This window comes from Phoca vitulina, unplaced genomic scaffold (assembly GCF_004348235.1).
Source record: "Phoca vitulina isolate PV1807 unplaced genomic scaffold, GSC_HSeal_1.0 scaffold3, whole genome shotgun sequence".
NCBI lineage: Eukaryota > Metazoa > Chordata > Mammalia > Carnivora > Phocidae > Phoca > Phoca vitulina.
Genome location: NW_022589706.1, coordinates 84,664,500 through 84,808,678, shown reverse-complemented (window position 1 = coordinate 84,808,678; position 144,179 = coordinate 84,664,500). Strand labels below are relative to the sequence as shown.

General features: G+C 38.3%; 5 protein-coding genes and 1 long non-coding RNA gene across 9 annotated transcripts; 3 read left to right on the top strand and 3 right to left on the bottom strand.

Moving 5' to 3' along the window:
• Positions 1-1,902: 1,902 nt before the first annotated feature.
• LRIT3 (leucine rich repeat, Ig-like and transmembrane domains 3) lies at positions 1,903-17,802 on the bottom strand. The gene is made up of 4 exons (XM_032401004.1): positions 17,439-17,802; positions 14,018-14,490; positions 4,745-5,050; positions 1,903-3,233 (listed from the first exon to the last, which is right to left on the bottom strand). The coding sequence occupies exons 1-4, from the start codon at positions 17,555-17,557 to the stop codon at positions 2,086-2,088; spliced, it is 2,046 nt and encodes a 681-aa protein (XP_032256895.1). The 5' UTR covers positions 17,558-17,802; the 3' UTR covers positions 1,903-2,085.
• On the top strand, positions 14,364-26,382 carry LOC116630228. The gene is made up of 3 exons (XR_004298896.1): positions 14,364-14,440; positions 19,632-19,699; positions 26,106-26,382. It is a non-coding gene; the product is annotated as an uncharacterized LOC116630228 (long non-coding RNA).
• Positions 18,995-35,870, bottom strand: RRH (retinal pigment epithelium-derived rhodopsin homolog). Its single transcript, XM_032401005.1, has 7 exons — positions 34,742-35,870; positions 29,284-29,474; positions 27,290-27,389; positions 26,361-26,514; positions 25,303-25,471; positions 20,978-21,156; positions 18,995-19,742 (listed from the first exon to the last, which is right to left on the bottom strand). The coding sequence occupies exons 1-7, from the start codon at positions 34,845-34,847 to the stop codon at positions 19,628-19,630; spliced, it is 1,014 nt and encodes a 337-aa protein (XP_032256896.1). The 5' UTR covers positions 34,848-35,870; the 3' UTR covers positions 18,995-19,627.
• A 913-nt stretch (positions 35,871-36,783) lies between these two features.
• GAR1 (GAR1 ribonucleoprotein) lies at positions 36,784-46,475 on the bottom strand. 4 transcript variants are annotated; one of them, XM_032401002.1, is made up of 7 exons: positions 46,404-46,475; positions 45,843-46,050; positions 44,257-44,411; positions 43,761-43,820; positions 39,711-39,849; positions 38,555-38,566; positions 36,784-38,128 (listed from the first exon to the last, which is right to left on the bottom strand). In XM_032401002.1, the coding sequence occupies exons 2-7, from the start codon at positions 46,036-46,038 to the stop codon at positions 38,115-38,117; spliced, it is 576 nt and encodes a 191-aa protein (XP_032256893.1). In that variant the 5' UTR covers positions 46,039-46,050; positions 46,404-46,475; the 3' UTR covers positions 36,784-38,114. The 4 variants fall into 4 exon arrangements, with proteins under 4 accessions (XP_032256893.1, XP_032256890.1, XP_032256891.1 ...); XM_032400999.1 differs by having other exon boundaries at positions 37,823-38,128; positions 38,495-38,566; XM_032401000.1 differs by lacking the exon at positions 46,404-46,475 and adding an exon at positions 46,259-46,397 and having other exon boundaries at positions 37,823-38,128; positions 38,495-38,566.
• Positions 46,476-61,006: 14,531 nt separating this feature from the next.
• Positions 61,007-117,307, top strand: CFI (complement factor I). The gene is made up of 14 exons (XM_032400998.1): positions 61,007-61,219; positions 74,971-75,012; positions 82,957-83,236; positions 84,845-84,998; positions 88,643-88,824; positions 89,678-89,791; positions 89,893-90,003; positions 97,929-97,970; positions 99,175-99,210; positions 101,069-101,172; positions 101,338-101,441; positions 110,534-110,811; positions 114,806-114,910; positions 116,974-117,307. Exons 1-14 carry the CDS (start codon positions 61,082-61,084, stop codon positions 117,189-117,191), a joined length of 1,908 nt encoding a protein of 635 aa, XP_032256889.1. The 5' UTR covers positions 61,007-61,081; the 3' UTR covers positions 117,192-117,307.
• An 8,140-nt stretch (positions 117,308-125,447) lies between these two features.
• PLA2G12A (phospholipase A2 group XIIA) lies at positions 125,448-140,507 on the top strand. The gene is made up of 4 exons (XM_032400997.1): positions 125,448-125,827; positions 135,854-135,930; positions 137,121-137,286; positions 139,486-140,507. Exons 1-4 carry the CDS (start codon positions 125,617-125,619, stop codon positions 139,602-139,604), a joined length of 573 nt encoding a protein of 190 aa, XP_032256888.1. The 5' UTR covers positions 125,448-125,616; the 3' UTR covers positions 139,605-140,507.
• The last annotated feature ends 3,672 nt before the right edge of the window (positions 140,508-144,179 follow it).

The following is a 144,179-nucleotide window of genomic DNA, read 5'->3' as shown; positions in this document are numbered from 1 at the left end:
TGGGCCAAGACCATGAAGCTGAAGATGACAGAGATGATTTCTCCCCTCCACACCAGCAGCTAGCTTTTCCTCATTGGTCAAAATTAAATGCAGGCCTCACTTGATTTTGGTTATGAAGGCAGTCAGTAATTTACCTGATCAGGGTGGGCCAAGTCTCCTTTCTTAACAGATAACCCTCCTTTGTACAATCTGGGTGCCACTTGCCTCAGTAGTCCGTAACATTCTCCAGTAGTCATTATTTCTAACCTGGTAGTACTTTGGCAGTCTGTATGAACATTTTAAATATGGCAGTGAATTCCATCATGTCTTTAGAGTAAAAAAATGCAAGTTTTTGCAATCTTTTAATTTAAAATAAGTTGATCCCGACAGAATTTGAAGCTAGACACAAAATTGTCTGTAAAAGGTATTTTTCTAACAAATCTTAACAATGCATACTGAATTTAAAACTGTTAGATGATGAGACAATGCACTCAGTGATGAAAGCACCAAGGACAAACAGGCTGGAAAGGAAAGAGAAGGAAAGGAGAGGAAATTATACATTTGGGCATTTTGGACAGGCCTTCCATCCATGCTGGTCTCCTCCTAATATATAGAGTATGTCTAAACTGGAATTCTTTTTCCTTTTTAATTAAGAGCCATTTGGAATGAACAATTTTTCATTGTCCAGCTCCTTGTATTATAATATCCACAGTATGTTACATTAAAGCCAATCTATTGCTTATGCAAAATATAGGATTTTCTTAGAACTTGCTTCTCAGAGTATTTCAAGACTCCTGACACACCTTAATAAATACGTTCTGTACTCCAATGTCTCCAGTGTAAAGAGAATATAATCTTTAGTAAAGGTGGTGATAAACTTTTTTTTAAAAAAAAACCTAAATTTTATGTACGAAGCCCCTTTCCTATCTGTGTGCCCAACTCCAGTTCAATTTCCCTGATGTTTTTTACCTAGAAAATTTGACCAAGTTAATCGATTGAAACTGCTCTTCAAAATCCTAAAACATCCTTTTCAGATCTAAAAAAGACTTTCAAAGTTCTTCCCTGTAGCCAGGAAATCAAAATATAACATGGCAGAAGACAAACAGCTTAGATGTGGTCCTTTGGCTACCTGAATATCTTCTGACAAAGCAGAAGGGAAAAAAAGAAATGAAGGAAGGAAGGGGGAGGGAGAGAAGGAGAAAAGGAGAGGAAGAGAAGAGTAAATATCACAATATTAGATTGTTTCAAAATGAGCACTTATTTTTTTTTAAAGATCCATACAGTCTATTAGCAAATGTATTAGGATGCAGTGGTTAATATTTTTAGAATTGGCCTTACTATTTTCATGATCCTCTTTTTAAACTTCTTTTTGCTAATACCTATATTTCTAAGGATAAAGGAAAATTTTTTCTTACAATATTAATACAACTCTACAGTCTTGTAATGCATAATGGTACCAAGAGTTGGAGCCCTCCCTCTCCATTGGGTTGGACTTAACCTTAGTGAATGCAAAATTCTGTACTTTCTCACTTTCGCCCACTAGGCAACGGCAATAAATACCCACAGCAAATACCATAAAGCACTTCAAACATGGTGAACATCAAGGCTTAGCTGGTTATACTAATCTTTCTTCACTTCCCAGAAAAACTATCTTTTTAAAATTCAGACTTCACTTTTTTACAACAATTCTCACATCAATTTATTTTTAAGAACTAAAACATTACCCTAAAACATACTATTAACTTATTAAGCACTACCCCAAAAATTATTTCTATGGACATCTTCCACACAACAAAAATCAAGACTATTTGTTTTTTCGGTTCAGAAGTCGCATGGTAGCTTTTAAGTAATCTCTCCACCCAACGTGGGGCTCGAACTTACAACTCCGAGGTCAAGAGTTGCGGGCTCTACTGACTGAGCCAACCAGGTGCCCCTCACTAGGTAATTTTTTTTTAAGCACAGTTAAAAGCACTCCATTTGTGATTTTCATAGAGGATGTGAAAGTCTGAACAAAAGTCATCCAATCAGAGGGTCATCTACATCCTCAGATCCTTAATTGCGTGGAAGAAATTTTGTGGAGTTCACATGTACCTAAGCTGTAAAACCTTAGCAGTAATACTCTGGCCTCGAACCTTCACTTTTAAAAGTCACCTGAGATTCCACACTTGACCTAGAACAAAGCAGCAGTTTTTCTGAATCATCTCTATGCCTTCGCGTCCAAAGTTCCCCTACACTTTGAGACCTGGGGGACAGGGTCTCAAATTGGATATAAGTTTCTTTTGCCAGATCATCTTCCCAGAAGGATTCTGACCTACATTGCAGTTTACAAACTTTGTACAACAGGAAAAAAATCAATGGCAAGACAACAACACAGGCAGTACCGCTCACCACGACAAGAAAAGACACTCGAGAATCACCTTCTTCTTTAACTCTGTCAGTAGAAAAGGTAATACATTGGTCTTTCTGGGGAGGCACTCCTTTCGGACAGACACATGCTATGTATTGCCTACCAGGCTCCAAGCCATCTATGGTTACTTGGCTCTTGCTGGAGTCTGAATTCAGCAGCAGCAGGTCCTTCTCACCATACTTGGAGTACCATACTGTCATCTCAGACTTATGTGTGGTGTTGATGGTGTTCCACATCAAAGTCACACTCTCTTCAGTCTCACCGACTACCCTGAGATTTTCTATCGTGGCATTCTTTTCCATTGGCGTCGCTTGATCCACCGATGCCAACTCTTCTTTTTTACTTGCACTGGCTGAGGGAAGCTTACTTCCACCCATCTCCACCTTTAAATTTCTTTTCCCATCTGGGTGGAGCTGGAGTGACTGCTGGCTGGCCATGGTGGGGCTTGTTGAAATTCTAGTGCTTAGAGTTGTGGCTGAAGAAACGATGGAGGAGAGGAAAGGAGATGAGGAGAAGAAAGCAGTGGAGGGAGGAAATGAAGTAGAAGTAGAAAGAAAAATGGAAGAAGCAGGGGAGGAAGAAGGCCAGGGAGATGACAATGAACCAGGTACGGATGTAGCTCTAGCTCCTGGCTGGACTTCTTCCTCAGGGTGATCTCCAGTTCTTTCAGAGGTATCTGATGATATGGTGGTCGTGACAACACCAACCACTGTCACAGTAACCACAGCTTCTGACATTCCAGCCAAATTTTTGGCCTTACATTTGTAATCCCCAGCATCCTTGTAAGAAATGCCTGTCAAGCTTATTATGGACCATCTGACTCCTTCCCCTGGAGATTCCTGAATTACTGTAAGAAAAAATATATATATACTCTGTGAGGGGAAAAAAAGGAGAAACTCAAGCAACATGCTAACCGATCTGGTTCTACCTGCATCCCTTTCATATAAACCAAGAGGGAAATGGCACACTATCACCAGTCTCTGATAGAAGGTGGTAGTTCTGTATATTGTCTACATGAAGGTCTAGGACATGTCAAGTACCATGAGGTCTGTATGGAGAATGGTATTTTAAAAAGACACAAGGGTATGAATTGGGAGACTTGGTTTTAGTAAACGTTTGTTCACAGGTTAGTATGTAATTTCAGACAAGTCAGTTAGCATCTTTAGGCCTCTGTTTCTGTACTTTTAAAATAAGGGGATAAGACAAAGTGATCTCAAGGATGCCCTCCAGTTTTAACTCACTGTGGTCCCATAAAATGGTTTTTACAAGATCTTAAATATTTCCCCAAATATTTTTTCATTGTAATAAAATGCTATCTATCTACACAGCCAGATGGCATAGCAGATCATTTTCTGGCATAGAGAAGTCATAATTAGTATTCTCAGTCTTTCATTTTATATTTAATCTAGATAAATTAGTAAAACATGGATTCTTTTATTTGTAGAATAATATATAGTTTTTGCAAAATTGGAATTTTACTTTCCTAAACACTAAAACCTAACATATTACCATTCTGTCTTGATTTCTGAAGCTTTCTGTAGAATAATAATGTACTAAGCGGTATCTTAGTATCCCAAAATTTAACTTAATACCATAAGCTGTGGGCCATTTACTATCTACTTATAAGAATATTAGGGCTTAACTATTTCTTATTCCATCAGGTTTCATTATTTTTACTTTGATTTACATTTAATTTTAAGGAGTTTTTAAAATATGTATCACTTTAATTCATCAGAATATCACTATTGAAACTAAGGCCAAAACATTGAGTTGGTCATAGTAGGATCTAAAAAGTCTATGTAACCAATATTTCTAAAAATTATACTTTTTGCTTCATGATAAGGTTTGCATGTAATTTATTATTTAAATGATCATTCAAAAATGAGAAACCTGTATGAAAATCTTTTCTAAGAAAACTGTAATAGTTACACATTTTAAAGTGAGCCATATCCAAGATGATGCAGCAAGACAAAGGGCCTTACTTGCAATCATCCAGCCACTGGATCATGTTGTTTTCTATCTAAAAAAAAATCAGATTGTCTAATTTCATCTATGTAGTTAGATATACTGAGGAAAATATTAACCAATAAAACGAACCTTTCAAATTCCTTTCATCCAACAATCTTGGCATATTTTATTAGAATTAACTAGCCAATTTTGGGGGCGCCTGGGTGGCTCAGTCGGTTAAGCGTCTGCCTTCAGCTCACACCATGATCTCAGGGTCCTGGGATCTAGCCTGCATCGGGCTCCCTGCTCTGCGGGGAGTCTGCCTCTCCCTCTGCCCCTCCCCGTGCCTGTGCTCTGCCTGTCTCTCAGATAAATAAATAAAATCTTTAAAGACAGGAAAAAAGAAAATACCTGTATAATTAACTGGCGAGCTGTCGGATCTGGTCCAGGTGAGCTGTGGGGTAGGGTAGCCAGAAGTGTCACACCGCAGCAGAACATTACTGCCCAGAGCAGACGTGATCTGGGTGGCCGAGGTCATAACAGACGGCTTCACACACTGCTCCAGCTCAGCCCGCTGAAACAAAATCCCTGTCAGGCGCTCAGGCTCACTACAGATCATCAGTGGATCGAGAAGCACTACAGCAGGGTCTGCAACTTTTGACAGCTCGATCATTTTGGAAATGTGACAGTCACAGAACCAAGGGTTGTCCTGCAGACCTAAACCAGAAGGGAGGAAAAGATTGATAAAGGTTATTCTGTTGACTTCTGCTTACATCACAGCCTCTTGGGCAAGCAGGGGTCTGCACTGTCTCCCTAAAAAGCAGAAGTGCTTTGAGAGATGAAATGGAATCACCTCCCTGTCAGTTTTGCCCTGCAGTTTGGCTACCTGAATGAACAGAGCCTGTCAGGTCAGGTCATTAGTGATCATAGCTAACATTTACTGAGCATTTACTCTGGACAAGGCTCTGTTCTAAGCACTTATCTGTATTGTTTCATTTAATCCCAAAAGATGAGGAAGAGGATTACTACTCCCATTTTAAAAATGAAGAAGCTGAGGTACAGAGAAATCAAATGATTTGAGCAGGGCCATATAGCTTAATCAGCATCCAAGCCAAGGTTTTAATCCAAGTACCACCGAACACTAGAAATACAGGGCTAGAGATAGTTCTAGGGTGCTAGGAAAGTACTAATATTATTGTAGATATTGGAGGGTGTAGAGAGGCACCTAATTCAGCCCACACTATGTCATGGTTTTGTGTGATTTGAAGACCTGTGAAGGTAGTACAAGTTCTGTGTAGCAGAAGTATAGAGTGAGAAGCACGCAATGTCGGGAGATAAGACTGGAAACGGGCAGAGGCTGGAACAGAGCTTGGCATGAATGTCATGCGTGGTGGCCAAGAAGGTGCACTGCTCAAATCCCCTTCACGAGAGAATCAGCAGCAAGGAATACAGTTAGCTGACAGCCTCCAATTGGAGGACTGCCTCCCTCAGCTTTCGAACTGTTAGCAGAAGTGCGTTGGCCTTCAAGGGGACCGTCAGTGAGAGCTTTCAAGGAAAGTGAGGAAAATGTAACTATTGGAAACTAGAGGAAAGGAGACCTTTGATGGAGTAGCAGAAAGTTGAGAAACACTGTCACCTGTGGTTAACATGGAAAGTATAAAGTGCACTCAATGAAACGAATGTTCTCGCTAAGGATATTTCCACACCAAGTGCTGAGAGTGCTACCTGGCGTCTTCTTGCTGCTCACGGTAAAATGGGAAAGGACAGACAGCAGGTAAGGAAGAACCGTTAAAGAGAAAGGAGCTGAAACTTGCTGGGTTCAATAATAAAACTGAACATAGTAAAGTAAAAAAAAAAAAAAAAACAGCCTCCTTCTTACTCCTGGCCTCTCCAAAGTTCTCAAACTAAGAAAGGCCTTCTGAGCAAAAATCAGATCCAGGGAGGGTGAAACTATAAAATTATTTGCTAAGACCCCAGAAAGATCTAAGACGGTGCTTCAGAGCCCTTGGCAGACAAAAGTCTCTAAGGATGTTAAGTGTGATGATGTCCCACAGCAGCCTCACATAAAGCCCAAGGCTGCAGGGGCTTTATCTCAAAAAGGTTTGTGGTTGTGGCTTTTTACCAGTAGAGTAGATTATACATTGATTAATAAGGAGAAAAGACAGAACTGCCATTTTTAAAAATGCTGACCATGTTGGAAGATTTAAACGTTCATTCGTAAGTTCTTTTTACATCTATTTTTGTTTATATTTATGTCTATTTTTATCATAATAGCACTTCATGATTGGTTCATATTTTTCTTCCAGTATTGGTAAAAACTCAGTGTTTTTTTTTTATCTTCTATCTTAGAAATTTCATTTATGGGTGAATTACCTTGAACTTCTTCCTCTTACATTTAGTCCTGTGAATCTATGACCAGTCTCTAATATCCAACTTGCCAGCAAACATCAAATTCATTCTGTCATGTAATAATTACTATGTGAGTAAATGTTATGCTCTCAAAACACTTGTTATGCTAGATTTTTTCTTTATAAAATAATAACAAAACAAGTTGACAGTTATTGATTGCTTCCTATGTGGCAAATATTGTACCCTGTCAGGAATTGTAAAGGGTCTGAGTTTTATCCTACTTTAGATGGCCAACACCTCCCAGTTGGCAGAAGACGCAAGTTTTATCCTACTTTAGATGGCCAACACCTCTCAGTTGGTCAGAGACGGAGGATAGTTTACAGCTCTGGAGGAAGACATTATCTTCATTATACTGGGCAGTAAACATGCCTACCCTTTCTCTGGAGGGAGACATACCTTTACCTTCCAAAGCAGTTCTGTACACAAACATCCTTAAAAAGATAGTTGAGGACAAAAGACAGTCAGTGACAGCATCTGGCTCAGAAGACTTGCAGAAATGTGAGAGGCCTTGGAAAATTATCTTCCAACAGTGCTAAGCATGCTAAAGGATTTGTCTACCTCAATCCTGACAATAGCTGAGGTAGATAACATTAGTACCATCCTCATTTTAAAGAGGAGAAAGCCAACACTCAGAGAGGTTAAGGGATCTGCCTGTGGTCATACAACTGGATATAGTCAGGATTTGAACCTTGGTATCCTGATTTTAAAGCTTTCATTCTCAAACTCTATCTGTCTTACCTGACCTCAGGAAGTTAGTATGATTCTTTTGAGTTTCACATCAGAGAGGACACTAAAGCACAAAGAGATTATTGCCTTGATTCTGTAAGTAGCTTAGAATCCTAAGTCCCAGATGTTTCAGCCTCCTAATCTAATATTCCTTCCACCATAACTCATTTCGTCACCTCAAAACATCTAGAGCCATGGGTGGCAGCTGTAAGTGCTATTATCTATAAACACATGTCAAAGCAGTGATGTCTGGAGCACAAATGTCTACATAGGGAAAGATCCAAGAACTGTAACATTAACAGTTTTATTCATGCTTTGAAACTATCATAAACATGTGTTAATGGTGAAATAAAATTTTTTTTAAAGATTTATTTACTTATTTGAGAGAGAAAGAAAGAGAGCACGCGTGCACACGTGAGCAGGGAAAGGGGCCAAGGGAGAGGGAGAGAGAGAATCTCAAGCAGACTCTCTGCGAGCATGGAGCCCAATGCAGGGGCTCCATCTTACAACCCTGATATCATGACCTGAGCTGAAATCAAGAGTCGGACACTTAACTGACTGAGCCACCCAGGCGCCCCTGAAACAAAATTCTTTTAAAAATTAATCCAGGGCACCTGGGTGGCTCAGTTGTTAAGTGTCTGCCTTCGGCTCAGGTCATGATCCCAGGGTCCTGGGATCGAGCCCCACCTCGGGCTCCCTGCTCCCTGGGAAGCCTGCTTCTCCCTCTCCCACTCCCCCTGCTTGTGTTCCCTCTCTCACTATGTCTCTCTCTGTCAAATAAAATAAAATAAAAAAGTCAAATAAAATAAAATCTTTGGGAAAAAAATATATAAAATAATAAATAAAATAAATAATAAAAATAAAAATCCAACTGGCTCTGTCTTAAAGTTACATAAAACAGGAAAATATTTTTAATTTAATTTAATTTATTCTAGCTTTGAAATATCAAGGTCAAAGGCACAACTTTTAAAACCCGAATAATAATAGTGACCTGAGTGTTGAACCCATTCATCAAGTGTTTTGTTTTGTTTTGTTTTCCTTTTGGGGACAGAGGTACAAAAACTCCCTGAAGTTAAACTGTTATTTGTACTGCATTCCTTCAAGGCAACATACCAACCACAATCACAGTAATTTGCACTAAAATTTAGGTCATCTAACTATTCTTGGATAGGGGCAAATCAACTTTGCCTTATTCCTTTTCTAAAAGGATAATGTTTTCCATGCATCACAGTAGTTGAATTAAATGTGCTATTTTTTGGTGAAAAGTCAGCAATAAATTTCTGTTCAAAAGTAATTCTGCAGACTATAAGCTCTTGAAAGCAAAAACCATGCCTTAGTCAGTTTTGTGGTGGCAGTGGCATTTAACAAATCGGGGGAAAGTAAGGTCTTTTCGACAAATGGTGGGGGAACAACTGGACATCTGCATGGAAAAAACCTCAACCCCTACCTCACACTATACTCAAAAACTGTTTTGAGATGGACCACAGTCATAAGCATAAAAGCTAAGAATATTAAAGCCAGAAATTGAATATAAAAGTTAAAACTATAAGGAAAATAGAATCTCTGTGACTTGTAGGCAGGCAAATATTTCTTAGATGAGACACACAAAGCACTAACTATAAAAGAAAAAAACTGATAAATCAGATGTCATTAAAATTTAAAACTTTTGGGGCGCCTGGGTGGCTCAGTCGTTAAGCGTCTGCCTTCAGCTCAGGTCATGATCCCAGGGTCCTGATATCGAGTCCCGCATCGGGCTCCCTGTTCAGCGGGGGGCCTGCTTCTCCCTCTCCCACTCCCCTGCTTGTGTTCCCTCTCTCACTGTGTCTCTCTGTCAAATTAAAAAAGAAAAAAAGATTAAAAATAAAATAAAATAAAATTTAAAACTTTCTTACCAAAGACACCATGAAGAAAATGAATAAATCACAGATTTGGAGAAAATATCAATAACACATGTAACTAACAAAAGGCTTGTATTTAATAATTAAAAAAAATTTTTTTTAGTTATATATTGGCATAAAGGAATATAGCAATGACCAATAAGCCAATGAAAGCATGGTCAACACCATTAGTCTTCAGGGAAATGCAAATTAAAATCACGATGTCAAATCACTCCCTGACCCATCACCCCCAGGAAAGGCTGAAGTGAGAAAAATCTGACAACATCAAGTGTTGGTAAGGATATGGAGCAAGTAGACTGTTGTACAGTACTAGTGGGAGTGTACAATGGTACAACATCTTTGGAAAATTGGCAGTTTCTTAAAAAGATATATAGCCATCCTGTGACCTAGCAATTTGAAGACTAGGAATTTATCCAAGAGAAATGAAAATATGTGCTACAAAAAGCTTTGCACAAGAATGTTAATAGCAGCTTAATTCATAATAGCTAAAGACTGGTAACAGCCCATGTGTCCAAAAACAGGAGAAAGGATGAACAATTCATATATTCATAAAACTGAAAATGATTCAGCAGAAGGAACTACCCATACAGGCAGTGACGTGGATGAATCTCAAAAACAATAATGCTAAATGAAAGAAGCCAGGCACAAGGGCCATCTTACATGATTCCATTTACATAAAATTCTAGGGCAGACAAAATTAACCTATTGCAATGAAATAAAAACAGTGGTTGCTTGAAATGGAGGACATTGATTGAGAAGAGGAGCAGGGGAACTTCCCAGTGTGATGAAATTATTCCATATCTTAATGAGGGTGTGGGTTTCGTGGGGGTATTTCATTTATCATCATTTACTAAGCTGTACACTTAAGATCCACGTGTGCAAATTATACCTCAACTCCTCAATTTAGAAAAGGCTTTAAAAACAAAAGAATGATATCTCTGGAGATGGACTGAACTTGAAGCTTGACTCTGCGTCTTCACCAGCTGTACAAAGCAGGTAATAATCACAGACCCAATTTACGGCATTGTCCTGAAGGCTGAGATACTGCCAGGGAGTCCCCAAAAGAGCACCTGGCAAGGAGTTAACTATGTGGATTTATCTCCTCTGTGCCTCGAAAAGAACAGGCATATCAACAGGGATTGAGGAGTGTTTTTGAATTAAATGAATGCCATTTTAGAAAAATTTTGTGGGAATACTCGTGTGGCTACTGCCCTTCAGGTAAACTTTATTCTGAACAGGAAAAGAACTCATGTTTGCAATTGAGCAAATTCGAGTACCAGTAAAAAGCCCCCCAAAAAGCATTTTATGTCCTCTCCTCCTGCATGCTTTTTCCAAGACAAAGAGTATTGGGCCTTACAGAGTCTGCCTGTGTAAATATTTGTGTATCCCTGAGGAAGAGGCCATGGAAATTTACCTGTATTGCAAATAAAAAATCCAGTCTAGTTTCACAGTTCATTTAAATGTTTACTTGCAGGACACTAGTTTATGTTTGTATAATACATTAGAGGACAATTTTATTAAGTTGATATTTTTACTCATGTAGAAAAGAGGAGTAATGGAAAAGCCTCTTCCTAATTGTTTTTTTTAAAATAAAGACATGACTTAAAGAGATCAGTAATGCATATATGAAGAAGAGAACTCTGGTATTATTACATACAATACCTTGCATGACAAAGGAATGGGGAACAGCAAGAGCTGTGGAGCCAAACCACCTGTATTCATACCCCAGCTCCATCACTGTGTGATGGGTACATTTGGACACGTGGCTTAACGTGTATCTCAATTCTTCTTTTATAAAATGGGGATGAAATGGTACTTACCACAGGGTTAACATGAGACCGGAAAAAGTTATATCTATAAAGTATAAGAACTGGGTTTGGCCCTGAGCTCCATTAATATTAGCTATTACTATTGTTACAAACAGAACTTCCATCTGCTAACAGTAATAAACACAAGACACTAACAAATAAAACAGACTATATTCCACTATAATAATAGAAAAGTAAATTCTCCAGGGCACCTGGAAAGATATAATTGCTACAGCTAAACACTGAATTCTAGAAAAGCTAGAACTGGTTTTCATCACCATATTTTAATGATGAAATTGGAAGACTCAGATATAGGTAAAATAACAGAAAAAGCTAAAATAGAGGAGTCTTTCTTTATAAGACACTCCCATCTCAATCTCAGCTGCTATAGATTATTGTCGATCTAAAATCATAACCTTAGAGGCTGTTTACCTCATATTCTAAAGAACTGTCACATAAACTATCTCATAATATTCTCATTACAATCCTATGAGCAAGAGAGAGTGAGTCCTCCTACCTCCATTTTCCAGATGCGAAAACTGAGTTTTCTGTGTGTGATTCACACACATGAGCTAGTCTTTTATTTTTTTTATTTATTTATTTTTTTTTTTTTAAAGATTTTATTTATTTATTTGAGAGAGAGAATGAGAGACAGAGAGCACGAGAGGGAAGAGGGTCAGAGGGAGAAGCAGACCCCCTGCTGAGCAGGGAGCCCGATGCGGGACTCGATCCTGGGACTCCAGGATCACGACCTGAGCCGAAGGCAGTCGCTTAACCAACTGAGCCACCCAGGCGCCCATGAGCTAGTCTTTTAGAGGAGAGCACGTCTTTTCCCTTTCATTACATAGCAGGCAGGCCTTGCTAAGACCGGCTGCCACATATGACTGGTCATGTTTCAAAATGTCTTTTGTTATTTATTATCATGATTATCATCATTATTATAAAAGCAATGCATGATCAATGCAGAACATTTTGAAAATACAGAATACTGAAAAGATGTCCCATCACCCAAAGAGGACAGTCAACCAGCTAGTGTATTTTTCAGTCTTTTTCTTTGCACATTTTAAAATAGTATGATCGTGTACAATTACACACCCTGCTTTTTAAATTTAATGTTATACCAAAAGCATTTTCATGTTACCCCTTTAAAGAATGGTTTTGAAGCAGAATCTGAACCCTATAACATAGATAAAGCTGTTTATCTCCATTGACAGTGAAATTCATAACCCTTTTCATTTCATCCCTAATTTTTCATCCAGATTTAACTCATTAAAAATGAGTTAATTAATGTCCTCTAAATCAATTCTTTATAGTGATACTAGCAATATTAGCAACTAATCATTACAGAGCTATTAATAGCAATTCGGTAATTTGATTTTATTTTCTACTATATATCTCCTCTTGGTAAATCTAAAGAAACTTAGAAAAATGTGTAGAGAAACAGAATCTCAATATTTAAATTAAGACAGTTTCCAGCTATTAGTCCTAAGGACTAAATTAGTGGCTAAAATGGAGTAAATAAATACTATCGTATAGGTTTACATGGTGCCTATTATGGTATACATAATAAGAAGGACTCCACAACTATCGTTAAATTAATGTTTTTTCCACTCACCCTACAATACTTCTTTTATTCTCTAATAAAAATGTTTGAAGCACTAGATAAGCAGTAGGCAAACATAAAATAGGTATAGAATAAATACATGGTTTTTCCTCTTTCTATTTGGTTCTAATCACTCATACTTTTAGTCTCATAAGCACCAAAATGCATTTACATTTCAACCAAAGCAATGCTAAAATCATTTAAGTGCTGCCACAGCATTTTCCTTTTTATCAAAAAAAAAAAATTCAAGTTATCTTTATTTATTTGTACTTCGCTTCAGCAAATATTTGAGCATGTGATATTGGTCAGTAGGGATTCCTGGCACAAATTTAGCATCGAGTTGCTTCTCACACCAAAAGGCTTAAAAGTCATTTCACTGGCCAAACACTCAGTTCTTTTCATCCTGTGAAATACAACCTCTTCCGTGGCCCTGATGGACATCACGAGTGAACTGACAACACAGCCTTACTGGGTGAACAAGAATTTAGTAGGAGATCGAATTGATTGATGAGAGCCTTAGGCTTATGTCTCACACAAAAGTATGAGAGGCCTCACTGCCCACAGGTACCCCTGAGAAGGGTCTCAGCTCATTGATTTCAATCTGCAACCATATTTACTGGGCATTCGCCATGTGCAGAGCGCCATGCAAAGCACTGTGGGAAGATACAAAAAAAGGAAGAGAGACTTAGTGGAAGGAGTTTATACTTTAAGAACCAAAGACAAATACCCACAGAACCTAAACAAAGTCAAGATCAAAGTCTACAAAACAAATCACAGCTACACTAATCCATTAGAAGATTGTCTTCATCATTTCTTTTTAGATTAAGAAAATCTGGAAGCTATTCTCCCTAACTAATAAATCCGCTGCCACCTCATAAAGATGCCAGTGCCCCTCTTCCACTCCTGAAGAGCCTGCTGAAGGGCTGAACAGAGAACAGAGCAGGTTGACTGTGGCAGAGCGTGGAGCACTGATGTGCTCTCAGAATCAGGGCAGGTTGGTAGATCTTATCACTCAGCCCCAGGCTCGCTAACAGCAGCATTAGTCTCTCAGTTTATGAGGCGCTCTCCTCTCCCTCCTGCAGCACACACACACAGCCATTACACCTTACACAGGGTAAACAGGTCAGCTGACCTAGGTCAAGCAAAGAAAGTGCCGTCCCAACAAAAGTGCAAGTAGAGAGCAAGGAGCCAAATTCAATACATATGAAAAGACTGGACAACTGAAGGCTTCTGAACTTACCAAGAATAATTCTTCGTGGTGTAAGGTCCAGGCTTCGTGATGATGTTGTAAGTAAGTGGGACCAGCTCTCCAGGAAATCTGGTGGTAGTGTGGTTAGCCTGTTGCTTGATAAGTCCAAGTAGGCAAGGTTCTTCAGGTACCTGACCACCTCGTTTGGCACACTGGTTATTCTGTTGTTGTGCAAATCCAGGGTCCTCAGATGGGGCATGTCCAGCAGAGATGCCCAAGGGAAAGCAGCCAGAGAATTTCCATCCAAGCGCAACTCACGCAGCTGCTTTAGGTTGTAAAAGCTGCTGACATCAAGACTGGCCACGGAATTGTAAGTCACCCAGAGGTACTGGAGCTCCACCAGGTAGTAGAAGGCCTGTGCGGGGATCCTGCGGATGACAGTCTTCTCTAGACGTAGCTTCACAGTGTCCACAGGTAAGTTCGTAGGGACCTCGTTCATATCCAGGTCATTGCATAGCACCGACCTAGTGTCACAAGACCAACGGAAGGAAACTTGCTTTCCAAGACCCATGTGAAAAAATAATACCTGAAACATGCATCACTTTTTCATTTCCTACTGGTTTCACAAAATATTCGTTCAGCCTGACTGACCTATTCATAATTCATCATCATCTTCTTCTAGATTGAACCATATGAAATGGTCATTTTTGTAGGTTAAAAATGATCAAATATAAGCAATTTCAGGTGGTTCAACCTAATACAGATGGAGCTCTTTATGTGTCAGGCCTGTGCAGCATACCACATCTGCCTTATCTGATCATCAACAGCCCTATAAGGTAGATACTGGGTAATAGGTAAAGGCACGGACTCTGGAGTCAGGCTGATCTTGGTTCAGATCTAAGCTCTGCCACTTCCTCTGTGGCCATGAAAAGCCACTTCACCAGTCCCTCAACTTCAGTTTCCCATATAGCACTGTTAGGATGATTAATTGAAATGGATATAAAGTTTTATACCTTCCTGGCACATAATAGGCACTTAATGGCTATTTGCTATTTTTATCATCAATCTCATTTTTACAGAGAAAATAATTGAGGCCCACCAACACGAGGTACCTGCCCAAGGTCACATAGCTAATGGGTTACACAGCTGCCTTTCAAACCCACATCTGTCCAACTCCAAAATACACACTCCTAACCTCTTTAGGAAATGGCCTATTTTTTTTAAAAATCCCCTGTTGAAGTTATAAATTGATCCTTTTTAAGAAGGTAATTTAATTTGAAAAAGGAAGGGAGGGAGGGAGGAAGGAGAAAGAAAAAGGAAGTGTTCACACTAGATGCTTAAAGTTGAACTCTATTTTAATAATGTGACTGGCGCATTGCTCTCAGCCTAAGGAATAAACCAGAAACTGCGAGTTTATTCCTTTTACCACTCACTAACTCAAGTGACCTTGAATAAGTCACATTGTGATCTTGTTTAGTAGCACGTGTAAAACAGGCATAGAAAAACAAGCCTGTCCCATGTGTGGGTGTGAAGGATGAAGAATCAGAGAATTTAGATTCATTTTAGCCTGAAAAAAGACCTATTTATCATTATATACTCACCCCCACTGGATTGCTGAAAACAGACAATAAAAATTTTGCCAAGCATAGCCTAAATTGTATAATGTATAAATACATTAGATGCACAAATACATTATACTTGTACATAGTAACAATGAAACAGCCGTTCGGTAAAAACACATGACATTAGATCAGTGAATTTCAAAAGCGTATAATGTGAAGAGAGGTAGATAGCATAAAGCTGGGGTGTACTGACGACAGGGTCATCTCCTTTCTGTAACTTTAGGAGATGGCTCTATGGAATCATTGAAATTCTCTGGGAACACCTCTTATTCTTCATCTCTATTCTGTATTACAAATTCCATTGCTACTTTATACAGGAATGATCTGGTTTCTACTCATTAGGTCAGCATTCCAGTGTGATGGAAGAAAGCCTACATAGGAAGCTGAAAGGTCTTATCAACTAGTCCCTGCATCAGTTCAGTGCTGTGACCTTGGACAAGTCATTTAATGTCTGTATGGTTGTGTTTCTTTGTCTATAAAATGACAGCAGTCGAACTAGATTATTTCTAGAGTCCTTGCTAGTCCTAATACACTACAGTTTTTATAAAATCCATCAATAATGGGGCCACCACCAAGAAACATTTCTGTGACTTTTCTCAAAAGTACCCTGCCCTGAGTCATTAACTGCTTCATATCTTTTGCCAAGTAGGTCTTTAATTTGTTACATTGTTCTCTTTGTCTTAAACCACCTAGTGAATATCTCAAAAAGATACCATGAGTTGGTTAAGTAAAGTTCATACAATAACAAGACAAATTACTCAAAAACATGTTTTAATTGTTATTTACTCGTTTAAAGTTGTAAGACATAAATTGGGCGATTCTTTCAACAAATTATTTTCTGTAAGAGTCTCACTGTTCACTTCAGCCAAGTCACAAAATAATCTTACTTTGTTATTAAATACACTCTTCCAGGGGCACCTGGGTGGCTCAGTCCTTAAGCATCTGCCTTGGGCTTCGGTCATGATCTCAGGGTCCTGGGATTGAGTCCCGCATTGGGCTCCCTGCTCAGCGGGGAGCCTGCTTCTCCCTCTCCCCACCCGGCCCTCCCCCCCACCCACCCCATGCTCTCTCTCTCGCTCTCTCTCCTCTCAAATAAATATCCTCTCCAAAAAAAAAAAAAAAAATCAAGTTCTACCATGTTTAGCTAACAAAAGTCCTGTTTTGCATTTAACTTCTATCTCAAAGGACTTACATATATATAAGTATGTAATTATTCTCAATTCACAGGTAGATGTTAAAGCAACCCAGAGGTTGACTAACTTCTCTGAGGCCCCCCAGTATCTGCGACAGAATTGATCCGCATCTTTCAAACTTCTTTTCTTTGTAAACTCCAAAATTTTAAAATGAAAAATCTTAATTATGAACCTCTCTAATTTCACCCTTGTGATCTTCCTTCCTGCTTTTTAAAATCTATCTAGTTGGCATGAATAACCCTCAAAATGAAGTGGAAAATCAGGGAAGCAAATCATCTGGGCACGTCAAGTACCTCCTGACCTGCCTTCCCTCCTGGGCTTTCTTTCTATAAACAAGCTAAGCTGGCCACACTCATTTCAGTGGTTTTGACCTCCTGAAAGGGACATGTTGTGAATATGAGTGCAATGGATATTTTTGCAATACAGAATGTGTTTGGGAATCTCAAATAATTTGAGGGGCTTTTAAAAGCTAAGCTGCTCAAAATGAAAACAATGGAGTGGGCAACCGGTATTAAAACAATGGAGTTAAAGCTATGTAAATTAAACCTTCTCTCCTCCGATATCTGGCCAACAATTTGCTTTCAAAATAAGGCTGTCTAGGTGGAGTTCTTTTCCTTAGAATCATTAGAACACTTAGTAGCAAGGAGAGGAGCATACCTTGATCCCGTGCCGTCGTTTCTGCCATGATAATCGCAGGTGCACTGTGAAGGACAGAAACAGCTCACTCCCTCCAAAAAGCTAATAAGCACAATGCACAGACATGCTGAGAGACGCATCACTCTTTCTAGAGGTTATTTGAACAAAAAGTAAAAACCAAATCCTAAGCTTCAGAAACTGGTGTGCCAGGAATACAAACAGCCATTTAGTAACAGCAGATTACATGGGATTAGCTGAGATCTGTAGTTACTTAACCTTCAAGTGTATTTTACAGGGGATCAATCGACCTAGCCTTTGAATATGGTTTCAGCAAAGTAACACATTCTAAGGAAAATGAAAATGAAGCACATGTCAAGAAAATTTCAATAGGTGCCCATATCCAAATTTGCAAGAAAATAAGTCCTTTTTCTGTGGATGTAATTGCTACTATGTCTTGAAGATACACTTAATGTTAAAAATAATTCAATCTTTTAACAGATGCTAGAAAATACTGCAGATTATTTATAACATTATACATTTTATTTTTTGCGTTTATGATCTCCAAAAACAAAGTAAAAAAATCTAGCACCTAGATTTTTTAGGCAAAATGCTTCAATCCACCACTAAGTGGCAGGACTAAGACTCTGGCTCTCCCAGGTCACTTCAGAGCAGTGTAAGGCTTATCCCAGCAGTTTGTAATGAAGGCCATGATCTATCTTCAAGAATATATTTTATTCTCAACTAGTTTCTCAATACAGGCATCAAGCCATATCTGAAAATCAACTGTCATGTCTTTTAGCAAAATTAGGCTCTATCAGAAAATAAAAATTAAATTCAATCATTAAAAACTACCTCCATGTACATAAGATGGAAAATCCTCATGGATAATTGACAATCAAGGATTTAGGTTTTACACACACACACACACACACACACACATCTGGGCACATCAGGTACCTCCTGAATGGCCCTGCCCAATAACACACACACACACACACACACACACACACATATATATAATTTAATCTTGTTATTATATTGGGTGGTTCTATCAACAATTTAAACCAAAAATCTTTTCAAAAGAAAGTCAATTCTATAAAAATAAGAATATTATGGGAAATGTTATTTAAAATTGATAGGATACATATAGAAACAATGAAGTCAGAAAAATTTGCTCAATTAAAAAAAAAATGCCACAGATTTTAAATGTCCACTATTTAAACAATGGTTATGTAAAACAACAAATAATTGAGTCTACAAATGCATTCAACATTCAACAATTTTTTTTATTGAGTGCCTACTATGTGCCAGGCAAAATGCATCTACCTGTTAAGGATACATCAAAGAACAAGCATACAGCTATCAATGGACATAAAGTTTCAGTTAAGCAAGACAATATGTTCTACAGATCTGCTGTACACGTAGTTACCAATACTGTACTGTACACTTAAAAACTGGTTAAGAGGATAGATACATGTTGCGTTCTTGCCAGAATAAAACAAATTTCAGACAAACAACAGGAAAAAGAGAACAAATATACAAAAAAATTGATTGATTAAATTAATTCGAGTGGCAAATATATGGAAATACATATACAGAAAAATGTTAATTAAAAATGCAGAATACATAAAATATGCACAGAGATTATATTGCTATATAAAGTATGTGCATCAACTAATGTGATTTAGAAGCAACAGTGTTTAATATTTTTGTCAAATAGCAGAAGTTAATAATTGTATTACAATGTTAAAAGTGTGAAATGCTAAAAATGTTTTCCATCTGCCTAGGAACATCCAACAACTCATTTCAGTAATTTACTTATTGAAGACTATTATTATTATTATTAATTTATTTTAACATTAAAATAGTGGCTACTTCTAGTCTAATGGAGAGTCCAGGCAAGTTACGAGGTCATTGATACAGTGTAATGAATGCCATGATTGGGAGAAAGAGAATGGGCCTTAATCTCATGTGCCTAGATTCATCAAAGGAGATGAATAGTTAAGTTTACATGAAGGAAATAAGCAATCACTAGAATAGCCATCCCACAAACAGAAGAACCAGGAGCTACACTTGAGGAATTTAGGGTCTAATAAAACAATAATCTATGTCTGCATCTGGTCTAAACAGGATCATATTTAAAATAAAACTAAACCACTGGGGAAAAAAGTAAATAAGATATTTTGATGCTGTGTATTTTTTCTCTTATTTCAGTTTCTTCCAGGAGTCAGTGGATTTTGAGATACATCCATTGGTAAAATACTCGTCACAGGCATTGCTTGGTGAGTCTGACATTTGAACATGGCAAACATTGCCTTCCGAAATCTGCAGTAAGAAAGGGGAAATCTGGCATTATCCTATAATGACTTGGAACTCTTAAAGCATTTTCGAATATGTCTAAGACACCTCTACTGCTAACTGACATCTCCAAATAAACTTTTGCCTCCAACTTTAACATCCCCCGTTAAGAACATTCATAAATGTATAAGGTATAGTTAAAGTATAGTTAAAGACCAGTTTTGCACCATTGATTATAAACATTGAAGACATTTAATAAAAATCAAAAATTATGTCTGTTTAAGATGACACTTCAAATGTCAGTTACAATTTACTTGAACTAAGGATATGCATTTCACACATTTGTTCTTCTGAACAAAGGCCAGTTGAAATTAAAGGGAGCTTGAGAATGACTAACCTTTCCAAAAGAACTACCAATAGAATCTGAATTTAAAATATGTTCTTTATTCTTCTTATGTGATCTGTTTGGTCTTAAAAGTTTTTATGTTTCTTTGTATACCTGTAGCTAAAGCTGCTCTCCCAAACATGTGCATAAATACAAACGTTTGCATTTCAGGATCAAATTACCTGGCCTCTACTGAGATTTTTTTTTTGATCAAATATTTAAGGACAATAAATTGGTTATTCCATCTTTTAGCAGTAACAGGAAGTAAAATAATCTAGGCTTCACTGAGGAGACAGAAATCTTTGCTGAGTTCCAACAAAGGGAGAAGGAAGTATTCTTTATTGTCCTGAATGACTACCCACTCCTGAAACCGTTTTGTTTTGGCACTGAGTTTTTCTCTTGCATTTGAATATCTTCTTTCTAGTAAATATACAATTACACCACCCACTTATGGAGCCCAACATTGCCTTCCTCACCTTGTCCATTTTCTCATAATAGAACCACTCTTTTCTTTGGAAAATCAGTTCCATGTGTTGGGGAGGGGGGTAGCCATGAGAACTAAGCTGAGCCCACCAACCACCTTCCAGCAGCTTTTCTGCCAGAAAGCCATCTGAGATGACACTCGAATTTGGGGGTGCTTAGCTGGTAGAACTTGGGTCTTGGGTTGCCGTAATCATCTCCCCTCCATATGGGAAGAGGCTGTCCCAGAGCTGGAGCTCTAGACATTTAAAGGCCTAGATGCTTCTCCAGTTGCATGAGCCAAATAATTTTTACACTAGTTTGAAGTGAGTTTCTGTCACTTACCTCCCCAAAAATCTTTTTAACATTCTTTCTATATCCATGTTTTTTATTTAAAAGCATTTTAAACATTACTTACTTTCTGTTAGCAACCACGTAAATACAGGGATTGTAGAATGTAGAAGATTTTGCAAATAGCGGAGCTATGATGGCCATTGAGGGAGGAATCTTCTTTGGGTCACCAAAAGAAGCCCATAAGCACACGATGGAATAAGGGGACCACGCCACCAGAAACATAAGTATCATTATCACAGACATCTGTAAAAAAAATCAGTATTTGGCAAACCCAATATCTAAAATATTGAAATAGCTAATATATTTAAAATAGCATGAAAAATTATCTAGATCGGAATTTGAATAAGTTTATGTTGTTGATGACATAGAGGAAAAACTGAACTTTTCCAAACCTCGTTGCACTTTGCTTGTGTGCCTCAAGTCCTCTATGATAACAAGAGCTTGTTAAATGGATAGAACGTTAAACAAATGTAAAGAATGACCTCTTTCTTTTAGTGTGCTAGGGAAGAATACAAAAGCTGGCTTTGATGAGAGGCAGATGAAAACCCACTCCTAACCCACTTCTAGTAATTGTGCTATGGACTGCTGGCATTGTGCTTTTCCCCCGCACTGTCATCATATGCTCATCTAAAAAAAACAACTTTCTAACTTTCTAAATTCAATCTGGAAAAACACAAAATCCTATTTTGAGTTCATTGTATTCTAATACAGACAATTTGAGCTTGATATACATGTACAGTGTAGATAGTTTTGTAAAGAAGTTCCCCTTGCATCTTGTTTAAATAAAAAATTATAACTTTTACATTGTTCCTTATTGATTGTCCACTAAAATGATGGAAAGAGGTTTAAAAAGATAAAAACCCAGGAGTGCCTGGGTGGCTCAGTTGGTTAAGCATCTGCCTTTGGCTCAGGTCATGATCCGGGGCTCTTGGGATTGCCCCCAAGACGTCGGGCTCCTTGCTCAGCAGGGGTGGGGGGCTGCTACTCCCTCTCCCTCTGCCCCTCCACCCTGCTCATTCTCTTTCTCTCTCTCTCTCTCAAGTAAATAAATAAAATCTTTAAAAAAAAAAAGATAAAAACCCATAAGGATTGAGAATCACAGATTAGACAATAGCTTTGTAAAAATTAAAACTGAACAATCACTGGACAAGCAGCAAATTACTTATCAGACACAAGAATAATTTAAAAATAAGTGAAACTTTTTTAAAAGAGCCAGCAGTGAGGGAAAACTAAATACAGACTAATCCATTCCACAGAACTACATAAAGTCCCTGGAATTGGAGGTAACAAGCTAGCTTTGAATGTGGGGCTGCACATGGAACTTAAAATAGCAGAACTCACTGAAACCTGCAGAAAGAAGCAATTAGATTTCTGAACCCCCTCACTCAGCCAGGCAACTCCCCTTCCTCTCCCCAGAAGAATCCAGAGGTTCAGTGTAAAAGACAGGAAACTAGGGGGCACTGGGCTGCTGAGAGCTGGAGCACTATACTAGAAAGAGGGGTGCTGCATGCTGTCCCCTCCCTGTTCTGAGCCATAAGAGTATGGGAAACAGACTTGTGCTTCCCACTCAGGAACATGAAAGAATCTTCTCCTTGAAAATTGACCAGCCCAAAAGAAAATACATGGGGATACAGAGCATCAGAAATTCCCCCAAAGGAACATCCCAGTGAACAAGGATGCCCAGAGCTTACAATCAGCTTTTTAGTGCATCACTCTTAAATATGCAGAAGACAGTCATTGACCACCAGACATTGAGGAAACAAACTGACAGGCAGAGACGAAAATGGCGTGCACACACACACACACACACACACACACGAATATTACTTAGCCATAAAAAATGAAATCTTGCCATTTGTAGCAACATGGATGGACCTAGAAGGTATATAAGTCAGAGAAAGAAAATACCATATGACTTCATTTATATATGGAATCTAAGAAACAAAACAAATGAACAGACAGAAAACGGAAATAGACTCATAAATACAGAGAACTGGTGGTTGCCAGAGGAGAGGAATATAGGGGGATGGGCAAAGTAGGTGAAGGGGATTAAGTGGTACAAACTTCCAGTTATAAAATAAATAAAGTCATAGGGATGAAAAGTACAGCATAGGGAGTAGAGTCAATAATATTGTAATAACATTGTATGATGACAGACGGTAGCTACAATTATTGTGGTGAATATTGTGTAATGTGGAGAATCACTGAATCACTATGTTGTACACCTGAAACTAATATAACATTGTATGCCAACTATACTTCAATAATAATTTTTTTAAAAAGATGGCCAAAAACAGTGGTACAGAAATTCAGGGGAAACAAAAAATATGTGATGAACAGAAGGAAAATGTAAATATGTACATAATACCATCACAAAAATGAGAGAAGATATATATCCATAAAACAAGAAGAGGAGGCTATTGGAAAGGAGTAGAGGATGTAAAATTAACTCTTTTTATCTATAAAAACCATTTTTATCCTTTACCCTATCTAAAAAATAAAGGGTAGAATTTTAAAAATGCAGTGGCAAGGTTGAATGATGTGGTCAGCCAGGATTAGGGTAATGAGGTGAGTCATGCAAGTGCAGGGTCAGATCCTGTCTTTATTTAAAATTTTATATTTTGTTCAATATGGGTTTTTTAACTATTTTTTTATTTAAAATCAATTAACATATAGTGTATTATTAGTTTCAGAGGTAGAGTTTAGTGATTCACCAGTTGCATATAACACCCAGTTCTCATTCCATCAAGTGCCCACCTTAATACCCATCACCCAGTTACCCCACCCCCCCATCCCCCTCCCCTCCAGCAACCCTGTTTGTTTCCTAGAGTTAAGAGTCTCTTATCCTTTGTCTCTCTCTCTCTGATGTGACATTAAATTTGATTTTTAAAAAATACTACATTAACTACTTTTTTTTTGAATTGCTGAGTTTTTTGGTGCCTGTTTGAATCTTGCACCCAAGGCTTGAGCCTCACTTTTCTCACCCAATCCCAGACCGGGACATGGTTGAGGAAATCTTGCAGAAAGGAGAAACAAAAACAAAGTCCAAGACAGGGACAACATAGGAAAGAACATTTAAGAAAATTAGAAGATATATTCAGGAGATTCAATATCAAAAAAAAAAAAAAAAAACTTCCAGAAAAAAAGAACAGAAAAAAAAGCAAAACAAAACATAGGAAGGAAATCACCAGAGAAATAATACAAGAAATCTTCCAGAAGGGGAAGACTTGAGTCTTCTTATTGAATGCACTCACCAAGTACCCAGAACATGGGTGAATAAAGAGGCCCCTCAAGGCACATCAGCATGAAATTCCAGAAAATTGGAGAAACAGAGATGATCCTCCAAGCTTCCAGAGAGAACACACAGAACACTACAAAGGGTCAGTCACCATAATGCTGCCAGCTTTCACAATAGCAACACCGGAAGCTAGGAGACTCTAGAGCAACGCCTTCAAAATTCTTCGAAAATCATTGTTCTACTTAAAATTCCATGCGAGGCAAACAGTCAAATATGATCATAGAATTAAGACAGTTTCAGGCAACAAAATATTTAAAAATTTATCTCCCTATAACCTCCTCAGAAATCTATTTGAGAATGTGCTCCACCAAATGAGAGCAAGTAACCAAAAAAAAAGGGAAGATATGCAAGCCAGAAAACAGGCGATCCAACCCACGAGAGAGGCCACAGGCATTCCCAGCTGTCGATAAGGAGATCTGAGGATGCCGGCAGTGGTCTTAGAGAAGGGCCAGTGTAGAGCAAGATGCGTGAGAATGCCGGGAGGGACAGTTCCAAGAAAAGGATAAAGTCAAGTAGTCTCTGATGCATTTGAAAATAGAGAGGAGATTGGCGCTTCTGGTCGGGAGTTTAGAGATGAATTAGTGACCCGTATACAGAACAGTGAGCAAACAAAACTATGGGGAGTGGGGAGGATAGAGGAAGAGCAAAAGAGGGGACTGAGAGGAGGAAGAGAAAAAAAGAAAATGAATGATTAACCCCAAAATTAAAAATTGTATCAAAAAATACAAATCACAGAACCATACAGAGATCTACAATAAACAAAATTTAAGTAGTTACAATAAGGTACAATAATGTAACCAAATATTAACATTATGCTGACAAGATGAGGAAAGAGAAAGGTTGGGGTGGAGGAGTAGGACAGATGGTGTAAGAGAAATAAATTCTCATGATCCATAGTAGGAAATCAAGAGTAATAGCAAACAAAAATATCCAAAACAGCAGATAAACACATCATTTAGAAATATGGAGACAAACACAAGAAAAAGAGCCAAAAAGTAAAAATCAGGTGTTGGGGAGAGGTGATGGTAATATGGACCACATATGTGTAAAAGCTCCATTACAAAGACATTTTAAGGATTTTAATGTCTTACCTTTGTTACATCTACCTGATCTGACCAGTCTCTGTTGAGGTACTCAGTGCAGTTACTAGTGATATGACATTTAATGGATCGAGTGACATGGTAATAGCAGTAAAACATCACTGTCAAGGGCACAATAAAATTTACCGCAATAACTGTCATCGTGAAAGAAACAAAAGATCTGAAAATAAGAAAAGGGAATCATTATATCACTATTTGTTTAATGTGCTGAATAGGGGAAAGGAAACAGGACAATAATTAAAAATAATCCTGGCACTGTTCAATAGTCACTATATTATGACGTAGCTTAGGAAGGATATTTAACTAGTTCATTTAGACTAGAGGGTGGCAAAACTATGGCCTATGGGCCACACCCAGTCTGTCGTCTGTCTTTGTAAATTAAACTTTATTGGAACTACATTCATTTACATACTGTCTATGGCTGCTTTCACAGGCAGGGTTGAACAATTATAACAGAGACAGTCTTGTCTGTAAAGCCTAAAATATTTTCTTGTTGACCCTTTACAAAAAGTTTAAGATTTAGATTTAGTTTGAGAGTTAGAAATTTTCTACCAGTTTTTCTGAGTCATCTTTCATTTTCTTTAACAAACTGAGTTACCCTCTTTTCCCTGGTAAATACAGAAGAGCACCACTAAGGAGTAAGCAAGTCCTTCCGGTGACTGTGCGTTTGCTGTGTCATTTCAGCTTTATCACCAGATCATCCTGAAAAGATAGTAGGGAGTCAGCCGGAGCTTTCGGCTTTCGGGACAGCCACATGCTGTCTGGCGATACTAACGCTCCATCTTCCCTTTCAGATTCTACCCCTGAGATACCAGTACTGAACGGGTGCTCAGGAGAGAGAGGACAGAAGAGGGTAAGGGAACAAGGGAGCTTGATGGCCTTCACTTGCAAACAAGCATAATGCAGTGCTGGAATCACATCACCACTACACAGGAAGCACTTGGCCACACTGTGTGCAAAACATTTGATCTGAGCTTAAATTTGAAATGATGAGAGAATGTCTACATTAGAAGCATTTGATTATTGTAAAGTGAAAATGTGTCTCTTACGCATCATTTTTCCGCCAGTTTATGGTACAAGTAGCCCCAGTAGGATCTGGGGCATAACTAGCCCACCCTATGATAGGCATCAAAGCCCAAAAGAGACCATTGAGCCAAGCCCCCAGAATCATGCGGATATAAGTGTTGCTGGTCATTCTTCTTCCTATTAATAAACAGATGAGATATTAGCATCATTTGCCACTGATGGAATTCATTTCTTCACTTTGTTTTAACTGATTATTCAAAGTTGTTGTCAAGTAGATTCTTTACAAAGCACTTTAGTTCACTCAGAGCCTATCTACATGAATTCATATTCAGGAAAAAAAAAGGCATTTAAGCCTGTACCTGAATGATAAAAAGGATCAGCCAGAGGACAAGCAGGGAGAAGCACTCTCCAGGCCTACAGAAACAGCATTTACAAAGATCCCGAAGTGGGAAAGGCCTAGGCCAGTACCCCAAAGTGAGGGGGCCCCAGCCAAAGCTGGAAAGATAGCCAAGGGCCTGACCACATGGAGCCTTGGAGGTTGTGCTGTGAAATTTGGATTTTATTCTAATATCATAGGAAATCACTGAAACTTTTGAACAAGGATTGTCAGAGAAATGAGACTGACCATACAGTCTTAATGCAACTCATTACATTTATGTTTTATTTTTTTTTTTTTAAAGATTTTATTTATTTATTTCTGAGAGAGAGAGAGAGAAAGAGCATGAGCAGGGGGAGGGGCAGAGGGAGATGCAGACTCTCCGCTGAGCAGGGAGGCGGATGCGGGACTTGATCCCAGGACCCTGGGATCGTGATCTGAGCCAAAGGCAGACACTTACCCGACTGAGCCACCCGGGCGCCCCAATCATTACATTTATATTTTAAAGTGCATGTGTGTTGAGTGGTACTTAGGCAAGAAACAGATTCATTGAGAAAGCTGAGAGAAGTGCTATACCTGTGTCCGGACTACAGATGGTCAGGTATCGATCCATGGCCACAACAGTGAGTAATCCAATACTTGCCATTCCAAAAAAGATATTCAGTCCGGCATAAATCTAAAAATCAAAATTGGAAAGAAAACACCATTCTACACACCCTCCCAAGAGACACTTAAAATTTTTATTCCATGGCTAGAATACATCTTAAGGACATTGAATGTTTTTTTGTTTTAATAATTTTAGAATACATTTTCCATTGTCATGTTGTAACTGGCTTATTAAAGGCATGTGTGGAAAGTGTTTTAGGTCTTTAAAATAAACTTTTTAAAAATTTTAAGACTTAAAGTAAAACTTCTATACAACATACTCTATAAAGAGTACAAAACAAACCATAAATTAGGTGCAGTGCATATAACAAACAAAATACTAGTGTTCATAAGATAGAGAATTCAACAAGAGGAAAAGACAAACAGGAAAATGGGCTATTCACACAGGAGGAAACCTGAATGTTTATAAGATGTAAACCACAATACGTATTCAAAGAAGTGTAAATCATTAAGATACCATTTTACACCCATCAAAATGATAAAAAAAATTAAAAGTCTGATAATCCCAAGCATTGGAGAGAATGTGGAATAATAGATGTTCTCATAATTGGCATACCCATTTTGGAAAGCAATTTGGCCACATCTGATGGAATTGAAGATGAATATTCTCTACAACCCAACCATCCTTCTCCTAAGCAATATGTTTAAAGAAACTCTTACATATTGTAGGAGACATAAGAATGCTTATTGAGCCTTTTTTTGTGACCGAAAACAAATGGGAATAAATGCTTAATAACAGAAAAATAAATACATTGGGGTATGTTCACAAAATGGAGTATCATGTAGCAGTTAAAATGAGTGACTTATAGCTACATCCATCAACATGGATAAACTTCAAAAACATAGTATCATATAATAAGATTGCATCATGTAAACAATATATTATTTATACAGAGTTTAAAATATACAGTTTAGTTTATGTGCAGGTAAATATGTATTAAGATAGCAAAACATTCATGGTAGAGAAGGGAGTAAGATTGGGATAGTATACAATGGCCTTCAACAGTATTTTTCAAGTTTTAGATCTTAATTCTTTTTTAAGATTTTATTTATTTATTTGAGACAGCACATGCACAAGTGAGCAGGAGGGGGAGGACTCTCAAGCCAACTCCACACTGAGCACACGGAGCCAACACAGGGCTCAATCTCACGACCCTGAGATCATGACCTGAGCGGAAACCAAGAGTAGGTCCCTTAACTGACTGACCCACGCAGGTGCCCCTCAAGTTTTTTTTATCTTTAAAAAGCAAAACAACCTGAGGCACATATTGCAAAACATTAAGATTTGACAAAACCAGGTGGGACATACATGAGTATTCATTATTCTATTACTCTCATTTTATTCTCTATAATTTTATAGCTTAAAATAGTAAACTGTTTTAAAACCTCAGGCCAAAAGTCGTATCTGCCTACTATCCTAATATGAATTAATATTAATATATTTCCTTGTCAGTAAAAATAATGATGGATATACTTAATTGCAAGTCCACTGGAGGACTGTCCATAGGGGGAAAAAAATCTGGTAGCTTAACTACATTACTTAGATATTATGATATTATCATTAAAGTTTATTGTTTCTAATGAAAACAGGATATTTCTTTTTGAATTTGCAATATGCAAGTTTTGAATATGCAAATTTTTACTTCTTTCTTCTCTAGTTGAATGCTAATTTTTTAGTTTTTTCCTTTGGGTTAGGGAAATTTTGAAAATATAATGAATACTACCAATGTCATTTCTCTTTTATTAAGTAATACATTTCCCAGTCACTTCTGAAACTATTTTCAGCACTTTATCTATTATCCTACATGATCTTATTTGAATCCCTTGGGATTTCTTTTTTTAGACATTTAAATTTACATCTCTTTAATATTTTATTTTGCTTTCATTCCAAAGATCTCCAATACCTGGCATCCTGCGTATCCAAATTTCCAGCTTCCATACAGATCTGAAGCTGCAGACATGGGATATCCAATGCTACTGACCCCTATATCAGTAACAGCCAGGTTAATGATAATTGCATTTGTGGGTGTCCGAAGTTCCTTGTACTTAATGAAGATGCCCAGAACTATTAGGTTGCTGAAAATACTTATTATACCTGAGAACATAGAAAAAGAAAACACACACACACACACACACACACACAAAAACCACTTTGTTTAATTTGAATGTTTAAAAGTAGTATCCAAATTAAAGATTTAAGCCCCTTCAAAAACAGCAAATCCATTTTAGTTCATTTATGTGAGGAGCTCCAACTGTTCTTAAAACTGGTTGTAATACCTTCCCAGCCCTTCTCTGAAATAGAAATAAGAAAATTTAAACAAAGAATCTACCAATTGCATACAGAGCACTGCAGGCTGGTTTTAATGTCCTCCCTGTTAATCATGCTGCCCTTGAAATTCCTCCCCTGTCTTCCATGAGACCACCTCTGCTGATTTTTAAGATATATGTATGACCATACCATCTCTTTTGGCAGTCTAACTTCCTCCCCCTCCTTCCTGAGGCCTGAGGCTTTTCTTTCTCTATAGTTTGCTTTCTCAAGCCTCAACTGTCATTCTACCCTAACAGCTCTTCTGTCGCTTTCCAGCCCTGACCCATGCTCCAGTTCCATATCCCTTTGCATTCAGCTCATTGCCATTAAACATTTACTAGGGATCTACCATGTGTAAGATCATATGACTGTTCCAGTATTTCTGGAAACTCACCGTGTCCAAATCTGAGTACCTCGTCCAACGTGCACACATGAGTACCTCGTCCAACATGCACTCCCCTACAGAAAGCACACTGCAAGGTTTGACTATTCAGAAAGGGAATTGGGCTGGCTTTTACATACATTGAGAGTCCTCACAGGTGATACCTCCCTAGTCAAGGTTCCACAGTCTGGGATCTGTTAGCCTTGGGGGTCCAGAAACTCACTGTTGTCAATGCCCTGGAATGGACTGGATTCAGGTAGATAAGATGACTGAACTTCATAATCAGAATGGCAGTGTATTAATATACAATGAGTGGTATTGTTGAATGAACCAGACACTCATGTTAGCCCAATTAACAACCTCTACATCCTGCAAAGGATACATAAATTTCCTATAAGCTCGATGTGAGTCATATTAGGTCCTAACAGTGGGGGTGTGAGCAGCCCCCAACAATTGTAGAGGGAAGGTTTCCAAGCACCAACACACAAAAGTATCAGCTGAGGAAGAACTTCCATTATATCTTGGCACCTCAGTAAAACTTCCTTTTAGCATCCTGTGACACTAATCCTCCAGATTCCTATTCTTTCCCCTCTGTGCTGTTGGCAGAATAAGCTGGCTACAACATAGAATTAGCCATGTTTCTTCTCAGAGCTCCAATACTCTCCATTGGCTGTGGGATAAAAGCCCACACATCCCAACCTGATATCCAGGTTTTGCCTCAATCTGTTTTCACCTCTCTAAGCAAATTTCCACACTTGCCAAACAAGCCATCCATCCTAATTATTTATCAAACACACGAGGCTTGTTGTAAAGCCTCTCCCACTTGGAACACCCTATTTTTTTCCTGTACCTATACAAATGCTAACCATCCTTCAAAGTTCCATTCAAGCCCAGCTCTGCTCTAGAGCCTTCCCCTACCCACAGTAATTCTCCCTTCTCTAAATTCCCAAAGCGCTTGCTTATATTATATATTATTCATCTTATGTGATGCTATATTTAACTTTTAGATATTCCTAGTCTTCTCATCTAGATTTCAGGTTCCTAATGACTTCTGTGTCCTATGAGTATGTGGCATATAGCAGATTTGTTTAATAAACAGAGCGCAACTAAAACTCGTATTAATTTCTATTATTCCTGCAAGGCATAAGTAAGGCACAATGATAGCAAATTTGGTGATTCTTTGGCTCTATTTTTAACTTTTTATTTTTTCTTAAGATTTTATTTTTAAGTAATCTCTACATCCAACATGGGGCTAGAACTCACAAACCCGAGATCAAGAGTCATATGCTCTACTAACTGAGCCAGCCAGGTGCCCCTTTGGCTCTAATTTTAGCATCAAGTATTGTACCATACATACCAGAAATACTCCAAAAAGCTTAATGAATTGAAGAATCTTCCTAAGCTAACTACTAATTGACGATTTTGAAAGTCAGATAAAACATAGTACAGTAAGTTGTTGCCTACCAAGTATACAACCAGAATAAAGTAACTATACTTTGGGGGAGGTATTGGATATAATGGAGGGTATGAGGTAAACAATTTGGCCTTTTTCTCTATTCGTTCAGCAGCTATCTCAAGCTCTCTGTTCTGTTTTCCTAACTGCAGGTATTTTCTAATGAGTAGACAATAGATCATTTAATAGTTAGGTCTAAATTAATTTCCTCTTGACTTCTGTGGCTTTCTTACAATCTCTTGGCAGATCCTACTTAATCTACACCCTGGCCTGCCTTTCTCCATCTCTACCTTATTAAAGATGTGCCTCGTCCAAGCTTCTTAGACCCCCTTTCTTTTCCCATTGACCACACAATCTGTGATTTCATACATATCTGAGGCTATGTGCTGCTTCTTTCCAGATTGATCTTATAAAATTCAAACCCACGTGTCCAGCTTTTTACTGGATATCTCTCACACTGAACCAAGAGATTCAGTGTGAGTTCCTTCTTCAAACCTGTTCTTCCCCACATGTATTCCTATCTTGGTGAATAGCTTCACCATCTAACCACAAGAGCCCCCAAACAGAAAACTTGTCATCTTTGACACTCCCTTTCCTTCTCCCTCAATTGCCACATCCAACCATCAATTCTAACTTCTGGCTCTTGAATGTATCTACTTCTATCTCGATTGCCACTTCTCCCTCCTCAGGATCCTTCCTAATCACACAGGGGCCTCCTATGTGGTCTCTTAGCTACTACGATAGCATATTTCTAAAATGCAAATGGAATCATGTCATTCAGTGACTCCACATCGCCTTTATGACTTAGGTGATTCTTCATTACTTGGTACATAGCCTCCTCTGCAGCCTAGTATCTCTTACCCTTCAATTTACAATTCATCCATAATGAATGTATTTCAGATCCTCAATTTACCATGTCCTCTTGCCTCCCAGCCTTACCTGGAGAAAGGGAGAGTGCTCAAGCTGGTTAAAGTTTGTAAGAGCTAAAATCTAAAAGAAATATTAAATTGAAAATTAAAATTTAAACAAAAAATCTAATAAACTCTTGATGAAAGTAACAAATGAAACAAATGCTTTAACTAAATTCTTCTTCTCATAGCTTTGGTTTTGATTTGGAAATATAAGTGGGTTTTGTTAAAAGGGGAAAACTAGGGGACCTAAAGAACGATAAATCTTTCAACAGAAGCATAAAGAGGTTAGATATGCTCCCTTCAGTTTATCTACCAAAACCACAAATAACACATACCCAAGGTATTCCTTAATAAAACTGACCGTTGAGGTTACATGAGGGCTCTAGAATCAAAATGCCTCAGTTCAGCGTAGCTACTTAGTAGATGTGTGTTGGGTAAGTTACTTAAACTCTTCGTCTATATAAACAGGGAAGATAAAACTAATTCACTTACTGACTTTGTGTCAGGATGAATTATTCTGTATGTGTAAGTATTTAGAACAGTGCAAGTATTCAAATAACACTAGCAGTGGTAGTGGTGGTGGTAGTGATGATCATCGTCATAGTAGTGGTAGTAAAATTCCAATTATTGTTTCTGCTACAGGCATAAGAACCAGAGAGAACAATTCCTTAACAAGAAATTTTCTTTGCGTGCTACTTTTGTAAACAGATCAAAAAAGACAGCTTTACTTGGTCATCTACAAAAAACTAACTAAACTAAAAGTTTGTATACAAAGTATTTCTGTGTAGTTGTAATAAGACTTTCTCTTTAATTAGCATATTGTTTTTTCATACTGTTGCAACAACAAAAATCAAAAAGAAAATAGAACTTGTCCAGTACTTATCATATAGAGGTATTCAAGTGAACAAGTTGAATTTACAAAAATTAACTGAAGAATCACAATTTCTAGCACAGAAGTAATTATGAATTATAGGGAAACTAAGCAACTATAAAGAATATACCAGGTATAGTAGGATTTGTGACACTTTTCCCTCCACTTTTGAATATATTTGAGAATTTCATAAGTCAATCCAAAAAATTACAATAAACCAATATAACTAACAGTTACTTCTAAAACTCATTAATGAGCATAAAGTTGGAAATGAAGTGACTCCTCAATATAAAATTTGTACAATTCAACCTATACATTAAAAAGATAATTAGACAACTTCTATTTTATTTCCCCCATCCCTTTTTTCCAATAAACATGCCTTTATCTTAATCCAGTATACATCAATGAATGTGTACACATGGGAAGAAAGAAACAAGTATATGTGTCCAATACCTACTGTATGTGTCATTTAGGTCATTTAATATTACTCTTCTCAACAATCATGACAGCTATCTTATTCTTATCCTGTTTTCAGATAAGAAAATGGAAGAACAGGGGCGCCTGGGTGGCTCAGTCGTTAAGCGTCTGCCTTCGGCTCAGGTCATGATCCCGGGGTCCTGGGATCGAGCCCCGCATCGGGCTCCCTGCTCAGCGGGAAGCCTGCTTCTCCCTCTCCCTCTGCCTGCCGCTCTGCCTACTTGTGCTCTCTCTGTCAAATAAATAAATAAAATCTTTAAAAAAAAAAAAAAGAAAATGGAAGAACAAAAAGCTGAAGGAACTTGCTTACTGTTGCAAAGATAAGATACTAAAAGATGAAATCCAAAGCTCAAGAGTTTTCCAATACAGCATATTCTGGGAATGAGCTGAATTTTCAAATTCTGTCCTCAGTGACAATAGAGTCTGCTCTTTTTACAACTTTAATTTTCTTTTTAAGGCCTTTCCATCTTAACTAGATTCCACCACCAAAGACAAGACTATGAACAGTATGTATGAGAGCAGTAAAGGACATAAAAATACATTTTTGCCATGGTACACGCTCTTCCCCAATAAAAACTTGACAATGTAATAACCAAATATATGGATGATTATAAAAGAATTATTCATTTTATAGAAAACTTTTCTTAGCCCCACTTCACTACTGTTACATTGTTATCAGGATTCAAAATAACTTGTGGCATTAACCACCATTAACAATGCCTTCATTATCCTTCCACCTACATTCTCTTACTATACAGCCAAGAAACAGGGCAAGTATTATTATTCCTATTTGCTATATGCGCACCCCAACTCAGAAAGGGTAAGTGACTTGTTGGCCAACAACATGGAACTTGAAACATCTCTGAACCCATGCTTTCTCTACAACCTTATGCTGAAAACCTCTGCTTTTCTTCACCCATTCGAAAATAAAATAATGGTTAATGGAGTAAACATCCATACCTGCTGTGATCAAGTAAGCTGCAACAACATTGTGTTCAGTCTGTGAAAAGACAGAGCCATCTTCATTTTTAGAGTCTGTACTGTTGTCTAAATTATTCCTTAGCATTTTGGAGGAAAGAAATTGAGACAGCCTTCATAATGAGCCTTCAATAATTATGAAATATTTTAAGAACCAATGAAGAAAGAATTTTCAGAACCAATCATTTCCACTTACAGACCTCGAAGAAGGGTGTTTTCATAGAGGCCCTCCCTTAACAAACTTAATTGGGCTGGAGAGGAAAGGATTTTAATTCCCAGAACAAGGAAAAAGCTTATTAGCAAAATAAAGAGAAATACCAAGCACCACACATTTTAAACAATTGGGTCATCAGTCTTGTATCTAAGGAGATTATCAAGTACACACCTCCCATTCAAACAATAAGCAAACTCAAAATCAGCAGGAGCTGACTTAACTGACTGCTGCTGGAAATCAGTTCTGAAATTAAGAACAAGACTTGGTCTCCTAAAACCTTTCAGATTAAGGTCGCTGCTTTCTGCTGAGCCTTTCAAGTTTTTCCATTTGTTTCTTTTTCCATAACAATTTGAATAATCAGACATAAACAGAGAAGTAATCTCCTTCCATCCTTCCAAGTCTCACTTCCTTAAAGGTAGTAATATTTTTTGGTGTGTATCTTCTCTGTTTTTCTTTGCTTATAACATATATTCATACTAGGATTTGAGGTTTCTCCCACTTTTTTTTTTCTTTTAAGCAAAAATGGGGAGATATGCATATATAAAATCATTCTGTTAACTTGTTTTCCCCTAAAGTCATATCATAAAGTCCAGGCCAATAAACCTAAGTCTAACTTATTAATAGCTTTTATTTCATGGCATGGATATATATGATCTACTTCACAGCCCACCTTACTTAATTTACCCTATGCTTTGATATGCACAATTATCAGATAATAACAATCAGAGCATATCTCAGCAAAGAATCTGGATTCAGTCATTCATCTTGTAAGGTACAGAGCAATTCTAATATTCTGGACCACCTTGTAATAACCCAAAAAGTAGTTATACAAATGGGTTATAATATAGCATGAAAATTGTTAGAATAAGATATCCCTACCACTTCTCCCCCCCATATTCCTTTTTTTTTTTTTTTTTTTTTTTTAAAGATTTTATTTATTTATTTGACAGAGAGAGAGGTAGCGAGAGCAGGAACACAAGCAGGGGGAATGGGAGAGGGAGAAGCAGGCCTCCCGCCGAGCAGGGAGCCCGATGTGGGACTCGATCCCAGGACCCTGGGATCATGACCTGAGCCGAAGGCAGACGCTTAACGACTGAGCCGCCCAGGCGCCCTCCCCCCCATATTCTTTATGTCATGTATTATTACTAAAATCTGATTCTTTTCAAGTTAATTTTTCAAAATCAGTAACTTCAGAGAAATGCTAGATGCACCAGCTAACAGTGTAAACATGGAACAGAACCACTAGGGGGCTATATTTACCCACTTAATTTAATTTTATAACTCCTAAAATGGCACAGCAGGAAAGACCCAAGATAATCCGTTGCCTCAATTCTTCCAGCTATGTATAAAATGAAGTTGAGGGGTGCCTGGGTGGCTCAGTTGGATAAGTGTCTGCCTTCAGTTCAGGTCATGGTCCCAGGGTCCTGGGTTAGAGATCCGGGTCTTCAGGCTCCCTGCTCAATGGGGAGTCTACTTCTCCCTCTCCCTCTGCCCCCCACCACCACTCGTGTTCTCTTGTGCTCTCTCAAATAAATAAAATATTTTTTTAAAAGAATTAAAAAATAGGGGCACCTGGGTGGCTCAATCGTTAAGCGTCTGCCTTCAGCTCAGGTCATGATCCCAGGGTCCTGGGATCGAGCCCCACATTGGGCTCCCTCCTCGGCAGGAAGCCTGCTCTCCCTCTCCCACTCCCGCTGCTTGTTCCTGCTCTCACTATCTCTGTCTCTGTCAAATAAATAAATAAAATCTCTAAAAAAAATTAAAAAATAAAAATAAAAGAATTAAAAAATAAAATGAAGTTGAGCCAGGTTGATCTGTCCCAGATCTTATAGCTACCAGTACTCAAAACTTTATAAAGTTAATACTCCAAAGAGTATCTATATTAGGAAAGTGAATCTCATCAGATTCCAAAAGTAATTTTCTGAAAAACTAATTTTCAGCATATTTGTTCATCATATATATTTATGGCCTACATATTTATTAATTCTGCTGCAATTCCACTAATCAAAAAAGATAAGTAAAAACCAAATTACTGACATAGACAATACTATATGCTACTCAAACAAGCATTCCAGAGTTAACCAAGTATTAATATTAGGTACAGCATGCTAGAAAATATAAGAAAAGATGGAAACATCATTCTTTCTGAGAACGAATACATGTGTTGGGGGGGGGAATCAATGGCAGGGAAATGGTCCCATTATCACAGTATTCTAACTTGCTATCATAGTCACTTCTTGATACTACACTAGCAGTAGGGATCAAAAATCAATTTCATTTGTAATGTCCCTACCCAGGAATCCGAACATGTAGCCAGGAATCTGAACAAATATTTATTTATAATGAATAACATCTTTTCTTATGATAAATAACATCTTAAACCTTTAGAGTTTCTTTTAAAAAAGTAAAATAAAAACATTCAGTAAAACTTTCAAGATCCCATCTAAGATTGTTGAATGAGAATTGAACATTTCTCCAGAAATTACTTGAACTTCAATTCTCACATGAAAAGAGCTGTTCCAACTTTAATAGATTCACAATCAACACTAAAATTTGCTAATCAATTATTAATTGAAATTAAAAAAACTGCTTTAGTAACTCAACGTACACAAGTGAAATGAAATAAAAGGTGCTGATGTTTTCATATACAAAAGGCAAAGATTTTGAAAGGGGGTGTTAATTTATAAATAACGTTAAAGTACTGTTCCCCTAACCTACTTTTTTAAAGATCAGTTATATATGTAAACAAATCATTTTTCCTATCTGAAATCCACTGAGTTTAAGCTTAGTTATTCCTTTTAACTTAAAAAATAGCTCTGTTTTAATAAACACAGCTGCTCTGTTATAACTTAAAGAAATAAAACATTTTATTTTAAAAATTACAAGTATGCTTCAAATGAAAACTGCCCATTTATTAAGCACCCACAAAGATCCAAGCATTGTACAAAACATTAAAACATTTGTTCATACTCTTTTAGAGCAAAATTGCCTATTCTGTTGCACTCATTTTTGCATGGCGTTGACATTTTAGTCCCAGTCCCACTGTCAGAAAATGACCAGTTCTTCAAGACTTGCTCAAGAAACAAGTTTCTTATCCATAGAAGTAGATCATGCAGGAAGTTTCTCTGTCAACTGTTACACTTAATGTCCTCTCCCTGATTAAGAGAAAATGAAAGTATTAAGGCTATAGAAAATAAATTTTTAATAGCACTATACCCGAAATCCCAAGTTTAAAATCTCTTCTTATACTGGTTAGACAACCAATTTACCAAATTTAACTGTCATTCATATTACACACCTTTTTATTTTTCAAATTAATACAGCAAAACAAATTAGAAGTAGGTGAAAAAATTCAAAGGGGAAAGTAAGACAGTGATATAAAAATAAAGCTATAAATTAGGCTAAAGCAATGGTGTTCTATATACCTGGGAAACCAAAATAAGACTGAATAAAAATTTACAATGGTAGATAATACCAATTCAGAAATTCAGTGATTCTAAGATTTTTTTTTTCACACTCACCTCTGAAACCACCACCACCCCTTCCTCCTCTGAAGCCTCCACCTCCACCTCCTCTTCCACCTCTGAAACCACCTAAAAATAAAGGAAATGTTTATAAAACTACTGTAGCCTATGCTATTCTGATAAGCCTAACACCCTAGATTACAACTTTTTAAACAAGTATTCTGTTTTAATGAATTACAAAAGCTTGTTAAAGTTCCATTTAGCCCTACTGTTAAGGGTAGGAGTACCTCAACTTTTGCTTACTTTTTTGATTGAACTAAGGCATATCTTAAGAACCAAGGGTAGCAGCTAGGGGGAGTGAATTTTTTTCAGTGTTATAGATGAGACTGAATATAGAATGGGAATGAATCATTAGATTCTCAAAATATTTAATACACATATATTCAGATTTCTTAAAGAGATTATCTCCTAGCTATCTGGACCCAAAAAAGCATATTTAGAATGAAATAATTAAATTGAGAAAGGCAAAGGTGAAAACAGAGTTCTCTCTCCTTTCTGCTTCAGGAACAGAAGATATCCAACCAATTTTCGGCTCCCCTTCCTAACCACTTAGGCTCTGCCATCATCCTGTCACCCACCCACCACACCACTACTCACAGATCTAGGTATACTCTATACTACACCGCACCTTATTCCCAACCCTGTTCATAATGATCAATGTACCAAAACTCCAAGGAAATACATATATCAAAATGCTGAAATCAAAGCAATGAATTTTGGGGGAAGTCTTTGACATGACACCAGAAGATAGGGATTTTATTTTTAGACGGCCAATTGTTTGATTAGGGCAAATTAACTTTTGTAAGCCTCCCATTTCCTCATCTAAAATAAGGCTATCACCTATCTCACAAGGTTTTAGTGAATATTAAAAGAATATGACCAGCTCTCAGCATATAATCAACACCCAGTAATATTAACTAAAAAACTAAAATTCAGTCAAGATAATCTTATACTTTATAAAATGCTCAACAAAACATGAATAACCCCAAAGAGATAAAATCCCTCAAAATTATATTTTATTAGATTTTTCTTAAATAAGTTATTGAAACTGAGCATTATTACTACGGCAATCTGCCAAGATTTGAAAATAGCTTTTCTAAAAAAAATAAATAAGCATAAAAGAGGTTTGCCTATATAAAAAATTAAATTATACTGTATGAATTGGCTGCAACTTTAAAATCTCATTAGAAAATTTCCCCCAAAAGTAACTTACCACCTCTACCACCTCGGCCACCTCCGCCTCTTCCTCCTCCTCGACCTCCCCTGCCACCACCTCTTGGAGGTCCCTTCTCACCTGGAGGTCGAGGTAAAAACCTCTGCAGTGGTAGCAGTTTATATGGGTCTATATAAAACTGGAAGTATAACAGAAACAATTAGTGCGATGACTTAGGAAGTAGAACAGTATAATCATGAAGAATCTACACACTAGACTCAAATCTGCTTGAGTTCAAATCCCAACCCTATTAACTACTGTGTAGCTAGCCGTAGGTAAAGACCTAATTTCTTTGTACCTTAGTTTTCTGATCTATCAAATGAAGAGAATAAAGTACCTACCCCACAGTCTTTGTTAAGATCAAGAGTAATGTATACAAAACACATACTTTGCACACAATAAGCAATACAGGCATATAAATAAAAACCAAGACCAATTCAATCTCATTTCTCATATTTATAAATAGATGTCTTCCAAAAATTAACTACCTTTTCACTCAACAGAATTGCCCTAAAATGAAAACTATTAAAAATTTAACATTAAAATTCACAATGAAGTACAGACACACTCGTTATTTCAAAACCTGAATAAAGGATCAAATCAGTAACTATTTGCTGAACATACAAAGTAGTAAAGGATATGCATAAACTAAACCCATTCTATTATTTGGGATTAAAGAGGTTATTTTTCATAATAATGAAACATAACAGGGTATATTTCACAATTTTACATAAAATTACTCCACGCATAAGGAGTTTCAAATGATAATGTATTACTTATAGATGTCTGAATTCCTCTTTAGATACTACCTTATCATTCTTCCCTTCAGAGCGCATTCTCCCAAAAATACTGTCCAGCTCTGCACTGCCCAATATGGCAGCCACTAGCCACATTGGCTATTTAATTAACAATTAAAAATTCAGTTCCTGAGTTACATTAGCCGTATTTCAGGTGTTCTGTAGCTACAAATGGTTAGTGGCTATTGTACTAGGCACGTATTTCCATCATCACCGAAAATTCAATTAGACAGCCTGGGCTGGATAAGGAAGACTTGAACCTGAACAGTGAATCTAGAAAAGGGGAGAAGTTGAATGTACCAATTTAGCATCTGTGATAAAAAACACTAAATAATAAATCCGCAGGGGCTCCTGGGTGGCTCAGTCAGTTAAGCATCTGCCTTCGGCTCAGGTCATGATCTCAGCGTCCTGGAACCAAGTCCCACATCGGGCTCCCCACTCAGCCTAGAGTCTGCTTCTCCCTCTCCTTCTGTATCCCCACGCCCCCCCTCCCCGGTCCTGCTCTCGCTCCCCCTCAAAATCTTTAAAAAAAAAAATCCTCAAATAAATAATACTGTGAGAAAAGGCAGTCATCCAGATCGAATTTTAGTGGCTATCACAGGCAAATTCCTTTTTTCAGGTCACTAAATGAGAAGCCTGGCTCTCAGGCCCACCTGAAGCAGTTCAATTTCCCAGTGGGTCCTTGCCAGGGTTTCTACAGCCAGTAGCAGCCTTATGCCAGCAGCAAGGCACTATCCCCATCTCATCTCCTATTTCAATCTGGGTTCTGGGCCCAGCACTCCACTGGCTCCATGACCTTTTGCCCTCCCTGTTGCTAAATCCAAAGAACACTCTGCGGCAGCATTTTGCCACAGCTGATCATTTCTGTTCTGAATTTGGTGATAACCACTTTTATGAAACTCTCCTGGTTTGCCTCCTCCTCTACTGGTGTTATTTCTCAGTCTCCAAAGGATATATAAATTTAGGAGGTACCCTAAAGCTCTTTTTCTCATTCTTTCTTCCTAGACTGTACCATATACTGTCTGTACAACGACAACTTCCAATTCCATCTTTAATCCAGGCTCTTCCTTTGAGCTCCTATGTGAATATCTCATAAGTGCTTCAAACTCATTATGTCTAAAACTGAATTCACTATCTTCCCCCAATCCCCTTCTCCTCCAATGTTTCCCATTTCAGTACATGGTGACACCATCCACAAAGATGCTGAAATCAGACATCTGAAAGATGGTGATTTTTTTTTTTAAAGATTTTGTTTATTTATTTGAGAGAGAGACAGAATGAGCAGGGGGAAGGGCAGAGGGAGAAGCAGACTCCCTGCTGAGCATGGAGCCAGCCGCCAGCTGTGGGGCTCGATCCCAGGACCCTGGGATCACAACCTGAGCTGAAGGCAGCTGCTTTACCAACTGAGCCACCCAGGCGCCCCAGATGATGGTATTTTTAACTTCAACTATTAATCAACTACCAAGATCTTTCAATGCTACTTCCTGTATCTCTCTCATAAATCCATCCACTTTTCTCCATTTCCACTGTCACGACTACCCTAGTCCAAAATATCATCTCCTCTGGGACTAATGCAAGTCTCCGACCTGGCCCCTTCACCTACAGTACTAACCCATTTCCAGGGTGCTCTTTTATTTTTCCAGTGCTCTTTTTTAATATAACTTAACTGTATTTATCCTAATATTAAAAACAAAACTAAAACTAAAATCTAAACTCTTTCCCACGACCTGGAGGGAGGCCTTAAGTAACCCATCCCCTATCTACCTCTCTAGTCTCTCTTAAATGTTCTATGTTTGAGCTATACTTCTGCCTTTTTCAGATCCTTAAATTGGCTGTCTCAGAGACTTGTACAAATTGTTTTCTCTTCCCACCTCTTTGACGAGCAGTGATTCCCCAGTGCTAGCCTAACTACATGAAAATTATCCAGGAGCTTGCCTTTTTACAATTGAATCCTGATCCCTACCTAAGACTTACTGGCTCAAATTTCTAAGAGTGGAACCAAGAAATATATGACCATAAAAGCTCCCCCAGAGAACCCTCCTACACCATTGGTGGGAATGCAAGCTGGTGCAGCCACTCTGGAAAACAGTATGGAGGTTCCTCAAAAAGTTGAAAATAGAGCTACCCTACTACCCAGCAATTGCACTACTGGGTATTTACCCCTAAGATACAAATGTAGTGATCCAAAGGGGTACATGTACCCCAATGTTTATAGCAGCAATGTCCACAATAGCCAAACTATGGAAAGAGTCAAGATGTCCATCAACAGATGAGTAGATAAAGAAGATGTGGTGTATATATATACAATGGAATATTATGCAGCCATCAAAAAATGAAATTTTGCCATTTACAATGACATGGATGGAACTAGAGGGTATTATGCTGAGTGAAATAAGTCAATCAGAGAAAGACAAGTATCATATGATCTCACTGATATGAGGATTTTGAGAAACAAGACAGAGGATCATAGGGGAAGGGAGGGAAAAATGAAACAAGACAAAACCAGAGAGGGAGACAAACTATAAGAGACTCTTAATCTCAGGAAACAAACTGAGGGTTGCTGGAGTGGAGGGGGGTGGGAGGGATGGGGCGGCTGGATGATGGACATTGGGGAGGGTATGTACTATGGTGAGCACTGTGAATTGTGTAAGACTGATGAATCACAGACCTGTACCCCTGAAACAAATAATACATTATATGTTAATAAAAAAATTTTAAAAAGAAAAAAAAAGCTCCCCCAAATATTCTGATGAGCAACGAGGTTTGAAAATCACCCCTAGTCAATTTTCAGGTCTCGCCTTCTAGTTTACTTCCTCAGAAATCCAATATACTAAATTTACTAACATTTTCATAGCAATCTGTATATCTCCTTCACAGCATATATCATAATGTTATTGAAATATTTGTGAAATCATTTAATGTCTGGCTTCTCCCAAATTAATGTTTCACAATTTAACGTTTTACTTAGAATGTTTGGTCATGTGAGCTTTCCAGTAAGAGTTTTACATAAACTAAAAAACATATTATAGTAGTTATAGAATTTGTTAATAAATATTTATTTTTAAATAAATATTAAATATTAAATAAATTACTTTTAAAGATCAGTAAGTTCAACATCTAAAATACAGAACATCTCAATTTAAGAGCTTCACTAGTGATACACTGGGGGAATCTCAAGTGCTCTAAGTAGCACTGTCCTAAGGAAGGTCATTCACTTATAAAACCAAAGATCCTAATTATAAGCTTGACTCACCTTCTGCAGTTTTTTAAAGGAAGATGCCTTCATATTTTCAGACAATTTAACAGAAAAATACTATTAGTTATATTAAGGAAAAAGAAGATCAAAGAAGGTAACCTTCTGAATTCATATGTAATTTTAAAAACAAGGTTATATGGGAATATTTAGGAAAGGTAAAAAATGAGTTTCCAAGAAAAAAATGAAGTTTTTGTTTTTAAAACTTCTAATTCCACACTATTCCAGTGGCATCATCATAATCAAAGCAAAGTACCTTAATCCTGTAGCACTTATCCAAATGTCAATCATTTCTAAAACCTTCCAAAAAGGAAGTCACTCTTACAGGGTCTTTCTTTTCAATATGGGAAATACATTCTCCTCTTTGGTCCAATCTTAGCAATACTCTGTCCAATTTAATGAAGCAGGAAGTCTAATTAAATCAAGACTTAGCTCCAGAAAAAGCAAATGGTAACCTTCCAATGAGATCACTGGGTCTTCTAATTAAAAAGGATACAAAATCTCTAAGTTGTCCAAATATTTCATCCACTTTACCAATTTGTTCTTTGTTCTCTAAATAAACTGGAGCATTGAAATAAGGCACCTTATTTTCATCTGTAGTACATTTACAAACTATGTCATCTTCACAGGGATGCAGGAACTCTCCCAATACTGAAACAGGACAAGAAAATGTTAAAATATAAAACAATTTCAAATGATATTGACCAACATCATCTGGAAGCTTTCTTCTTGGGTACCTGGGATTTCACTTTATCTGTTCTCCTCTGAGGCAAAAAGCAAAAAGCAAAAAAAAAAAAGAAGCCAAAAATCTCCACACTAGCTATGTGACCTGGGGTAAGATTCTCATCTCTCTGCTTCAGTGTCCTCATCTTTAATAAGGGCTAATAACAGTGCCAACACCTAACATATAGTATTATGAGGAATAAACACAATAATAAATGGCAAGTGCTTAGAAAAATGCCTGATACATTAATGCCAACCTATAACAGCTGTTTTATTAGAACAATAACTATTATTATTAAACACTAAGCTTACATTCTACTGTCTCTTTTCGTTTCCCCAGTCCCTATCTGTAAATTAGTCTTTGTTCTCCTTTTTTTCCTCCCCTTTTATAACTTCCCACTACCACCTCTTCAACAATGACTCTTCACTCTTTTTCAGGGAAGTGTGGAATCTCAAAATAACTACCTTTATTTCTGACTGTCACCCCAACTAAAATACTCATTACATCCCTGCAAAACCAATTCTTTATCACTATCACCCAGGCTCAAAGCCTGGTACCTTTTATTCCCAAGTATTAACCAAGTTCTACTGAATTTGTTTCCACTGAAATCTCTCTCCCATCAAACCCTTCCTTCTTTTTTCTGACGTCCACCACCCTCACAGTGCGTCATGCACGGACTGTTGCATGCTTGTGGGATAGGACCTATGACTCTAGCCATCGCACTCTTCAAACCATGCTGCACACTGATCCAACCTCATCTTGGTATCTCTTTATGTCTCTTCCTCCTTTCTCCTTTTTGATGTAGGTTTCCACTGTCAAATCTGTCTCACTTTCCGTGACTTCTATCCACCTCACTGATAATTACTTCAAATCTACTCTAATTAGGTCTTTTTCTTGGCTTTCCCTCTGTAGTTTCCCTTCCAAGCAGTTTTTTTTCACACTTCTCTTACTTATGAATAGCAACTGACAGCATGGGCTTTGAAGTCAGGAAACTTGGCTTTGTATCTCAAACTGATCACTTATTACTATGAGAAACCTAACTCTGAATCACTGTTTTCTTACCTGTAAATCGGGAACAATAGGAGTAAACACACAATATTACCTACTTAATAACTTCCTTTCAGCCCAAGCTCAATTTCCACCTCCATGACGCATTCTAAGTGTTCTTTTGCTTTCTTGATCTTCCCTTTACATTACAGCACTATTTCAAGTCAGTTTACAGCATCTTCAGACCTGACTCCCCAACCAAGCAGCGACTTCCGTATGAGAGCTGCTAGAGTTATCTTTCAGCAAGTAGTCCCCGAACTTAAACCCACAACCTCCGCCCCCAAGTAGGCTAAGCTTTGAAGCCGACATACAAACTACATGTTCCGGGGGTCCTTGGTCCTGGCCTTTGTTAAAGCCTCCGCGGCCACCTCCTCGTCCAAATCCTCCTCTGCCGCCACCGCCGCCTCTGAAATTACCGCCTCCACCTCGGAAGTGGTTGTTGCTGCCGCCGCGATTGAAGCCGCCACCTCGATTAAAGCCCCCCCGACCTCCGCCTCGAAAAGACATGCTTAACTCTACCTGGTGAGAAAAACAGTGCGTACCTTTTGGTCATTGTGGCCTCTGGGTACACCACCTAACCCCTCTGAGCCACGGACAGAACACAGGGGGGCAATAATAAATACAGCAACCTTGCCACCTCACGCACGGCCAAGCCCCCAGAGACGAACCCGAAGGGTGAAGGGAGGGTCACCTCCCAGAGCCCCGTGCGCGCTGACCGACCACTCACCAGCCTCGTCGCCCCCGGTCAGTACCTCCTCCCCCAGCAGGCAGCAAGGTCTTCACGCCGCATTCCCTTCCTTCCTCCCTCCCTCCCGCAGCTGGGTTCCGGGTCCAGCCATTCTCGAATCCTTCTGCTCCCTACCGCAACTCACCGGCGCCACGTGCACGTCCGGCCCGGCTGCGCACACCCACTGCCCCGGTACTTCCGCCGTACACGAGCCTCCTCGGCCACCGTACCCGCACACGTCGGCGGGGCGGGGGGGGAACGACAAGAAACTCGATCGACTGGTTTACAAAAAAGCCAGTCACCGGCAGAACCCGGGGCGCTGTCGCCTTTCCAAAACAGCCTTCAGCGCTGGAAGAGCAGCAATACTAACTTCAAACACTAGTTCACGACAGTCAGGTCAACTTGCCTAGTCCTCCGTAGGAAATGACGTATAATAGTGGCGTCCTTTGAATCTAAGAAGTTGCAGGAAGTGCCGCCGCGGTGTTGCCCTGGGAGATGGCTGGCGTTAGTGATCCGCCCCCTTTCCCGGGGGCCTGGCGGTTCTAGGGGGATGGGGACTGGCCGTGAGCCCTGGCTTTTGAGGCTGCAAAATGGTCTCCTCGTTCGTCAGTTCGTTGCCAGCCGCAGCAACTGTGCCGCCCACATCTCTGAGGAGTTTTCAGCTGCGCTCTACCCAGAGGTGGATCTGGTGGCGTCGTAACCCAGTGCAAGGGCTTCCTGCGTTCTCTTGAGCGCTTGTCTCTTCCGGACCTCTTGAAGTATGCACGATTGTGAGCTGAACTGTGCCTGTCCTTCTCTCCTATGGTTTCACCAGTTAAAGGAAGAAAAAAATGCGTGTATGTGTGTACTTTCCTTTAAAAATATTTTTTCTTTAAAAGTGTATTTTATGTGACAAAAAGCCAAATAGTATTTTTATCTTTTGCACCAAATAGCTTATTCAATTTGTCAAGTGCTTTTTTTTTTTTTTTTTTTTACACGCTTTAAATAATCTCTATACCCAACGTGGGGCTCCAACTCACAACTCTTTTGCACCAAATAGTTTATTCAATTTGTCAAGTGCTTTTTTTTTTTTTTTAACACGCTTTAGTTAAATAATCCCTACACCTAACGTGGGGTCCAGCACACAACCGGGAGATGAAGAGTGGCAGGCTCTTCCGAGTGAGCCAACCAGGCGTCCCTGTCCAGTACGTTTTTAGCGCTGACAGGCTCTGGACCATCTATGCTGCAAGCTCCTCTTCCCCCTTTTTCTTTAAGCCCTTGATATCTAATTTCAGCTTCCAATGAAATTTCTCTTCCAAAGAAAGCTAGTGATCTATTTGTTAAATTTGGTTGGTCTCTTACACCAGAATCTTTTTTTTTTTAATTTTAAGATTTTATTTATCTATTTGACAGAGAGAGACATAGGAAGAGAGGGAACACAAGCAGGGGGAGTGGGAGAGGGAGAAGCAGGCTTCCCGCGGAGCAGGGAGACCAGTGTGGGGCTGGAGCCCGATGTGGGGCTTGATCCCAGGACCCTGGGATCATGACCCTAGCCTAAGGCAGACGCTTAAGAACTGAGCCACCCAGGCGCCCCTACACCAGAATCTTTTGAGACCTTACCTTGGTATTTGACGCAGTAGACCGCCTCTTCTTTGAAAGGGCAGAGATTGGTACCTACTTCACAGGGCTGTTTTGATTCGGCAAGAACTTTGTAAACAACTATAAAATACTAGAAATCACAATATGTCTTCTACACCAATGTATAAGCTTCTTGAGAAGACCCCTAACAATCCTACATATAAAAGGAACTTGATAAATGTATTTTTTATTCAGATTTGGTAAATGTACTTTAAATTCTGTACATAGTATAGAAAATTACTCATAACTTCCTGCCCTATTTTGCTTTACTTCATTTAACTTTCATGTTGGGTGTTTAGCTCCATTTGGTGTCCACTGTTACCTCTAACTCACTGTGATGAAATCAATGAAGTTTTACAAGACCTTCAGGATTACTTGGTGCCCCTTTATTTTACTTATTGTCAGTAGGCACTAACATTCAGAGAGGTGAAGTAACTTTACCAGCCAGTTACGGGAACAAAGTAGAACCTTAGATTCTCAGAGTCTTCAGTCCTTCTGTCCCCACCCTCCATCTTTACTCTTCCCAAATTGTACATCATTCCCCTTCCCTGTTAACCCTCGTGGTAGCATCATACTCTTGGTGTCTGAATCTTTGAACTCAGACTTTTGAGCACTCTCCTCTATCGTTGTTATCACTATCCCCACCCCAGCCTTGATTGGTCTCTTTTCTCCAAAGCTATCAATTTCTATTAATTCCTTGGAAGATAGCTTTGTGCTGTCATTACAGGCCTCCTGTTGTCACTACCACACTTCCTTGTGTTAATTTCTACCCTAAATCACTCAATATAATCTACAAGAATTCAGAAGTCCAGAAGAAATGCTTCCATGTTTAACTTTTCTTCCATCTGTATTGCATGTGATGACACACTGACCTAACTAAAAGAGTTTACTCATGCCATAGCCGTTCTCAAGACCTCAAATAGCTCCCCATTTCCTTTAGCAACAAGTCTAAAGTAAAATCTTTCCATTGAGTAGGTCCTCTATGTGATTAATTTTATTTCCTTCCTATGTTGTACACCATCCCTCTTCTTAATCAGGCCAGCACCATTGCCTTGCTTCTCTTTCTCCATTGTTGTCATATACTTCCTGCTTAGAAAAGCTTCATTTCCCATCTACCAGACCAGCCGTTTTCTATCTTTTTTATCCCGGAGGAACCCTTAAAATAATTTTCATGTGTTTGAAACCCCTGCATAAAAATGTTATAAGTGTGTGTGTGTATGTATTTATATATATATAATAGGCATATATATATAAATATGATCAAGTTGTAGACATAATCCAATAATAATTGTCAATGCTCTTTTTTTTTAAACTGTGGTAAAATACACATAACAAACTTTACCATATTAATCATTTTTAAGTGTATATTTCAGTGGTTTACACTATTGTGCAACTCATTGTTATTTTGAGTAGAGAATGATGTTTTTCTGTGAATCTATTTCTTTGTCCAACTTATTAGCCTATTCTGTGTACGTTCCCCTCCTCACAAAGGATATCAATTGTGATGCAAATTTTTAAAAAACTTTTATTAATTTATTTGACAGAGAGAGAGAGCACAAGCAGGAGGACCTGCAGAGGGAGAGAGAGAAGCAGGGTCCCCACTGAGCAGGGAGCCTGACATGGGACTAAACATGGGGCTGGGTCCCAGAACCCTGGGATCACAACCCCAGGGGAAGGCAGAAGGCAGCGTTCAATGGACTGAGCCACCCAGGCGCCCCAGTTGTGATGCAAATTAAGTAGGAGAAGAAACTTACATTTGTCCTTTAATTTAGTAAAGGTTGCAAATTGATTTTAATGAATGTTAATCTCTTTTTATAGGCCTATATTTGGATAAAAGTGTTATTTTTGAAGTGAAAAAATAGTGAAATTAACCTATTTAGTAAGAAATCTTTTCTTTTACTGTGTATATCCTCAATTCTGAGTCGATCTTGAAGCTGGCATACACAGATTTCATTTTCAACTAAAATAAGATGATTTCTGTCTTTGTTCTTAATGTTCATTATTAGACAAGATAAAGCTTGCTCACACAAGTAAGAGGTTGAAAAGTACAGTAAAATGTTTATTACTTTTCTATGAATGGTATAGGATGCTTTTCTTTTACAGAAATCCAGAACTTACAGAAGGGCAAATCAGTAAATTTCATCTTACATTTATAATCATTAATTCACAAAATTCTTCCTCTTCTATCAAAGTCAGGTGCTCAGACTGAGAAGATTCAGAAAACAGAGTCCTCATTCAGTCAGACACTTGTGTTGTGGAGAGAAAATACTGTTTAGTTTTTTTTTCCCTAGGTGGTTTGGTCTCAACTTGAGACTTGAAATTTCCTCACTAAATGCAAGCAGCAGTGGAAGCTTCAAGATTTCTTTTTGCCATGTGATTTTTTCCAAAATTTTTATTTCCATTTAAAACCAAGAATCTTGTCACTTGAAATCAAAATATTTTCTCCAAGCCCTTGAATATACTCAACTAATTCAACTAGTTCATGTGATGAAAAAATGTCTACTGAGTAGGCTAGTTTCTGAAGCTCTTCTTGATCTTCAAAGCATTTGGCAAAACCTAGCCTACTATTTTCTTGGAAGTATTACCACAGTTCACTTTTCAGCTCAAACATCCTGTTAAGAAACAAAATCTGTATTAGTTTCTCTTACTGTGTAACAAATCACCCCAACACTTAGTGGCTTAAAACAATAAACATCTTGCATAATCTCTGTAGGTCAGAAATTCAGGAGCAGCTCAGGTTGGTGGTTCTGGCTCAGAGTCTCTTATGGTCTCAGTCAAGATGTTGCCTGGGGTCGCTGTCACCTGGAGGCACAACTGGGGGTGGAGGATCAATTTCTAACGTGGCTCACGTGTCTAGCAAGCTAATGCTTTCTATTGCCACCACATGGACCTTTTACAGAGTACTTAAGTATTTTCATGACATGGCAGCTGTCTTCCCCTACAACAAATGATATCCTAAGCCATAAGACTTTATGCATGTGGCAGAAGATTTATGTGGTCTTTGTCCAGGTTTTCAGTTTCTTAAACATTGTTCAGTGAACTAGCCTTTGATAAGTTTAGGCATTTCTTTTTTTCTCTCTCTCTCTTTTTTTTTTTTTAAGATTTATTTATTTTATGGGGTTCCTGTGTGGCTCAGTCGGTTAAGTGTCTTCCTTCGGCTCAGGTCATGATCTCGGGGTCCTGGAATCAAACAACCCCCCCAACCCCCCCAACCCCCACCTCCATCAGGCTCCCTGCTCAGCGGGGAGTCTGCTTCTCCCTCTCCCTCTGCCCCTCCCCACCCCCTCATGCTCTCTCTCTCTCTCAAATAAATAAAATCTTAAGATTTTATTTATTTATTTATTTGAGAGTGAGAGCAGGGGGAGGGGCAGAGGGAGAATCTCCAGCAGACTCCCCCTGAGCAAGGAGCCCGACTGGGGGCTTGATCCCAGGACCCTGAGTTCATTACCTGAGCCGAAATCAAGAGTTGAACACTTAACTGACTAAGCCCCCCATCACACCCAAGTTTAGGTATTTCTGTAGCATCATCCCAAATTATTTTCATTTCAGCTCCAGAAGTTTCTGACACCGGCATATCTCTGGGAAGAAAGCAGTGTATTGTGAATATATCAGGATATTCTTTTTTTTTTTTAAGATTTTATTTATTTATTTGTCAGAGAGAGAGAGAGTGTGCAAGAGAGCACAGGCAGAGGGAGAAGCAGGCAGAGGGAGAAACAGGCTCCCTGCTGAGCAAGGAGCCCAATGCTGGGCTCCATCCCAGGACCCTGTGATCATGACCTGAGCTGAAGGCAGATGCTTAACCAACTGAGCCACCCAGGTGTCCCAGGATTTTCTTTTTTGTAAGAATGAACACTCTTAGGGAGCAATGTTCAAATCAGTGGGGCATCATCAGTGCAGATGCCAATGCACTTCTTCAAGATATACCTTTTGTTTTAAATACGAAGACAAAGCAGTAAATGTATCTTGGCCTTTGCTTGTTTAGGGTAGCATTTTATAGCAGAAAAATTCCCTTGAATTTCACCACAATTTATGTATCTTACAAGTGGTACCATATGTCAAAATCTGTTGATTCATCAGTCTGAAAAAGTTGTTTTTTGGTTTATGACACAAAATCTCAGCATCATGTGACATGTTACTATTTACATCCATTTATAATACTTTGAGAGTAAAACTTTTTAGTTTCTCATGTCTTATCCCAGTATTTTACTCTCTAAATTTACATACTAGGGTTGTGAAGTTCTTACCAACTGTTGGGCTTTTTCCATTTTTAGTCAGAAAGTTCTGCTACTTAACAACTTGCTTTCTGGATTTTTATTAAAGGTAACCTTTTTTTTTTTTTTTACTTTTTTTTTCTTAAACAAATCTTTTACTCTGGGATTCCTAAGGCCATTTTAAATTTTTTGCTCCTTTTTAAAATTTTTTTTAATTTTTTTTAAAGCTTTTATTTATTTATTTGTCAGAGAGAGAGAACACAAGCAGTGGGAGGGCAGAGGGCAGAGGGAGCCCGTTGCAGGACTCAATTCCAGGACCCTGGGATCATGACCTGGGCCGAAGGCAGACACTTAACCAACTGAGCCACCCAGGCACCATGACTTTCTTTTTTAAAACTTTTATTAAAAAAAAAAAAAATTTCAAACATAAAAGTTCAGAGAGCAGTACAATGAACCTCTATGTACCTATAATTCAGTTTCAGCAATTACCAGCCTTTTGCAAGTCTTGTTTCATCTATCCCTTCATTACTATATATATATATAATATATATTATTATAAATTATAAACTTATTTATAAAATATTTTAAAAATATTTTATTAATTTATGATTCTAAATTATTTTATTTTGTAATTATGAATTACTATAAATTATATATGTACATATATATATTTATTTATTTATTTATTTTTTTTTTTGCTGGAGTATATTGTGGTAAGCCCCACATAGCATTTCACCCATAAATCTCCAACAGAGGACTTTTTAAACATGGGTGCAATATCATTATCATACCTAACTAAAGTAATAATTCCTTAGTATCAGCTAGTAACAGTCTATGTAGAATTTTCCCTAATTATTTCAAAATGTCTGTTAATCGTTGCTTTAAGCAAGTAAAGATCCAAGCTATGCCTATGCATTACATTTGATTGATATGTCTCTAACTCTCTGATTCTTGATCAGTTTTCTCCCCCTATTTTTTTTCATGGCATTTGTTTGTTGAAGAAACTGAATCTTTATCTTGTAGTATTTTCCAACCTCTTGGTGGTATAAACCATGTTTTTCTATCCTCTGCATTTCCTATAAACTGGTAGTTAACTGGTAGTGAGATCTTGCAAACTGATTATGTTCGAAGTTCAATTTTTTTTTTTTTTTGCAAGAGTATTTCATGTTTTCCACACGAGGAGGCACTTGGCATCCAGTTGTCTCTCTTGGCAATATTAAGATTGATCAGTGGGATCAGTGTATCAGCCTAATTTGTCTATTAGAAAAGTTCCCTTCCAGCTTTTCACCTAATGGTTTTAGCAACAATTGATGATCATCACCTAGATTTATTGGTTTATAAGTGTATACAAAGTGGTGATATGCTAATTTTATTGTTCCTTCTGCAATTAGCTGAGATAAATTTCCCTCATTTTTAAATATTTATTTTTATTTCAATCCTTTGTTGTTATTGTTATTTTTTAAGTGCTTAAATTGCTTCATCTTTGACTTGTGAGAGCCCCTTCAAGTTGGGTCCTGTATCTTTTAATACCACTCACTAGTCTCTAATAGCTTTCTTGCTTTCTGACACAAGATGTCTTTATCTGACTTATATGTTTTCTACCTCAGCCCTTTCTCCAAGGAGCCCTTCCTTCTTTTAGTGAGAAATAGTATGTAAAGAACACAATCTGGGCACAATGGGGTGGTTTTTGCTTCTGTATTATCTTAACTTCTAGGCATTATCAGTGAATACAGATAGGAGGTATATATTTTTAGAAAGAGAAAAATTATGGTTCACACTGACATTTTCAATTCAAAGTTAAAACTACAATGTTTTTGCTTCTTTGAATTCAAACTTGTGCCTCTTCTACCCTTTAATTATGACATTAACCTATTTACTTATTTACTTGAGCCTGCAGACTTATGTGTGTTTGTGTGTGTGTGTGCATAAAATAGTTGTCAAGTGTTGATGTTATTATTTACAGACTGCTGAATCCTATTTAAGATTTTGTTTATATCAATTTGATGGTATTTTGAGTTTTTGCACCTTTAGTCATAAATGAGGTTGATCATTTTCTTTTTCTTGTGCTGTACATTCTGGTTGTGCAGATCCTTATTAGGATCTCTGTGGATGATTGTGCAGGAGAGGGGTAGGGTGGGATGTGAGGTTTCAGGAGCTTGCCTATGGCTTATTTTTCAAATGCAGAGATTTCCTGAACCCCATGAAGTTGTATATACCTGGAATGTTTCTTTGCTTCTCCTGCCCCACTATCCACTCAGGAAGTGCTAAGTTAGAACATGATGGGCCGAGAGCCTTCTGTAGACTTTATCCTGGAGCAAATGCTGAAGTAAGTTGCCCCAAGAATGGGGTACTGGCTCAGGGCACCTGGCTGGCTCAGTTGGTAGAGCATGCAACTCTTGGTCTTGCAGTTTTGAGTTCGAGCCCCACGTTGGGTGTAGAGATTACTTAAAAATAAAATTTAAAAAAAAATGGGGTACTGGCTCAGCTGTTCTTACCTTTCTTTGATTGACCACGTAGTCCATCACTTCTCTCAGATTTCCACTATCTCTATTTATTTTGTGGTCTCCCTTCTGGATACCTCGTTGTCACCTATATGACATTTCTTAAACTTTGTTAAGTTTTGCAGTTAATCTCTTCCTCTCTATTGTACATCTTCAGTAATTCTTCACTGTTTATATCCTATTGATGGACTCCCTCTTCAGTTTTTGATGGTGCAACGGAATTATTTTTATTTATTTTTTATTTTTTAAAAAGATTTTTTAAATTTATTTGAGACAGAGAGAGAGAGAGAGAACAAGTGAGGGGGAGGATCAGAGGGAGAGGAAGAAGCAAACTCCCCGCCGAGCAGGGAGCCCGACACGGGGCTGGATCCCAGGACCCTGAGATCATGACCTGAGCCGAAGGCAGACGCTTAACTGACTGAGCTACCCAGGTGCCTCAGAATTATTTTTATTTTTATATTTATTCTCACTTACATGTTAGGAGGGAAGAGATAGTAACTATAGAGAATGTCAGTCATTATGAACCATCCATTACATTTCCTTTTTAATTGCTGACAGGAAAGTCATTTTCTTCTATTGATTTTGTAGTCAGTCATTTTAATAACTATGACATTAGGTCTAATACTTTTTCAAGCACTTTTTATCTAAGTAGACAGTCATTTCATCTGCAAATAATGGCAATTTTGTGTCTTCCACTCCAGTATTTATGTTTTTTCATGTTTATTGCCTCCAACAACAACAGTATTGAGATACAGCATCTTTGATTTTTCTGGGTTTGCCTCAAGTGTTTCACCATTGTATATGGTGTTTACTGTTGGTTTCTACCCTTTATCAGGTTAATGATATTTGTTCTTTTTCTAGATTGCTCACTTTTTAAAAATTAAGAATTTATGTTAAACTCATATCAAACACCTTTTCCATATCTTATGATATAATTATACAGATTATCTTATTTAATCTATTATTTTAATTAATTAAATATTTTAATATACTGAATTACATTAATAGATATCCTAATGTTGAATATCCCTGTAAATTTCTTAAATGCTCCCCACTTGGTCATTATATTTTTAATATACTGTGGTTTATAATGTATAATTTGCTAATATTTTATTTAGGATCATTGCATATAAATGAATAATCAGTTTTAATTATTAACTTATAGATTTCTTTCAGAGGCCCTTCTTACCAGTTTTGGGTATCAGAGTATTGCTAATAAATTGGAGGGCTTTCCATCTTTTTCTGTGTTCTGGAAAAGTTGTAAATAACAGAAAGATGATCTTTTTCTTTTTAAGATTTTATTTATTTATTTATTTGACAGAAAGAGAGAGAGGGAATACAAGCAGGGGGAGTGGGAGAGGGAGAAGCAAGCTTCCGGCTGAGCAGGGAGCCCGATGTGGGACTCGATCCCAGGACCCTGGGATCATGACCTGAGCTGAAGGCAGACACTTAACGACTGAGCCACCGAGGCACCCCAATAATAATCTTTCTTAAAAGAGTTAGTAAAATAAAATCTTTTTAAAAAAAATGGGGGCACCAGGCTGGCTCAGTCAGTAGAGTATGTAACTCTTGATCTCGGGGTTGTAAGTTCAAGCCCCACATTTGGTGTAGAGGTTACTTAAAAATAAAATCTTAAAAAAGAGAGAGAGTTAGTAAAATTTAGTGTCTTTGGGGGGTTAAAATCTTTAACTTTTCTATTGCTCCTTAGCTATTAATTTATTTGAATTTTCTACCTCTTCCTGAGTAAATTCTGATCATTTTATTTTCCTTGAAATTTTCCTCTAGATATTCAGATCATTTGGTAAGTTGCACATGCTTTTATCACTTAAGGTTCTAAGTAACAAGCCACCAAACCAACTCTGGCTAACTTTAGTAAAAGAAAATTCATTTGGAAGATGATAGGATATTCACACTCTTGACAGAAGGCTAAGCAACTAGGCTTAAGAACTGAGGATAGTCACTCAAGAAGGCGAAAAGGAATGACAGGAAACTTGTGTTACAACTAACAGCTAAACCATCTGACCCGCACACAGCTGCTGCTGCTTCTTCAATAAATTATTGCCTATGGTACTTCTGTTCTATCCTTAACTCAGGATTCAAACACCAGGGAAAGAGACTCTTTGATCAGTCCCTGGTCTATAAGAGGGAATGGAAAGAGGCTGGAGATGGATTTCTTAACTTCTGTTTTGGAAAGCAGGTGCCGGTAATTATTCTCGCACCAAAACAGCCCATAATAGAAGAAAGATAATTCCACAAAGAAAATTGGGAACCTGTTATGAAGGAAAATGGGTGTTGGCAGCCCCCTAAAAATTCCCACTTTAATATTTTAACTCTAAAATTGTTTTACTCTCTCTCCTTTTTTTTTTAAATTTCTCAAAATGATTCATTGGTTTACATATCAAATCTGCTACTTTTTTACTTCCTGGTTTCTTTACTGTTGCTTATGTCTTTATTATTTCCTTTCTATCACTTTTGATTCATTTTATTCTTTTAATGCTATCCTGAGCTGTATGCTTAGTTCACTTTTTTTAGTGATTTTGTTGTTGTAAAAAATTTAAATGTAATTTGGATATTTGTCTTTTTTGTTGTTTTTTCTTTAATTTAATTTTTTGTCTTTTAAAGATTTTATTTATCTGTCAGAGAGAGAGAGAGCAAAAGCAGGGGGAGCTGCAGGCAGAAGGAGTGGTAGGCAGAGGGAGAAACAGGCAGAAGGAGAAGCAGGCTCCCTGCTGAGCAAGGAGCCCAGGGCAGGGCTCAATGCAGGGCTCGATCCCAGGACCCTGGGATGACTTGAGCCGAAAGCAGACGCTTAACCAGTTGAGCCACTCAGGCATCCCATGTTGTTGTTTTCTTCTATTCTTTCTAAGCTTAGAAATCACCCCTTACCTAAGGTTTAATACTTGTTTCAGTTGAATTTCTTTTAGAGATAAGAACCTTGATTCTAGTTTTAGCAGTATTATAAAGTGTATCAATAAGAATTTGGTCAGGAAAACTTGAACCACTGTAAGTATTTTAAACAGAAAAGAAGATCAGAAACAGTTCTCATTCACATGGGATGAGCAACAATATACATTACAGTTTTTCCATAGATCTTATCTCCCACCTTCCGTCGTAATAAAGTCTGAGGAAATCTGGATCATCTGGACTTCCTGTAAAACACCACATTCTTCCATTACATTGATGGCATTACCTTGATCAGAGCAGGTAAGCAAGAGGTGGCTAGCATGCTGAATGCCTTGATAAGACACATATACTCCAGAGGACAGGAGACGAGGCCAGGATATCTTCTCTAAATTAAAAGACCAATTATTTCATCTTGAACTGCCTTGCACAAGGAAGAAAGCCCAAAACACTGAGGAATACTGCTCAGGCTGCCAGGGCAGGAAGGTGTTCTGCAGTGGTTTGACAGAGGCTATGATGTTAGAATTGTCAGTGGTGGAAAAAAATATTGTATCATGTTTGAGAAAGAACCATTGAGAGAATTACAGTAGAGAACCCTAGGGTTCTGGAGCAAAGCCATGAATTATCTGCAGCACAATTATACTCTTTTTGAAAACAACTGTGTACTACCGGACCCTGGTAAATCTGGAATTACTGAACATTGGACACTATATCACCATGTGACCAGAAATGCCCATTGTGAGCCAGGTCCTAACAGACCCACAAAACATAAGGTTGAGCAGGCCTAGCAAAAATGTATTATAAAATGGAAGTGTTGCATCCAGAAACAAATACAAACCGGACCAAGGGCACTAGCAAACTGCATCAGCTGGTAGCTCGGATATCCCCCTCCCCACCTAATCCAAACTGTTGCACCCAAGTCCTTCCCTCAGCTCACACCTATGGCTCTATAAGGAATATGGTATGACCAGGAGGAGGGAAAACGTGTTTGGTTGACAGATGGGTTGGCTCAGTATGTAGGTACAAGCTGAAAATAGACAGCAGCCGCAATACAGCCAAACTTAGGAGTGGTTTTAAAAGACACTGGTAAGGGAAAGTCTTCATGATGGGCTAGAGCTTCAGATAATACACCTGGTCACCCACTTTGTTGTCACCCACTTTGTGTGGAAATATCAGTGACCCAAGACTAGACTGTATATGGAATCCCAGGCAATAGTGATTGCCTGACGATCTTTTTTCTTAGAATAAAAAGTATTCAAGGATTAAGAACAAGAAGATCTGGGGTAGAAACATGTGGATGCACATATAGGAGTTGGAATGAAGTATAGAAATATTTGTATCACGTGTTAATACCCACTAGCAAAAGATACTAAATAACCACAAAATGACTCAGCCAATTGGTATCAGCCAGTGCCAGTCAGCAGCCACCCCAGTGCTAGCACAGTGGGCACGGGAATAAAGTGGCCATAATGGCAGAAATGGAGGCTAGCCATGAGGCCAATATAATGGGCCCCTTAAGATTTAGTTAGCTGATGCCATCAACAAATGTCCATCCTGAAAGCAACAGAGACTAATGCTGAGTCCCCAAGATGGCACAATTCATCAAGGATACCAACTAGCCACTTGGTAAATTGACACAGTTGGTCCTTTCCATCTTAAAAGGGCCAGTAGTACATTCTCACAGAAATAGACATATATTCCAGGTTAAGGTGTTCCTTTCTTGCCTGCAGGGCCTTAGCTGGGATCATAATCCAAAGGATTTCAGCATATTTAATCTTCCAACATCCTGTCAGACAAGGGGACCCACCTGACAGCAAAGGAAATGTGAGAGTGGGTCAGTGACCATGCAGTTCACTGGTCATATCACATACCGCACCACTGGAAACCTGGCAGCCGTATGGAGCATTGGAACAGCCTGCTGAATGCAGAAGGGAAGGGCTATTTAAAGGCAATACTCTGAAGACTGGGTGCTGTCCTTCAGCAAGCAACATAGGCCTTGAATCAAAGACCTTCATTTAGCATTGTATCCCCAACAGAGAGAAGATGGAGGTCTGGGAGCCAAGGAATAGGAGCAGAAATGACCACACATACTGTCACTCCCAGTGACTAACTGGGAGCTTTGTGCTTCCTGTCTCCACAACTGGAGACTTTGCAGAGTTAGGGATCTTGTTCCCCAAAAGAAGCATACTTTTACCAGGAGGCACAGCAAGAATTCCAATGAATTATAAGCTAAGCCTTCTGCCTCATGCACATGGATTGGGCTTCTTGTGTCTAGGGACCAGCAAGAAAGAAGAGGAGTCACCGTGTTGATAGGGATAACTGACCCTGTTCATGTAGAGGAAGTAGGGTTGCTATTATATAATGAGGGAAAGGAGGAGTATGTATAGAACCATATGAGCTCCTTGGGTGCCTCTTGTGAGAGTAAAAGGATAAAAACAGCAACTATGGTCTGAGAAGGAAATGTAACCAGGGGCTCCAGGAAGTTTGTGAGTCATGACATTAGGTAAACACCTGAGGCTGTCAGAGGTGGAAGCTAAGGTGAAAGGAATCTATAATAGATAGGAAAGAGGCAGAGGATGAGTATCACCTGCAGCCTCAAGATCCACTACAAGAGCCAGGGCTCTAGTTTTTCTTACCACTTCCCTCTTCTAAATTTTCCCCCAGGAAGAAAGGCCTCCTACGATTTGGAAGGAGCCACTGCCGGAGCATATACAAAAAGTAGATCTAAGACAGCAAATGGTGGACTCTGAAAGACAGGGAGATGAGTTTCCCAGATCCCACTTCATGGAAGGTTTTGCTGCCCTAGCTGTGAAAAGTGTGATCAGCAGACACTTCTGATGGCAACTAAATGTCGGATCCTTCAGGGTCTGCCTCAGCTGCAGAGAAGGGCCTCACCTAAGGGGATGCCTTTCCTGGGCAGCCCACACCAGGTGACTGAGCAAGGCAGGGTTTCATGGTCTAGCCATTTCTGTCTGACCCAGAGACACTTGATAGGCCACACTCACTCCAGAGCTCCCCATGAGTTGACCAGGGCTTTGTTAAACCTGCATTGCAGTCTCACTTTTCTCTCTGCTCACTCCTGCTTCTCCTCCCTTCTTTTCACAGGAGTTAATTTCTAGTAAGTTATCTTGTACCCCCAACTCTGTCTCATGTCTGCTTTGGGAGAACCCTCACAAAGTTTTCTATGCTCAGAGGATATAATTTGATCATAGCATAACTGATGCATGGTAAAGGTACTGTTTTGTTGAGGATTTTTAATGTCTTCATCACAGCTTTCAATATGATATACTTTTACTTCTTATCTCCTTGTCTTCCACCTTAAGGAAAAACCATAATTTTGTTTTACCAAAAACATAAGAAATTTTCTTCCAGTGTAGTTTCTGTCTTCCCTAGAAAACAGAATTGAGGCATTGTCTAGTAACAAAGTGGGGAAATCAGTTTCCTCTGGAGGAAACATACTCCCTATTGGTCAGCTCCCTCAGCTATTTATTGGGAAAGTCTTTTTTGGTTTCAGTTACGGTAAAACTCTGGATTTTAGCCAAATTCTCTGAGTTCAAAAGTACAAAGCTCTTTAGGACACTTGCTCTTTCTAAATGTTTTTTCAAAGGTTAAAAATTAAATTTCAAAAGAATACCCAGGGTGCAGAAGAGAGACAGACACTGAGAGTCTCCAACATGAAGCTTGCTCATGTTATTTTGTTACATTTGTGCTTCTGCATAAGTTTTTGCAAGGTAAGTAACTCAATATTTATGTAGACTATTTTAATTAGATTTTTAAATATTATAAAAATGTAAGCAAAATCTTAAAGACATGGGGGAAGGGAGGAAAAAATAAAATAAGATGAAATCAAAAGGGGAGACAAACCAGAAGAGACTCTTAACTATAGGAAACAAACTGAGGGTTGATGGAGGGTAGGTGGGTGGGGGGATGTGGTAACTGGGTGATGGGCATTAAGGAGGGCACATGATGTAATGAGCACTGGGTGTTGTATGTAACTGATGAATCACTGAACTCTACCTCTGAAACAATACATTATATGTTAATTGAATTTAAATAAAATAAAATTTAAAATAAATAATAATTAAAAAGTAAAAAAAAAGAAATCTTAAAGATATTATTTTGTCTTAGAGATTACATAGTTCAGATACCAACAGCGGCAGTACATAGTTAGTAATAAAGATCTTATGTTAATATCTTGATGAAAGAGCTTTAAGAAATTGCTTTTTTCGTGTGCCCTCATCTGTGCATAGAGATTGAACTGAATGAGAATTTTACTAATATAGATCTGTAATTTATAGTAATCCTATTAAATCAAAAAATATTTACCAAACTCCTTCTACATGCAAGGTATAGTGCTGGGCAAAGAGCATGTCTGATCTCCAATAGCCCTTCGGTACAGTTGTAGAAAGATGACATAAACATGACAATGAGGAAATAATAAGCAAGATTTAAATAACTTTTGAGAAGGAACTGTTTTAATTGCCAAAATGTTACATTTAATTGCCAAAAATGTTACAAATATCATGTGCCGAGGGACTTTAATGAGAGCGAAAATCCCTTCCTGCTAAGAGGTCAAGAAGAGTTTATGGACCAGTGGGATTTGAGCTGGATTCGTAATTCTGGATTAGTGTAGAGAAACAGAGTGATTTCCACCCTTTTCAGCCTGGAAAAGCAGCAAGTGCTATGGTAGAAGAATAGTAAAGCCCTAGTCTCCTCCAGGTGAATAAATCCATTTGATTAGAATGGAAACCTTGTGGGGAACTTGGGCAATCAAAACTGGTATGACAGATTATAGCCAGGTTGGAAGATCATCTATTACGGTTAGATAGGCTCTAGATATTTTAGACAATTATTGATGATCACTTTTGTGATCAAAGCATTTTGAAACAGGATTACAAAAACTGTTTTGTCTTAATGCCAGCTTAGAGAAGCAAGTATTTAAAGAAAACTACCTAAGAAATGAGAATTACTTAATTTAAGTTTCCTGTAACTTCTAAAATGTATATGCAATGCTTGTAACAGAGAACAAATAGAAATAAAGTAAGTGCTCATTGATAAGAAATTGATTAAATTATTGTACATCTATAAATGAGCTATCATGTAGCTATGAAAATGATGCATTTTATATTTATTGAGAAAAAAGTCCTTACTAAAATCTTATTTTTGTTAAAGAAGAAAATATACACACATTCATGTATCTGTGTGTATGTGTACATACACACACACACATATACACAGATACAGCTGCTCATATAAACAGCAATTTAAAAGTTCCTGGAGGGTATATATCAAATAGATACCAATTGGTATCTCAGGTAATGAGATTACTGGTGATTTTTATTTTTTGTTTTATACATTTATGAATTTTCAGAATTCAGAAATTCTGTTTTATTCATTATTCATTTTTTAAAATACCAAATAAATGTGTGTCACTTTAGAATAAGGAAAAATTTGTTTTTGAGGAAAAGATATTTCAGCCACATTTTTGGTTCCCGTAACAAAAACAATAAAAAACAAAACAAAATAGTACTTTTCACTTACAGAAAGGGAAAGAGCCTCTTTTACTGAATAATCATTCAATAATAAAGTTGTCTTCTTTCCTTTAAAAAACAGCAGTTTATAGGAATTGTCATATTTGTGAAAATTTCAGAACTTCTTAAAATATTAATTTATAAAAGAAAATGGAATGCTGAGAGATAACCATTTTTAAATGGAAGTTGCCATAGAGACAACATAAATGTGTTCAAAGAAGTTTTAAAATGTGTCTACATTTTCTAAATGAAATAAAATATGTACATCTGGGAGAAATTTTTGTTATTTTGAAAGCTAGGACCAGATTTCCCTCTAAGGAATAAAAAGTCCCATGCCTTTTTTATATCAAAACTTTTTGATGGACTTATTTGAAGGTGGATTATGTCAATGGCAGGAGTGAACTGGCAGCAGGATAGACTTCGGTTGTTCTGAAAGGGGAAATGAGAATTCTGGTTTTACTGCCCAGACAAACAGATAAGGGGACTCAGGTTTCTCTGGGAGATAAAACCAGGACATAGAGGGATTGGCTGCTGTATTAATAACCAAGGATATTAGAGAATAGGGAAGCCAAATGTTTCACTCAATATGGTTATTTACTACTGTGGGAGTATTGTGCTGTAACATAAACGCTGACCAAAACCTTAAATTTTTATTTACCCTAGAAGTTTATTACAAACCTAAGTTTATATTGGTAATATTTTGGAAAGAAAGAATGAGAGTGATGTTCAGCAGAGTGATGAGGTAATGGAAGGACAATATGCACAGGAAGCAACATGCAATGCAGAGAGTGAGGTCGGCAAAATGGCAGAGTAGGCAAATCCAAACAGTTGTCTTTCCACACACACATGCACACACACACACAAATCATGCAGACTGTCAGAACCAACTTTGTCAGAACTCCAGTTATTAATCAAAGGCCTACAGCCTCCAAATGAACACTGAATGAAGGAAAAGGCAACTTAAAATGTTAGGAAAGCTTTATGACATTTCTACTTGCCCTTGCCCTACCCTGTCCCCAGTTCAGTGCAGTCTTGAAGATGACAGTCCACATGAGGAACTCTTGTTCCTAGCTCCAGAAGGAGCAGAGCAGACTTTATTTAAAAAGAATGGTGTTTGTCTGTTCTAACCTGCCTGGGGCATACTGGAAAGACTGATCAAACATATTTGTCTTTGTTTTGCCTAACTCAGAACTCACTCAGAGTGGAAAGACAGTGGGAATTCCTCAAAAACACTGTGACATAGGGACGCCTGGGTGGCTCAGTCAGTTAAGTGTCTGCCTTTGGCTTGGGTCATGATCCCGGGGTCCCGGCATCAAGTGCCACATCAGGTTCCTTGCTCAGCGGGGAGCCTGCTTCTCCCTCTGCCTGCTGTTTCCCCTGCTTGTGCTCTCTCTCTCTCTCTGACAAATAAATAAAATCTTAAAAAAACAAAAACAACATTGTGAGGCACCAAACAACCTGCAGCTACCTGGGACAAAAGATTACAGTTGAGAAAAATGGTAGAGTGTCAAAGCTTGGGAGGAAAATTTAGGGAAAGAGTTTCTTTGGGAAATTAGACCATTCAAAAGTCCCTGTGAATACTTGGGAATTTAAAAAGCAACACATATGCCCAGGGCAGGATGCATGCTCAGAAAAGATCTAAGAAGACTCTAAGCCTACACCTCTAGATGATCTCTAGGCTCAGTGCAAGCATGAAGTGAAGGCTAAGAGAGAATTGAAAATGGCCTGACTAAGTGTTGAAGGGGTACTCAAGCACAGAGCCAATTTGCAAAGTCTAGAAGAGGTTTTTGGTTGTTGATTAGAGGAGTTTCTTATTCTTTTTATTTTATTTCTATGAAAAACTCACTAGAGTTTTAATAACAGATTTGAGCAGGCAGGAGAGTAAGTGAACTTGAAGATCAGTCAATTAAATTATCCAGTTTGAAGAGCAGAAAGAAAAAAATAATGAGAAACTAACAGAGATTAAGACCTACGGGACACCATTAAGAACACCAAAATATACATAACAGGAACCTCAGAAGAGGAGAGAACAGGTTAGAGAGAATATTTGAAGAAATAATAGCCAAAAACTTCCCAAATTTGGAAAAATATATGAATCTACAGATTTAGGAAGCTTAGCAGCCCCCAAAAGGATAATGCAAAGAAATCCACACTAAGACACATTATAATGAAATTGTTAAAAGCCAAGGAACAAAACAGAATATCTTGAAAGCAGCAAGAGAAAAGCAACTCATCATGGACAAGGGATTTTCTTTTTTTAGAGTTTATGTATTTACTTGACACAGAGAGAGAGACAGCTAGAGAGGGAACACAAGCAGGGGGAGTGGGAGAGGGAGAAGCAGGCTCCTGGCTGAGCAGGGAGCCCGATGCGGGGCTCGATCCCAGGACTCTGGGATCATGACCTGAGCCAAAGGCAGACGTTTAATGACTGAGCCACCCAGGAACCCGAGAAGGGATTTTCAATAAGATTAGAAGTACATTTCTCATTAGAAACCATGGAGGCACGGAGAAGAGAGTGGGATGACATTTTTAAAGTGCTGAAAGAAAAGACTGTCAATCAGGAATCCTATATCGAACAAAACTATCCTTTAAAAATGAAAAAGAAATTAAGACATTTTCAGATCAACAAAAGCTGACAGAGTTAGTTACTAGTAGACAGGAAATTCACTCTAAGAAAGATAGTCCTGCAGGCTAGCTAAAATATGCTAGACAGTAACTAGAAGCCGTAAGAAGAAATAAAGGACTTCAATAATGATAACTATGTAGGTAAATACAAAAGTCAGTGTAATTTTATTTTTGGTTTGTAGCTCCTCTTTTTATTTCACATTATTTAAAAGAATGTATAAAAAATAATTATAAATCTATGTTAACATGCGTGCAATGCCTAAAGATGTAATGTGTGACCATAACATAAAAGAGGGGATGGACCTATATAAGAGCAGGGTTTTTAATATGCTCATGAAGTTAGGTTGGTATCAATTCAAACTAGATTGCTATACATTTAAGTTGTTAAGTATAATCTCCATGTCAACCACACACACACAAAAAATCTTAAAAATATACAGAAAAGACATGAGAAGAAAAGCAAAACAGTTCACTACAAACAAATCAATAAACACAAAAGAAGTCAGTAATAGAAGACATAAAGAACAACAAAATTATAATACATACAGAGAACAAATTGCAAAATGGCAAAAGTAAGGCCTTCCTTAAAAACAACTTAAATGTAAGTGGGTTAAATTCTCCAGTGAAAGGCAAAGATTGGCAGAATTTATTTTTTAAAAAACTAACCATGATCCAACTATATGCTGTCTACAAGAGACTCACATTAGATCCAAAGACAAATAGATTGAAAGTGAAAGGATGGAAAACAATATTCCATGAAATAGTAACCAAAAGGGAACTGGAAGGGGCAGCATTAATATCAAACAAGATTAAACTTAATTTTGTCTTGTTATGAGAGACAAAGAACATTAGATATTGACAAAAGAGTTCATTTAAAATATATAATTTTAGGGGCGCCTGGGTGGCTCAGATGGTTAAGCATCTTCGGCTCAGGTCATGATCCCAGGGTCCTGGGATTGAGCCCCACATCAGGCTCCTGGCACAGCGTGGAGCCCGCTTCTCCCTCTCCCTCTGCCTCTCCCCCTTCTCATGCTCTCTCTCTCTCTCTCTCTCTCTGTATCTCTGTGTCTGAAATGAATGAATAAAAATCTTTAAAAAAATAAAATAAAATATATAATTTTAAACATATACACACCAAACAGTAGAGCTCAAAATACATGAGACAATGACATAATTGAAGGGAAGAATAGAATTCTATGATAATCATTGGAGACTTCTATATCCCACTTTCCATAGTGGATAGAAAATCTAGACAGAAGATTAATAAGAAAATAGAGGATTTTAATAGCACTATAAATCAACCAGACCTAACAACAAGACATATAGAGCACTACACCTAATGGAAGCAGAATACACATTTTTTTCAAGTGCCCATAGAGCATTCTCCAGCATAGGCCACATGTAAGGCCACAGAACATGTCTCAAAAAATTTTTAAATATTGAAGTCATAAGAAATAGTTCCTCTAAAGATAATGGAATAAAGCTAGAAATCAGTAACAGAAGGAAAACTGGAAAATTCACAAATATGTGGAAATTAAACAATATACTCTTAAATAACCATGGTCAAAGAAATCACAGAGTAAATTAGAAAATACTTAGAAATGAATGAAAGCAAAAATACAACATACCAAAACATATGAGATGTGGCAAAAGCAGTTCTCACAGAGACATTTATAGCAGTAGATGCCTACATTAAAAAAGAACAAAGATCCTTAATAAAAAAACTAACCTTAAACCTTACAAGAACCAGAAAAAGAAGAGCAAGCTAAATCCAAAGCTAGGAAATAATAAAGATTAGAATGGGGAGTTTTTATCATGAACAGATACTGAATTTTGTCAAATGCTTTGTATTTCTATGGTGTTGGTAATTATTTCTGTTTCATTTCTGATTTTATTTATTTGAGTCCTCCATTTTTCTTGATGAGTCTGGCGAAAGGTTTATCAATTTTGTTTATCTTTTCAAAGAACCAACTGTTGGTTTTATTGAACTTTTCTATTTTTTAGTCTCTACTTCATTTATTTCTGCTCTGATCTTTATTATTTCCTTCCTTCCACCAACTTTGGGCTTTGTTTGTTCTTTTTCTAGTTCCTTTAGGTGTAAGATCAGATTGTTTGAGATTTTTCTTGTTTCTTGAGGTAGATCCAATTGCTATACATTTCCCTCTTAGAACTGCTTTTGCTATATCCCAAAGATTTTCGACCATTATGTCTTCATTTTCATTTGTCTCCATGTACTTTTTTATTTCCCCTTTGATTTCTTCACTGATCCATTGGTTGTTTTGTAGCATGTTCTTTAGCCTCCAAAAAAAAGAAGAGGAAGATGGTGAAGAAAAAGAAGGAGAAAAAAAGAATGTAGATGGAAAAAATAAATAGTAGGAAAATAGAATCAATTAAACTAAAAGTTGGTTCTTTGAAAAGATCAACTAAATTGACAAACCTTAGCTAGACTGTTAAAAGAAAAGATGCAAATAAAATCAGAAAGTGAAGACATTACTGCTGACCTTACAGAAATCAAAAGAATGATAAGAGAGTTCTATGAACAATTATATGCCAACAAATTAGATAACTTAGATGAGTGGACAAATTCCTACAAACACACACATTACCAAAACTGAATCAAAAAGAAATAGTAAATCTGAACAGACATATAACAAGAGTTGAATCAGTAGTTTAAAAAATTATTTTCATCAAAGAAATGTCCAGTATCAGACGGCTTCATTGGTAAATTCTACCAAACATTGAAAGAAGAATTAATACTAATTCTTCTCAAACTCTTCCCTCAAAAAAGAAAAGGAGTGAATACTCCCTAATTCATTTTATGCGTCCAATATTATTCTGATAACAAAGTCAAAGATACCACAAGAAAAAGTACAAAGCAGAGATAAAAGCTACTGTCTTTGCTGACCTCCCCCTCATATCAAGTATTCCCAGAGATTTCCAGTATTCATCATTCCTTTGGGTAGGTCCAGATTTCCATCCAGCATAATTTTCCTTCTGCTTAAAGGACTTTTTTTTTTTTTTTTAACTTTTCTTGTAAGGCAGATATACTGGTGATTAATTTTTCAGCTTTTGTGTCTAAAGAGGTTGTTATTTGCCTTAAACTTTTTTAAATTTTATTTTATTATGTTATGTTACTCACCATACATTACATCATTAGTTTTTGATGTAGTGTTCCATGATTCATTGTTTGTGTATAACACCCAGTGCTCCATTCAATACATGCCCTCTTTAATACTCATCACCAGGCTAACCCATCCCCCCACCCCCCTCCCAAGCAGCCAATTATATAAGCCAATTAATAACAAAATCAAAGAAACACATCAACAACAATACAATAATAGTAGGGGACTTTAACACCCCCTCACTGAAATGGACAGATCATCTAAGCAAAAGATCAACAAGGAAATAAAGACTTTAAATCATACACTGGAGCAAATGGACTTCACAGATATATTCAGAACATTCCATCCCAAAGCAACAGAATACACATTCTTCTCTAGTGCCCATGGAACATTCTCCAGAATAGATCACATCCTGGGTCACAAATCAGGTCTCAACCAGTACCAAAAAATTGGGATCATGCCCTGCATATTTTCGGACCACAATGCTTTGAACTAGAACTCAATCACAAGAGGAAAGTCAGAAAGAACTCAAATGCATGGATGCTAAAGAGCATCCTACTAAAGAATGAATGGGTCAACCAGGAAATTAAAGAAGAATTAAAAAAATTCATGGAAATGAATGAAAATGAAAACACAACTGTTCAAAATCTTTGGGATGCAGCAAAAGCAGTCCTAAGAGGAAAGTATAGAGCAATACAAGCCTTTCTCAAGAAACAAGAAAGGTCTCAAATACACAACCTAACCCTACACCGAAAGGAGCTGGAGAAAGAACAGCAAATAAAGCCTAAACCCAGCAGGAGAAGAGAAATAATAAAGATCAGAGCAGAAATCAATTAAATAGAAACCAAAAGAACAGTAGAACAGATCAATGAAACTAGGAGCTGGTTCTTTGAAACAATTAACAAGATTGATAAACCCCTGGCCAGACTTATCAAAAAGAAAAGAGAAATGACCCAAATAAATAAAATCATGAATGAAAGCAGAGAGATCACAACCAACACCAAAGAAATACAATTATAAGAACATATTATGAGCAACTATATGCCAGCAAATTAGATAATCTGGAAGAAATGGATGCATTCCTAGAGATGTATAAACTACCAAAACTGAATCAGGAAGAAAAAGAAAACCTGAACAGACCTATAACCACTAAGGAAATTGAAGCAGTCATCAAAAATCTCCCAAGAAACAAGAGCCCAGGGCCAGATGGCTTCCCAGGGGAATTCTACCAAACATTGAAAGAAGAATTAATACCTATTCTTCTGAAACTGTTCCAAAAGATAGAAATGGAAGGAAAACTTCCAAACTCATTTTATGAGGTCAGCATTGTCCTTAAACTTTTAATGATATTTTTGTTAGGTATAGAAGTATAAGTCGACAGGGTTCCCCCCACCCCAGTATTTTTTAACTGCTACTCCACTATCTTCTTACTTGCATTAGTGATGAGACCTCTGCTGTCACACTTACCTTTGTTCCTTTGCCCATAATGTGTCTCTTTTCTTTGGCTATTTTGAAGATTTTCTCTTTATCACTGGTATTTGACAATTTGGGTATGATATGCCTTCGTGGAGTTTCCTTCATGGTTCTTCTGCTTGGGTTTATTCAGCTTGTTGGAACTGTGGATTTATATTTTTCATCAAATTTAGAAAAGTGTCAGCCACTATTACTTCAAATATATTTTTTGTTCCCCTGTCACTCACTTCTCCTTTGGAACTCCAATTACACACATACCATGACACTTGAACTTGTTCCACAGTTCACTTACACCTTGTTTGAGAAATCTTTAGGTTTTCTAATCTTTTCTTCTGCCAAGTCCTACCTGTCGTTAGTCCCATCCAGTATATTGTTTTTATCTCAAATACTGTAGTTTACAATGCTAGAAGTTCAATTTTATCTCTTATATATTTTTCATGTTTCTACAGTTATAATAAATATTTGAATATCCTTGCCTGCCAATTCTAACATCTATGCTAGTGTTCTGGGTGAATTTCAGTTGCTTGATTTTTCTCATTAGGAGTCATATTTTGCTGCCTCTTTGCAGGTCTAGTATTCTTTATTGGATGGCAGATAATATTAATTTTACTCTGCTGGATGCTGAGTATTTTTGTATCCCTATAAATATTCTTGAACTTTGTTCTGAGATGTAATTAAGTTACTGAAAACAGTTTGATCCTTTCAGGTCTTGGCTTTAAGCATTCTTACATAGGACCAGAATAGTACTCAGTCTAGGACTAATTATTCCACACTACTGAGGCAAGATCCTTCTGTGTACACTTCCAAATGCCCTACGAATCACAAGTGATGAGAACAAGCACTATTCATGGCCCTTTTTGAATGTGGGCCCTGTCACCTAGAATTCTTTTTGGGTAGTTCTTTCCCCAGTCTGCGGTAGTTTCTTCACACCCAGGTGCTGATGAATACTCGCTGAACACTCAGAGGGGATATGCTAAGGAGTTCCAAAGTTCGCTTTCTATTCCACTCACTTCTTTCCAGTACTCGATTCTGTGAACAATAGCTGCTTTGGTGTCCTCAGACTCTCAGATCTGTCTCTTCAGCTCAGGGAGTCCCTTAGGTTCAGCTCAAGTTCCATCTCTGCACCACAGTCTTGGAACTCTCTTAAGGCAATTAAATGGAACAATTATACAGCTTCTTCATTTACTTCTCAACTCTCAGGGATCACTACCCTTCTTTGCCTGATGTCCAGTATCTTGAAAATCATTGCTTTCTATATTTTGTCCATTTCTTGGTTGTTTTAGGCTGAAAGGTAAATCTGGTCCCTATTATTCAATCTTGACTGGAAGCAGAAGAATTCCTATTTAATTTAATTTTAACTAATTTTAATTTAGATAGCCACATTTGGCTAGTGGCTCTTATATTAGACAGTACAGTTAACAATTGCTGGGATTAATGAGATTGAGTTTTTAAAATACAGATGTAAACCTCAAATGGGCATTTTTTTTTTTAATGTATCCTTTAGTAGACATTGTATTGTAAGTTTAAGTTAATTCAGTCAACTCTCAGTTCAACCCTGATAGAGGCAGTCGCATATACATTATGCACTGGAATTGTTCAAGCTCATTTTAGGTACAGCTCTTGTCTCCAAATTCTGTGTTATCATATTTTTCTGAATGTAAATAGATTCAAAATAAACAGTGTTGTCACAGTGAATTGTAAGGATGAAGGGTTGAAGAAACAAGTTGAGTTTTCAGTTTTTTCATTCTAATGGCCATTTGGAATTTTTGTTTTTAAAACATAAAATAGTAAAACAGTGCAGACCAGACAGTGTGCCAAGTGCAAACAATAGTACATACAGGACATATTTTACCAAATTTGAATAATATCTTTAAAATGAAATTTATTCTTTTTTATCAATATATTTAATTGTTCTTAAACTGCAATATTATTGGGACACCTGGATGGCTCAGTCGGTTAAGAGTCTGCCTTCAGCCCAGGCCATGATCTCAGGGTCCTGGGATTGAGCCCCGTGTTGGGATTCCTGCTCAGTGGGAAGTCTGCTTCTCTCTCTCCCTCTGCCGTTCCCCCCTGCCCACCTCCCGCTTGTGCTCTCTCACTCTCGCTCTCTCTCAAATAAATAAATAAATAAAATACTTTTTAAAACCTGCAATATTATTATTCATTACTATAACAGACCTGTATATAGGTATATTCTTTTCCTTTTTCATTAAATACATTTATATAGTTAAAAATATCTGTTTTTTCCTTATTTGTACTGTATTGTATTTTTTATTCTTATTTTTTATAAGCATGGTTTTATATATATATGAATTTCAATGAAAGAAAATGTTTGCTGTTTTCATTTTTCTGCATAATTTATTGTTCATTTCTTTCATGGTTTCTATTAAAAATAATTTTGTTGTGTGGGGGTAATGTTTTAAAAGTATCTGTTCTGGGTGCACCTGGGTGACTCAGTTGGTTGAGCGTCGGACTCTTGGTTTCCACTCATGTCATGATCTCAGGGTAGTGAGATTGAGCCTGGCATTGGGCTCCATGCTCATGCTCATGCAGAGTCAGCTTGAAATTCTCTCTCTCTCTCCCGCCTCCCCTTGCTTGCACTCTCGCTCTCTCCTCTAAAATAAAATCTTTTTTTTAAAAAAAGTATCTGTTCTGTGTGTCAAATACACTAGGCTTGCCATTAGTCAATAGATGAACAATTTTTTGCAACTCATATTCCAAAGTGCTGGTTTCTTTAACATATGGAGTTCCTACAAAAAAACAAAACAAAACAAAAAAGCCAAACAAACAAACAAAAAAAACGAGACAACAATCCAGTATACATCAGAAAAAGATATGGTTAGTGGAAGGAGAGAAATAAAAATCTTTAAGTTTGAGCATATTGAGAGATGTTCAACCTCACTCATTGGGGAAAATTGCAAATAAAACTATACTCAGATAACATTTTTATATACCAAATTGGCAAAGATAAAAACGTTTACTGAGGTATTATGTCCTGTGGTCAAGATTATGGAAAATAGGCACTGTCATATATTGATGTTGGGAATGCAAATGAAAACAACCTCTATAGAGAGAAATTCGGCAGTGTCTTTCAAAGTTAAAACTGCTAATTTTTTTTATTCAGCAATTTCACAATTTTAGGTAAGTACTGACATGTATTTATTATATGTGGGAAATGATGTGTATTATATAAAAAGATTCACTATAACATTGGTTATAATAACAAAACATTGGAAAGGGCCACTGGTTGCAAATTATACTGGTGCTGGGGGTGCAGAGTTAGAAAATAAAATATGCGTTCATGTACAATGATGATCTTTGGAAAGATTCACAAAGAACTATTAAATGGTTGACTCTGAGGTTGGCCTGGGTAGGTTGAATGGAGAAGAAAAAAAGGAAATATACATTTTATAGGCACCTGTTTATAATATTCCTTTGTGTTTCCTATTTTTAAAAAATTAATTAAAAATGAAAACAACAAAATTTCAGCCATCTTACCTTCATAATAAAAAACAAGACCAATAAACTAGGCCAATGATTTTTTTTAAATCTCTGAGGCAAAAATAATGGATTTGACCCCAAAGTAATATTCCTAATTTTTTAAGAACAGGATATAAGTGCCCACCCTACCTGAACATACCGTACAACCATTTTCCTACCATTTCCAGCAACAACATACTGGTCCTGGGACAAATGGGGTAGTTATTTAAAAAATAAAACAAAATTCAAATAATTTATGTGAATTAAAACAACTCATCATTATGTATTCGTAAAGAAACATTACTTTTTTATCTGGATAGAATGGCCGCTGGTTAAGTATCTGGTTGTTGGGGTATCAGAGCATGATTCATATCAGAAACAGGTATAATACAAGATAGACAGATCCAAGGAGAGGAAAAAATTGTGGAAAAAAATTGCTAGCGAAGACCAGGATGAGAAGAAACTGAGGCCACAGAGGGCCTAAAACTCTTCCAATGGAAAGACTTCCCGTATGGTTGTTAACTTTAGGATATGAGTGTTTATTCACTTCTGGAAGACAGACCAAATACTATATTGTTTACTCTTTTTCAATCTTTTCCATTTTTTCCCTCAGTGTTTTCCAGGGAAATGATGATTGTACCAGTCAGTTAATGCCATAATAATAAAATCATTATAAAATCTCAGTGGAATAAGACTTTGTTTAGTATACTAGTCAGCAGGTTGGCTGGTGATCAGCCCATCTAAGCTGGGCTCAGCTAGAGTGGTTCTTCTTTGCTAGCCTGATATGTTCTTCTCATAGCTCTGGCAGAGAAGCAAAAGGACAAACCCAATTGGACAAATACTTTCCAATCTCCTGTGTCACATCTGCTGACCTCCTGTTAATTAAAGCAAGTCACATGGCCAGACCCAGAGTCTAGAGTTAAGAAAATACACCCTGCCCCCAATGAGAAGCACAGCAAAGGACTGGAACGCAGGGAAGGTGGAACTGGGGCCACTTGCAATCCACCACAGTTACCATCATATTTGCATTTCTATAGGGTCTTAAATGTTTATTTGTGTTTTCCTATGTATTTTGCATTTGATCCTTAGAACAGCTCTGTGAGAATATTTTTATTTTCCACATTTTATAGAAGAACAGAATCAGAAAGTCATTTACCCAAGATCACACAGCTACTTAGCAGTAGAAGGGGGCAGTGGAGGCCTTTTCTGTGCTTTGGTCATAGCTGATCTTTCTTTTTCCTTTGTTTATAGGATACAAATGAAAAACAAAGAAAATGGACAAAGATGACACAGGTAAAGTTATACAGCTCTATACTGGGGTGAATAGGAGATTGTTTATTTCTTATTTTCTAATTACCATCTATCTAAAATGTTGTCATTGTAGTCATGCTTAGAATAAAAAGACAAAATTCACATCTAAATAATTGCTACATTATTGCAAATACCAAGGAAAGGGCCAAAACAAAACAAAGCAAAAACAAATCCACATACACAAAAAAGCAACAGTAACTAAAGGAGTTGAGTCATGTTTTATAGATGAGTAGACTATAGTCATAATTGCTAAAAATTTTTGAACATGTGCTTCTAATAATAAATACACAGCTGTATAAATAATGCACCTTAAAAGACAAATACAATTTTAAGCACATAAATAATATTTTAATAATTTTCATCAGTCTTAATGGAATAATGTCATTAAACACACTTCATTATTTTAAAATTTTTTCATTTGATTTAATGGCATATTAGCTGCAAAAGATACTTCAGAAAGAGCAACACACAATAAACACATAGGGAGAGGTTCATCATTAATGATATTAGATATAAATCTTTATTTCAAATACTCATTTTAATACTACTAATTGGGGGGACAGGGCTGACTTCTTGTCATATCTAATTAACTTTTCATGTTTTTAACCCCATGATGTGGCTGATGAACATCTTCTACTGGGGTTAGAAGTGTAGATTCTGCCATTTGCTTTTCCACTGGTGTTGCGTTTTGGCATTATTTTCAATCCAGCATTCATTTCACACTATGAATATTTAAGCCACTTACCCACTTGTGAAGATTATTTTAGCTAAAACTAAATCATATAATCCGTAATATTCCTTAATCCAGCATGTGTATATGATCCTCCATCTTAAAACAAAAACCCTCTCTTGAGTCAATGTCCCCTTCCAATTATCACCCCCATTTCTCTGTGCCCCTTTACATCTAAACTCTCAAAAATTTGCTGTGCCCAGTTTCTCTTTTTCCATCATTTCTTGAACCCAGCCAGGTTTGAATTCCTACCATTCCACCAAAATTACATTTTTCAAGGTCACCATTTAACTAGAGAAGCATTAGACACAGCTGCTGGTCACTCCTTCCTTCTCTTTGCCTCTGTGCACAATTTTTTACTTATTTGTCTTTTACTTCACTGACCATATTTTCTTATTTCTTTTACAAATTCTTTATCATCTGCCTAACTTCTAAATATTGGAGGGCTCACACCCTCCAGTGGCTTTATATTTCATTCAGAGAATAAGCTGGTCTTTACAGTAACTTAATAAGGTCCTATATGATTGATCACCCATCCCTCCAGTTCTCTGACCTCATCTACTCCTGTTCTCTTCCAGCCTCTTACTCCCCTCCAGCCACACCTGCTCTCTAGACCAAGAGCACATCACGCATGCTTCTCCCCTACAGATTTGGCTAATTCTTCTGACCATGACACCTCACATCTAGATACCTGCCTGGCTTGCTCACTCACCTTCATATCTCTGCTTCAAGGAAAAACTTCCCCCAAAGTCTTCCCTGACAATTCTATACAAAATAGCATTCCTTCCCCTCACACTCTCCAATATCTATCCCTCTTACCCTGCATAGCATTTGTCACCTTATGTTATACTATGTATTTATTCTCTATTCATTTTTGTCTGTCTTCTACTGGAAATGTAAGCTCTATGACTTTGTGCAGTTCATTCTTGTATCCCCAGGACCTAGAACAGTGCCTGGCACATAGTAGGTGCTCAATAAATATTGAATTAATATGTAATGAGTGCAGGCACACATGCCAATCCATACTTGAATATTAGTAAGGATTAATTTCTTCCTACTTTTTTTAATAAAACAAACAAATTAATATAATTTCTGTTACTTTACCCACCTGATTATCTTCACACTCCCAGGTTATATGTAACCCACTTTAGAAGTTATTGGTCAACAGAAGTGGTTCTCAGTCTTTGGGAGCCTAAGAATCCTTATGGAACGTGTTTAAGCTACAAATTTCAAGGTCTTTCCTTAGAGATTCTGATTCAGAAGATCTATTGTTTGGGTTCAAGAATCTGCATCTACAAGATGATTCACCTTAAGTGGTTTTGATGCAGATGGTCTAGGGCCATAATTGGGAATACCTGATCCATGTATTTGGTAGGTCTTTTATAGCTCATTACTCCAGGCTAAATAAAAATGGAAAAAAAAAAAAAAAAAAAAACTACTTTAGCATGCTTCAATCAATTCACACATAGCTCATACACAGAATGATTTAGGTCCCATACTTTCTAGATAAGTGGTTCTCAAGGTTTGGGATTATGAGGACTATCTAGATATAGATAGCTATGTATATCTAGATACCTAGCCTATGTTACACAGTATTGGCTAGGTTATGCAGCAGTCAAAGCCAATTCTAAAATCTCAGTGGCTTCACACTACAGAAGTTAGTTTTTACTCATGCAAAGTCCGCTGTGGGTCTGGGTGACTCTCTAGGGAACCTGTCCTCCATGTGTTGGCCCAGCATTGTGAGCTGCTTTGGTCCTATGTTGTCTCTGCAATACATGTCTCCATGATCACCATGTCAGGACAGGTCATCGAGCATTATATGTTCCTTCAGCTTACATTTCATTGGCCAAAGCAAGTCACCACCATGTCCAACCTCAGGAAGGAATGCAATCTTCCCATTTACCCAGAAGTAGAGTAAAATAAGATTTTACTAAACGGTATTAATGTTTACCACAAAGATAAACACTAAGAAACCTTTTGATCCATCACCCCATCTTATATCATCAACCACATACATAATAGTAATTGTTCTTTTAGTATCTGTTATTGTGGGAGGGAAGGAAGGGACAAAGTCAATAATTTCAGTGATGATTTAAATAATTTTGCTTAGTAATCTTAATAGCATCTACATACATTGGAAAGATGAGTTCACATAACTGTATGAGGTATAATTTATAATCTGATTCAGGCAAAGACTGGTATACAAATACATTTATAACCCCCTTTAATAATATCTTTAGACATCATCAGCCCACTACTCTAGGCATTGAGGACCCATAGACACATGTAACTTACCCAGTCCCCTCAGCATTAAAGCCTGCTGTCATCATGTTTTACATAGCAGATAAATAAACCTTACTCTTCTGTCCCCATCCACTGCCCCACGATAACTTTCTAGCTCTCATTTGATTATTGCCATTGTCAACAGCCACTGTGTTGGTGTTAGCCATTACCATCAACCTGAAATTTAAAATGTAATATTATTATAAAATTGATTCTAACTTACAATGAAAAGTTGTAGGAATAGGAAACTGCTTAATTTCTAAGGCAAACTTCTCCACCATTCCCTGATCATACCTTCTTCTATATCTTTCTCAGTTGTGTTTCAACAATATTGCTCCCTTCCTCTTAAAGCTTCAGTCTTTCCTATTCTGTTAGATTCCTGATCTTAGCCTATAGTTGTTATGAAATCTCCTATATCCTAACAACAACAAAGTCTCTCTTTATTCTGTGTCCCTTTATGCTACTATCCCATCCATTTTCCTTCAAAGCTTAATACTTAATTCTTCTCTGCTGAAAGCACACTGATATTCTTTTTCATTTAATTATGTTTATCAAATTAATCCATGTGTGTAGTTTACAAAGACAAATGAGGCTTAAAACCATGGTAATACTAAAAAGGTTTAATTGTTAATGTAAATATGTTATTGGGCGTAGATACTGACCAGTCAGATAAGATCATGAACCAATTATCTTTGCTTATAAAATACCCTTATCACACCCATCCTCACCCTGATTTTCTCCATCCAGAGACAACCACTTTCAAATCATTGCTGTTTTTTCTGCTATTTTTTTTCTTCTGCTATTTATATCAGATTCCTTTATAACAAGTTTATACAAACATTTCTTTTAAACAATTGCCTGGATTTTTAGTCATTCCATCTTCTTCAAAAGTACTAATTCCTTTTTTTTTTTTTTTAAGATTTTATTTATTTATTTGACAGAGAGAGAGATAGAGAGAGCAGGAGCACAAGCAGGGGGAGTGGGAGAAGGAGAAGCAGGCTTCCTGCTGAGCAGGGAGCCCGATGTGGGGCTCGATGCAGGACTCAATCCCAGGACCCTAGAATCATGACCTGAGCCAAAGGCAGATGCTTAATGACTGAGCCACCTGGGCGCCCCTCAAAAGTACTAATTCCTAAACTTTTCTGGGGTCTGTGGGGTGAATTTGCTTTATTCTTATGGCCTTTCCTCATTAGGCCTTTTAGTTCCATCTGGTCTGCTAAATCTATTACCACCAGCCCGCCTGCTTTCCAGCTTTCAAAATTTTGATAACATCTCAAGTCTCTTGTTGCTAGGTGGACTGTGGAGACCTCGGGCCCTGAAGCCTTGATCCAACCCATCCATCTTATCAGCCATCTTGGGCCTGTCTGGTTTAATCTGGCTTGGCTTTTTTTTTTGGAGTGCTGCCAGGACAGGCCCCTGACTTCCTGATAGCTGGCCTTGACTTCTTTGCTGGCCTCCAGGCATCCTGTTACAACCTAACTAACTGCCTCTAACAATCTCCCCATTCGCTTTGGGTGTATTGGTTACACCTTATTTTAAAAAATTCCTTTACCCTCACTTTAGTGGACCTTGGAGAGCAAGCAGAGATTTTTTTTTTTTTTTTACAGATTTATTTACTTATTTGACAGAGAGAGAAAGAGAGCATGAGCAAGAGGAGCAAAGGGAGAAGGAGATAGAATCTCAAGCAGACTCCGCACTGAGCACAGAGGCCCATGAGGGGCTCAATCTCATGATTCTGAGATCATAACCTGAGCCAAAACCAAGAGTCAGATGCTTAGCCGGCTGAGACACCCAGGTGCCCCGGAAGCAGAGACTTTTTTAAAGCCTGTGTTCAGTCTCCCATGTCAAAGCACAAGGCCAATCAAATGGCTACCCTGTACTTCTGCTTTCATTTCTTCACTTCCCATTCTAGCCTCAACTCACCTAAGCCTGGTTTCTGCTTCTAACATTCAACTAAGACTACTTCTTTGAAGAGTCCCAATGATCTTTGTTCATCTAATTCAGTGGCCCTTTTTCAGTCTTCATCCTCTGAAGCTCTCTGCAGCATTAGACACATGGAGCAAAGGACCCCTCTCTAGCAGGGAAGCAAACTCTCTTTTACTTGCTGCACATCTTCAGCTCCTTAAATATAAATTCTCCTCAATGTTCTGTGTTTTTTGGGCATTTTTTCACCATAGCCCTTTCTACCATAGCCCTTAAAGCAAGTCTGAGCTGGGAAAGAGAAGAAGCTTTCATCTAAAATGAAAATCAGAGTTTCAGTGATTACAGAGAACTGGATATTGTAGTTGTTGTTTTACAACTGTTCCTGGGACTAAAAGTCTTAGTTTTTTGTTTTTGTTTTTGTTTTTGTTTTTGCTCTAATCCAAGAATGACTGAAAAGTTATGACACTTGCCCATGTTTCTGTCCAAAGACCAAGAAGAAAATGAGTCCTCAGAAAGGATTTAAAGGGATAAAGCCTAAAAAAATCAAGCTGCTTTCTCCTTGCACCCAATTGGAATGTCTCTCTTTCAATATAAGGGTGATATGTAGAACGGTGACATTTCCTGCTATCAGGGCACTTACAATCTTCTCAGTGGAAGCTATAGGAGCTAAATAATTACAAAAATTTCAACTCTACTTAAAGTGCCACAAAAAAGGTACATGTAACCATGAAAAGTATGTGACTCATAGATTTCTTCAAAGATCAGTGTGTCAAAAACCAGTGTAGTGAATGACCAGTTTGTCAAATTCTCTTGTTTCTGTGGCGATTTAATAAAGTTTACTGAAAAGCATATTCGATGGAATGACTTTCAGAGCTGATGCAAATTTTTGCATAGTCTTAATTGACTGGTTTTCATGACAGTATTTAAAGATTGTTCAATTTGTTTCTGCCCTCACTGGCTATTATTGCAGCTGGAGGACACTGAGAAAGAGAGGGAGACTTGTTGCTGGGGGCTGGGGAGACTAAAGGACGAAACACTCATCCTCCAGATGGGCCAACTAGGGGACGGAGCCAGCACTGGCTTTCCACTACTCATTTTTGACCCACTTGGTCTGTTCCCAGCCCTCCATATATTTCCCCTGGATTCCTGCATGTCTAGTTGGCCTCCTGCCTGTCTGATCTGATCTCCAAGATCTTCCTCAAATGCATATTTGCTTCCTTGCTTAAAGTGGCTCCCCTCAGGACCTGCTCTCTTATCCTCCACCACCCTCCCTTTCTATTCTCCAGCCTCAATCAAGCCTGCTGTTCTCTTTCTTACAGTCCTGCCTAAAGTGCCTACCCACCACCTCCTCTGCCAGAGACTTCTGCTCAGCACCCTCAGAACTCAGCCCAGATTAGCTCTTTCTGGAAATGTGCTGGAGCCTCCTAGTCAGGCCAGGGCCCAGAACACTGTCCTGATGGCATCCCCAGCCCATCTCTATCAGAGAAATTGTCAGTCAGGCTTGCCTGTCTCTCTTTGGGTTGGATAGAGAGTTTTATCCCTCTGGTCCTAGCCTTAGGCCATTCTCTGGCACAGAGTGGTGCTTACTAATTCATTTATTGAGTTAACTAATAAATGAGCTAATAATCTGTCTTCCAAGCTTTAGAAACACACCAGATATCCCTTTTCCACAAAGTATTTCCAGATGCATGTCCTTCAGACACTTCATACTCAACAGGTCCCAACCAAATTCATAATAGCATTTATACATCTTCACCATCACTCAACCTCAAAACCTAGGACCCACCCTCAAACCTACATGGATTAAATTGTCCACTCCTATTGCTTTTGCTTGCTTGAGTGTCTTTCCAAACCATTCTCATACTCCACTGCTGCTGCCTCTTACAGTTTCCTGACCAGTGACCACCCCATTTGAAGCATACAAAACCCCATATGCCCATCAGCTGGGACTGCTCATGATTCCCTAAATACATTCTGCACCATCCTTCCTGTGTTTTGCTAGCACCAGCCCTCTGCTAGCATCTGTCCTTCCTCACCTTGCTCAAATGCTACCACCTCCATGAGGCCTTTTTAAATTCACCTAGAAAGACTAACTCTCTTCCACTCTGGTTCTCCAAGAGTACTGTGTTGTATTGGTACCACTGCTATATCAATTACCACAATCTGCCTTGTTCCCCAGCTATTATGTTTCTATCTTTTTTTTAAAAAATATTTTATTTATTTATTTTTGACAGAGAGAGAGAGAGAGAGATAGCAAGAGAAGGAGCACAAGCAAGGGAAGTGGGGGAGGGAGAAGCAGGCTTCCCGCCGAGCAGGGAGCCTGATGTGGGGCTTGATCCCAGGACCCTGGGATAATGACCTGAGCCAAAGGCAGACACTTAACGACTGAGCCACCAAGGCGCCCCTTATGTTTCTGTCTTATTGCCTAGATATCAAGCCCTTGGAAGACGGAGCCCATGTACGTTCATCTTAGAGAAACTTTATACACAGCAGGAGTTTAATAAATGGTTTTGCATTTATTAATAAAATTAACCAATTTCATTCATCAATTCATTCCACAAGACTATATTTAGCACCATTTTTTTTACTTCTTAATATGACTTATGAGATTCATTGATTTCTTCCAAGGCAGAATTTTATGTTGGCTTTAGGATAATAATAGCTCCCATTGATTTCATGCCTAGTACCTGCCAACCATTATATGTATATAATTTCTAATCCTTGCAATAGCCCTGCAAAATAGAAGATATTAGCCCCATTTTCCAGATGAGGAAAGACACAATTCTTGATGGTAGGTAACTTACCCAAGGGCATGTAACTGTAAGTACCCAAGCTAGGACTAGAAGTCAGGTTTGTGATTCCGTAAGCCACTACACCACATCACCTCATCTATACTGTGGGGTAGGTGAGTCTGTTTTGTTCCTTTCCTTCACTTAATCAACTCCAAAAAGAAGATTTTAGTTTGTTAGTGTTTATTTTGTGTTTTACAGCTCTCTTCAACATTAAACACACCTCAAAAGGATCTGGTAGACGAAAAGTGCTTAACTGAAAAATACACACATCTCTCCTGCAAGAAAGTCTTCTGCCAACCATGGCAGAAATGCATCGACAGGACCTGTGTTTGTAAACTCCCTTATCAGTGCCCAAAGAATGGTACCCCAGTGTGTTCAACTAACGGGAAAACCTACCCAACTTACTGTCACCAAAAGAGTTATGAATGTCTTCATCCAGGAGCAAAATTTTTAAATAACGGAACATGCACAGCTGAAGGTAGGAAAAGCCTAGTTGAATCTATGATGTAAGAAGGAAATTGTTTACCATACTTTCTATTAGAAAATAATTTTGCTATGAAATGTTATGATGACAGTTCAAAATTCCCCTCTAGACCCTCAATTGTAATTGTGGTGCTAATTAAGAAATTAGTCAGCCTTTGAGACCACAGCACAAGGCCCTGAGGCCAGTCCTTCCCCTTAGTGCCTGTGCCATTCTCTGCTGCTCAGGCCTTCAAAATTATCCCACCCTCACTTCTACTTGCCTAGCAGAACTATTCCCAGAGCCATTGAGTTGGTTCAGAACCCAGTGAACAAGTCTTTACGTGAGATGGATACTGATGCACCTCTGGACCTCCATCTCTAGTAATTTCTTCCAGCATCCATCCCACCAGCCCCTACCCCTAGGGAGCCCCAACCCCATTGGCCCTGATCTAAGGGGAGCTCGGGCCACTGCTGACCTAGGACATGCTCTAACCTAGCAAACTTGGCACATCAGACGAAAGAGCTTGTCTACACTCCATCCAGGTTCCTAATGCAGTGAGGAGGCTGGGATGCTGATAGGTGGATTTATGGAGTAGTTAAGGTTAGGGCTTTCACTGTCAGATTTAGTGGCAAGCCCCTCCACCCCACCTCGGTTATTGACAAGCTATGTGACTGTCAGACCCCATTTTCCACATCGGTAAAATGTGAGTAACACTAGTTCCTAACTCACAAGACCCTCATGAAAATTAAATAAAATGATGTATGTAAAGGTCTTCGCACAGTGTTTGGCACACAAAAAGAGCTCATGAAATTTTATGCTAGCAAACCTCAGGCTTATCTTCTGATATCAATTATCACAGGCATTTCATGAACTGATAAAAAATACTCAAAACATTCTCTTTTTTAAAGATTTATTTATTTATCTGAGAGAGAGAGCATGCAGTGGGGAGGGATAGAGGGAGAGGGAGAGAAAGTCAAGCAGAGTCTACGCTTAGTGAGGAGCCTGACCTGGGGCTTGATTTCACAACCCTGAGATCAGGACCTGAGCTGAAACCAAGAGTCAGGCGCTCAACTGACTGCCACCCAGGCACTCAAAACTTTATTTTTAAAGGTACCATGACATATCCTGGCACACAGTAGCCTAAATATCTGTGTGATGCTGAGTGAAGATCTTGAAGCACTGTGGAACAGGAAGAAGAGAGCTCTCTACCGCCTGTGGGAAAGAAGGGAAGCAATAATGGAGATTTTGTCAGCAGCAGACTTTTGTTCTCTTGAGGCATTAAATGCCTTAAATATATGAGAATACATAAAACTTTTTTACATCCTAATTATTTGGCTTACTCTGAAGACTTGGAAGTGAGATCAATATGGTAGCTTCCAATTCTTGGCTTCCCCACTGGAGTGAGCAACTTAACCTCATGTGTAAAAGTGGAGGATAAATATCAGTGTAGTCTTCACAGCATTGCCTTATGAAATAATTGCTTACTATTATTTATGAAAACCTTCATGGTGTTCAATGTTAATTTGAAATTATCTCTTTTGTTATTTTAAAGGCTTTTCATCAAGAGGAGAAATGGTGAATGCCTAAATATTGCTCATTCTTTTGGTTTTTTTTAAATTTTAGGACAATTTAGTGTTTCCATAAAGTATGGAAATATCACTTCAGAAGGAATTGTTGAAGTAAAACTTGTAGACCAAGATAAGAAAATGTTCATATGTAAAAAACCCTGGAGCATGACAGAGGCTAATGTGGCCTGTTTTGACCTTGGATTTCAACAGTGAGTGTTTGTGTCAGTGGATTTTCCCAGGATTGGTTTTATTGTTCCAACTATTTGTTTGTTTCTTTTTTTCTAAGATAAGATTTCTTTTTTTTTTTAAGATTTTATTTATTTATTTGACAGAGAGAGAGAGTGCACAAACAAGGGGAATGAGAGAGGGAGAAGCAGACTCCCCGCTGAGCAGGGAGCCCAATGCAGGGCTCCATCCCAGGACCCTGGGGTCATGACCTGAGCCGGAGGCAGATGCTTAACCAACTGAGCCACCCAGGCACCCCAACTATTTGCTTTTTCATTACCCAGTCTTTCTCTGCCTTAATTTCCTCATATTTAACCTGAGAATATAACTACTTGCCTCATAGCACTGTTATGAGGATTAAATATGTTCATGTTTCACCAGCACTTAGAACACCACTGAGCACAGAGCATCTGTAAGTTTGTTTAAGTATCTGGATATGAATCCTTTGCAGTTCCAGAGAGTTGTAAATATGTTCATTACTATCTATCTCTGCTTGTCTATAATTATGTCCACTTTTTCATACCTAATATTGTTTGTCTATGCCTTCTCTCTTTTTTCTTGATCAACCTTGAAGAGATCTATTTGATTGTGTTTTTGACTTTTATATTTTATAGGCAAACTGTCTCTTGTTACTTTCTCTCAACTTCATTAAGTTTTGTTGTTCCCTTTGGCTCTCTCTCTTCTTTTCTTTATTGTATTTTTCCTAATTCCTTGAGTTAAATGCTTACTTAACTCATTGATTTACAACTTTTCTTATTTCCTAATGTAAGCATTTAAGGTACAAATTTCCCTCTAGATAATGCTTCATCTGCATGCCATAAGTCTCAGTGGCATAAAAGTGGTGTTTTATTTATTGTTCAATTTGAAATACTTTTTGATTTTCAGTATAATTTCCTTTTTTGATTTAGAAGTTTCTTTTTTACTTTCCTAATGAATATATATTTTCTTTCAGTTAACTTTTTGTTATAGATTTCTTATTTAATTGTACTGTGGTAAGAGAATGGTCTCTATATGATGACAATTGTTTAAATATTTGTTGACACTTGCTTTGTGCTGAGTATATTTTAAATGTTTCATGTGCAGGGTTCTATATAATAAATATGTTGTCCATTAAAATAAGTAAGCTTGTTAACTGCTTTGTTCAAATCTTTTCCTGTTTATTTACTTACAAGCTTTCTATCTTTATCTTTTAAATGTGTCCTTTATAAACACCGTGTATCTAGATTTTTTTTAAAAAATCCAGTATGACAATAACTGTCTGAAGAGCTTAGTCCACTTACATTATTGTGATTATTTACATTGTTGAATTTATTTTCCCTATCTTATTTTAGTATTATTATTTACCCTGTTTTTTCTGTGTATTTGTTTCTTCCTTTTCTAATTTCTATTGGGTTAATAAAGTTGTTGTATTTTTTAATCCCCCAGCCCCCTCTACTTGGTTTGTAAACTATATACATCCTATTTCTGTTCCTTTAGTGGTTATCTTCACATTTATACCATGAATTCTTCTTTTTTTTTTTAAAGATTTTATTTATTTATGTGACAGAGAGAGACACGGCGAGAGAGGGAACACAAGCAGGGGGAGTGGGAGAGGGAGAAGCAGGCTTCCCGCGGAGCAGGAAGCCCGATGTAGGGCTCGCCCTGATCCCAGGACCCCGGGACAATGACCCGAGCCAAAGGCAGACATTTAACGACTGAGCCACCCAGGCGCCCTTATAATATAAATTCTTGAATTAGGAAGTCCTCACCCTCTTAGGAATAATATAAGGAATGTCACTATTTTTACCAAGTTTCCAGCATTTAGTTCCACATTATTTTTATATATCCCTGAAGTTAATTGCTATCATTATATAATAAGTTATTATTATTACTGCTGTTCAGCTAGTGCTTACTTATTTATTTCATGTTTACCAACATCTTGTTTTGTTACTGCTTCTTGCATCTCTCAACTTTATTCTAAATTCAGTTTCCTTCTTCCTAAACCACATCTGCTAGTAGTTCATTAGTGAGAGTATCTTATTAAATGGAGCCACAAGATATTTGTGATTTTTGACAGTTTGTGACCTACAACCTATAATTCATCCTAATGGGAAACTCTCTCCATCTTTGATGTCCCAGTATTTTGCTCTTATCATATTTTGTATGAGCTAATGGACAGACTTCTCTTATTTTATTTTATTTATTTACTTTTAAATATTTTATTTCTTTTTTGAGAGAGAATGAGAGAGATCACAGAGGGAGAGGGAGAAGCAGACACCCCGCTGAGCAGGGAGCCCGATGCAGGGCTCGATCCCAGGACGCTGGGATCATGACCTGAGCCAAAGGCAGACACTCAACAAAAGCCACCCAGGTGCCCCCAGACTTCTCTTATTTTAGCCAGTGGGTATTTCCCTTACTTCTTTAAGAGCTCATTGAGCCCCTCGTCAGGCTCCCTGCTCAGCTGGGAGTCTGCTTCTCTCTTTCCCTCCACTCCACCTGGCCGCTCATGCTCTCTCTCTCAAATAAATAAATAAAATCTTAAAAAAAAAAAAAAAAAGAAGAGCTCATTGAATGCATTTTATCTACTATTTTTAGGTAATTTTAAATGGAGAGGTTTTTTTCAAATTATTTACCTATGAGATTGCCCCAATGGCTCTCATATGTTCTCATATTCTGATGCTGTTTGGCACAGTTTTATGACTCCTTTTTATCATCATTATTGATCTGAAATCATTAAAAATGCCTTTCTCATTCCCTTTAATTATTTTCTTTTTGCCTTTCATTATAATTGATCTAATATTTATATTGCCATTATTGCTTTGTTATTGTTTATATTTACCTGATACATCTTTGCTCAACTTCTTATTTTTAACACCATTTCCTTCTAAAGAGAAGCAGGGAGCCATTGAATGTTCTAGAATAGTTTACTGTAACTCATCATCTCTAGTATATTGAGTCATGGAGGTAGCACAAATTCTGAACAAATTTTGAAATCCAAGCAATGGCATATAGATGCCAAAATATCACCTCAATACTGTCAAGGCTGAATTGAGGACATGGCTTGGCATAAAAACAAAATGAACCTGCTATAATTAAACCAACTTAACCTCCCAAATTCTAAGCAACAATGGGGCCAACCAGGTAAGCCTTACAGCATGAGGCATGTGAAGAGGTCCCCAAAAGGAAAGATGGAAAAGGTGAGCTAACCTTGCCTGATTTATAATTCCAAAATTCCCTGATTATTCTACTCCCTTTCCTTGAGCAAAAAGGAATTAAGAGATGGAGAGAAGCCAAGAATGACTCATCTCAGGTTGGAAGGAAACATCAAGAGTGTGGAAGAAGGAGTTCTCCTTAACAAGAAACAGACAAGAGGAAACTAATATTTGCTGAGTGTTTGCCACGTTTGTACTCTGGCTAGCCAATTTAAATTGATTGTTTTAATTAATCTTTACAAAACTAGCTGAGATTATCATATTCCCTTTTACAGGTGAAGATACTGAGGCTCAGAGAATTTAAGCATCTTGTTCAGTGTATCACCCGTATGTAGAAAATTAGAGGAAATCACTTTAGTTCCTTACCTCCTACAGTAAGGTTATAAATGCAAAATACTAATCATTCTACCCTAATGTTTCATTTATTCTATTTGTAGAGGTGCTTTTGATATTCAAAAAAAGTTTGAGGTTCCTGAAAATCTCTATACAAATTCCACTGAATGTCTCCAAGTGCATTGTCGAGGATTAGAGACGAGTTTGGCTGAATGTACTTTTACTAAGAGAAGAACTAAAAGTGACCAGGATTTCGCTAGTGTGGTTTGCTACACACAGAATGCAGGTTGGTAGAGTACTTGCCTGAAACTTCAAAGCTTCCTTCAAAATTGTTTATTGCACACCACATCGGTAGTAAACAAACAAATTTAGGCTTTAGTAAACAAACAATTTAGGCTTTAGAACCTAAATTGGTGCTTTTCCTCTATTGTACCGTTTTGCATTCAAATATTACTTCTCTCCAGGTTCCTACATGGGGAGCAAAGTTGCCTGACTCCTCTATGCTTGCTAAAACATCTGGATTAAAGTTAATACCACAAACATAAGTAATACAAACATCAGAAGAAACCTCAATATCTCCTTTGAGAGGCCCAGCCTACACACTTCAAAATGTCTTTAAAATATTTAAGTGACCACAGTCTCAAGACAGTCACTGCCACTTTCCTCCTCGGTCCTGACATGGGAATATTTTAGTCGTACATAGGGTTTTAAAGGCTAAAGCCTTTTTTGGTGCTAAAAAAAAAAAAAAATACCATCAAAATATAAATTGCACTGCCCAAGTAAGTCATGGGATAGAAGTGAGGATTCGTGCAGCAGTTCGAAAGGAATGCGTGAACACCGGTGTTTGCCGATGTGAGCAAGGGCCCGTGATCCCTGAGCCCCCTCCCCCAACCTCAGCAAGTACAGACCTCCGCAGTAAATACTGGTTTTCAGAGATAACGAAAGGGCCTCCATAAACCAGCATTGACATTTATTTTCCTTATTAACCGTATATATTATGTTGATGTTACCAGTACGTTTTATATCATTTTCTATTTGATGCCTGACTTTATCTTAATGTCCTCATTATTCCAAATGTGATCGGGATGTCACCTACAACTCCATAAATAAATTTCACAAAGAGAATTCCTAATTTACAGCTCCTCTAACAAATGACTCCTTTCACTGTGTGAACGGGAAATACATTCCCCCAAAGAGAGCCTGTAACGGTATCGATGATTGTGGAGACCAGAGTGACGAACTGTGCTGTACAGGTAATAGAAGCCCCCCCCCCCCTGCATTTCAGAGTCTATCCTATTGGATTTTAAGTATGAAAAATAAAAATAAAAACCTTCTTCTACTTATGTTTGTGTAGGATGCAGAGGCAAAAGTTTCTTCTGTAAATCTGGTGTTTGTATTCCAAACAAATATAAGTGCAACGGTGAGGTGGATTGCATTACAGGAGAAGATGAAATTGGTTGTGAAGGTAATTAAGGTTTTGTGTTATGTTTGTCCATTACTTGATCTGGGGACTCTGAAACTTTCTTTTAGGTAAATTGTAATCTTAAGTGGGTATAGGGGAGTGTTAGCAGTAAGAGTACTACTGAGTGGGCATTCGAAGAACTATGGAATGTTCTCTCATATTTTCATTTATTAAATACATTTGTTATTTCAGAACTTTTTATCAGAAAAGCTCCCACATAACAAAAATAGACAGATTATTAGAATGAACCAAGATGTGCCTCTCTCCCAGCTTGAACAATTATCAATATTTTGCCAGTCTTGTTCAGCTTGTTTGAGTATTTTATTTTATTTATTTTATTTTTTTAAAAGATTTTATTTATTTATTTGACAGAGAGAGACACAACAAGAGAGGGAACACAAGCAGGGGGAGTGGGAGAGGGAGAAGCAGGCTTCCCGCGGAGCAGGGAGCCCGATGCTGGGCTCCATCCCAGGACCCTGGGATCATGACCTGAGCCGAAGGCAGATGCTTAAGGACTGAGCCACCCAGGTGCCCCTTGTTTAAGTATTTTAAAGCACATTTGAGATATCATGTCACTTCACCTACATACATTTCTAATGATACAAACATGTTATACATACACAATATATTCTCATTAGTATCCTAATAATAATAATTCCCTAACACTGCTTAATAACAGCCCATGTTCAAGTTTTCCCAACTGTCTCAAAAAAGCTTTTTTAAAAGATTTTATTTATTTACTTATTTATCTGAGAGAGAGAGAGAGAGTGAGCAGGAGGGACAGGGAGAGAGAATCTGAAGCAGACTCCAAGCTGAGCCCAGAGCCCTATGTGGGACTTGATCCCACAACTGTGAGATCATGACCTGAGCTGAAACAAAGAGTCATCTGATGCTTAACTGGCTGATCCACCCAGGCACCCCTCTCAAAAATGTCCTTTTAGAACGGTGTGTTTGAATCAAGGTCCAAAAGAGTCTAACATTCTATTTGATTATTAAGTTTTTAACGTATCCTTTATTCTTAAAGAATTACGCTTCTCGGCCTTTTGGGTAAGATCAAGTGTAAGAGTTACCCACCTGGAAACACAATGGTCCAATATCTTTGGGACACAGCAAAAGCAGTTCTAAGAAGGAAGTTTATACCAATTCAGGCCTATCTCAAGAAAGAAGAAAAATCCTAAATAAATAATCTGACATCATACCTAAAAGAACTAGAAAAGGAAGAACCAAAAAAGCCCAAAGTTAGTAAAAGGAAGGAAATGATAAAGATTAGAGCAGAAATAAATGAGATAGAGACTAAATAAAATTAAATTAAATTCAACTAAAAATGCCAATGAAACCAAGAGTTGGTTCTTTGAAAAGATAAACAAAATTGATAAATCTTTAGTCAGAGTCATTGAAATAAAAGAAAGAAGAGTCAAATAAATAAAATCAGAAATGAAAAAGGCAAAGTAACTGACACCACAGAAATACAAAGGATTATAAGAGACTATTATGAAAATGATATGGCAACAATTTGGACAACATAAAAAGAAACTGATAAATTCTTAGAGATATACAATTTTCCAAAACTGAACCAGGAATAAATAGAAAATCTGAACAGACTGGTTACTAGTAATGAAATTGAATTGGTAATCAAAAAGCTCCCAACAACAAAAGTTCAGTACCAAATGGCTTTACAGGTTAATTCTACCAAACATTTAAAGAAGAGTTAATACCTATTCTTCTCAAACTATTCCAAAAAGGAAGAGGAAGGAAAACTTCCAAATTCATTCTACATGGCCAGCATTACCCTGATACCAAAACTAGACAAAGACACTACAAAAAAAGAAAATTACATATCAATATCCCTAATGAACATAGATGCAAAAATACTTAACAAAATATTAACAAACCAAATTCAATGATACATAAAAGGATCATTCACCATGATCAAGTGGAATTTATTCCAGGGATGCAAGAATGGTTCTATATCCTCTAATCAATCAATGTGATACATCACATTAACAAAATGAAGGATAAAAACATATTGTCATCACAATAGATTCAAAATAAGAATGTGACAAAATTCAATATCCATTCATGATAAAAACTCTCAACCAAGTGGTTTAGAGGGAACATACTTCAACATAATAAAGGCCATATATGATAAACCTACAACTAACATCATACTCAATGGTGAAAATCTGAAAGCTTTTCCTCTAAGATCAGGAACAAGACAAGGATGTCCACTATTGCCACTTTTGTTCAACATAGTACTGGAGTCTTAACAATCAGACAAGAAAGAGAAAGAAATAAAGAAGAGAAAGAAAGAAAGAAGAAAAAGAAAGAAAGAAAGGAAGGAAGGAAGGAAGGAAGGAAGAGAGAAAGAGAGAGAGAAAGAAGGTAAGAAAGGGCATTTAAATTTTTAAAGGAAAAATAAAACTGTCCCATTCGCAAATGACATGATACTTTACATAGAAACTCTAGGGGTGTCTGGGGGGCTCAGTCAGTTGGGCATCTGACTCTTGGTTTAGGCTCAGGCTATGATCTCATGGGTCTTGAGATGGAGCCCTGCGTTGGGCTCTGCACTCAGTGGGGAGTCTACTTGAAGATTCTCTCCCTCTGCCCCTCCCCACCTCAAATAAATAAATAAATCTTTTTTAAAAAGAAGAAAACTAAAGACTCCACAAAAACACTATAAGAACTAATAAATAAATTCAGTAAAATTGCAGGATACAAAGTTAACATTCAGATATCAGTTGTGTTTCTATATACCAGTAACAAACTGTCAGAGAAAGAAATTAAGATAATAATCCCATTTACAACTGCACCAAAGGAATAAAATACCTAGGAATAAATTTAATTAAGGAGGTGAAAGACTTACACTCTGAAAACTATAAGACATTGATGAAAGAAATTGAAAGTGACACGAATAAATGGGAAGATATACCATGTTCATGGATTAGAAGAACAAGTATTTTTTTAAATGTCTATACTACCCAAAGTAATCTACAGATTTAACACAATCCCTATCAAAATATCAATGGTGTTTTTCACAGAACTAGAGCAAAGAATCCTAAAATTTGTATGGAACCACAAAAGACCCTGAATAGCCAAAGCAATCTTTTTTTTTTTTTTTTTTTAGATTTTATTTATTTATTTGAGAGAGAGAGACTGAGAGAGAGAGCACATGAGAGGGGGGAGGGTCGGGAGGGTCAGAGGGAGAAGCAGACTCCCTGCCGAGCAGGGAGCCCGATGCGGGACCCGATCCCGGGACTCCAGGATCATGACCTGAGCCGAAGGCAGTCGGCCAACCAACTGAGCCACCCAGGCGCCCAAAGCAATCTTGATAAAGAACAAAACTGGAGGTATCACAATCCTAGATTTCAAGATATACTACAAAGCTATAGTAATCAAAATATTATGGTACTGGCATAAAAGCAGACACATAGATCAATAGAACAGGATAGAAAGTCCACATGCTTACATGCTTACATGCTTGATGCTTACATGGTCAATTAACCTACAACAAAGGAGGCAAGAATACACAATCTAGAAAAGAGTCTCTTCAATAAATGGTGTTGGGAAAGCTGGAAATGTACATTCAAAAAAATGAAACTGGACCACTTTCTTACACCATGCACAAAAATAAACTCAAAATGGATTAAAGACATAAATGTATGTTAATTAATTGAATTTAAATTAAAAAAATAATAAAGACCTAAATGTGATACCTGAAACCATAAGTCTCCTAAAAGAGAACATAAGCAGTAATCTCTTGGATGCCAGCTTTAGCAACATTTTTCTAGTATGTCTCCTCAGGTGAGGGAAACAAAAGCAAAAATAAACTATTGGGACTAAAACAAAATACAAAGCTTTTGCAGAGCAAAGAAAACCATCAACAAAATAAATAGATGACCTATTGAATGGGAGAAGATATTTGTGAATGATATATCCAAAATATATAAAAACTTATACAACTCAACATACACACACACACACACACAATAATTTGATTAATAAATGGGCAGAGGAATGAACAGACATTTGTCCAAAGAAGACATATAGATGGCCAATAGACACATAAAAAGATGTTCAACATCTTTAATCATCAGGGAAATGTGAATGAAAACCACAGTAAGATATCACCTCACACCAGTCAGCATGGCTAATATCAAAAAGACAAGAAATAATAAGTGTTGGTGAAGATGTGGAGAAAAGGGAACCCTTGTGCACTGTTGATGGGAATGTAAGTTGGTGCAGCCACTATGGAAAACAGTATGGAGTTTTCTCAAAAAAAAATTATATATATGTATATATAACTACCATATGATCCAGCAATTCCACTACTGGGTATTCACCCAAAGAAAACAAAAACACAAATGCAAAAAAGCTATATGCACCTCTATGTTTATTGCAGCATGATTTACAACAGCCAAGATATGGAAGCAACCTAAGTGTCCATTGACAAATGAATGGATGAAGAATATGTGATACACACACACCCACACACACACACACACACACACACACGAATATTACTCAGGTCAAAAAAAAGGGATAACATCTTGCCATTTGCAACAACATGATAAACCTAGAGAGTATTATGCTAAGTGAAATAAGTCAGACAGAGAAATACAAATACCATATGATTTCACTTATATGTGGAATTTAAAAAACAAAACAAATGAACCAACAAATAAACAAAAGCAGAAACAGATCCATAAATACAGAGAACAAACTGGTGGCTGCCAGGGGTAGGTGGGGAAGATGGGGGAATTAGTTGAAGGAGATTAAGAAGTACAAACTTCCAGTTGTAAAATAAGTAAGTCATTGAAAAGTACAACATAGAGAGTATAGTCAATAATATTGTAATGATGTTGCATGATGACACAGTAACCACACTTACTGTGGTCATCATTGCATAATATATAGAATTGTTGAATCATGAGGTCATACACCTGAAACTAATATAACACTGTATGTCAACTATACTTCAATTTAAGAAATGTTACCTACCTATCCACCCCCAGTTTTTTTCATGCCATTGATTTTTAAAGAAACTTGGTCATTTGCCTACAGGATGTTCCTTATTCTGGATTTACAGAGATGTGATGAGATACAAAGTTCAATATTTTAGGCAAGAATTCTTGATGGGTAGTGTTGTGTCCTTTCTATTACATAAAATGTCAAGTTCTCTGGGTATCCCACTCTTAATGATGCTAAAATTGATCCCTGGACCAGCTTGATCTTTCCTTTTTGAAAAAGTTCCCCCATAACCTTTCATCTTAATGGTTTTTAGTAGCCTGTGTGATTGTTGCCTAGATCCAATTTGTCAATAGGAACTATAAGATGGTGATTTCTTTCTTTTTTAAAACATTTTATTTATTTATTTGACAGAGACACAGCTAGAGAGGGAACACAAGCAGGGGGAGTGGGAGAGGGAGAAGAAGGCTTCTCGCTGAGCAGGGAGCCCAATGCGGGGCTCTATCCCAGGACCTGAGATCATGACCTGAGCCGAAGGCAGCCACTTAACGATTGAGCCACCTGGGCGCCCCAAGATGGTGATTTCTAATTCAGCATTCCTTCTGCATTTATTAATTGGTTTTCTATAGAGAAGAACTTTCCTTCATCAACTATTTTGTTTCCATGAAATGCAATTCATAGTAGAAAGAAAGCATAGTTTTTAATTCTTTCCCTCTACTTACCAAGTTTCAAAGCAATGAGTTAATGCTCTTTGTTTTTTGGTGCTCATTGGAAAACCTCTGATGGTAAAAATATTTACCAAGTACCTACTCTGTGTCACACAGACTGTCTTCTTACTTACATCAGTGCTTTCTGGAAGTTATTATATTCATTCATTTACTCAATGAATATTTATTAAGTTCTTACTATGTGTGCCAGGTCCTGTTCCTGAAAACAGAATCTAATTATTTTTATATTCCACATGTGCCTTACAGGTAAGCATTAAATACATGGTGGAGATATATATGGATAAATGAATTGATAATAATTATGTTTTGCTATTGCTTGGTATTATTTGACTTTACTGAAGTCTTGTTTAATTTCCCATTGACATCAGTTTTTAAATGTAAAAACACATTTCAGGATCTCAAATCATATTATTTCTTTTGAAGTTTATATAAGCAGTTGAGCAAAATACTTTTATATCCATTAAATATAGTTAAAACCTTAGTAAAGAGAGGAGAGAAAGAAATTTCCAAACGTTTTTTAAGGAGGAAGACAGTAAGTCATGACTCTAGCCAGTGAAGCTTGAGAGTCATTCCTTCCCAGGTTTATTGAAATAGAATTGACATACAACACCATATGTAAGTTTAAGGTGTAAAACATAGTGACTTGACAGACATACATTGAGAGATGATGACCACAGTAAGTTTAGTTAACATCCATCACGTCATATAGTTACATTTTTTTTCTTTTGATGAGAACGTTTAGGATTTACTCCCTTAGCAACTTTCAAGTATACCATACAGCAACGGTAACTATAGTCACCTCGCTGTACATTACACCCCCAGCACTTACTGATCTGGAAGTTTGTACCTTTTGACCACAGTCACCTAATTCCCCACCCCCTACTCCTGCCCCCAGTAACCACAAATTTGACTTCTTTTTCTATGAGTTTGTTTTGTTAGATTCCACATATAAGTGAGATCATGCAGTATCTGTCTTCCTCTGAAGCTCTACAGTTTGATTTCACTTTTTCAGTATAATGATATTTGGGATTTCTTCTCCTTCTCCTTCTCTTCTGTTCCTTTTCCCTCCATCTCCTCCTTCTCCTGACTCAAAACTCTAAAGTTTAAGGTCAAAAAACAGAATTCGTTGGCTTATCAGGGGGAAAAAAAACCCCACTGCCAGGGAGTAACCATAACATAAAACTTACTTTTTTTGAATGAATTTCTTGAATCCATATCAAAAATACATTTAGTCAACTGTCATTATTACTTCAGTTTACCCTTCTTTAGAGTGAGCACCACCTTTTGTATTTCAGTAGTTGTTCTAATTTTTCACTCTCTAAGCAAGAGCAAATGAGAGAAGAGATGTAAAATAAAAATACTAATATATTCATTGCTCTTCCAGTGGACAGATCAGAATCACTAAACCAAGGGAAGTTTGGAGTATAACTTGGTTTCATGTATCCTGGAAAGCCCAACTTTTATAAATATAAGTTTAACAGGGTTATACGTTTTGTATAACTGTATAGTAAATTTGCTGTCCGTATGTGTTCAAATATATCCAAAATATACATCTCTTTTTAAAACTCAAGTAAAGGGCGCCTGGGTGGCTCAGTCGTTAAGCGTCTGCCTTCAGCTCAGGTCATGATCCCAGGGTCCTGGGATCAAGTCCCACTTCGGGCTCCCTGCTCAGCAGGAAGCCTGCTTCTCCCTCTCCCACTCCCCCTGCTTGTGTTCCCTCTCTCGCTGTCTCTCACTCCATCAAATAAATAAATAAAAATCTTTAAAAAAATAAAAAAAATAAAAAAATAAAACTCAAGTAAAAATTATTTCCTTGCCGTAGTGAAATTGGTATGTGTTTAAATGCAATATGAAACATCTGTTATGTGGTATTAAAAATCAAAGAAAGATGACATACTGTGATTCCCCTTTATCTTTGTAAAAAAATTAAGTTGTTGGGCGCCTGGGTGGCTCAGTCGTTAAGCGTCTGCCTTCGGCTCAGGTCATGATCCCAGGGTCCTGGGATCGAGTCCCACTTCGGGCTCCCTGCTCCTCGGGAAGCCTGCTTCTCCCTCTCCCACTTCCCCTGCTTGTGTTCCTGCTCTCGCTGCCTCTCTCTGTCAAATAAATAAATAAAATCTTTAAAAAAAAAAAATTAAGTTGTTATACCAATTCTGAGATATTAATGATTCGTGTATATTTTATCCAGGTGAACATTATCTTTTTGCTACAGTGAGTGTTTTGTTTTGTTTTTAGGAACTGGACGTCCTGAAATTAAAGGACATCCTGAAATTAAAGGTAAATACATTGTTATAATAGAAAATTTATATTACAGAATTGAAAACAAGGATAAGGTATTGTAGTTTTATGATATATGTATAATATAATTGATATGGTATTCATTTTTCTCAAAAATTATCCTTTGCTGTGGTAAATTTTTGTTTTTCTTACATGTGGCTTTTTACTTGTGGCTCAAGGTAAAAAATTTATTAAATTCTTGGAATATTGCAGAATTGAAGCAAAACAAAGCTACTGCTGTCTTATATATATTTTTAAAGATTTACTTATTTTAGAGAGAGTGTGTGTGTGTGTGTGTGAGAGAGAGAGAGAGAGAGAGTGAACTGGGGGAGGCGTACACGGAGAAGGAGAGAGAGAATCTTAAGCAGACTCTCTGCTGAGCATGGAGCCTGATGTGAGGCTCCATCTCAGGATCCTGAGATCATGACCCGAACGGAGATCAAGAGTCAGATGCTTAACTGACTGAGCCACACAGGCACCCCTCTTCTTATATTTTAATGTAGCTAATAATCACACATGATATGACCACGTGTGAGCAATAACAGCTTTCACATTAGTGCAGGCACAGAGGCCTTTCTAATGTCAGCTGAGTACTGTTTCAGTCAGTGTTAGTAACTGCTCCCTACCTTATGTAAGGACTTTGTGAATCAGAGTTGAAAAAGAAGCTTTCCTTCTCTGACCCAAGCATTTTGCCTACTCTAAATGCAGAAAACTACAGCACCATGAGTCTCACCATTCACTTGTACCAAGAGACACCTCTAGTTGGTACCTGCAAAATTTCTACATAGTTCATCCTGAGCCTTCACAATTACCTAGGTATAGAAAGGAAATAAGACGGTGTGCTTTGAGGATTTGTACTGTCCTTTTTAAACAAAGGACAGGTTTTTGGGCGCTTGGATGGCTCAGTGGGTTAAGCATCCGACTATTGATTTTGGCTCCAGTCATGATCTCAGGGTGATGAGATCAAGTTTGTGTCCATGGAGCCTGCTTAAGATTCTCTCCCTCCCTCCGCCCCTCCCCAACTCGTGCATGCCCATGCATGTGTGTGTGCTCACGCTTTCTCTCTCTCTCATCAATCAATCAATCAATCAATAGAGGACAGGTTTTAAGACAGAAAATTATGATCAAAGTTGAAATAATTTTAATTATTTAATTTCTATTATAAACACAACCATAAACATTGGAACTTTTTGTTTTATTATAGAAGAAACAGAATTTTTGACTGCTGATATGGATGAAGGTAAATTAACATTATTCTTTTTTACTAGTGCTTCCTTGATTTACGTCTGCATTTTAATGTTGTGTGTGTGTATGTGTATGTGTGTATATATAATTAATTCAAGCAACAATTACCTTTGCTGTCAATGTAAATAGAAAAAAATTAACATTACTCTTCTTATCACTTTTAAGAAAAACACACATAAATGTTTCTTGAGAACTGCTTTTAAAAATGGGTTAATTCACAAGGCTAATTTTGAAGTGAAAACAATATTTTAGAGCTACATAACATTTTTTTATTTGCTATGAGCTTTGTCGTGTCAGTTTTGTCAAAAACAACCAGATTTCGAGCATGACCCATGACATTTTGAAATAGAAAAATAATAGACTTTACTTGAGCTAATTGGTTCTTTTTCAATGTTTTAAATCCTGATAACAGAAGGTCTGTGAAGATCTGTATCCCGGCCAGTTGTGCACTGAGAGCTAAATTAAATTAAAGTATTAAGTCCCTGCGGAGACAGTAATTAATATGAGTTTTTGGGTCAGACAGACTTGAGTCATCCTGACTCAGTTATTTATTAACTGTGTAACCTTAGGTGAATAACTTAACCTCAACTACAAATTGGGAATAAAATAGCTCCCTGTTTTAGGGGGAATTTAAGCTGAAGTTCACATCAGACTCTCTTCTAATTGCCAGGCCCCAAAATTAATTAACAATTTTTTTTCATCAGGCAATGAGTGAAAGATTTAGATTTTGAAGATACAGCCATCAGTCCGAGGAGATTTTTCACCAAAGGCCCTTTATTTTCTACTCAACGTAGCGTTGGTTTTCAGATAGTGCCTGAGTTGCTTCCACAATCCTCAGTAGATGAGGTCTCTCTTCTTTTAAAGGTCCAAGAACAAATTTAAAACTTACCATCACACTCTTCCCCCAACCCAGTTCTTAGAATGGGTGGGACAAAACAAACAAACAGACAAAAACCCATCCATATTCACTCACGACTTCTCTTCCTTAAAGACCCACCTCCTTCTTATATGCCCAAAGTAATTGACAGTGATATTAATTTTTCTTTCTCATTTGGGCCTAAGAAGCAAGTTTGTAAAAATACTCATGATGTACTAAAATATATAGGAAGAATAAGGAAAACAGCTTATATTTTTACTTTCGCCCTTTTTCATGAATTCTTCCGCCAATTCCCATCTCAAGCCTTGCTCTGCCAGGTGTCTCTGTGACAAGTGTGCCGCATCTAAATGTTCACAGAGGAAGGAAACATCATCATGTGTCAAGTGACCAAGAAAATACCCCCTCGCCCACTGATCCTGGATTGTCCATGGGTCCCTGGCACATTACCTCGCAGGGTTAATATGATGATTAGATGAAATAAACTACATACAAAATATTTAGCACGAGGACTGACACAGAAAGTGCTCAAACGTTAACATCATTAATGTTAATACTATTGAAAAGAATTCCATATGAACAGCCTCTGTAAAGTAAAAACTATGAAAGTGAGAAGATGTAGGTGCATGTTGTCAGCTCATTCTGATGATTTCTAAATGAGACCCTCATCCTGAGTATGCCTGGCCATGTGACATCTTTTATCTCTCTGCCAAAGGCAGAGATAAAAATGTTTAACCCTTCAGCTAGCGTCTTTCTGCCACCAGTGTACCTTTAGGCAGAACTTCATAGAATCAAGCCAATTTTCATATTAAGCCAGAATTTTTGAACAAGGTAAACAGTACCAATTAGCATCTGAAATAAGTTATTAATCAATTCAGCCTGTTTTGTTTTAGCAGTGACTTTGCTGGTTTTGTGGCATAAATTATCAAGAAGTAATGGGTTCAAAATCATAATAATACAATCTCTTCCTTTCTTGAAGAAAGAAAACGGATAAAGTCATTTCTCCCTAAAGTGTCCTGTGGAGTTAAAAACAGCGTGCCCATTCGAAGGAAACGAGTCGTAGGAGGAAAGCCAGCACACTTGGTAAACCTATTACTTCCCAGGAGCAGTCCAAGTTTGAAAAACAAAGAAAGGTGGGGGAGATACATAATGATAAGAGACTGGGAGTCTTGCAATGGGCATATCTTAGGGCCACCTGTCTATCACCGTCTGGTAGAATGACAGTGACCACACTAATGTCTCTTACAGGGAGACTTCCCGTGGCAGGTGGCAATTAAGGAAAATGAGAAAATCAAATGTGGAGGAATTTATATTGGAGGGTGTTGGATTGTAACTGCTGCACACTGTGTCAGGTAAAAAATGTCTCCAAAAAGATTTTGGATTCCCTGAAATAATGAAAGTGGGTAATAGAGATTGTGGCAGATGATAGATAAAAGCATGTGACAAATTCCACTCTCTTGACAGCTAAATCCCCTACAGTATTCATGATCGGAATCCCAGAGGCCATCTGTGTTCTTCCCCCCCACCCCGCCCCCAGACCAAATTATGATCCCAGATGGCAAGTTCAGATCAAACCCATAGGTACCAAGTTATGTCACGTGACTCATTTGCATGATGGGAAAGCAAGTAGATACTACCTACATTTTGTAGAATTAGGACCAAACTGTTGAGAAGAGTTTATGACCGAAAAGTTTATGAAGAGGTGATACTAACCTGGCATTTTCTCTGGTCTCTCTTCAACAAGGATGTTGTTTAAAGAGCCTCATGCATTTAAAGACTTCAAATGCACAAATCTTTTTTGCCCCTTCCACATACCCTTAAATGTATTTGATATGTGTTCCAGACAGTAAAGGAACTGCTCAAAGCTCCACGCTAATTGTCTCATGTGCTGCTCCAGCACTGGCTGGCTCGTCTGTTGCATGCATGCATCACTGATGTCTCTTCTTCTTCCCGTAAGGAGACCAATCGTATGGGTTCAGAACTCCACTTATGACCTTATTTAAACTTCATTACCTCTTTAAAGACTATCTCCAAATCTAGTAATGTTGGGGGTTAGGTCTTCAACATATGAATTTTAGGGGAACACAATTCAGTCTATATCAGTAGCTTAAGGGCAATACACAAAAGGTGCTGATAACAAGTCAAGGTCAGCTGAAGGACAGAGTTTGGGCTTCCAGCCTCAGTGCTGATCTTTAGAATGAATGAAACGTCATTTGTTGAGTACCTCTAACAGGCCAGATAATGGGTGTGGCATTTTCACATACGTTATTTTGTTTTAATATTCTTAACAGCCCTAAGAGGTAAATATTAGTCTTCCCATTTTGTGGATTAGCAGACTGAGACTGAGAAGGTACATAACTTGGCTAAAGTTACACTCCTAGTCAGCAGCAGAAACATAATTGTCGGTACCATCTGTCACCATACAAAGCTTTTACAATATTATTGATTATATTCTCTATGCTGTATGTTACATCCCCTTGGCTTATTTACTTTATAACTAGAAGTTTGTACTTCCTAATCCTCTTCACCTATTTTGCCCACTTCCCAATTCCTCCCCCTTTTTCTATGAATCTGTTTCTGTTTGGTTTTTGTTCATTTGTTTTGTGTTTTAGATTCCACACATAAGTGAAATCATATGGTATTTGTCTTTCCCTGTTTGACTTATCTTACCTAGCATAATACTCTCCAGATCCATCCTTGTTGTTGCAAATGGCAAGATCTCATTCTTTTTTATGGCTGAAAATTTTTCTATTGTATACATATATCACATCTTCTTTATCCATTTATCTATTGATAGATGCTTAGGTTGCTTCCATATCTTGGTTATTATAAATAATGCTGCAGTGAACATAGGAGTGCATATATGCCTTTAAATTGGTTTTCATTTTCTTTGGGTAAATACCCAGAACAGAATTGCTGGATCACATGGTAGTTCTATTCTTAATTTTTTGAGGAACCTCCATACCTCCATACTGTTTTCCTTAGTGGCTGCACCAATGTACATTCCCACCAACAGTGCACAAGGGTTCCCTTTTCTTGACATCCTGGCCAACACTTGTTATTTCTTGTCTTTTTGATACTAGCCATTCTGATGGTTTTGATTTGCATTTCGCTGATGATTAGTGATGTTGAGCACCTTTTCATGTGTCTGTTGACCATCCGTATGTCTCTGTATGTCTTTGGAAAAATGTCTATTCAAGCACTCTGCTCATTTTTTTCTTTTTTTATTAACATAATGTATTATTTGTTTTAGTGGTACAGGTCTGTGATTACACATCAGTCTTACACAATTCACAGTGCTCACCATAGCACATACCCTCCCCAATGTCCATCACCCAGCCACCCCATCCCTCCTACCCCCCTCCACTCTAGCAACCCTCAGTTTGTTTCCTGAGATTAAAAGTCTTTTATAGTTTGTCTCTTCCCATTTTTTAATTGGGTTTTTTTTATATTAAGTTGTGTAAGTTCTATATATATATATATATGATATTAACTCCTTATCAGATTTATGATTTGCAAATTTCTTCTTCCATTCAGTAGGTTCTCTCTTTGTTTTGTTGACAGTTTCCTTCATCATACAAAATGTTTTTAGTTTAATATAATCCCGTGTTTATTTTAGCTTTTATATTCTTAGCTCCTTTGTCATAGATTAATTGACCATATATATGTGTGAGATTTTTTCTGGGCTCTCTACACTATTCCATTGTTCTATGGGTCTGTTTTCAGGCCAGTGCCATAATGTGTTGATTATTATAGCTTTGTAGTATAGTTCAAAATCAGGGAATTTGATACTTCCAGCTTTGTTCTTCTTTCTCAAGATTGCTGTGGCTATTTGCGGTCTTTTGTGGTTCCATACAAAGTTCAGGATTCTTTTTTCTAGTTCTATGAAAAATACCATTGGTTTTTTGATTTAAAAAAATCACAGTAAATGTGTAGATTGCTTTGGGTAGTATAGACATTTTAACAATATTGGTTCTTCCAATCCATATGGTATATCTTTCCATTTATTTGTGTCACTTCTAATTTCTTTCATCAATGTCTTATAGTCTTTTATTTCCTTAAATTTATTCCTAGGTATTTTATTCTTTTTGGTGCAATTGTAGATAGAATTATTTTTATTCTGATAGTTCATTATTAGTGTATAGAAGCAATTAATATCTGTATGTTAATTTTGTACCCTGTGATTTTACCAAATTCATTTATTAGTTCTAATAGTTTTCTGGTGGTGTCTTCAGAGTTCTCGCTCTCTCTCTCTATATATATGCCATCAGCAAATAGTGACAGTTTTACGTCTTTCATATCAATTTGGATGCCTTTTCTTTTTTTCTTCTTTTCTTTTCTTTTTTTTTTTTGGTCTGATTGCTGCAGCTGGGACTTCTAGTACTATGTGGAATAAAAGTGGCAAGGTGGGCATCCTTGTCTTGTTTCTGAACTTAGGGGAGGAAAAGCTTTCACCAGTGTGTATGATGTTAACTGCGGATTTGTCATGCGTAGCCTTTATTATGCTAAGGTACATTTCCTCTATATCCACTTTGTTGAGAGTTTTTATCATAAGTGGATGTTGAATTTTCTTTCCTGCATCTATTGAGCTGATCATATGATTTTGATCCTTTGTTTTATTAATATGGTGTATGACATTGATTGATTTGTAGATGTTAAGCCATCCTTACATCCCTGGAATAAATCCCACTTGATCATGGTGAACGATCCTTTTAATGTACTGTTGAATTCAGTTTGCTAATATTTTGTTGATGATCTTTTCATCTATGTTTATCAGAGATACTGGTGTGTAGTTTTCTTTTCCTGTAGTGTCTTTGTCTGGCTTTGGTATCAGGGTAATTCTGGCCTCATAGAATGAATCTGGATGTATTCCTTCCTCTACAATTTTTTGGAACAATTTAAGAAGGATAGGTGCTAACTCTTCTTTAAATATTTGGCAGAATTCACCGGTAAAGCTGTCCAGTCTTGAACTTTTGTGTATTGTAAGTTTTTAAGTTACTGGTTTAATTTCATTACTTGTAATCAGTCTATTCAGATTTTCTATTTCTTCGCGATTCAGTTTTGGAAGGTTTATGTTTCTAGGAATTTATCCATTTCTTTTAGGTTTTCCAATTTGGTGGTGTATAGTTGTTCATAGTAATCTCTTACATTTCTATTTCTGCGGTGAGTGTAACTTTTCCTCTTTTGTTTCTGATTTTACCTATTTAGGCTCTCTTTTTCTTGATGAGTCTGGCTAGAGGTTTATCAAACTTTTTATCTTTTAAAAAATCTGCTTTTAATTCTATTGGTTTTTTCTATTTTTTGTCTCTATTTCATTTATTTCTGTTCTAATCTTTGTTATTTCCTTCCTTCTACTAACATTGGGCTGTTCTTTTTGTAGTGCTTTTAGGTATAAGGTTAGATGGTTTATTTGAGATTTCTCTTGTTTCTTTAGGTAGGCCTTTATTACTATGAACTTCCCTCTTCAGACTGTTTTTGCTGCATACCATAGATTTTGGACTGTTGTGTGTCCATTTTCAATTGTGTCAAGGTGTTTTTTATTTTTTCTCCTTGATTTTTCACTGACCCATTGGCTGTTCAGTAACATGCTATTTAACCTCCTTGTGTTTGTGTTTTTTCCAGTTTTCTTCTTGTAGTTGATTTCTAGTTTCATACTTACATGGTCAGAAGAGATGCTTGATATGATTTCTATCTTCTTGAATATATTAAGACTTGTTTTGTGGCCTAACATAGGATGCACTCTGGAGAACATCCCTGTGTGCTTGAAAAGAACGTGTATTCTGTAGTTTTTAGATAAAATGTTCTGTATATATCTATTAAGTCCATCTAGTCTAATGTATCACTTAAGGCCAATATTTCCTTATTGATTTTCTGTCTGGTTGCTCTATCCATTGATGTAAGTGGTATATTAAAGTCCCCTACTATTCTTGTATTACTGTATCTTCTTTTATGTATGTTAATACTTGCTTTATATATTTAGGTGCTCCTATGTTAGGTGCATAAATCATTATGAATCTTATATCCTTTTCTTGGATTTACCTTTTATCATTATGTAATGCTCTTCTTTATCTTTTTGTTATAGTCTTTGTTTTAAAGTCTATTTTATCTGTTGTGAGTATTGCTACACCAGCTTTCTTTTTGTTTCCATTTGCATGGAACATCTTTTTCCATCCCCTCATTTTCAGTCTGTGTGTGTCTTTAGATCTGAAATGAGTCTCTCATAGGCAGCATATAGATGAGTCTTGTTTTCAACCCATTCAGCCACTCTATGTCTTTCAACTGGTGCATTTAATTCATTTACATGTAATTATTGATAGGTATGTACTTATTGCCATTTTGTTAATTGTTTATTGGTTGTTTCTATGGTTCTTCTCTGTTCCTTTCTTATTCTCTGCATCTCTTCCATTGTGGCTTGATGGTTTTCTTTGGTTTTATGTTTGGGTTCTTTTGTTATTTTTTGTATATCTATTGTAGGTTTTTGGTTTGTGCTCACCATGAGGCTCATATATATTAACCTGAGGTCTCTCTCTCTTCCCATATATATATATATATATACACACACACACACACACAGAGCTGATAGTCACTTAAGTTTGAACACATTCTAAAAGCAATACATTTTTTTACTCCTTCCTTCATATTTAAAATTTTTGATGTCTTAAATAAAAATATGTATCTTTTTATGTGTATCCCTTAACTGCTTATTTTAGTTATAGTTGATTTTACTATTTTTGTCTTTTAACCTTCATATTAACTTTGCAAGTAGCCAATTTACTTTACTGCCTTTACTATATATTTACCTGTATCAGTAAGATTTTTTTTCTTTCATATATTTTCTTATTTCTAGTTATGGCTTTCCCTCTAACATTTTTTGTAAGGCCCGTGTAGTGGTGATGAACTTCAGATTTTGCTTGTCTGGGAAATTCTTTATCTCTTCTTCAATCCTGAAGGATAATCTTGCCAAATATTGTATTCTTGGTTGTAAGCTTTTCCTTTTCAGCACTTTAAATATATCCTGCCACTCTCTTTTGGCCTGCAAAGTTTCTGCTGAAAAATCAGCTGATAGTCTTATGGGGCTTCCCTTGTTTGTAACTATTTGTTTTTCTCTTGCTGCTTTTAAGATTTTCTCTTTAGGGACACCTGGGTGGCTCAGTTGTTAAGCATCTGCCTTCGGCTCAGGTCATGATCCCAGGGTCCTGGGATTGAGCCCCACATCGGGCTCCCTGCTCCACGGGAAGCCTGCTTCTCCCTCTCCCACTCCCCTGTTTGTGTTCCTTCTCTTGCTGTGTCTCTCTCTGTCAAATAAATAAATAAAATCTTTAAAAAAAAAAAAATTTTCTCTTTATCTTTAACTTTTGCCATTTTAATTATAATGTGCCTTGGTATGAATCTCTTTGGGTTCATCTTGTTTTGGGACTCTCTGTGCTTCCTGGATCTGCATGTCTGTTTCCTTCCCCAGGTTAAGAAAGTTTTCAACTATTATTTCTTCAAATAAATTTTCTGCCCACCTCTATTTCTCTTCTCCTCTGTGGACCCCCAAAATGTGAATGTTAGTATACTTGATGTCCAAAGATCCCTTAAACTACACTTTTTAAAATTTTTTTTTCTTTTTGCTGTTCTGCTTGGGTAATTTCCACTATTCTGTCTTCCATATCACTGATCTATTCTTATGGATCATCTAATCTGCTATTGATTTCCTCTAGAGTATTTTTTAGTTCAGTTATTGTATTCTTCAGCTCTGTGACTTCTTTTTAGTTCTTTCATATTTTTCAACTCTTTGTTGAAGTTTTCACTCTGTTCTTCCATTCTTCTCCCAAGTTCAGTGAGCATCTTTATGACCACTATTTTGAACTCTTTATCAGTAGATTACTTACTTCCATTTCATTAGGTTTTTTTTTTTTTTTTTAAGCCCTGGGGTTTTATCTTGTTTGTTCTTTTATTTGGAACATATTCCCCTGTCTCCTGATTTTGTTTGAATTTTTCTGTTTCTGTGAATTAGGCAGAACCGCTACCTTTCCCAGTCTTGAAGGAGTGGTCTTGTGTAGGTGCTTCCCTGCGAAGACTGTGTGCGCTGGAGGTTTTGGTTGACTGCCCAAAGATGGAGCAGGCATGGGCCAGGGGGTCTTAGGGCATGCTGCACTGGGGCCACCCTACAGGAACAGCTGGAACTGGAATGGGCATGGGTCTGGGGGTCCCAGGGTGCTCCATGCTGGAACCACCTGGATGGAGAGCTGGAGCTGGAACAGGCCTGGGTTGGCAGGTTCCAGGGTGCTCTGCACCAGGGCCACTATGGCAGGATAACTGGAGCTGGGGCAGGCAGGCTGGCCCCTCCATATAGGGGCTGCCCTGGTGGGATGGCTGCAGCTGAAGCAGGTGCAGGCTGGAGGTGTCCTGGAGTACTTTCCACCTGGGCCACCTTGGTGTGATGGCTGGAGATATAGTGGGCACAAACATGGGGTATCTGGATGTGCACTGTATTGGGGCAGCCTCAGTGAGATAGCTGGAGATGGGATGGGTGCAGGTAGGGGCCCATATAAAGGGAATGGCTGGAGCTGTGAGGGCTAGGAATCTGGGGTCACTGAGGCTGTAGGCCAGCAGGAGTGTCTGGCCCCTGCTCCCCTCTGTGATATCAGGGTGGAGGGGAAACAGATAATGGCACTCACCAGCACCTCCAGGTCATCTAATCAAGTCTGGAGTTCCCATCATTACCATGTCTCTGCCTCTCCTACCATTCTCTATGTGGTCCCTCTGTTGTTGTTGTGCAGAAGCTGTTCAATTAGCCTCCTGTTCTTCTTCAGGAGGTATTGCTCTATATGTAGGTATAGATTTGGTGTGTCCATGGGATAAGGTGAGTTCAGGGTGAGTTCCTACACTGCCATCATGGACCACCACTCTCAGTAGTCTTAATCTATGCTGTTTCTACTTTTTTAATGCATATTCTCATGAATTTTGGTGGGAGGAAGGGCCCACTTCTCCCTTAGAGAGGCTGAAAATGTCAGACACTTGCTTTGCCAGGCTTGTTTGCTTCTAGAGTATCTAAACAACATTGGCCCATTAAGCTCCATATGATCTGACCCCTAATTACCTTTGCCAATTTCATCTTGCCCCACAGCTTCAACTGTTGCTGTCTGCTCTACCTGCTCTGGACTTCTTTCAGCTACTCATGTGCACCTTGCTCCCTGTTGCAGAGAGACCTTCATATGTTATTTCTCATGCCTGAAATGATTTTTCCTACCCTGTTTCTCTAGTTAGTGCTACTCTTTATTCAGATCTTAGCTCAATCTTCACTTCCTCAGAGAATCTTCCCTGACTCCCTTAAGTCAAAGCCTTCTTGATAAGTTCTCAGAACCCCATGTGCTGTTCATTCTACTCACTTTAGAATATATATCTTCATTATTGTCATTATCCATTTAATACTGCAGCTTTACTTAGATCCTGAGCTCCATGAAGGCAGGAACTATTTCTGATTTTGTTCATTTCAGTATCCCAGTGGCTAGTACAGTGCCTGGTAATAGTAGGTGCACACTAAGTATTTGTTAGTAAATTGAATGAATAAACAGGGTTAACCTTTAAACAATATTCATGACCTCTGATCCTAAAAAACAACCAAAATTAATATGGTACACAGCATTCTTGGAATATTAAATATAAATGAAAGCATCCTGAACACCTCCTTGGTTCCTAGAACAACACTGTTTAACTGTTAGGTGATTACCTGAGATAATGATGGTAAATGCCAATTTGCTGGAAACCATGAGGTGAAAATTAGTATGCAAATTGAGTGAAGCATAAGAACAAGCAATATTTAGCTCATTAACCATTTAAACTAAATTTTAAAACAGCGAATATATGCCAGGTACAATACTAGATGCAGGCATCTAGCCACAGATGAATTAGATCCCATCTTTGACCTCCAGTAGCACAATCCAACAGGAAGAAAAGCTTGTGAGCAAATAAATACAATGCAATGTTAAGATGAAATCAGTCTTAAACGCAGGATAATGACTGCTATGGTCTTCATCCTGAGAACCTCTGGGTTTGGCAGAGTAATGAGAATGTATGTCCTGATTTCCCCATTTCCTCAACCACATTTCTGGCTACATGCTTTCTGGTCTCTGCTTGAACACGTTCAGTGGTGGTGCTCTCACTCCAGAGGCAGCCAACTCATTCCACTTCTGGGCACCTCTGGTTGTTAGTGAGTTCTTTATGTCCCTGATATGGAGCAGTTAGATGGATTATTCCTCTCTTCATTTACCCACTGACTTTAATTCTACCCCATAAATTTAATCACACTGCTTCATGACAGCAAGAATTTTTTAAAAATCTGGAAAAAGGAAGAAAGTCCTTTAAAAGGGACAATATAAAGATAAAGCATCAGATGTTCATGTTTATAGTTGGTATTTTTCCTCAATATATCTTATCTCCCTTTTCCTTTCTGTTATAGCATGAGTAAAATATACCATTACCAAATATGGGCATCATTTCTGAATTCGTTAAGACCTGACTTCGACGTAATTGTTCACTTGGCAAATAAAATTATTATTCATGAAAAGTACAATGGAACCACCTATGAAAATGACATAGCTTTGATTGAATTGAAAAAACACTCAAACCGAAAAGAATGTGAACTGCCTAATTCCATCCCTGCCTGTGTCCCCTGGTCTTCATATCTATTTCAACCTAACGACAAATGCATTGTTTCTGGCTGGGGTCGAGAAAAAGGTACATGTTTTAAAATTTTTGATCAGAATCCAGGGGTTGAAATAAATGGGAATAGAAATGGATAGGAGCTAATTTCCTAGTACTCAGGGAGAAACATAGCAGCAAATCCAGAAAAATGAGCATTCAGCCAGGGCTAGCTCCATGGACGTGAGACCTGTGCAGTTGCCCAGCATCCCAGGCTCCCAAGGGCCCCTTGCTTAGTGTACAGCTCTGCTGTCATCATCATGAAATTCTTAATAATTTTTGCAGCAGCCCCCACCTCACGTTTTTATTTTTCACTGGGCCCTGAAAATTATGTAGCTGATCCTGATCCAGAGTTTCATAGGACACCTACACTCTGTGATCTTGAAGCATACATTGACAGGTAAACATCTACAAAAAAAAAAAAGTAGACTGACGTGGGACGCATATAGCATGAACTTTCTGGATTTGTTAGAGAGACATGGATGGAAGATAAAGTGGTTTCCAAAGGAATAGTCAAAGTATGAGTGAGTCATTAATCCCACAACCCTGTGCTCTCTCCTCCACTCCCCCATTCTCCTTGCCTCACCCTCCCCATCACATCCCACAAAGAGGAAGAAAACATAAAGAATTATTTTTTGAGCTTCTAAGAAGACTTGAGGTGAACATTTGTATGAATAAGCTATGTAGACACTTAGGGACAAATTATTAGAAAAACTGGCTAAATAAGAAGTTAGATTAGAATTAAATTAGCCAATGCTTTTTCCTTTATCTTGAAGAGTTAGCTTTGAAATTTAGCTTCCTTTTGACCTCCTACATACTCTTTGTAAATAACTTCACTGCATTGGTCTTATAGACTCATACTCCAACACATTACTTAAAATTGCCACATGGAAAAGCATAAAATATGTGTATAAATTAACCTGGATTTGTAGTATGTTTGAATACCCAAGACTAAATTTTATTAGTAATTAGTTTATCCAGAAGGCATATGTCCTTACATTTGTTCCTTAAAAAAAAAAAGCTTTTATTATGTACATTTACAAGTATACAGAAGAGTAGAGACAAGAGTATAATAAACCTACTTATTCATCACCCAGTTTCCAGTTATCAGCACTCTACCATTCTTGTTTTATCTCTCTGAATCAATCACAAGCTCAATAGGATAATTAGGAAGGGTTATTTATAAAGGGATTAATTACAGGGATGTGGATAGGGGTCAGGGAGCCACAAGGGCCATGCAGCAACCTGGGACCAACAGTACCAGAACAGCCTCTCTTAGGTCCAAAGATGTGAAAGGAAGAAGTTACCAAGAGAAAGAACCTCAGGTAGAGCAGGCTGCCTTGAGAGAAGCAATGACTTTGGATCGAAGGTTATAGCCAACCCCAATCTCCTTATCCTCTCTCCTTACCCTCCCTTCTTCTGCTGGGGTTTTATATTGAAAACCAGAGGCTAAGACATTCCTATTGAGGCAGTCCCTCAGATCAGGCTCTTTGGGCAGGGTGCAGGGCACTGAAGGGTGGAGAGTGGATCTGAAGGACAATTGGGAGCTATTGAACATATTCCCTCTACCCCACACATTTTTTTTCCTGGAGCATATTAAATCAAACCCAGATATAAAGTAATTTCATCCATGAATATTCCAGTAGATATCTTTACCAAGTAAGGACTTAAAAAAACAAAAATGAAAGCAAAAACACACCACCATTCATACACAACAAAATGAAAGTGATCCCATAATAATATCTAATAACCATCCCATGTTTAATATTCCTCAATTACTTACAAAGTATTTTTACAATCGGGATTATTTCCATTGGGATCCAAAATCTGCACATTGCATTTGGTGGCTATTTTTCTTAAGTCTCTTTTAATCTTGAACAGTTACCCATTCCTTTCATTTAAAATGTATTTATTAAAGAAACTGGGTCATTCTTATTTTGGAATTTTCACACCTTGAATTTGGATGATTGTATCCTTGATGTGGCATTTCACATATTCTTCTATTCCATATATTTCCTATAAACTGGTAGATATGTTCTTATGCATTGTTTTACTTATTAATCAAATATAGTTTAACACATTTTTTGAGCCCTTACTATGCTTGCAAGATAATAATGCTAAGTGCTAGGATTTCCCTGATGAACAATATGGACCAGGTCAACAAGGAGTATAGAGGCTACAGATCTCAAGGGACTTAGAGTACTGAGGAGCCATCAGATGTGAATGCCACCATCAGACAGCAGAATGTGACAGGTGCCTCAAGAAATATATAAAACAACAGGGTGCTTGGGTGGCTCAGTCAGTTAAGCATCCAACTCTTGATTGCGGCTCAGGTCAAGATCTCGGGGTTGTGGGATCAAGCCCCACATCAAGCTCCATTCTGAGCATGGAGCCTGCTTGAGATTCTCTCTCCTTCTCCCTCTGCCCCTCCCCACTCACACTCTCCCTTTAAAAAAGAAAAAAAAGAAGTATACAAAACAAGAGTTCAGGAGAGGGAGTAATCTCCTGAGCCATTAAAAATTGTTCACACGGTGGGCACCTGGGTGGCTCAGTCGTTAAGCGTCTGCCTTCGGCTCAGGTCATGATCCCAGGGTCCTGGGATCGAGCCCCGCATCGGGCTCCCTGCTGAGTGGGGAAGCCTGCTTCTCCCTCTCCCACTCCCCCTGCTTGTGTTCCCTCTCTCGCTGTCTCTCTCTCTGTCAAATAAATAAATAAAATCTTAAATAAAAAAAAAAGAAATAAAAGACTGTCTTGAAAAAAAAAAATTGTTCACACGGTACAGGAGTTCCCAGTTTTTAAACACTTCTCCTGAGTTAGAAGGAATAATAAATTACTAATTAAAAAAAAAAAAAAAAAGCTCTTAACCTGAAGATAGCATCTTAAAACTAACTTGAAGTAAGACTTGAAGGAGAAAAAAAGAAACTCTTTCCTAATTTGCCCTATACTTGGGTGGATTTTTGTCTCCCCCTGCTTCTCAGAAGAGAATAGTATTAGTTTCACAGTTTATTACATACCCGCTACAGTGCTAGGGTCCGTGGAGGTGTCCTCTCAAGATATCCAGAAGCCTCTGTCCCCTGATAGTTTATACATTAAGTTAGGGGGTGAGTCATTTGGCCTAAGTTGTTTAGTGTATAATTGGATTATGGAGTTCATGGATGAATAAATTACATGAATATTTATTAAGCAACTACTTTGTGCTAGCATGAGGCTGGGTGCTAGCATAGCAATCCATCAATCAGGTCCAGTCCTTGCTCTCCTAGAGCATAAAAATTGCTGAAAGCTTGGGAAAAGGAGGAGGGGAGATGGGGCAAAGACTCGCTCCTTACACCCAAGACATCTCACCCCATATTCTTAAGTTTTTCTTATCTTCCTGGACTTTCGATCAGCAACAGTATCTGCCCCTTCTCTCTCCTTAGATGAAAAACATTCAAGCCCCACATCTCTAACTCAGATGAAAAGGACATCCTAAATCCTCTTTCAAATCACTTAGGAAATGAACTTCTTCAGACACACAAAAACATACACACTGATAACTTCATATACATTTTCTTCATTTAACTTCTTATATTAAAAGGCCGTTTTCACTCTAACCAGCACTTTCCAGGAAATCCGGGATGTAAGATGATAGGAGCTATTCATGTGAGAAAATGCTGGTCACTGACTCCTACCCAGCTCCCACGCTGGACTCAGCAATCAAAGGGGAGGGAGTTTATCTTGTTCAGCTCAGAGCATCCAGGTCTTTGTGATAATGGGAACGACTTCAGGCATGTGTTCAGGAATGCCCCTTAACTTTTTTTTTTTTAAGATTCTATTTATTTGCCCCTTAACTATTTTTAGAAAGACAGTTGGAGAAACTGGACATAGGAGCAGTGTGTGATTAAATATGTTAATGAACTCTCCTCAAAAGTTGATATATGTGTTAAGGAATATATATAATCTTCTCTATGCCTCATGGTTTACTAAATGATGAGAGTATTTATTTAGATTTCTCATTGGTGACTTCTAAATGTCTGTTCTCTCCCTTTGCTAGATAACGAAAAAGTCAGTTTACTTAAGTGGGGTGAAGTTAGCCTAATCAGCAACTGCTCCAGGTTTTATCCAGGTCGCTATTTTGAAAAAGAAATGGACTGTGCAGGTAAGCACGGAGTGGTTTCCCTAAGATCTGTACCTATACCCCCTACCAAACATCTCCCCTCCTCACCAAATCCGCCTCCTCGCTCTGGGCCCTGGGCCCTTTCATCGGGCCTCCTGGCTGGGGCTTCCCTAGCCCTTCACTCAATCCCTTATGCTAATAGGAAGAGGAAGAATCTTCCTTACGCCACCATATAGAAAGGTACCTAAAAGCACAGACTCTGGAACCAGGCTGCCTGGGCTTATATCCCGATTTTTACCAGTTACGACTCACATGGCCTTGAGCAGGCTTCCCCATCTGCAAAATTGGGGATCTTCATAAATGAGGAAACTGAGATGCAGAGCAGTTACATAATTTGCCCAAAGTCTTATAAGAAGTGGCAGATCCAGGATGAAAACCCAACCGTTTTCTGAATAAAATCTGAATGATCTCATTTCAGATGTGTCCGCTTGGAAGTAAATCCTCCCTCCCCAGCAATCCCATGGCACTTTTGATGACCCTGCCACCACCTCCTTTACTATCAGAGTGGCCCTAGTGCCCCTACCCAATGTTGCAAGCTTGCAGGGTTCTTGTCTCACAGAAAGGAGGAAGGAATCTCACGGACACAAAAGGGTGAAGTGAAGTGAAAGTTAAGTGAAGGTGAGAGCAGAAAGGAAAGAAGAAGCTCTCTAGAGTGAGAGGGGTCCCAAATGGGTTGCCATGGAGAGCTTTTAGTGGCGGTCTTTTATTGAGAACTGACTGGGAAGCTTGTGGCCTTGAGATTTTTGTGTCTTGGTTTGTTGCTTTATCTTTTGTTTCGCTCTGTCTCAGCATCTCCACCTACCCGGAATAGTTCCAGAGCTGAGTCAGGGGAGTCAGGGGCCTCCTATCTCTCCTGCCTAGAACTTAACCCCTTCCCTATTCATGGGACAGAACCCGTGGGCAGAAAGAGCTGTACTGGGACTGTGAGGAATGACTGACTGTTTACTTTTTAATTAGTGGGGGTGAGGGATAGCACCAGTCTCCAAGGAATCTGGAAGCAAGGCTTTCAGGACCTTGAGGGGCCGCTGCTGCCAAGATGAAGTTACTTTTAAACATTAAGGCACTGAGGCGGCCACACTTTCCTTGAGGAAGGTCACCGTCTTCATGTTTCAGATTATCTATCAGTGGGTGGCAAACTGTAAGGAGACTTTAATTTAAGCTACATTTCTTTTGCCTTTGTTTCCCACATCGCTAACAACAGTTACACAGCTACAACTCAGTTCCTACTTTTGGTGGTGACGCAAAGGCAGGGAACCAGCCAGGGTAATGCATTTAGGATGCTTTATTAAAACCACTTCTAAATAGTGTATTCCAGAAAAAGCAAAGTAATTGACATCCTATAACTTTTGGGATCAGTGATTTAAAAAAACCTTAGAAAGTCCTAAGAGTGAGAAGAAAGTAAACAGACAATTCCCTGTGCCCTCCCTTCTTAAATGGAGTTCAGGATGACAGAGGACAAAAGGGGAGACTAGCACAAAACCTACCAGGAGGCAATTATCACAGTTAAGAGGGAAAGCTCAAAGGGTTCTGCCTGCCTGAATTCAAGTCCAGCCTGCCACTTAGTAGCTGTATGGCCTTGGACAAATTAGTTAACCTCCCTGGGCCTTATTTGTCTCATCTGAAAATAAGGATAATAATGATACTTATCTCATTAGGGGTGTGGTTTAGGATCAAAACAATGACTGTCTAATGCATATTAAGCACTCAATAAGCACAAAGTATTTCTATTATTTCCCCACTGAGTATTGGATGCTACTTTCAGATTGCAATCTCGTCAGAGTATACACTTGCATAAAACAGAGGAAGCACGGGAAGCCCTCACTAAATATGGAGAATAAGCAGAAGACAAAGTGTTTCCCAACCTGCATCTCTCCACCTCTATGGGCCCAGAGAGGTGTGAGGGAGAGTACGCGTTATTCCCCGTTAGCAAAGTGTAAGAAAGCCAAAGTTGGTACACACATCGGCGGAGGAGACAGGAAGTCGGCTTGGCAGCCTCGACAAATGGAAGTACATGTGTGATTTTCTTTTTCCTTTGTCTTTTTCAGGTACAGATGATGGCTCCATCGACGCCTGTAAAGGGGACTCCGGAGGCCCCTTAGTCTGTAAGGATGTCAACAATGTGACTTATGTTTGGGGTGTTGTGAGTTGGGGTGAAAACTGCGGAAGACCAGAGTACCCAGGTGTTTACACAAAAGTGGCCAATTATTTTGACTGGATTAGCCATTATGTGGGAAGGTCTCTTATTTCTCAGTACAATGTATAAAATTGTGATCTCTCTCTTCTGCTCTTTTTCTCTTGGGAGTTGGATTTTAGTTGAAATGATACTGCATAATTAGTACTTCTGTAGGAAAAAAATAATAAAGCACATTTTATTGGATATTTTTAAAGGTCTCTACAAAGCTTCTTCCATATTGGAACTTTGCTGTATAATTATCGAAGAAATATTTTAGTCGGGCATACATACTTTATTTATTAGAAAATGTGATTAAGTTATCTCTTTATACAGGAAGGATATATTGACTATACCAAAGGCTTTGCCAGTTGAATGACACTGGATTCACATAAGCCTGCATTCAAACCCCAATTCTACCATCTACTAGTTACTTGGCCCTGGGCAATTTATTATCTTCTTTGTGTCTCATTTTCTACCTTTAAAATGGAAACTAGAATTTTGAAAAAATGAAACCACATACTAAATGAAATGTTTGCATAGTACCTGTCACAGGAAAATAACTGACCTCACACCTCTTGTCCCATTTCTCTGCTTCTTAAAGTATTAAAAGTTCTCTTGAAAGATTTGTCTTTAGTTCCCATTTCACAAGTCCTCCTTGACCCTCTCTTTAAACCTCTCCACAGATACTGCCACACAACTGACCTCCTTGGTGTCAAACCCACAGTCACTTAGCTACTCTCTTCTCCCCCTGCCCCAGCTGCAGTAGACCCAGTCGGCCCCTCAGGACATCACACTCTCCGCCTGGCCCCCCCACCTCCCTGGCTGGTCTCCACCTCCTTCCCAGTCTCTTCCTTCTGGTCACTTCTTTCACTTTGTGCTTTTCCTAGTGATCTTACTAAATCCCACCCACAGTCCAATGACCCACAAACCCATATCTCCAGCCCTGATCTTCCTAAATCCCAGACTAGTATTTCACTGAGCACTTAACATCTCCATCTGGACATCTAATAGCATTTCAAAAGAAACCTAGCCAACAGGGGCGCCTGGGTGGCTCAGTCGTTAAGCGCCTGCCATCGGCTCAGGTCATGATCCCAGGGTCCTGGGATCGAGCCCCGCATCGGGCTCCCTGCTCCGCGGGAAGCCTGCTTCTCCCTCTCCCACTCCCCCTGCTTGTGTTCCCTCTCTTGCTGTGTCTCTCTCTGTCAAATAAATAAATAAAATCTTTAAAAAAGAAAAAAAAAAAGAAAAGAAACATAGCCAACCCAAAATGGCCTCTTCTTTATCCAGTTGCTCCCTTTTTAGTAAATGGCATTTACTCAAGGCTCTCCTGTGGGCCCACTGTACATTAGGCACCAATCTCTTTCTACCACGTGACCCTGGTTTGTCTACTTCTTACCCACAATGCTCACACATCCACTACTGCTCTCTGCTTTCTATACTGTAAGACACAAGAGAAGAGAGACTGTCTTCCTTCTGTCTGCATCCCTAGCACTTGGTTCAGAGGAGGTCCTCAGTGAATAAACATTAGCTGCTTTTATTATGATGATTTAAAATGCAGCTATCATCATCCTGAAGACTGAAGTGTATTTTTCACATAAGTATTACCTTCAGTACCTGTGGTTCAGTCCTGGATAAAGCCCAATTGTTTTAATAAGACAAATGCCCATTTCTATGTATATTTCAAAGTTGCTTACTGCCCAGATTTATTTTTTTCCTTTTTAAAAATTTTGGTAACGTATACATACAATTTTTTTTTTTACTGCTTTAACCATTTTGAAGTGTACAGTTCAGGGGCATTAAGTACGTTCCGCTTGTGCAACCATACCATCTCCAGAAATTTTTCATCTTCCCAAACTGAAAATCTGTGCCCATTACACACTAACTCCTCCTCCCCTCCCCTGCTGCCCAGATTTTTAATGCTTTTTGTCATTGAATGCAGGAGAGTATTTGGTTATCTACGGCTGTATAAGAAAGAACCCCCACATATTTATTTAAATAGCAATTGTTTATTATTTTGCTCTGGGGATTGACTGGGGCTCAGCTGGCCATTTCTTCCATCCTCTAGTGTAGTTACTATCAGACAGGGAGGGCTGGGGCAAGGATCATCTGGAAGGCTTCTTCACTCATGCGTCTGGTGCTTGGGCTGGGAGAACCCAAACAGTGGGGCTTCTCAGGCATCTCTCTCTATGTGGTCTTCTCCATTTGGGCTCTCAACATGAGGACTCAGGGGCACTAGACTCCTTACATAACAGCTGACAAGTGTCCCAGGAGAGCCCGCAAACTAGAACAGCCTTTATAAACCCAGCCTTGGAAGTCATTTAGCTTTGCTTCCATCACAAGACCTGATCAGGTTGAAGGGAGGAAATATAATCCATCTCTTGATGGGAGGGGTGTCAAAATATCTGTGGCATGTTTTAAAACCTCCACCATGTCCTGGCCCAGCAAACCTGGAGCATGTAGCATCTCCAAAGACGCCCAGATATGAGTACTAAGGGCTGCAAGCTGGGAGAAGTAGCATCATGGCCACTGGAAGGACCAAGCTAGTCTGCACGGTGACCTGGGACCTGGAGGCTTCACAGCGGAGTGGACCAGAATCGGGGCCTGAAGAGTGAAGAGCCAGCTTCTCCATAGTGACTCCATGTGACAGAGCCTGGGAATAGCAGGAGTGAGGTGACTGGCTGCTGACCACAGAAGCCAATCTAACTGGTTTAATGAAAAAAAAAAAAAAAAAGATGTGTTCAAAGATATTATGCAGTTCACAGAATCTCCGGGAAAGCCAGAGAGTTGGCTATGCATCTGGGGACAATGCTCAAAGAGCGCTGTAGGACTGCTCATCAGAGGCTCCCACTGCCACTAGCTCGGGTCCCAGGCTCCACGCAGAGGCAGGGCACTGGGCACTACTGCTTGACCCTCTGCCACGAGCTCGCGAGATGTGGAGTGCTGCCATCACCTTACATTTAACCCTGGACTCAGCACTCACTATCGTATGAGGGAGACAGAAAAAAACTATAAAGCTGCACTTTGCCAGGGACAACAGAGAGGAGAGACGCATAAATCAGTCTGAAGTGTCAAAGAAGGCCTCCCCAGTGGTGAGCTTAATCTGAATTACAGAAGGGATTTCCAGGCAGATGTAAGTGCAAAGGTTCTGTGGCTTGAGGAGCCAACCACGAAAGGGGACAGAGAGCAGTGCAGCATGACGGTGGGGGTGTCCAGGGTGCAACTGAGGAGCTGGAGAGGGAGAAAAGGGCAGGTCAGAGAGGGCTTCATGCCAAAGAGTTGAGACCACTGAAAGACTTTGGAAAGTTCACCCTGGAGGCATTGAGGAAGATGTACTGGAGGGGGTGAGATGGGGTAGGAGAGACAGTTAAGAGACTATTGGAGCAATCCAAATGAAAAATGGTGAAGGTAGAAACTACAGCAGGGCATTTTAAAGAGGATGGCACTGATCCCGAATATATTAAGGAGTAAAATGGATGGCAGCTGGGGACAGAAAGAGAGGACATGGCACTAGAGAGAGGGATGGGAGTCTAGAATAACTCCCAAGTTTTCTCTTGGACAATGAGATGATTGCTGTTGCCATTGATTGAAGAAATAAAGGAAACAGAGAAAGAGAAGCAGGTTTCGTTAGTTAAGGATATTGTGAAGCTGTGAGGTCTATGGGAGCCCAGGAAAGATGTACATAGCATGCAGTAGGAAATATGAAACTGAAAATGAGGCAGAGGTTTAGAAGTAGCCAGAAACCCAACCTAGAGAGACCACACACCTGAATTTATCCTGATGGTCTAAAACCCTGCAGTCCCACCCAAGTGCGTTCCTTCCATCCTATCCAGCACATTCTCTCTGTATGCTGAGTGATCTCACATTCTACCCACAAAGATCACTTGAAAATCTCTTCCCTGATTGCTGTGCTTTGACGGTGTTCCCCCAAAACTCATGTTGAAATCCTAATGCCCAATATGATGGTATTAGGAAGTAGGGTCTTCAGGAGGTGCTTAGGTACCTAGGAGGGTGGAGGCCTTAAGATGGGGATTAGTATTTTATAAAAGAAACCCCAGAAATTCCACCCCCCTTCCATCACGTGAGGACACAGAGAGATGTCAGTCGTCTGCAAACTGGAAGAGAGCCCTACCCAGAACCTGACCACTCTGGCACCCTGATCTTGGACGTCCAGACTTAAGAAGTGTGAGAAATAAACTTCTGCTGGGGCCCCTGGGTGGCTCAGTCGTTAAGCGTCTGCCTTCGGCTCAGGTCATGATCCCAAAGTCCCGGGATCAAGCCCCGCATCGGGCTCCCTGCTCTGCAGGAGGCCTGCTTCTCCCTCTCCCACTCCCCCTGCTTGTGTTCCCTCTCTCGCTGTGTCTCTCTCTGTCAAATAAATAAATAAAATCTTTAAAAAAAAAAAAAGAAATAAACTTCTGCTGTTTATAAGTCACCTAGTCTGTGGTATTTTGTTAGAGTAGCCCAAGCAGATTAAAACACTGATCAAATTTGCCTAATGATAGAATACCTGAAATGGAAAGCCATTATCTTGAATATATCATGGAGCCAGCCCATGCTTATGGATCTGGTGCAGCCATCTCTTGTCCTTCACATTGTCCCTAGTTTGAAAGCTATTCATGCTATTAATTTTTTATTTTTTTTTAAAGGCAGAGCCTGGAAACTAGCACTTATTTCCCCTTAATTTGAGCCCTTTTTAGAAACCAATGTTCTCGCCTTAACACTGGGCAAAGACTGATCATTATGGCTGGAATGGTTTCACCACTTGGCATTTATTTTCATCACAATAACACTGCTCGGGCCATTTGATGAGACATTGGAAAAGACTGAAAAACAGAAACTGCCCTTGATCATTTGTATTTTGTTGATTTTGTATTGTTCCAAATAACACAGAGGATTCTACTCTCCAAGCATTCTGTGTTAATATGTTACATTTAACCCCAATACACTTGGCATTCTTACTCATTAATATCATCATGTTTCTTGATGTCCATGACAGTGAAGAGACCATTCGGGGTGTCCAGAAGGTGTATCTGACTGATTATGCTTATAACTGGACTGGAAAGCTCTGTATAGAAAACACAGACTAGTCTCAGCCACCCAGAAGATCCCATTCCAAGGCACATGTATTATGCAGACAAGAATCAGCACAAATACAGCATATTTTATATTTTCATAATTTTGTTTTGATAATATTGACCAAAATTGCTTTTCCCAATTCCTCGTCCTTTTTTTTCTCCTCTCACTACAAATATGTCTTGTCCTCAGTATTCCACTGAAAATTTTCTTATGAAGTTTACCGTGACCTCCCTGTTATTAAATTCAGTAATCAATATCAAGTCCTCATCTTCCTCCACACCAGCCAAATTAAATTGATGGTTCTGTTGTTCTTAGACACACTGCAATAAAGCACTCTCTTGCTGCACTTGGATGACCCTTCTGAGCCTCTTTTGCCACTTCCTAGTTCCCCGACCTCCTACAACTTAGACTTTGTTCTGCTTCTCTACATACTCACTTTTTGGAGGATCTCTTCTAGTCCTATGGCTTTAAAAGTCATTTCTATGCTGATGACTTCTAAATAAATTTCTATTCCTTGTCCCACCTCTGAACTACAAATTCAGAATAAGTTTCTCAAACATGGTATGTCTGAAATTAATTTCCTAAATTTTCCCTGAAATCAACTCCTTCTAGAATCCTCCCCATTTCATTTAGTGAGAATTCACTACCCTAAGTGCTGAAACCAAAACCTTAATGTCATTGATTTCTCTTTCCTTCATTTACCATACTCAATCCAACAGCAATTCCTGTTGGCTCTACCATCAAGTTCTATCTAGAATGTGACCACTTTCACACCTCCACTACTCCTTCCCAGGGCCGAGTCACAATAATGTCTTACCTGGTTCATTACATCCTAACTGGCTTCCTGGCTTCAGCTCCTGCCCATCCACAGTCAAAGTATATCTAGACAACCTAGCCATTTGCTAGCAGGAAAGACCTGGAAGTTGTGGGTTTGCAACCAACAGTATCTGTCACAATAATAACAAGATTTGCTGATTAGATGAAAGTGCCCTGTAAAGAGGCTCTTTTCAAACCTTTTATGCTAACTATTAGGAAGAAAGGATGGAAAGGGGTCATCTAGAAGTTAACATGATATGGCCAGTCAGGGCTGGCTTCTTGTCCATGAATCCTGTGCCCATGTACAAGGCACTGAACTCAGAAGTGTTTCACATTTGCTCTAATGCTCTCCTGTTATCATCTTGAAATTCTTCATGATTTTTGAACAAGGAGTCCTGCATTTTTATTTTTACTGAGCCCTGCAAGTTACGTAGCTGGTCCTATAGTCAATGCCAAACTCTAGTATCTGGCAGCAGGAATTAAGGGGGAAAAGTAAATCTTGGAGTTACTGCAGCAGAACAACAGATATCTAATGATTGAATATGAAGTGAATTGTAAAAATAAAATTTAGAATCTTGTTTTCTGGGAAGATGGTGATGATTCCTTTGGGGAACACAGTGGAAAAGGAAATTTGTTTCAGAGAAAAAGAGAACAACTCTTATCAGTCCAAGGAACTGGAGTTTGAGAATTTAATCTCTAAAGAGAGTTGAGACAGAGAAGACTCAATCTGAATCCTCAGAGCAGAGGCTGTAGTTAAGTTGTAAGAAATTAGATGAGATCACCAAGGAGTGAATGTATAGAGAAAAGGAAAAAAAAAAAAAAAAAAGGAGAGGTTTTGGGGCTTCAGTAACTGAGGGTTGGAATCAGGTTACTACATTCTCTCTTTTCTTGTGGAATATTTATTCACATATGGGAGAGTTTCTCTGAAGACCTGAAAGAACCAAACCTGGTTTAAGGGTTTGGGTGGTGGAATTAGGTGGGACCACAGAGGTAATCTAATTGAACACCCACACTTTAGAGATGGGAAAGCCAATGCTCCAGAAAACATAAAAAATGTTCTATGTTCCCTTTTCTGAATGTTTTGAAATGTGCATTTCAAAATTATCAAACATGAAGAAAAAAATCTCTGGCATCTCGTGAAGGTAGAATTAGCCCCTACTTTGACTGGATACTGTCATATGACTCCTCTGTACTTTGACTCCTTCACCGTACAAGGCTGACAATACCTCCCGGGCACAGGTCTCCCCTTCCTCCATTGTGGTACGCAGATCACAGCCCAAGGGCTCCTGGCTGAGGCTCGCAGCCTGGGGTTGGGCTATATCTGTGTGTGGGCCAGGAGAGACTTCTTTTTCTGTTTCTAACTCACCTTAAGTCTGCATCCCAGTAAAGCGGTGTTCTGAATGTGAGATGATGTGAAGTACATGGCACAGAGTAAGTTCTCAATAAAGAGGGATAGAATTCTTAGGAACTCTTTGGTGCACATTTATTATACTTATGAAGCTTGTAACAAACACAAAACGCCAAACTAGAATTTATTGGTAATTTTAATAAGAAAGGATGCACCTATTCCCAACACTTGCAATACTGCCCTGGATCTTACTGTAAAATTCCTGGAAATTTCCGGGATACTAACATAACCAGATATTTACAGCTCTGGTAAAAAAACAAAACAAAACAAACTACTGCAATATTATTTAAGGATTCTGCACAGCACAGGGAAAAAATACTGAGAAACTTCACCGGAGTTATCAAATTTCAAAATATGGTGAGCAGAAAAGCAGTGATTTCCAATTAAGATTTTTTTTTTAAACTGTATTCAAGTGTAGAGTAGAATACCGTTTCTTCCTTATCAAGAAAGAAAACTTATAGTTTTTATTGTCAAACCAGTTTCTTCTTCCAGAATGTCTAAATGAGGATCTCGCTCATGCTTGCCAGTCAGGCACCACCACCTCGTCCTTGGGTTGAGCGGTCCGGCTCCCGCTCGCCCAGCCGCGGCCAACGCGGGCAGAGGACCTGGCGAGCACGCGAGGAGGTGAGATCCGGATTCCGGTCCACGTGTCACGCAGAATCGAGTTTTCAAACCGAAACTTAGCGGGACCCCTCGCAGCGCTCTCTGTAAGGGGCTAAGGGAACTCATTTCTTCCACGGCGTCCACGCCCAGAAAAGCTTGTCCCTAGGGACGGGGACGGGGGCGGGGGCGACTGCTGGGCTGAACCCTGACAGGTCGGTGGGGCTCTTCACTTGGCTGCCCCCTCAGGCAGAGGCGCGCCCTCAGGCAGGGCGGAAGCGCGCCGAGGGCACTGTTTGGACTGGAGTTCACCACCCCTACGCCTCGCTCCCGCTTCGCCGGCCTCTGACGCACCACGCTTGCGCGCAGGCGCACAGTAGGGGCCGCGGGCCCAGGCCAGCGCGTGCGCCATGCCGCGCGTCTTCGCGACGGCGCCGCCTTCCGGCCAGAGCTGAGTAAAGGCGGTGAGGGCCCGCCTCCCACCTCGGAAGGAGGCGTGGGCATGGAGCCGGCGGGGGACGCCGAGCCCGGGCCTGGGGACGCCGAGCCCGGGGCTGGCGCCGCTGCCTAGGGCACCCCGTGGGCTCCGTGGGGGCACGGCCCGGTGCTGCGCGGATGGCCCTGCTCCCGCGGCCCGCGTTCGCCCTCGTCCTCCTCCTCTTCCTGCCCGCCGCTCTCAGGTGCCAGGAGCAGGCCCAGACCACGGACTGGCGGGCCACCCTGAAGACCATCCGGAACGGCGTTCACAAGATAGACACGTACCTGAACGCCGCCTTGGACCTCCTGGGAGGCGAGGATGGGCTCTGCCAGTATAAGTGCAGTGACGGTGAGAGGGAGCCCAGGTCCTGCGAGGCCCTCGCTTTCCGGGTGTTGTGCAGGTGTGGGATGCAAGGCAGACCTTGACGTTGTCCTCTAGCCGTGGAAAGACTTAACCACTGCTAGGGTCCTGCCATTCTTGTGATTGAGCAATCAGGTTAGAAGTCCGCACCACTATTGTTAGCCTGTGAGAGGTCACCTGAGGTGTACTCTCCGTTCTGTTTTCATTGCTTTTGAATCACTACGTTTTCTTTTTCTCTTTCTTTTTTTTTCTTTTGCTGTTGCACCAAGTTGCCTCAGAACTTTGTGACGTACGCATCATGGGAATGGAGTGGAACAGACCGATTTTAGCCCTATATTTTAGCACCGTTAGTCAGCCGAACATGCAGAATCTACCGAGAATTGTAATCACGACGTTTTACCTTTCTCAAGAATTGCTTTTAATTTTTTTTTCCTGCAGGGCCACAGAAAATGAATTGCGACCTTTGTACAGACTTCTGGTGTACTCTATTGTTGAGAAAGAGTTCTGATAATTCTTCTAGAAATTGTCTATCACTTGATAGAAATTTTCTTTCCTTGGTTAATACTACTGTAATTGTTTTAATTTACTTTTCATATTTTTTAACTTTAATTCTTTTTGAATCTGAGAACTTGTTTGGTGCCATCGTTGGTAATAATAAACTCAAGGTCTTAGCAGAGATCTTTCTTTTCAAGCACTTGCTTTTTTTGAATGTTTAAATATTGTAGCAGCTCAGGTAAAGTACTCAGGCTTCTCTTTGGAAATTAAAAATTTTAAGATTTTGATTGGGAGGTCATGTTTCCAGTAAGAGTAGACGAAGTTGGGGCCTAGTTCATTTAGTGCTTGGCACTAAATAGTAATAGGGAACTCAGTGACTAATGGTAAAACCAGATTGCATGGAGGTGAATTTAAAAGAAATCTATGTCATGTAAAACTGGGATGCCACTTGCTGCCTGTAATTCTCAAAATAATTTCTAGTTTTATGTTAATGGAGGTAAAGAATGAGCCATATCTCGTATGCTATGAAGTGTAAAATGTTTCCTTCCTAAATTTATGTCTAAATGTTACCACCAGTATGCAATTGGGAAGGATGTTGTTATGAGGAATAAGTGAATTATTTGAAAATTAAATGGTTGCCTTTCCTGAGGCAGATGTCATAATTTTACTTGGTCATCCCCATTCATTTTACAAATATCTGAGTGCCTGTTACGTCTCAAGTGTTCTACCAATTGGAGATTCAGCAGTAAACAAAACAGACAAAATTCCTGTCCATGGAGCTTACATTTTGGTGGGGAGAGACAGTAAACTAAAAAACAAGTAAAATAAGCCAGATATGCAGTATATGTAGGTCTGAAGTTTGCCAGTGTTTTGAGAACAATAGTAAAAACAGCAGTGGCAGTGTTGGGAGGCAGTTTACTCATTTTAAATAGGTTGTTCAGGGAAGGTCTCACTGATAAGACAGCATTTGAGAAGAAATCTGAAAATGCTGAAGGTGACACTGTGATGATCTGGGGATAAAACCCTCCAGGCAGAGGGAATGGCCAGTGTGAAGGACCTGAGGAGAAAGGCCAGTCAAGGATGACTCCGAAGATTTTGGCCTGAGCCAAAGGAAGGATGTGGTTGCCATTTACTGAGATAGGAAAGGCTTAGAAGGAGCAGTCTCCATTAACTTGTGATGAGTCAGGGGTTCTAGAGTTTATTTACATTTAAAATAGCTCTGAAGTTGAATGGATACTGTTCCTATTATAAAGATGACTTTAATCTTTTGTTTTACTTAACCCTTTTTATCTTCAACAAGCCTCACTAAATTTACCATGTGGAGTCTTAAGCAAGATCTCCAGCATAAAAAAACATAAATGAACTTGAGAATTTAGGAAATGGTATGCTTCAGTGAACATCCTTTTGTGTCTTAGTAAATACTGTCTTCTCATAGGACTGTGGTTCCAAGTCACCATGTTGATAATTCCAACATAATGAAAATTGTTCTTTAATTGCTATTACTTGAGAAGTCTCCCTGGAACACTGTTTCAACCTTTCCCAGATTTTGGAATGCAAGTGATCAAATCAGAACCAAACAGAAACAGACAAATCCCAAAGCTAGAGGAGCATGGCAATTAAGGAGTGTTTAATAGTTGCAATAAAGAGGTAAAGGGAGCTTAAAAAAAGACTTGGTAGTAGGGAGAGGGTGATCAGATTAAAGGGCACTCACTTGTTGCATTCAGTTATCTTTGTTTTATCAAAAGGATTGGCTTTATGGAGACTTGCTCCCTTCTGGCCATCCTCCCTTTGGTGAGAACAACACTTTATTGAGATTGAAGTAAAGTTACGTAGGGGAACAAATTAGATGGTTGCTATTTTTTTCTATTTTTTTTCTCCCTGACAGCAAAGAAGATTTGAGAAAGAAAACTTCCTGATTTCTTTTGAAAAATAGAAAACAAAATTGGCTTGTAAAATGCTTTAGAATTATGAATAAGTAGCTCATTCAGTGATTTATGTTTTAACAGGATCCCTTTGGCTGTTGTGCAAAGGATAAAAAGAGTCCAGGGAGGTGGGAGAGCAAGAATGGAGGCAGAGTGACAGGTGCAGGAATTCAGACAAATGGTGGTGGTTTTGTCCAGGTTCATAGCAAGAAAGGTCATGAGAAGTGGTTGGATTTGGGGATATATTTTGAGGGAAGAGCCTGAAGGATTTGCTGATAGCTTGGAAGGAAGGTGTGAGTAGGGTAAAAAAATGATTCCAAAGTTTTTGGCCTGAATGATTGGAAGGTTGGGGTTGGCATTAACTGCTATAGGGCAGACCATGGAAAAAAGTTACTAGGAAAAATAATAACATATTTGTATGCTTTTGAGAATGATTCAGTAGAGAATGAAAACACTGTTGAGGGAGAAATGAAGGAGAATTATTGGAGTCAGGTCCTTAGGTAAGTGAGAGGAGTGGGTTCCAGTGCACAAATAGATTGGCCAAGAGCACGGATGGCCTATCCCTATTAATAGGAACAGAGGTAGAGGATATGGGCACAGATGCTGATTAGGTGGTTAGATGTCCGAGTTCTCTTCCCATCACTTCAGTTTTCTCCGTGAAGTAGGAATCAAGGTCATCAGCTGAATGCGAAGATGGGAATGGAAGTGTTGGAGATTTGAGGAAATTAGGAGAGTGAATGGACTAGAAAAATAAAGTAGCACAAGGGCCCTCCAAAGATTAAATCATGAATTAAAATCTCAAGTGTTTAGGAAAGCAGTTTTGAATTCTACACTGCATTTCCTATAAAGCACAGTGCTAAGATCTTTGACCCAACAGCCTTCCCCTTCTGTTTCCCATCTGCTTCAGTGTCATTCATGTGAAAGAAATTGGTCTGTTGGGAAGTATTTACATCAAATTTTTTAAAAAAAATATGTAGAAAAGATCTATCATTACCTCAGTCCAGGCAAATCTTTAGATTTTATCTGTCCATACAGATGATAAAGCATCAAGAGAGGAGCATTTGCCTAAGTCAAAAAGTAGAATCAATGAATAGTATTTCCATGTAGTTGTACCCAGTGGATTTGGTTTGTTTTTTAAATTCTTCTCATTTTTTTTCTTAGCTTTCTGTATTTGCTTACAAATTTTAGGGGGTAGTGACTCTGATACATCATGGATTTTGGTTTGACTTTGATATTGCTTCTTCTGTTACTCAGTTTTTGCTGCTTTGTGTATTAGTCTGTTCAGACTCCTGTAACAAAATACCATAGACTGGGTGTTTTAAACAACAGGAATTTATTTCTTAGAGTTTTGGAGGCTGGAAAGTCCAAAATCAGGGTTTGGCCAACACTGTTCTATAGTGAAGGTTCTTTTCCTGGCTTGCAGACAACTAACTGCCTTCTTACTGTTTTCTTACATGGTTGGGGGTGGGAGAAGCAAGTTCTCTGGTGTCTCTTCCTTGCCCTACTCTCATGACCTTATCTAAACCTAATTATCTCCCAAAGGCCCCATCAGCAAATGCATTGGGAGTTAGGGCTTCAACATAGGAATTTTGGGGGGACACAGTTCAGTTTATAGCACTTTGCAAAAATTGCCACTCAGTAGAAATGCTAAATTTTTTAATGTTTAGCAGCTTACAACACCATTTATAACAACATTTAAAATGATATTAACATATTTATAATTTTTGAAGTGTATAGCAACTTAATCTTTAATAAACAACTTTCTATGTAACTTGTCTTGCTCAGAAATAGTAATTTCAATTTAAAGGTGAATTTAGAACTTCAAAACACTTTAAAATGTTTTGGGAAATCTGTTATTTCCCAGTTTTCTGGGGTTTTTGGGGTTTGGGGGGTTGGTTTTTTGGTTTTTGGTTTTTGGTTTGTTTGCTGTAGATAAAGAATATTTTAATTTCAGGAAGGAATTTCCCCTTTTTTTCCTCCAGTAATTTCACAGGTGCCTACTATGTGCCAGGCATCTTCTAGGTGAGCAAGACAAAGTTCCTGTCCTCCTAGAAACTGACTAATTATGGGGGGGTGGGAGGGTGGGCATTAAGGAGGTTATGTTGGTAGTGAGCACTGGGTGTTATATGCAACTAATGAATCATTGAACACTACATCAAGAACTGATGATTTACTATATGCTGGCTAATTGAATATAATAATAAGAAAAAAACAAACAGAAAAGAAATTGGCTATTATGTTAATTTGGTCAATGAATGTTAGAAAGAAGAATAAAACCAACCAAGGGTATATGGAATGGTTATGGAAGGGAAGGGGCACTGTCTTAGATGGAGTGAGCGGGGAAGGCCTCTCTGATGAAGTGACATTAGTACATTCCTTCAAAAGCCAAACAAAAACCAGTCACGTGCCCCCTTTGCCACTTATGCTGGGGAGCCAGTTTTATCAGGATTTATTTTATGGTGTTATTATTCAGTAGTTCATGGGCAGTAGGTCTTGGTTCTCACTGCATTTTATCGGCTTCCCTCCTGAGAGCAGTTTTAGACACTGGCTCTGTTTGAAACAACTGCCTCCCCCATCCTCCCGCCTCCATTTTCAGTTTTGCTGACACATTTGCTTCTGTACCATCTCTGTTCCTCTCCATTCTCCTGTTGGAGGCAGGCTTTGATTTGTTTTGGTTTTTCTCCCTGACTTCACTTGCTTCTGATCATTCTCCCACTCAAAGGTAATTATCTTTTACAAAATGAGAAAATATGTATATCAGTACATATATATGTACATACCTATGTATCATTGTCATTACATACATCAAAATGTTAAAAAGCGTTGTATAGACTCAAAATTGGAAGAATCCATAGATTTATATAAAATACAAAGGGAAGGAAAAATAGAACTGCTCCTGTACTATAAATATTAAAACATTGAGGGAAATATCTTCCCAGTAAAAAAAAGTAGACACTTGATATTAGAAACCCACATGCCTTTAAAACTCTAGGCCCGTATCAGTTGTCTGAGGGAGGTACTCTTTGATTCTCACGGAAAAGGGATAGGTACCAGAAATCTGGAGACTGGCAGATGGGGAATATACAGGGTATCCAAAAAGTTGAAAACACGATAAACAGTATGTTAGTTACATTCTCAAGTAATGTGCCCAATATGTGTTGCTTCAATCTTTAGATACTTTTTAAGTGATATACTTCTGAATTGATAGCAGTAAGTCCAGTCGTTAACCTGAAAAATATGTTTAGTAAGTTTTCCTGTTTTCAGACTTTTTGAATATTCTTTGGCTTATTTATTGTACTTTTTTCAGATTAAAAATTCAACCCATTGCTTAATGTCTATTGCTAGATGAGTTTCTAAACATTTTAAACGGTTGATTGTTAAAAACCCCTGACGAGAGAGCATCATGATGAAGCTTCCAGGAACTAGAATGGCTTCCCCAAAAATATCATGCTGATCCAGCTTCCCTCCCATTCAGTGAAGAGATTTCTAGCGTGGTAGGACAAAGAAAACCACAAATCAGATGGCTACTTTTTCATGACACTCCCATGAGAAATGTAAGCTGGATAAAACTTGATTTAAATGAAGTCACAACTGATTGAGTGGTCTACCCAAAAGGTTGGGTTGATGACTTCATGGCTCATTATAGAGAGGGCTTATCTATGGCAGGGTGTTGTGGACCTCTGCCTTGGTTAATATCTGTGTCTCAAGTTTGTGAATGTCTGGGAGCAACACTAATACTGGGTGAATAGCTCTAAATTTAAACTGTGCTGAACAGTCTTGAATGATGAGCTAAAACTAACAAGGAAGAATTTCACAATCTAATATTTAGGCTCAAAATTTAAAGTGTAGAAGTGCTGAGTCTCTAGCAGTAGAGTTTTAGAAAGAACTGATGGTTTTTTCCTACTGTCCGATGTATCTTAGAACTGAGACACAGCTAAAATATATGCTAACCATCTTAGGTTCTATTAATACAAGTACTTTATCTACTTCAAAATAGGCCCATCACACCTATTGGTGTTCAGTTTGGGATGGCACATTTTAAAGAGATGTGACAAACTAGAAGTGATCAGTCTTTGGAGGTTGATTAATGCTCGCCAAACTCAAAGGAGACTAAAGGATAAGCAGCAGTACCATGAGTATTAGAACTGCCACAGGGAATTGCCTTCCAAGTCACCTGCTCATTCATTCATTCATTCATTCATCAACAAATATTTATTGAGAACCTAACCATATGCCGGGCACTGTTGGAGGCTTTGAAGGTATGAAACACAAATTCCTGCCTTTATGGAATTTGTATTTTAGTATGGGGAGACAGATAAAAAGTAAGTAGGTTAATAATATAATGTTTGAAGGTTATGCGTGCTACGAATGGTATGGTCAGAGAAGGCGTTGCTGAGAAAGTGAAGGAATTACTATGTAGATACCAGGAGTAAGAGCATCCACATAGAAGAACAGCAGGTTCAGTGGCACTAAGCCAGGAGCAGACTTGGAGTGTCTGTGGAACAATGAAGAGGTCAGATGTGATGGAATGAAGTGAGAAAGAAAGGAAGAGAGGTGAGAGGACAGTAAGGAGATGAGGTCAGAGAAGTCATAGTGTGTTGTGTGGGGGTGCAGATTATATAGAATTTATAGGCATTGGAAAATTTTTGACTTTTATTCTGAATAAGATGCGAAGCCATTGGAGGGGTTTTGGCAGAAGAAAAACTTGATCTAACATTTTTATTTTATTTTTTTAAAGATTTTATTTATTTGACAGAGAGAGACACAGCGAGAGAGGGAACACAAGCAGAGGGAGTGGGAGAGGGAGAAGCAGGCTTCCCACGGAGCAGGGAGCCCGATGCGGGGCTCGATCCCAGGACCCTGGGATCATGACCTGAGCCGAAGGCAGATGCTTAACTGACTGAGCCACCCAAGCGCCCCGATCTAACATATTTTATAGGATCACTCAGGTTTGGTGTTGAGAATAGACAATGGCTGGAGGTGGTGTGTGGGGTTGCTGTGGAGTGGGGAAAGCGAAGTAGGGAGACATTAGGAGGTTATGGCAATAATCCACGGTGGCTTGGAGCAGGATGGTAGCAGTGGAGGTGGGAAGAAGTGATTAGATCCTGAATATTTTGAAGGTAGAATCAACAGGACATGCTGTGGAAATGGATGTGGGATATAAGAAAATGAGAGTATTAAAGATGGCTAAGGTTTTTTCCTGAGCACCGGGAATGTTGGAGTTGCTTTTAGCTGAGAAGACAGAACTATGGATGGAGCAGATTTGGGGATGAATATCAGGAGGTACCTCTTAAGTCTGAGGTGCCCATTAGATATCCAGGTAGTTAGTATATCCTCCCTCTGTGGGCCCTTTTAAGTGGAAAGCCAAATCATAAACAGTTTTCTTAAGAATGAAGGACCAAAAGCAGGAATTGAAGGATCACAGTGACTCATCCGTGATAGCTTGAGGTATGTACCTTCATTTTCCAAGGGCCCAGAAACAACCATCCTTCTTGGACAGTGCTAGAGAAAGAAAACCAACTTCTGTCATTGGCCTCCTCATTCCTTAATCCATCATAACCATTCTCTTCGTACATACTGTTCTTCAGACTGGGTGGAGCCGGCTAAAGCGTCATGAAGTTATAGTCTCTTTAGGCTCTAGTTCATCACTTCAGCCGAGCATGTGAGTCTTAGCAACTCAAACTATTTTTAGATCCTTACTTTGAGTGGGTTACTTATTTTGATGGTTGAATACTGGAAGGGTTGCTTTTTTTCCCCCTCACTTTACTTTTGGAGGGTAAACTTATCTTTAAGTCTTCTAGTAATAAATATTAGTTGACTGAAAGTTGGTAGATACTTTGTGTTTTTCCTAAGGAACTATGGGGAGATATTTGGAATAACAGGGGATATTTTGCTTTTAGAATTGAAGATAAATGGTAGTCTGAAATGTTGGAGGGTTTATCATGTAAAATATGTAATTGGCTTGTTTTGTGTTCTCTAGGGGTAGAGGATTGCTCATAAGAAAACAAGAAAGAATTTAACAGTTAGTGCCATTCCACAATGGAATAGGCTATTTGTTGATACTGTAGGAGGATTGTGGGAAACATTCAAGAGAAAGTAGGTGACTGGTATCTTGAAGTGATTTGTATATTTCATGAGGAGAGATATTTTTGAAGTACTTTGCAGCAGTTAAGATTGCTGTGATAATGTCATCTTTCTCCTGGTTACTGAACCATTGGTGCTGTTAGGGAGAATAGAGCTGGAGTAAGATGGTTCACCAAGCTATCTTTATTCCTGACCTTTTTCCTTAGCTGGCAAAGAAATGTATTTGTGAAATGGTTGGTTGGAGTCCAGGCTAGAATGTGTGGTCCTGTAATGTCTTATAATGGCATTGAGGCAATTAAATGTTTGTTGGATGACCTTATCTTCCTTAGCTTTAAGCTCTGTGAGTAGACTGGTTAGTTAATGGTTATTGAGGTTTGTGTGCAGTGGAGTATTGGCTGAAGACTGGGAAGATACAGTTCTTGCCCTATAAGGTTTTGTTTTTTGTGTGTTTTTTAAAATTTTTTATTGTTATGTTAATCACCATACATCATTAGTTTTTTTTTTTTAAAGATTTTATTTATTTGAGAGAGAGAGAGAATGAGAGAGAGCACATGAGGGGGGGGGAGGGTCAGAGGGAGAAGCAGACTCCCTGCCGAGCAGGGAGCCCGATGCAGGACTCGATCCAGGGACTCCAGGATCATGACCTGAGCTGAAGGCAGTCGCTTAACCAACTGAGCCACCCAGGCGCCCTACATCATTAGTTTTTGATGTAGTGTTCCATGATTCATTGTTTGTGCATAACACCCAGTGCTCCATGCAGAACGTGCCCTCTTTAATACCCATCACCAGGCTAACCCATTCTCCCACCCCCCTCCCCTCTAGAACCCTCAGTTTGTTTTTCAGAGTCCATCGTCTCTCATGGTTCGTCTCCCCCTCCGATTTCCCCCCCTTCATTCTTCCCCTCTTGCTATCTTCTTCTTCTTTTTTTTTTTCTTAACATATAATGTATTATTTGTTTCAGAGGTATAGATCTGTGATTCAACAGTCTTACACAATTCACAGCGCTCACCATAGCACATACCCTCCCCAGTGTCTATCACCCAGCCATCCCATCCCTCCCACTCCAGCAACCCTCAGTTTGTTTCCTGAGATTAAGAATTCCTCATATCAGTGAGGTCATATGATAACATGTCTTTCTCTGATTGACTTACTTCGCTCAGCATAACACCCTCCAGTTCCATCCACGTCGTTGCAAATGGCAAGATCTCATTCCTTTTGATTTGCCCTATAAGTTTTTAACCAAAAAATGTGAGTGTTAGAATGTACAGGGAAAGAGGGTGGATTTATCTTTCATACATATGGACCCAGTCTGGCATATAACCTCTGAAATCTCCTGAAGGTCCAGAATAAGCTTTTATATGTTTTGTATGGTATAGGCTTAGAATAATGACATTCACCTATGTCAGTACCCAAATATTAAATATTTCCAAGGCTAGTCTAGTAGTACCTCATAGACCTTTTTGCGTGTTTTTTATATTTGAAAATTAATTATGATACCATTTATATTTTATAGGATCTAAGCCCTTCCCGCGTTATGGTTATAAACCCTCCCCGCCGAATGGATGTGGCTCTCCACTGTTTGGTGTTCACGTAAATATTACTATTTTCTTATTTGAGAAGTTTTATGATCAGTAGGCTATGTAGTACTCTTTTTTTAAGATTTATTTATTTATTAGAGAAAGCATGCACAAGCAGGGGTGGGGAGGGGCAGAGAGAGAGGGAAAGAGAGAATCTCAAGCAGACTCCCTGCTGAGTGTGGAGCCCAGCAAGCAGCTCAACCCTGGGATCATGACCTGGGCCAAAATCAAGAGCCGGGTGCTCAGCCAACTGAGCCACTCAGGTGCCCCAACTATGTAGTACTCTTAATAAGTCAAGATTGTCAGTGTGTTCTCAGGGTCACAAGTAATTTTGCTTATAATGTTAATTAGGTTTATTATATTCTTTTATAGCTAAAACACATTTAGTAAGTCCTAACAAAACTAAATGGAATAAAATTCATGTTTTATTTTTTAATCTTGTAGATGTTAATACTATTGAAAAGATGTTTCCTCATGTTGCAAACATGGTTTAAAAGTTTGGAGTATAGAAGTAATGCTACTTAGATGAAAAAGTATAGATAAAGCATAATATTTTCTGTATTAAAGCAAAGCTAAGGAAGATAGCTGTGTGTTTTTTTTTTGTAGGCGAGGCTGAATCTGAGCCAACTGTTGCGGGAAAAAAATGTTTATGAGTGATTCCTAGACAGGGGTTTTGCAATATGAAGTTATTTAAAACAGTTAAAGATAAGTTATAGATTTGAAGGAACAGTATCTTTAGGGAATGGATACTTAAAGATTGAACCACAGTAACATAAACTGTAAGTTGTAGGAGCTTAAAACTTTTAAGTTTTCAGTGATATTTTATATAAAGTACATTTTATAGGGGGAGAGGTACAAAATACTTCGGAATGTCCAAAAATCAATCTTTGCTCTTAGCCTGACCTTTATGTTTTTGAAACTATGTTTTGTGTTTTGGACAATTGGAAGTTACATTTGTTACCTGCAGATAACTGAATATTGCAAAATAGGGAGTTTTGAGGCATGGCTGAGAGGGAGAGAACATGGGTGCATGTGGGTGAGTGATGGGCAGATGTATAAATAACATGGAAAACATTTGTAGACAGAAATGGATTTGGGAAATTACACAGTATCGTCCTTATTTCTAAGTCTACTTGAATGCAGTACTTCAGCAGAGGAGTTTTGAATTTCATCAACTATAATCCATCCAAATGCTTCTTTCAGCTTAATATTGGCATCCCTTCCCTGACAAAGTGCTGCAACCAACATGACAGGTGCTATGAGACCTGTGGCAAAAGCAAGAACGACTGTGATGAGGAATTCCAGTACTGCCTCTCTAAGATCTGCCGGGATGTGCAGAAGACACTAGGCCTGGCTCAGCATGTTCAGGGTAAGGATGATCCAGCGGGATGGAGATGAGAGCAGTTTGTCAAGTTTTATTGCTTGACTGCTTTATGTTTCAGTACAGGATTTACCACTAGAAATCTTTCGCTGTGTATTACTATATCTATTGTGACACAGCCCCTTCAATTTTTTGAGATGAGGAGTCATTGACTTTGTCATCTCCAAATGATTTATAGTCATAGAAGCAAAAAGTGTTAGGAGACCTTGGGAAGATGGTATCAAAGTGTTAGGAAACCTTGGGAAGAGGGTATGCGAGGCAGAGAAGAATTTATCCAAGATCTTGTGCCCTGTAGTCTATCTCTAATTATCCAGAACCTAAAGTTTGAAACCCTGGATCCAGTGATTTTAAAAGTATAACACAGGATTTAGAGTGGGAAGTTCTAGAAGATTTGAGCTTTAACTGTCTCTTCATGTGTATCTGTGTCAGGATGGTCCCCAAAACAACCCCCAGGTTTGCTAGGAGGACTCATAGGATTCAGGATACAGTCACACTCAGAGTGAGGGGATACGAAACAAAGTCAGCAAAGGGTAAAGGTGCATCAGTGTTCTCATTTATAAAATACTACCCATCTCATAGACTTGTCATAAAGATACAATAAGATATTTGTGGAAATACAACTCACTGTACAAATACTAGAAGTTACAAAATCTTTTCACTGTCAAGCCGAAGTATTTATCATACATCGAAATCGGAAGAGAAGGTGCAAGAAAGGAAACTACACATTTTTAATCATTTTTCATAAGGTACCATGCTAGATATTTTAGATATGTTTTCCTCAATGTTCACAAAAACCCAAAGAAGTAGGTAGTGCTATACTTATTTTTCAAGAAAGGAAAAGGAGGTTCAAAGAAGTAACTCTTCCTAAGTTGCATACTTTCGATTTTAAAACTTGTGTTCTGTCTACTGCAGTATTCCCCAAACAATGTCATAGGTCTGATTCTGCATTCCTAGTAATAACTGTCAAGGAAGAAGTCTCTGCTCCAGGTGCAGCTTGAACCCCCAGCGTTTGAATCCTTTGCATGCTTTCGGCTGAGGTAAACTAGTTGCACAGCGGAAGCGTACGTGGACGTATTTCCTGTCTTCCGATCTAAGGGCATACTAATGTGGCTAAATGATGAAGCCAATTTCCTTTCAATGCCCTATTGAATAATTATAGCCTTTACACTTCTGTGGTGGTTGTGTTCCTTAATGGCACAGCCTTTTGGAGAAGTTTGAAAATGTCAGGATTTTGCAATGAATAGTTTCTTCCTTTTTTTTTTTTAAGATGTTATTTATTTATTTGACAGAGAGAGAGACAGCGAGAGAGGGAACACAAGCAGGGGGAGTGGGAGAGGGAGAAGCAGGCTTCCCGCCGAGCAGGGAGCCCGATGCAGGGCTCGATCCCAGGACCCCGGGATCATGACCTGAGCTGAAGGCAGACACTGAGCCACCCAGGCACCCCAAAGAGTTTCTTCCTTAACATGAGTATTTGAAACTGGAAGTATTTGGATGACTAAAAGCTACTCTGTGCTGTGTCTCTGGAAGTGAAGTGTATGAAGATAATCTCACCTGGATATTCCAGGCTTCTTAGAATAAGAAAAGTAAATCCATTATCTTTTTTATAGTCCTAAAAAAAATTTTAAGCCCTGCCAGAGAAAAAACACTTGATTCCTAGGTCTCCCTTCCCAGGCTGAATTGGGATATTGAGAAAGAGAGAGAGAGAGACTGGGGTCCATTTACCTTAAGCATCTTAAATGATGTGTGATCAGTTCTCAGAAGTCATTGGCCATAATTAAATGTCTTGAGGTTTCTCTGTTTTTAACCTTTATTTTTCTACACCTAAATATCTTTCCTTGAAATGCAAAATTAAGAGTGTTCTAAGGCATATTTATTAGTGGTATTTTTCAGATAAAAGGAAAAGTAACAGTGATGAACTAATCAGTGTTACTGAGAGAGACTTGTTTGCCTAGTAGAAAAAAAATGGGTTGAACAGTTGCGGGCAAACAAAAAAGTAGATACATGCTCAAGTAAAAGTCTATATGTATGTGCTTCGGGCCTGTGAGGGTTTGGGAGGACGTTGGCGCAACAGATGTTTAAGTGCCCACCAAGGATGTGCTTGACACTGTGCTGTAACATGTAATGTATGTGGAGGGAGAGCGGTGCTTTGCGGTTGCCCAGCAGTAACAGCACTTTCTTACTTCGCAGCCTGTGAAACCACAGTGGAGCTCTTGTTTGACAGCGTTATACATTTAGGCTGCAAACCATACCTGGACAGCCAAGGAGCTGCATGTAGGTGTCGCTATGAAGAAAAAAGTGATCTTTAAAGATGATGCTGACAGTTGGTGACAGCAGATAAGGACAGAAGAATATAGCCTTTGACAAAGAACTACTGTTTTTACAGCATAAAGCTGCCTTATTTTTGTGAAAGGATTATTTTAAGACTTTATTTTGACATTAAAACTTCAAACTAAAGAAAAAAGTGGGGGAGGTGATCTTCCTGGACGTTGCTGCGTTAGTGTACCAAATTGTCTTGACCAATCTCAGAAAGAGGTGCATGTTAAGGGGAGAATATTTTAAAAGGAGGAGTCTGTAACTCAGTTTTCACAACTGTATTTACCAAAACAATGAAGTCAAATGTAAAATTGATTACAAGGTATGTTGAACATTATCTTATTTGGAAATATGGGAAAATCTTCACTTAGAAGTATATGTTTACTATAAAAATTTAAATATACATTTATTCCTGGAAGGCTCTGACTTTATTTTTTCTCTGTTTTAATTAACACATAACATGCTGTTTTCCCGTAGCCAATTGAGCAGTTCTATTAATGACAAGACTAGTTATAAGGACAAAGTTTCCATGTTTCTTTTTCTTATAAAATTGGAACCATCAGCTGGTGGCCTCTTAGGGAGCAAAACCAGGATATCTAGCTATTATGTAATGTGTCTAGAAGGTGACATGAACAAAAATCAGAAGCACAGCCACTTGCATTTTATGAACCATTCATATGACAAATATATTTTGCTATAACCTTTGCCTAAATTGAAGAAAAGATGGATTTAATGAGACAAATGAAAAGTTATTTCACATACACATTAGAACATTATATGCTGCTATGCTTTGGTGTTTATTCTCTAGCACTTGGTCCTCATAGTAGATTCAGTTATATTTTTAAAAGTCTGTAACCTTTTCCTAATAGTGGTCTTAATAAATATTGTTCTTGATACTTTTTTTTAAAGTCTTTAACTGTGGAGTCAGAAGGGATGGTAAAGCAAGATACAAAGAACTATCTTTTGTAGATTTCTTATTTACATTGAAAATTATTAGCAGATATTTGAAAGCAAATCCCAGGACCTCCGCTGCCTCTGAAAATGTCTATATGTGTTCAAAGCTTTTCCACCCTTTGGAAAGCGCAGCTGTATTCCTCTACTGCTCTTTGCCTACCACTGGCTGTTGGCTTTCCCTAGCCTAGGATCCCAAGCCATAGAGAGCTTGTGAGTAACCTATAGCCACAGTTATTAAGATAAACTGCTTCGAATGTCAGAGAAGGACAGCTGCAGAAGTGGTTCTTTTTAAGTCAGTACAGGCAGAAATGGGCAGAGAGAAAAATATGTTCTGGAGAAAGGGCCACATTCCTAACTTTGAATAGATATCATTGCTAAAAACCTAATAACTTCCCAAACTGAGATGATGGAGCTTTTCTGCTAAGAGATGTGTCCTCTATGAGACAAGGCAAGTGTATCCCTGTGACTAATTGAGCAGACTGGGCTCTAACTTAAATGTTTAGAACCCTTAATTGATACTTTTCAGACTTTTTAAAAGGTAACAGTTTTATAAGCCATTATCCATATTTAATCTTTACCAATATTTACTATTGAAATACTTGACCAGGTAACTTTAAACTTCAAATAAATTCATGGATTTTCTTGGCAGCATTGGCTTTCTCAAGAGGACAGACTCAGAATTCTATGAAATATTTAATTCATGGTCATAAATTATATACAAAGATCAGTAGAAGCTGTTTTTATATGTTAAGATTTTTATCTTGGAATAATTTTAGATTTACATAAAAGTTGCAAAGATAATACAGACTTGCTGTATACTCCTTACCCTTAATGTTAACATTTTACATAACTGTGAAAACATCTGTTAAGAAACCAACATTGGTAATTGCTATTAACTAAACTCTAGACTTCATTTGGATTGTACTGGTTTTTCCACTAATGTCATTTTTCTTTTCCAGGATACAATCTAGGATACCACATTGCATTTAGTCATCATGTCTGATAAGCCTCTGGTCTGCGATGGTTCCACAGGCTTGTTTTTCAAAATCTTGACAGTTTTGAGGCATACTGGTCAGGTGTATTGTAGAATGCCCCTCAGTTTGGGCTTGTCTGATGTTTCCCTCATAATTGGACTGGCGTTATGGATATTTAAGGAAGAAAACCACAGAGGTGATGAAGGGTTCTTTTCAGCAAATCATATCAGTAGTTGAATGTTATCAACTTGATATGTTAACTCTGAATACTTGGTTAAGGTAGTGTCTGTCAGGTTTCTCCACTGTGAAGTTACTATTTTTCCGTTTCCATACTTCTGTTCTTTGGAAGCCAGTCCCCAAGTCAGTCTGTGGGAGGTGGGGGGTGCGCAAGACTCTGTTCCGCCTCCTGGAAGGGGCAGTATCTTTATATAGTACTTAGTATTTTTCTGTAGGAAGGATTTGTCTCCTCACCCCTCCCATTTATTCAATTATTTATATTAGTATGGACTCATGAATATTTCTTTTAAATCTTTTTTTTTTTTTTTTTTAAGATTTTATTTATTTGCGAGAGAGAGAATGATAGACAGAGAGCATGAGAGGGAGGAGGGTCAGAGGGAGAAGCAGACTCCCCGCTGAGCAGGGAGCCCGATGCGGGACTCGATCCCGGGACTCCAGGATCATGACCTGAGCCGAAGGCAGTCGCTTAACCAACTGAGCCACCCAGGCGCCCATGAATATTTCTTTTAGACTTTGGGTAATTTTATTGCTCAAATTGTTCCAGCTTGGCTATTGGGAGTTATGTCAGGTTGGTTCCTGTGTGTCTTTAATGTGCCCCCATCCTTTTGATTTTTGAGCACTTCCATACTTTCTGGTAAGAAAGTAGGAATGTTGCTCTGGGCTCCTCTTGTATATTTCCAGCACTAGAATCAGCCTCTTCTCCAAAGAGCACCGGTTCCTGTTATTGGAGAATGGTTTCTAGTGGAACTTAGAAACCAATATCTGGGTGCTGGATGTGCTCATTGCTCTTGGGGTGTCACTGCTGCTAGACCCTCCCAGCAAACAGAGCTAGGAAATACGTATGTATGTTAACCCATGTACAATCTATAATGATTTCTGTATGTGTGTGTGTGTGTGTGTGTGTGTGTGTGTGTATATATATATATATATATATATATATATATATATATATATTAAGCTGAGCATGAGTTCTTACTGATATCTTCACTTGAATCATGTACCACAGGGCATGTATTTAGATTTTGAGAATGGTATTTTCCCTATCCGTAGAATAAATTCATAAAAAAAAAAGCAAAGAGAAAACCCCAAAACTAGCTTTCAGCAGCTCTCTGCAAGAAATACAACACTGATATTTTTAAATAAAACTATATTGCCTTCAAATAATGCCTATGTCTTTAAAACCTTTTGACACACTTCTTCCAGCAACAGATAAGGCTGTATTCATTTCATAGGTGGAGAAACTGAGGCACCAAGAAGCTCTAAGGAAGACAGAATTGAAATAGGACAAAAGCAAATTAAACACATCTGGAACAGGCTTTCCTTCAGTGAACCTGTAAACTAGTAATATTAATTAAAAAGTTGTTTTCTTAGCTTCTAATTTCCCCTAAGATGAAAATGTGGTATTTCTGTCAGTATTTATAGAAGTACAAGATTATCAGGAAATCAAAATGTATATTATTTTATCCTGGTACAAAACAAGAGTAACATCTAACAAAATGAACACAATGGGGTCTCTATAAAAACAACTATTTAGTAGACTGACTTCAGTAACTTTGGGGTAGAATGAAACCTATTAGGTAAGATTCTTCCACATATATTTCATTGCATTGCTCAAATTCACAGATATTACTTGCACTATATTCATTCGGGTCTTGTATAATGACTTGTTACAATAATTGAAGTAGCCCCTTTAGTTTGCTGTTTTTCCTCATGGCTTAACCTTACAAAACCAGCCATCTGCTCAAATCATAAAAGCAAGAATGAGTTAGTGTAACCAGTATACAAAAAATAACTAATAGTTACTAATAAAAGTAACTAAAACTGGATCAGTAGTATCCTCTTGGCATATAAGCCATAGTGATGTTAGGTTTTTTTTGTTTTTTTTTTTTTTGCCTCAGGCTTATAGGTTTCCAAAATATCCTTTCAAGTCTCCTTGCTGACAACTTTACAAACCTTTTTTTGTTCGCTTTCAACTTTTCTTAAGTGTAGGAGTCAGGATAATAGAAATCTAACATTTCTGTGATTTATATAGGGAACACCAGAAGGTTTAGTGGGGTAAACTGAAAAAAAAAAAAAGATCAAAATTTGAGGATTATCTCTGAATTTTATTCCATATGTTTCATTTCTAGGATAGATGACAGCTAAGACCTTCAGTTTCAGTAAGTTCTATGAAAGTGACATTCGAGCCATCTGTCAAGTAACTTTCAGTCTTTAGGATATCTTAATTATTTTAATAATATGGATTTGCTTTAGATTCTTTTTTTCTTCTTCTTTGAGAAGGTAGGATTGGTAGGATTCTAATTAGTCTATGTCAGTGCAGATGAGTGTGCAGTTGAATCACTGGATTCTGGCATAAAAACACCTACTGGGCCCCACCCTCAGCTCCTCATTCAGGAGATCTGA

Coding starts and splice junctions, on each gene's coding strand:
- LRIT3 (XM_032401004.1), bottom strand. CDS start 17,557: ATGCGTCTCTCAGCATGTCTGTGCATTGTGCTTATTAGCTTTTTGGAG. Junction 5,051..14,017: donor ACCACGAAGAATTATTCTTG/GTAAGTTCAGAA, acceptor CTTCTGGTTTAG/GTCTGCAGGACAACCCTTGG. Junction 3,234..4,744: donor CTCGCCAGTTAATTATACAG/GTATTTTCTTTT, acceptor TTTTTCTTACAG/TAATTCAGGAATCTCCAGGG.
- RRH (XM_032401005.1), bottom strand. CDS start 34,847: ATGCTAAGGAATAATTTAGACAACAGTACAGACTCTAAAAATGAAGAT. Junction 29,475..34,741: donor AGCTTACTTGATCACAGCAG/GTATGGATGTTT, acceptor CTATGTTCTCAG/GTATAATAAGTATTTTCAGC. Junction 26,515..27,289: donor CATCTGTAGTCCGGACACAG/GTATAGCACTTC, acceptor GTTTATTAATAG/GAAGAAGAATGACCAGCAAC.
- GAR1 (XM_032400999.1), bottom strand. CDS start 46,038: ATGTCTTTTCGAGGCGGAGGTCGGGGGGGCTTTAATCGAGGTGGCGGC. Junction 44,412..45,842: donor ACCCCCGGAACATGTAGTTT/GTATGTCGGCTT, acceptor GTCCTGTTTCAG/TATTGGGAGAGTTCCTGCAT. Junction 39,850..43,760: donor CCTTTAAAAAACTGCAGAAG/GTGAGTCAAGCT, acceptor TTATACTTCCAG/TTTTATATAGACCCATATAA.
- CFI (XM_032400998.1), top strand. CDS start 61,082: ATGTTTTTTCAAAGGTTAAAAATTAAATTTCAAAAGAATACCCAGGGT. Junction 101,442..110,533: donor ACTGCTGCACACTGTGTCAG/GTAAAAAATGTC, acceptor TTTCTGTTATAG/CATGAGTAAAATATACCATT. Junction 110,812..114,805: donor TGGCTGGGGTCGAGAAAAAG/GTACATGTTTTA, acceptor TCCCTTTGCTAG/ATAACGAAAAAGTCAGTTTA.
- PLA2G12A (XM_032400997.1), top strand. CDS start 125,617: ATGGCCCTGCTCCCGCGGCCCGCGTTCGCCCTCGTCCTCCTCCTCTTC. Junction 125,828..135,853: donor CCAGTATAAGTGCAGTGACG/GTGAGAGGGAGC, acceptor TATATTTTATAG/GATCTAAGCCCTTCCCGCGT. Junction 135,931..137,120: donor CTCCACTGTTTGGTGTTCAC/GTAAATATTACT, acceptor TGCTTCTTTCAG/CTTAATATTGGCATCCCTTC.